This window comes from Mixophyes fleayi, chromosome 4 (assembly GCF_038048845.1).
Source record: "Mixophyes fleayi isolate aMixFle1 chromosome 4, aMixFle1.hap1, whole genome shotgun sequence".
In the NCBI taxonomy this organism is placed as follows: domain Eukaryota; kingdom Metazoa; phylum Chordata; class Amphibia; order Anura; family Limnodynastidae; genus Mixophyes; species Mixophyes fleayi.
In genome coordinates, this window is record NC_134405.1 from 181,054,065 (window position 1) to 181,190,070 (window position 136,006).

The 136,006-nt window shown below is 40.2% G+C and overlaps 1 protein-coding gene across 1 annotated transcript; it reads left to right on the plus strand.

Annotated features, from left to right (window-relative positions):
- The first annotated feature begins 49,009 nt into the window (after positions 1-49,009).
- On the plus strand, positions 49,010-120,240 carry POT1 (protection of telomeres 1). Its single transcript, XM_075208926.1, has 15 exons — positions 49,010-49,161; positions 49,247-49,361; positions 58,703-58,833; positions 61,043-61,333; positions 65,106-65,261; positions 90,650-90,819; positions 92,894-92,982; positions 100,546-100,602; positions 104,125-104,281; positions 111,314-111,519; positions 116,299-116,431; positions 117,328-117,416; positions 118,146-118,240; positions 118,882-118,987; positions 120,049-120,240. Exons 1-15 carry the CDS (start codon positions 49,135-49,137, stop codon positions 120,162-120,164), a joined length of 1,938 nt encoding a protein of 645 aa, XP_075065027.1. The 5' UTR covers positions 49,010-49,134; the 3' UTR covers positions 120,165-120,240.
- The last annotated feature ends 15,766 nt before the right edge of the window (positions 120,241-136,006 follow it).

A 136,006-nucleotide genomic window follows, 5' to 3' on the forward strand; every position in this document is an offset into this window, starting at 1 on the left:
TGCTTGAAGTCGCTGAGCTCTTCAGAACAACCCATTTTGTATCACAAATGTTTGCAAATGGAGACTGCATGGCTAGGTGCTTGATTTTATACACCTCTGGCAATGGGTCTGATTGAAATACCTCTATTCAATAATTAACAGGTGGGGCCAAATACTTTTGTCCATATAGTATATATAGCAGAGCTGACTGAATAAGAACCTGTTACAGATAAGCCTTTTTGAATATTCTTTCTGTTACGCAGATTCATAGTGATTTTAGCACAATATAATTCACTGGTGACTCAATTACAATATTTGGTTTTCCTCTTTTGCTTCTATTTTTTCATATGACTGGAGAAAATGTATGAGGCGTGAAGCTGAAACATCTAGCACTTTGGTGATTGATGAGCCCTTACCATAATTACATCTGGTACGCATATATAATACACCCACTTGGTTCTTGGGATATTTCCCTTAACTACCACACTATTAGGCGCCCTTTTTCCTTCTCCTTGTATTTTGTAGATATCGTTTATTTGGGCATACCAATCATACCACTGAAGGAAGGCTGCCACCTTGTTTGAGGGGAGTGTCTATGGTGTTAATGGACTACTAAGTTATTGACAATACTGGTTTGAGCGCCAACACTTATTGTACATTTTTGTTATATATATATATATATATATATATATATATATATATATACATATATGATATGCAATGATAGACTTACAGCAACAGCCAGTAGTTTAGCAATGATTTTACATATACATTAATCTACAGAAAAATTCTATAGGAAAAGCTAGTACAGAAAGATAGTATTTGAATAAAATTACATTGTTTGAAGCTCTACATTAAGATAATATATTTTAGAGGGCTTTTTATTACATTTTCAAGTGCAATTTTAGCCAAGCATAGTGAAAACATACCAAATAGCACAAAAAAAGAAAGCTGAGTCAGACATAGTGACAGGCGTAGTACTGTGTGATAGGAGAGAGTAGGATATAACACAGAAAGACTAACAGTAGTGGATGATAATCATGCTTGTCACCAAGGAACAGAGACTACAGAACAGATTACCAGACACATCCTAGGAACACCAAGTCAATCATCTTGAGGACATTGCGTCAGGATAACAAGAACTAAGCCATGTCAGTTTGAGGCTAATATCTATCAGATAAGTGATATCACTGAGACTAAAACAACACCTCTAGTTTCATGCCATCAGGTAGGGAGAAATTTTACACAATTCCTGAACAGATGAACCACCAGAGAGTACATCGGTCTAATTTGCAAGTTAATTATCAAATACCCTCCATCACTGTCGTATGTATTTCTTAATCTAATTCTGGACCCTTGGGTCTGGATAAAGTATGAGTGAAACGAAACCTGAGGCCATAATGAGCTCTCTGTTCATCTACAGTACTCTGAGTAGAACTTGCAATATGGGCATCCTGCAGCTCCTATTTGCCGGGAACTATGTTGGACCTTTGTGTATATATATATATATATATATATATATATATATATCCTGCTTGTAGTACCACTGTTTCACCAAGGAGGCCACTGTGGTACTTAGACTGCTCTCTTACCTGCCAGATCTGGCCCGTTACTCCAGGATGTTTAACACCTGTCTCTGACCTGTAAAAGCCGGCTTGTCCCAGCAGCCTCTGCCAGATCATCTGTTGCCTTTACCTGTGTTGTTTTTCCTGTGTGCTATCCTGATTGTTCTCCTGGTATTGACTTCTGTTTGTCAATCTGTTTTGCACCTCTTCCTGTACCCCTGTACCCCTGACTCTGTACTCGACTTGTCTGTGACTCTGTACCTGCTTGCAGCTCTACAGTGTTTCAGTATTATCCAGCTGCAGAGTATTACCACCAATACCTGCTTTTAGCTCTCCAGTGTTCAGTATCATCCTGCTGCAGATTATTACCACCAATACCTGCTTTCAGCTCTCCAGTGTTACGGAGGACTAACCTGTAGATTGTTGCTAGCAGTCTCTACCTCCTGCTCACCAGTGCTTCTGTTCGCTATCTATCCTGCAGATCATCACATCATGTGTCTGTTACCTTCAGTGCTTTGCTCCGCAAGACCGTTGCACCTTGTGTTATCTCCACTACTTCGTGGTAAAGTCCTGCAGACCATCACATTCTGCATCTGTTGTTTACTGAGTTCTCTTGCTATTTCTGCCATACCCTACCGCACTGCATCCTGAAACTTGTGTAATCGGTGTTTAATAATAAACCCTTTGTTCACTACACTCTCTCTGTGGACTTATATTGGGAATCCTGACAATGGGAGTCTAGGGCCGGAGTTTGCGTCAGAGTAGGGACCTGTAATTCGCTGTAATAACACTTTGGAACTGTTCGTGGGAACTCAATCCCGGCACTTGAAACCAGGCACACGGGGCCCTGGTAGCCGTGATATGACAGCGACAGATATGGTAAGTGTGGCTAAGACTCTTATGTGTGACGCCCTCCCACCTAGAACAAAACACACAACTTGAACTCAAGGCTCACGCCTAAGGGAAAATTTATTATCATGAACAGATTGAAAGCCTAGATGGATGAAATTTTCTTTTGTGCAAAAGAAAATGAATCATTGAGCCTTATATATATAATTTTAAAACTTTGGGCCTAATGTGGAGATTTTGGCCTTTTGTTTTGAAAACACACATATCCAAACTGCGCATGTGCACCAAAGATGCATACGCATGTATCTGTATGGAGAATCACATGCAGCCAACACTTACGACTTGCGCTTAGAACAGTGGAATGGGGAAAGGAGGGGCAAGCCATGTTCAGTAAGGGCATGTTCACATAATTGTAATTAAATCAGAGTTGGACACATTAGCAGTCTTTCGCAAATGCTCAACCTTTGGTGGTTTGCAGTCAAAGGAAAGAATAAAATACATAACCCCAGCCTGCTCAACACAGGGCTGAATGTTATAGGGGGAAAATAGAAAAAACAGCCCATTGCCAAAAGCATTAGGGCTCATCCCTACACCCCTTGGTATTGGTGGCACTAGTTAAATAAATGGTGGTGGTGACGATGATGATATGTTGTACTACTGGTCCCACCAAGCCCTGGCAACCATAAACTGCTTGTGTATGCTGGTGCTTCTTTACTAATTATATACTCCAAGCAAAACTGCAAGACAGGATTGCATAAATTACACTTGGAATAAAATTACATCTTAACTAAGAGGACATTAGGAAGTCGATCTTATCATTAAAAAAAATCTTCTTCTATTGGTTTTGCCCCTTACCCAGTTAGCTAATTCATTGATGAAGTCCCTGTTTTCTCTTCCAGAAGACCTTCTTTACTCTAATCCAGCAGTTCCTAAAGTGTCACAGAGGTGCTGTGGCCAGGGGAAGAAAAAAACAAAACACTTACCAATCCGGATGTGCCCGGGACCCAGCATCCTTCTCGCTTCTCACTGAATGTCGGGCGTGACGTCATCACGTCCAACATATTCAGTGAGCATCGACAGGAGAGAGGAGCTGGAAGAAAGAAGACATACAAGAAAGAAGGCCAAGTATGCTAAGTAAAGAAACGGAGGGGAAATTGTGATAGCAAATAGCAATGGAGGGGCAAAAGAATGAAGGGGGGCACAGAGTGTGAGGATGAAGGAGGGCACAGAGTGATTTTTGTACATGTTTTATTTTGTTTGATCTTATTCCTCTTAATGTTAGCTGTAAATTATTATTTGATACAAATATAATTGAAAAAAAAATAAAAAAAATATTCTTTTACGTTGGATTTATGTGTATTATTTTTGCAAACAGCTTAATAAGTATTTCTGTCGTGACCTAAAATACTTACTACGCTATTTTGACCCAACTACTTATAAAAAGTGACTGCTTGGTAATTATTTTGGAGAGGGGTGCCTTGAAAAAATTAGGAATAAGAATACCCCAAACTGAAAAAGTTTGGGAACCATTGCTCTAATCTAATGATAATTTCCAAAACTGATAAGGACCTTTAGAATTGTGGAAACTACTGTCCTTTTAGCATTCCAAACATACATCTAATATTCTATCCAAGATATTTGACACAAGATTAAGTAACATTTTATTGCACAAAGACCAAGTATGTTTTGTTAAGAATGGAAATTCTTCACCTAATATTAGGAATGTTTTTAGTATTATTCATACAGCAAAAGTATTTAAACAGCAGATGTTTCTTTTGTCATTAGACATTTGTAAGGCCTTTGATACAGTGCGTTTGAATTTTCTTTTTGTTTAATTACAGATAGTGAGTATTTTACGGTTTTTTTTTTTTAGTTATCTTATGTTGAGTTAGACAAGGGTGCCATTAATCCCCATTGTTTTTATCGATAGCAATAGAATTCATGGAGGAAGCTATTAGAGATGATAATAAAATTCAAGATGTTTTGTTAATGGTAATAAGTGTATGCTAAACTTACTTGCAGACAATGTTTTAAGGACAACAACCAATCCTATCATCTCAATCCCTCAACTGCAATTACATAAATTGTAGCACTGACTACGGACTGAAAATACTTGTATTTATATGTTAATCAATTTCAGTTTACTTGGCAACCAAAGTGTAGTAAGTGTTTATGGATACATATTTTCGGTGATTTTATATTTATATTGATACATATTGATACATTTCTTAATGCTATTTCACCCAATATATTACTGTGGAGGCACATTGTATATCATTTAGAAGTTCTTACCTCATTACCTCTCAGATTACCTGTTGACTCAGCTAATTAACATGGGCTCCCAGCTAGTTAACTCAGACATTGTTCTGATTACAAACCAAATCTAAGCTGCCCCTCATAACAATGGACATTTGAGACAAATGGTAATGACATTAGTTAACACAAGCAAAATGGCTGCTGCTGTCCGGTTATTTTCACACAGTATGGAAATATTCTTTATATTTATACTACATACAATATTACAGGTAATAGCGAGGGCAAAATGTACCGAACAACATGAAATAATAATTCACATATCTCTGGTGTATATACCGTATTTGCCGGCGTATAAGACGACTGGGCGTATAAGACGACCCCCAACATTTCCACTCAAAATATAAAGTTTGTTATATACTCGCCGTATAAGACTACCCCCTCTTCCGCACACCTTTCACACACCAAATAAAACATAAAAGAACATCAGATTTGATTTCAACATGTTAATTTATATTCGAATGCCTATGACATGCAGGAAAACTGTAACAAGGCTGTATGTTATCAAACATGTACAGTAAACATAAAACAGTGCAAGTTTATTAAACGTAATTCACTAGTCAATGATAGAAGGAAGATAACAAATAGAGGGAGAGAGCAAGTGCACACTTACCCCTTGGCATAATCTTTAATGCTTTTTCATTTGATTTTCAGTCCCGAACCATCTTTTCTGTTACTCCATATTGTCTTGCAGCAGCACAATTATTATGTTCCATGGCAAAGTTTACAACTTTAAGTTTAAAACTTGCATCATATTTCTTTCTTTTTGCTGGTGCCATGATAGGGGTTTGACTGCTGGACATTTTCTATGCTGTATTGTACTGTACAATGGTGCAGTACTGTGGTTGGCTGTTGGCTGTATACAAAGCCTGATTGGATTGGTCCCTGCTCCCTGTCTGCCCTCCCTGTCAGCAGAACGGGCCGGTCACGCCAAAAAGGCTGGCACCCCTATATCGCTGCTGATGCTCGCCGCAGCCACGCTGATGACCCGCTGCGGCCGCACTGGATACCGCGCGATACTGGACCCGGTGTATAAGACGACCCCCCCACTTGGAGGCATGTTTTTCAGGGCAAAAAAGTAGTCTTATACGCCAGCAAATAGGGTACTTATACTGGTCCAAGGATTAAAAAGTACTTTAAACCGTGAGAAACGGGTGATGAATACAAAGTTCTCAGTCCAGTAGCACCCCGTTCGCTCACAGCTGTGTTCTGGTTTTGGTTTTGAATCTGGATTACCTTTGTGCTTTGGTTTTGGCAAAACAGCCCTTGCGTGTTTTGGTTTTGGTTGTGCATCCCTATTTTTTTGTGCTAAAATCACATAATTTTGCTTTTTTTCCACCTACATTATTATTAACTTCAATAACACTAATTTCAAGTCATTTCCAGTCAATTTTGACCACCTCACAGATCACAATATTATTTTCATACACTTTCAAACAAAGACTGCAGCGACCTGGCTGGATGCTAAGCGACAGAGCAATGACACAAACACACAGCAGTTCATAGCACATCTAGGAAACATTGCTACACAGCAGTGGCAGAAAAGAAAAGTGGTGCAAGATGGAATTGTCCCACCCACCCTTATGTAAGCTATTGAAAAGGACATGTACAGTTTAACAAAGCATGCACTCCAGCAACAAGCAGTGCCACTTCTGTGGCTGAAGTGCTTGGTTTGTTTGGGCCCCAATAAAATAATCTAACAATGGGCTTAAGGCACCTAAGCAAACAGTGCTGTTAATGTACTCTACTGTGGCAAGTCATGTACCAGTGGAAGCTGTTCTTGCCAGTGATAAGAAAAAAGCCATTGTCATGCTTGGGCACAAGATCAAATAAGCCACCTCTTATGTGTGGAATTATTTTTACACAAATCCTGACAACAGTTTCTAGCCATTTGTTGCATTGTAAAGCCACAGTCAGTAGAGGTAAAGACCTTAAACATTTAGGAACCTCATCCATGTTACGCCATTTGAAGCGACTTCATGGAAAGCTTTTGTGAAAATCAGAAAATTATACTATAAAATAACAACAGGCAGTTGTCACAAACTTACTCCCGCATAGACAATCTCTCAGCTACAGGCTCCAAATCCTCCTAAGTTTGACGGAGATCCTAAAGTTTGCAGTGGGTTTTTAAATCAATATGTGTTACGAACTTACCTGTTCCCCGCCGCTCTGTCCGGAAGCAGCACTTCCGGGTTCGGCGGTCACATGACCGCAACCCGGAAACAGGGATTTTGAATCCCCGTCTGTATATAACATTCACTTTGACACTCGGTGAGTGTCAGAGCAACCTTACCTGTTCCTGGCTCCTGCTTCCCTCGTGGATTCCTGTGCTTCCAAGCCTCCTGTTTGCTTCTTGTGTATCTATTGTTATGAGCGTTTTGTCGCTATCCAATAACGATTGTCGAATCTCGATTTGTGTTTCCAATGCACAAAGATTTATTCTCAAAAAGTAGCAGTATATATTAGCAAAATAATAGCAAGTACTGCGGTTACTTATGGCAGGCGCTCTGGATCCAGTGAACAGTCATTCAGTCCTGAAGTCTGTGGTCTAGGTGACTGAACTCTGGATGAGGAGCTGCTGCTTATATGCAAACAGAGATACAGTAAAACAATGCAAAGGTGTGGCTTGCTTCTATTGGTCCAGGCATCAGGAGGGTCCAGGGGGTTGCAGATCATAGGCTAGTTTAAGCTCAGGAATCCAAAGGAGGGGGTCATCTCTCCAGGGGATGAGCTCTGATCTTCCCGCCAAGATTACTCATCATAATAGTCCATAATTCCTTAACATTAATAACTTGCGTATGCAATCTGCGATTCCTTTGCAGAGTGAACCTGACAGTTGCAAATGCGAAGAGGATTAGTATGATACCACACATGACTAGATTCTTTCAACGTGTACCATATGTTTTACTGATATGCCTATAACTTATAATATTACATATAAATACTACTCTATTTTCAACATAAATGACTATGTGTTGCAACTACCATTAATGTGTACTATTTTACAAGTGTGCGTGTTTGTGCGAATGTATGTAAAAGACTAAATACTGTTGTTGCCACATGTTGCAGTTGCGTACGCCCTTCCACGCCGTAGCGTGCCCTTTCACGCCGTAGCGTACCATACGCATCTTTTCAAACAAAGACAACCAAGTTTGCTCGATTTTAATTGAAATGACTTTATCCAATATGCTGACTTCGACAGCTCCACCCTTTGATAGTATAATAAACTATCACCTAATCACAGTTTCAAGTTCAGGGTTATACAACACTTCTTCACATACCAAGATCTCGGTGTCTTGCACCACCCTTTCAGTCTCTTTCTCAGTGTTACTCCCAGAAGACTGTTTTCCACACTTCAATACAGTAGGAACACATTTGACACACAAACCAATTGTTAAGATGACACCCAGTATAAGGAGAAGGAGCTTACCTACACTCGCAACCATTGCCTGTACCCACTTCCCCAGACCAGAGAACCATTTCACAGGGTTCAACCATGAAAACCAACCTGCCACCTTTTCCCCAATCTTATATAACGAAGAATTATGGTTCCTTCGAAATTCCCATTTCAGTTGCAGAATTTCATCCATCTTCCGGTCTAAAACCTCCTTTGGGTCATCCGTATTATTGGTGATGTACATGCAACATTTTACACTGAACTGGGTGGCCAGTGTCACACAGTACCCACCAGTAATAGAGGTGAGATAATTTAGTACCAGTCTATGTTGCACCAACTCCTTCTTGTACTCTTGTAGCTCCCTTCCAGTATACCTGAAAGTGTCATCATACATCTCGGTGATATTGTCTATTAATTTAGCTAGGTCTTGGATATATTTAAAGTTTAACGTTCCCCGAGCGGTCCTAGTGAGATCTAGAGCAACCATAACTTGAAACCCAGCGGTTTCACTAATCAATTTTGTAGCTATGGGCTCCTCACCAGGAATCATATTTCTCATGCCACGGTGTTCATACTGTGTGTGTATGTATGGTGGTGATGTAGTCTTGTGAATACCAACCATTTCTTCATGAGTAATAGTCATGATTTCAGGAACCAGTTTAGCTAAGAAACACAAGCCCTTGGAACTCAGAGTCACCCAGGGATAAGCTTTCCTCCCACAAACAAAGTACACATCATCAGGGAGAACATAAGGAACAGTATGTCCATTAATTATATCACACAGAGTTTCGATAAAACTACCCATGCCTAGTGTCTCCATTTGCTCAAGACACCTGTCAGCATGGATGACATTTTTACAATTATCTATAGAGACTTTTCCAATGGATACTTTCTTATGTTTGGTTACACGTCCTAATTTGTGACTTCTGTCAACATTCCTGCTTATTGGTGGCCTCAGTCTCCCTCCAAAATGAGCGTGGCGAGCCATTGTCTGATCTGATAGGTCAGCTTCCCAATTCTCCAAAGGCTTTGCATGAGAGATATTTAGACACAGCAAAGATCTGTCTACAGAGTATTGTCGAAGCGTTAGACTAGGGGTCCTAGTGTTATTGTACCTCCCCTCTATGGGCCTCCCACCCCTCAATTTGAGTACTTTGGAGATGTTTAGAGGGAATGGCACTAGTCCTATGCTGCCCCTGTGGCACATGAGAGCACACCCAGCACTCGGTTTGGTTTAGCACCTTACCAACCAGGGAGTGATAATCCTCCAAAGGATGCCCGCCCACATTCAGATTACCAGTGGACTGACATCGCTGGATGCATCTCTCTTCAACTAGGGAGTCACAGAACTTGCAGATACAATATTCATCAGACAATAGCCCTCACACTGCCTCCGAGTTCCCGAGCTAGCAGACCTTTTCATAACCCCTGGACCAAGCTTGATGATGGACTGTTCTGGGTATTCTAATAACTTTTCCTCAACCTCCATTTCATCCGTATCACTGCCAGAACCTTCCTCTATCCTCCATCCTCCTTCACAAAAATAGAATGTCCTAGAAAAAGTAAAAACAAGAAAAATCCTGGAACAAAAGAAAAGCTGGAAAGATAGTTCTGATGCAACGTCTCTGGCTCAGGTGTCTTGGCTGCGGGCTTTAGGTCTCCCGGAACAGATTTACGAGTGACAGATCTGTGTCGTCGGTCTCAGTTTTATCTCGCACTTTCTCCGGGTTATTGACTCTCCTGCAGTGGGTGGAATGGACCCAAGTGTCTCTCTCTGCAACCTTCAGTGATGTAGTACTGGTCAGCAGCACTTGGTACGGGCCTTCCCAACGGTCTGTTAAACAACCTGAACGTAAGAAATTGCGGATCATAACATAGTCCCCAGGTTCAACATCATGACAATTCGTTTCTGGCATACCAGGTGACAGTATTTTGAGTTTTTGTTGTTTCAGCTGTCTGCTCATTTTTATAAGATATTGCACAGTCACTTCATTATTACACTTTAAGTCATCTTGCGGACTCACGATCAAGTGAGGTTGTCGTCCGAACAGTATCTCAAAGGGGGGCAGATTAAGAGGAGGTCTAGGAGTAGTTTAAATGCTATGGAGGACTAGTGGCAAAGCTTCAGGCCATGCCAACCCAGTTTCAGCCATTATTTTACCAAGCTTGTTCTTTATAGTACCATTTACTCTCTCCACCTTACCACTGGCTTGTGGTCGGTAAGAGATGTGAAGTCTGCTACTGATTCCCATGAGCTTACACATATTCTGGAAGATATCACCAGTAAAGTGGGTACCTCTATCACTTTCAATGATTCTAGGGATACCGAACCTACACACAAAATCTTGTACAATTTTCTTTGCAGTGAACACAGCAGTATTAGTGGCTGCCGGATATGCTACTACCCAACCGGAAAACACATCAATACACACTAACACATACTTTAGATTCCTGCACGGTGGTAATTGGATATAGTCAATTTGTATTACCTGAAAAGGTCCGTCTGTAGGAGGGATGTGGGATGGCTCAGTTGGAACAGTTTTCCCAACATTTTTCCTCAAACAAGTAAGACATGACATTGCCTTTCTTACCAGCCTGAGAGGAAAATCCAGGAGCACACCAGTATGCTCTCACCAGTTTGCACATATCTTCTTTACCCAGGTGAGTCAGACCGTGTGCTGCTTCAGCCAGGCTTGGATAGTATATTCGGGGAGCTACAGGCTTACCTTGTCCATCCCTCCAGAGTCCTGAGGACTCTTGACCACATCCCTTCGCCTTCCAGACCGCCTTTTCCTGCAGGGAACACAAATCTTGCATTTCAATTAATTTCTGCATGTCTAATGTCTGAAAAACCATCATAGTCTCGGTCGATACAGTCATAGGTTGCCCTGCTGCCCATTTAGCAGCTTCGTCTGCCCTGTTGTTGCCCAATGACACTGGGTCTTCTTCAAAGGTATGGGCTTTGCACTTTATGACGGCTACTGTTCTGGGTAACTGTATCGCTGTCAGAAGTCCTTTTATGTGTTGTGAGTGTGCCACTGGCGTACCTGCTGCTGTCGTAAAGTTTCTAAGACGCCAAAGGGCCCCAAAATCGTGCACTACCCCGAAGGCGTACCTAGAGTCTGATTTACCCTCTGTCAACACACACGCTCTCCTTAATGCTACTAGTTCCGCCACTTGGGCTGAGTGAGGTGGGCCAAGGGGTTCAGCTTCTACCACATCCTGATCGTCTACCACAGCGTAACCAGTACATAGCTCTCCCGTCTCTGTCTATCTATGACAACTCCCGTCTGTATAAAACGTAAAATCTACCTTTTCTAAGGGGATGTCACGTATGTCGGGCCTTGCAGTAGAGGTCTGGTTCAGGTGTTCCATACAATCATGCGTGTCAGTACTCTTGCCTAACTCATCATCAACCAGGGTCTCCTCACCTCCCACCCTTTGTGTCTCTAGAGACACAAATGGAAGGTATGTAGCTGGATTTAAGGTGCTACATCATTTGATGGCGATGTTTGAGGGTGCCATCAGGACTAGTTCCCACTTTGTGAATCTAGCTGAAGAAACATGTCTGGTTTGGGCTGAATTTAGCAGAGCTGATACCGCATGGGGCGTATAGACAGTTGAATTATGTCCTAATACTACGTCCTCGCTTTTACTTACCAGAAGAGCAGTCGCTGCTACGCTTCTGAGACATGTTGGGAGTGATCTAGCCACAGTGTCCAATTGTGCACTGTAGTATGCTACCGGTCTGCTAGCGTCACCATGTTTCTGTGTGAGGACACCTGCTGCACAACCATCAGCTTCCGTACAGTATAGCTCAAAAGGTTTTTCATAATCAGGTATTCCCAATGCAGGTGCTCTAGTCAGACTATCTTTAAGATGAAAGAACGCTTGCTCTGACTCTTCTGTGTGTACGACACATTCTGGTTTCGAGGAAGAGACTAGTTCCTGCTATGGTAATGGCAGAATAGAAAAACCTGGGATCCAGGATCTACAGTATCCATACATCCCCAGGAAAGTATGAATCTGCTTCTGGCTCTGCGGCAGTCATGTGTTTTATGGCCTCAATCCTGTCGGTTGTCAGGTGTCTTAGCCCCTTGGTGAGGCAGTGTCCTAAGTATTTGACCTTAGTCTGACATGGCTGTAATTTATCCTTTGTCACCTTGTGCCCTGTTTGTGAGAGATGAAGCAACAACAATTTAGTATCATGTAAACATGACATAAAAGAATCAGAGCACAGCAACAAATCGTCCACATATTGAATTAGAACAGACCCATTGTGGGGTTGAAAGGATTGCAAACAGTCATGTAAGGCTTGGGAGAAAATACTGGGGCTGTCAATGAACCCCTGGGGCAGTCTGGTCCATGTGTATTGCAATCCCCTGTAGGAGAATGCAAATAGGTATTGACAGTCAAGGTGAAGAGGGATTGAGAAGAAAGCAGAACATAGGTCAATGACAGTAAAATGACTAGCAGACGGTGGAATCTGCATGAGGACGACAGCTGGATTTGGCACTACAGGAATTTGGCTCTCAACAACTTTATTAATTCCCCTTAAGTCCTGGACTAATCTATAGCCCCTCCCCCCACTCTTCTTCACAGGGAAAATGGGACTATTTTGCTGTGCTTGATGTACGAATTAAAATCCCCTGTTGCAACAGCCTTTCAATAACAGGATATATCCCTAGTTCCACCTCTGGTTTTAATGGATACTGTGGGATTTTTGGAGCTATCCTACCACTTTTTAGATTTACCATGACAGGGGCTACGTTTGCCATCAGTCCACTGTCCTGTCCATCTCTGGTCCATAGTGAACCCGGTATTTCCAGCAACATCCCCTTTACTTGAGATGGACTTTGTTCTATAACAGTAGAGTGTAACATTAACCTTTGAGGGGTGTCCAATATATCCTGTACCTCATGAGCGACCCTCTCCGGTATATCTAGGAACACACCATCTGAAGTACAGTATATGACACATCCCATTTTACATAACAAGTCTCTCCCTAGTAAGTTAGTAGGAGCCGCTGCAGCCAAGAGAAACGAATGCTTAGTATGCAGAGGCCCGATAGTAACTTCAGCGGGTTTAGTTAAAGGATAATGTAACACTCTTCCCGTTACCCCCATAGCTGGAACAGTTTTAATGGTCACCTGTAGATTAAAAGGAGAGGTTATCACAGATCTGGCCGCCCCTGTATCTACAAGAAAAGTTTGTTTCCTACCAGCTATGTCAACTATCATTTTTGGTTCTTCTCTCAGACTCTCAGTTAACCTCACTGGCTGTAGAATACAGGTATGACCTGACCCCTAGCGCTGACTATTATTTTCCCGCGCAATATTTGCTGCTATAACTTGCGCAGGTAGCTGTGTGTTCTCTTGCCTATGTGTGTTTCTCCGTGGAGGATACCTATATGATTCCCCCCTTGATGTTTCTTTCCTTGCTTCTGGACAGAATCTCCTTATGTGTCCCTCTTTATGACGGCGAAAACATACCATTACCTTCTTACCTGTGTCGTATGCTTGGTATGTTTGTGGTTGTGTGCGTATTCCCTCTAAAGCCTGAATACTCACCGTCATCAACCTATCACCTTTCTCTTCTTTCTTTCTAAAGATATTTTTGTCATGTTCCACAGCAGACTCCCTAAGAGAGTCTACTGTGATACCTCTCCAATTAGGTAATGAGGTTTGTACTCTGGTTTTTAAATTTTCCCTAAGACCATCCATTAACACCCCTACAGCTACTTCCCTGTGATGTGGATCCTCTCTTATGTTAGTTACTCCGGTAAAGTGTGTCATCGATGCTAGAGCCCTAGAAAAATAGTCCGCTGCTGTTTCACAAGTGTGCGTGTTTGCTTAATGATGAAAATTTTACTCCAATTTACCACTACTGGAAAATAGATGGCTAAATGTTTGACAATTTGTTCTATATTCTCTTGGTTAATCTCATCCGTCAAGGTGTCATCTTCATCCAACAAACAATCTTTAATACATTTTTGTATGTCAGTATTGGGAGGAAGATACGCCCTCAACACTACACGCCAATCCTTATTGGTTGGTTCATGTGCATTTCCTACGTCTTTAACAAATTTCTGACACTTGGCCAACTCCTTTCTAGGATCTGGAAATTCGGTCATAATGGAACGTAATTCTGATCTAGTCCAGGGACAATGCATTGTAACAGTTTTTAAAGGAACTACACCATCCTTGTCCGCCTTCCCATTGGGAACTGATATTGTGCGGACTGGATACGTACCCACTGGTTTACTATCTTCAGAAGTATCTACAGGATTTGCTGTGTCAGTATTTTGAATGTTATCCCTCCTAGTGGTCACACTACTCTCACCTATCTCAGCCATTGCCCCCTTTCCATACTTACGCTGAACCTCTAACATATTAACAGCATGGGCAATGGCTGAAATTACCGTGGGTTCATCCTCTTCTTCAGAAACACTTGCTTTAAACTGACTTAAAACAGGATATAACTTAGCAATTTCCTTTTTTTCATTTTTAATAACGGCTGTACTTACTCTTCCCGCCACATAAGGTGGCGGGGGCGCGCTTGCGCTGAGTTCTCCATGCTTCGCAACGGTTACTTCCGTTGTGCGCGCGCTTTTCGCCACACCTTCTTCCCCTGTGCACTCGCTCCTCTGCCACTATTTCTCACTTTTGTTGACCTAATCAACCACACTTTATCTTTTACGTTATTTAGTACCTCTGAATTAAAACTTCCTATTGTTGGGAAAGGCCTAATACACTCTTTGGTCATCTTGACCCACGTGTCGCAATACGCAGTTGCGTATGCACCATATTTCTTAAACATAAGGTACCTAGCTGACCCCAACGGTCCTTCCTTAAGCAGCACAACATCAACCATCTCTAGCATTTGCTTAGCACCCATTGTGAAAACAAACTATTTCTCAACGCTACGCAAAAAGACTTTTTACCTGTTCTCCTTTCAAACAGAACCTACTAGAGATTTATATGCATGGACGGTTTCACAGGCTACGCCCACACACCTCCTAACACAGAAATATCACTATGGACAACAGAAATGTCAGCTCCTCGATATCCTGGCTCTCCACAAAATTCTGTTGAGTATTACTGAACTGGTAGTACCGGAGTTTACCCGTTTGTACCAGCGTAATTCCTCCAGCCGTTCAACCTAAGTCACAAGCACGGTTGCACAATAAACCATGCGGTCCGATCGCACCGCTTAGCAATACTAACTATCGCTAAACTTTGCTATTACTCTTGGTGAGAAAGTTTCCAAAAGCTTTTTAACTGTTCTCTTTTCAAGTTGGACTTTTGCTGCCAGTATACCAGCCTTGTATACTACCTCGGTTGTCCAGCCCGCCTCGTCAAGCGGCAACCGATATCCCTGTCTTTTCAACAGTAAATCAACTTTCACTTCAAAATCATACAATCACCAAACACATACACCTTAGTTTTCTGCACAGAAAATGACTTTCCCAAACAATGGCACTATCTTTTCAGAGACTTTACCAAGTGCTTACAGTATGCATATATAATAGACATTATACACAATTGTTTAACCACGTGGCAACAATACCGGAAGTTAGCATATGCTGAGCAGGAAATACGCATACCCTATGCAATGCAATATCTTTTTAAAACGCAAAACGACAATAAAAAGAAACGTTTTTCTTTCTTGTCCCTAGATTCAAATTAGCGTTCCTTCAGTCTATGCAACAACGGACATTCGGTTTCGCAACACAAAGTGAACCACAGGTCTTAAACACATTGCGTTCTTTCCCGTATGCGACGCGTCCGTCAATCCACCCTTTGTTGAGGAACTGAATACCGTAAGCGTTGCATACCTGCCGATAACGTAACTCACCTTCGAGCGCCCAAATTATTATGAGCGTTTTGTCGCTATCCAATAACGATTGTCGAATCTCGATTTGTGTTTCCAACGCACAAAGATTTATTCTCAAAAAGTAGCAGTATATATATATATTAGCAAAATAATAGCAAGTACAGCCGTTACTTATCGCAGGCGCTCTGGATCCAGTGAACAGTCATTCAGTCCTGAAGTCTGTGGTCTAGGTGACTGAACTCTGGATGAGGAGCTGCTGCTTATATGCAAACAGAGATACAGTAAAACAATGCAAAGGTGTGGCTTGCTTCTATTGGTCCAGGCATCAGGAGGGTCCAGGGGGTTGCAGATCATAGGCTAGTTTAAGCTCAGGAATCCAAAGGAGGGGGTCATCTCTCCAGGGGATGAGCTCTGATCTTCCCGCCAAGATTACTCATCATAATAGTCCATAATTCCTTAACATTAATAACTTGCGTATGCACTCTGCGATTCCTTTGCAGAGTGAACCTGACAGTTGCAAATGCGAAGAGGATTAGTATGATACCACACATGACTAGATTCTTTCAACGTGTACCATATGTTTTACTGATATGCCTATAACTTATAATATTACATATAAATACTACTCTATTTTCGACATAAATGACTATGTGTTGCAACTACCATTAATGTGTACTATTTTACAAGTGTGCGTGTTTGTGCGAATGTATGTAAAAGACTAAATACTGTTGTTGCCACATGTTGCAGTTGCGTACGCCCTTCCACGCCGTAGCGTGCCCTTTCGCATCTTTACAAACAAAGACAACCAAGTTTGCTCGATTTTAATTGAAATGACTTTATCCAATATGCTGACTTCGACACTATTCTGCCTGTCTGACTATTCTGACTATTCTGCCTCTCCAGCCCCTGTGTACCGACCCGGCATGTTGGCTACTCTTCTATTCTTGTGACCCGTGTACCGACCCGGCCTGTTGACTCCGAGCCTGCCTGCTGATTCTATCTGCATTGCCTTCCTGTGTATTGACCCGGCCTGTCTGACTACGCTTCTCCTGCTCCTACTCCCGCTGTACTACATCTTGAGGCAAACCTGACAGTGACCTGCGACTGCTGGCAGCGAAGCCCATCCCGCCTCGTTAGACTCCGCATTTCAGGTAAGCCAGCGCTAATCAAGATTAGTAGTATTATCCAGTAAATCCGTTACAGTTTGCTCTGACCATGGATTCTACGGCGAGGGACCTCCTGGAGCATTTAGTGGGAAGGGTAGAGAAACAAGAGGTAAATCAGGAGCAACTTTAAAAATTCCTTCAGAGCCTATACGCTCGGATGGATACCATCCAGAATACATTAGTAGCCACCGGACCCCTGCGCCCGTGGTGTCTGCACCTGACCCTCCAGCCTCTGTGGTCGCTTCTAGCTCCCAGTTGCGTATTCCTAGTCCTCCTAAATTTTATGAGGATCCTAAACTGTGTAGAGGGTTCCTGAACCAATGCTCCATTCAGTTTGAGCTTCTGCCGGGGAACCTTCCTTCTGAAAAATCCAAAGTGGCCTATGTGATATCGCTACTCTTTGGCCAGGCCTTGGCTTGGGGTTCACCTTTATGGGAGAGAAATGATCCTACTTTGCACAATTTTTCCACCTTCTTATTCACCTTCAAAAAGATCTTTGAAGAACCTGGAAGGGTATCTAACGCTGCCACCGGCTTATTACGTCTGCGCCAGAGAACGCAGTCTGTGGGTCAGTATGCGGTTCAATTGAAAACTATGGCCTCTGAACTCTGCTAGAAAAATGAGGCTCTCGTGGCTACCTTCTGGCAGGGCCTCTCTGACCGTATTAAAGATGAGATGGTATCCCAGGAACTTCCCACATCCCTGGATGATCTAATTTCTCTCTGTGTTAAGATAGACCTTTGTTTCAAGGAACGTAGTGCTGAGAGGGAGAAATCCCGTCGCAGCATTGTTCGCCTAGCTCCCAATTTTCAAACGCCTGTTCTTCCCCCCGAGGAGCCGATGCAACTGGAAAGGACTCGCATTTCAGCCAAAGAAAGAGACAGAGAAGATTTTGTAATAGGCTATGTTTGTACTGTGGGGAGAGTGGTCACCTTCTGAGCTTTTGTACTAAACGTCCGGGAAACGCCAGGCCTAACGTGTTCAGGAGGGATTTCGTTGGGCCTCTTTAGTCAGTCTCCCTCTACCTGTCAGACTAACGATTGCCTCACCATTTCAGTTTCTTTACAGCTGAGATCGACTATCCTTTCTCTAGCCACACTCCATGACTCCGGAGCTGTGGGTAATTTCATTTCAGCCGCTCTGGTGAAACAACTCTCCATCCCTACTCAAGCCCTGGAACAACATATCTCCCTCTTGGCCATCGATGGGGGAAAGATCCCTGAAAACTCTATCCTGGTTCATACCATTCCTCTTTTGCTCCAAGTAGGGGCACTACATCGGGAGAGCATCTCCTTCCTAGTCATCCAAATATCTACCAGTCAAGTCATACTCTGTCTTCCCTGGCTCCGTCTCCATTCTCCCACCTTAGACTGGCAGTCTGGTCATATCCTGTCTTGGAGACAATTCTGCTTCACACACTGTCTCCAAAGGGTGGTTCCCCAAGATGTTTCCAAACGCTCCAAAATATTCCCCCTGACACTCCCACCTGAGCCAAATCAAGCCTTCTCGGACGTCTTTTGTGAACAAGAAGCCACGAGACTCCCTCCTTACAGAATCTGGGATTGTGGTATTGACCTTGTGCCTGGTAAACCTGTTCCTCGAGGCCGTGTATATCCCATTTCCATTCCTGAATCTAAGGCCATGAAGGAGTATGTTCAAGAAAACTTAAGAAGGGGCTTCATCTGTAAGTCTGCCTCCCCAGCTGATGCTGTCTTCTTCTTTGAAAAAAAGAAAGATGGGGGTCTTCGTCCTTGCATAGATTATAGAGGCCTAAATGCTATTACCATTAATAATCGGTATCCACTGCCATTGATTTCAGAATTGTTCGACCGCATTAACGGCACCACCATCTTCTCTAAGCTCGACCTCAGAGGAGCGTACAACCTCATACGCATAAAGGAGGGGGATGAATGGAAAACAGCCTTTAACCGTACATGTCACTCACCGGACCGTGAGGGCCTCTGCGCTGGTGCGTGGTTCTCTAGCCTTCCTGCCGGTGCCTGTCCTGAGCCGCGGCCGTCCACCATCTTGATGGAGTGTGCATGCGCAGCATCCAAGAACTTATGACCTTTTGCTTTTAACCTAATTGGTGGATCAGGCACCTCTCCCTATTTAAGGCACCTGTGCTCATTACATCGTTGCCTGATCTTGAGTCTCATTCCCTGTGAGTCTCTGAAGGTGTCTCCTGTGTTCTGCTAGTGTCTCCAGCTCCCTGCTGATTACCTGCTCTACTCATTGGTGGATCCGATACCCGCTACCAACTCCTGTATCCTGCACGTGTCCTCAGCTGTCTGCTGGATCACCTGCTCCGCTCATCAGCGGTTCTCATACCCGCTACTGACTCCTGCATTCTGCTCGTGTCCTCAGCTGTCTGTTGGATTACCTACTCAGCTCACCTGCAGCTCCCATACCCGCTACAGCCGTTCAGCGCTCCTGCTGTATCTACATATTCTCGAGGACAAGCTTCGCTACTCATCAGCGGTATGCTCACTCGTTATTGATTATCCACTGTTACCTTGCATATCCGCTTAGGACAAGTTCCCTTCTCAACAGCGGTATCCATACCCGCTATAGACTTTTAGCTGATACTCTGCCTATCCGCTTGATACAAGCCTCTCTACTGAGCAGTGGTATACATATCACCATAGACTATTAGCGATAACGCTGCCTACCCGTTTGGAGAAGTTCCTCTGTGCTCTCATTGTCCTCATTCAGTTATTGACTCTTTCCCTGTATTCACTTATCAGCACCAGTACAAGTCCTCACTTACTAGCAGTGGTACAACTTGCTGTACGCAGACCACTGACTACCCGCTACCTACCTGCACCTGGACAAGTCTTCTCACCACAGCAGTGGTACAACTTGCTATACGCAGACCACTGACTTCCCCGCTACCTACCTGCACCTGGACAAGTCTTCCCATCACAGCAGTGGTACAACTTGCTATCCATAGACCACTGACTCTCCCGCTACCTTCCTTCACCTGTGCACGTCCACTCTGGTCTCCGTGGTTAAACCTGCCTTTCCACTATAGCTGCAAGTCGCTGACTCATCTACCTATATAGCTGCAAGTCGCTGACTCATCTACCTATATCGCTGCAAGTCACTGACTATTCATCTGCTTCATTGGCATCCATACTCCATCTGCTGTTATATACGTTCCACTATTCACCCTACTGCCAGAGGACCGCTGTGCAAACTCCGCCCCTCTGGTAAGCAAAGTCATCTGGTGAGATCCTGGGCAGAACTCCTAGTGCCCGTGACAGTAAGATCAGGCCATGACAGACCCAGGATCGGAACCAACAGCTAAAGAGATGCTGCAGTACCTGGTTACTCGAATTGAACAACAAGATGTTCGACAGCAACAGTTGTTTCAATGTTGTCAGGCTCTAGCCTCGGGAGAAATCCCTGAGCAAAATGTAGCATCAACTGTTGACCCTCCAGTACCTCCGTCTTCTTCCCCAGTGCCATCCCAGGTGTCTACCGCTTCCAAGCTACACCTGCCTACGCCTTCTAAATATGATGGAGACCCCAAAACCTGCAGGGGATTTCTTAACCAATGTTCCATTCACTTTGAACTCCAACCTCATAACTTTCCTACTCATCGTTCCAAAGTGGCCTATCTCATCTCTTTGTTTTCCGGACAGGCTCTTGCATGGGCCTCCCCTCTGTGGGAAATAAATGACCCCTTGCTGGAAGATAGTGTCATGTTTATTTCCACGTTTCGAAGAATTTTTGATGAACCTGGTCGTGTTATCTCTGCAGCTTCCCGTATTCTCCGACTACGCCAAGGATCTCGGTCTGGTGCTCAGTAAGTCATCCAATTTCGGATCCTTGCCTCCGAGCTCCAGTGGAACACTGAGGCGCTGATAGCCGCCTTCTGGCAGTGGCTTGCCGACAAGATCAAAGACGCACTGACCTCACAAGAGTTACCCTCCTCCTTGTATGATTTGATTTCTCTATGCCATCGTGTAGACATGAGGTTTCGTGAGAGAGATTCCGAAAGAGTAACTTCCTCCAAAGCGCCTGTTCGCTCAGCATCCCAAGTTCGTCATCTTCCACCTCCAGTAGAACCCATGGAGGTAGGACGCTCTAAACTAACATCTGAAGAGAGGGAGCGACGAGTGAAGAATAGACTCTGTATCTATTGCGCTGACTCTACTCACATGCTGAACTCATGCCCTAGGAAGTTGGGAAATGCCAGGCCCTAACCAGTTCTGGGGAGGTAAGGTTAGGGTCCCTGGAGTTCTCTCCAACTTCTATGGATGCTAAAATCTGTACTTTTGATGTTACTGTTTCCTTTGCTACCAACTCGTTTTTGTCTCAAGCACTTCTAGATTCTGGAGCTGCTGGAAACTTTATCTCTAGTTCTCTAGTGAATCAATGGTTCCTCCCAGTGATTCCTTTAAAAGCACCTATAGCAGTCACTGCTATCGATGGTTCACGCATAATTAATGGACTTATCACTCAATGTACGGCTCCATTGACCCTTCAAATCGGAGCTTTACACCAGGAGAAAATTTCCTTGCTAGTCCTTCCTGTTACCACCAGTCCCATTGTACTTGGCCTTCCATGGCTTCAACTTCATTCACCTCAGATTGACTGGAACACTCCTCAAGTCACTTCCTGGGGCCCGGATTGTCATCATAGATGTTTGTCTCAAGTCGTTCCTCTCAAAGTAAATAAGTCTTCCATTACACCCTGTCCACCGGGTCTTCCTCCACAGTATGCTTCCTTCTCGGATGTGTTCGATAAGATCCAGTCCGAACGCCTTCCTCCTCATTGGGCATGGGATTGTCCGATTGACTTGCAACCTGGCAAGAATCCTCCTAGGGGTCGTGTGTATCCACTCTCGTTACCTGAGACTCAAGCAACATCTGAGTATATCAAGGAGAACCTCCAGCGAGGATTTATCCGACCTTCCACTTCTCCCGCTGGAGCGGGGTTCTTTTTTGTGAAGAAAAAGGATTGATCATTACGCCCCTGCATAGATTATCGTGGTCTCAATGCCATTACCATCAAAAATCGGTACCCTATTCCACTAATTACCGAACTCTTTGATCGCATTAAAGGAGCCCGGGTATTCACCAAACTTGATCTTCGGGGCGCTTACAACTTAATCCGGATCAAGTCTGGAGACAAATGGAAGACAGCTTTTAACACCAGGGATGGCCATTATGAATATCTAGTTATGCCCTTCGGGTTGTGTAACGCCCCCGCTGTCTTCCAGGGTTTCGTGAATGAGATCTTCCGGGACTTGTTGTATGTCTGTGTTGTCGTCTATCTGGACGACATATTAATCTTTTCTCAGGATCTGCCCACTCATCATCAACATGTGGCAGAGGTCCTTTCCAGACTCCGGAGAAACTCTTTAATCTGCAAGTTAGAAAAATGTTCCTTTGAGTTATCCCAGATTCCATTCTTGGGATACATTGTGTCCGGTGTTTGTCTCAAGATGGATCCCGAAAAAGTGAATGCTGTACTACGTTGGCCCCAGCCAACTACTCTCAGAGCAATTCAATGTTTTTTAGGTTTTGCAAACTACTACAGATGTTTTATTCAAGGTTTTTCTTCCATCGCTTCTCCTTTAGTAGCTCTGACCCGGAAAGGAGCTAACACTAAACAATGGTCCTCCGAGGCCCTTCAAGCTTTCCAGTTCCTCAAGAAGTCCTTCTCTTCTGCTCCTGTTCTTCGACAGCGTGACGTTACTCTTCCTTTCTTTTTGGAAGTTGACGCCTCTAATGTTGGCCTTGGGGCTATACTATCTCAAAGGTCGGAGCAACAAAAATTCCATCCTTGTGCCTTCTACTCTCGGGGTCTTCTACCTGCGGAGAAAAATTACACTATCGGGGACAAGGAGTTGCTGGCCATAAAAGCAGCATTAGAGGAGTGGAGATATCTACTGGAAGGAGCTCGTCATCCTCTAACTATTTTTACGGATCAGAAAAACCTGTCATATTTGCACTCAGCCCAATGTTTGAATCCTCATCAAGCAAGAAGGTCACTTTTCTTTTCCCGTTTTGAGCTCATCATAACCTTTAAACCAGCTTCCAAAAATAGGAAAGCAGACGCATTATCTCGGGTGTTTGAGGCGCCCTCAGACGTGGATGATTGTCCTAATCATCCTATATTGGATCCCAAATGTGTGTCTCTGGCCACTTCTTCCACCAAGGTGCTACCATTTGGGAGATCCCTCGTGCCTCCATCTCTTCGGAAAAAAATATTATCGTGGTATCATTCCTCACGCTTTTCTGGACATTCGGGTGAATGCAAGACGTTAGAAGTCCTTTCTCGAAGCTACTGGTGGTCCTCTATGAGGAGAGATGTCAAAGAATTTGTGGCCGCGTGTGAGGTGTGTTCCCAGTTTAAAATTCCCCGCAGAACACCGGCGGGATTACTTCAACCACTACCCATTCCATCCAAACCTTGGACCCATATTAGTATGGACTTTGTCACCGATCTTCCTCTGAGTAAAAAGTGCAATACCATCTGGGTAGTGGTGGATAGAATTTCGAAAATGGCACATTTCGTTCCTTTGACCGGTTTACCTTCATCATCTACTCTGGCTGATCATTTTATCAAGGAGATCTTCCGTATTCATGGATGTCCATCTGAGATTGTTTCGGATAGAGGAGTGCAATTCGTCTCCAGATTCTGGTGAGCCCTTTGCAAGACCTTGGGTATCCGTTTGTCACTATCATCCTCCTACCATCCTCAATCAAATGGACAGACCGAGAGAGTCAACCAAGATCTCGAGACTTTCATAAGGATGTTCTCTTCAGCCAACCAAGACAACTGGGTAGCTTTACTTCCATGGGCTGAATTCGCCCATAACAACATGTATCACGAATCGTCTTCAAAAAGTCCATTCTTTGTGGTATACGGTCACCATCCGTCTTCCCAGAATTTCCTGCCCTCCCTCCCACCCAAATTCCTGCAGTGGAGAGTGTTTGTCAGAGTTTCAAAAATATCTGGTCTCAGGTTAAAACCTGCCTGAAGAAAACATCTGCCAGATACAAGTGTTTTGCTGATAAAAAGAGGCGAGCTATTCCACCACTTAAAATTGGAGACCGCGTATGGCTTTCTACCAAAAATATTCGCTTGAAGGTTCCGTCCATGAAGTTTGCTCCCCGTTTCATTGGTCCATATAAAATCACTCAGGTGATAAATCCGATGTGCTTCAAACTACTATTACCTAAGAATCTTCGTATCTCCAACGCCTTCCATGTGTCATTACTCAAGCCTCTTATCATCAACCGTTTCTCTGTTCCTCCTTCAGCACCTCGGCCAGTACAAGTTCATCAAGAGGAGGAGTTTGAGATTACTCATATTTTAGATGCTAATATTTCGCGAGGAGTTCTTCGCTTCCTCGTGCATTGGAAGGGCTTTGGCCCAGAAGAGCGTTCTTGGATCCGCGCAGATGATCTCAACGCTCCAGCTCTTTTAAAAAGATTCTACTCCAAGTATCCGGGCAAACCCGGGTCCAAGTGTTCTGTGCCCACCTTTAAAAGGGGGGGTACTGTCACTCACCGGACCGTGAGTGCCTCTGCACTGGTGCGTGGTTCTCTAGCCTTCCTGCCGGCGCCTGTCCCGAGCCGCGGCCGTCCGCCATCTTGATGGACTGCGCATGCGCAGCATCCAAGAACTTATGACCTTTTGCTTTTAACCTAATTGGTGGATCAGGCACCTCTCTCTATTTAAGGCACCTGTGCTCATTACATCGTTGCCTGATCTTGAGTCTCATTCCCTGTGAGTCTCTGAAGGTGTCTCCTGTGTTCTGCTAGTGTCTCCAGCTCCCTGCTGATTACCTGCTCTACTCATCGGTGGATCCCATACCCGCTACCAACTCCTGTATCCTGCTCATGTCCTCAGCTGTCTGCTGGATCACCTGCTCCGCTCATCAGCGGTTCTCATACCCGCTACTGACTCCTGCATTCTGCTCGTGTCCTCAGCTGTCTGTTGGATTACCTACTCAGCTCACCTGCAGCTCCCATACCCGCTACAGCTGTTCAGCGCTCCTGCTGTATCTTCATATTCTCATGGACAAGCTTCGCTACTCATCAGCAGTATGCTCACTCGTTATTGATTATCCACTGTTACCTTGCATATCCGCTTAGGACAAGTTCCCTTCTCAACAGCGGTATCCATACACGCTATAGACTTTTGGCTGATACTCTGCCTATCCGCTTGGAGAAGTTCCTCTGTGCTTTCATTGTCCTCATTCAGTTATTGACTCTTTCCCTGTATTCACTTATCAGCACCAGTACAAGTCCTCACTTACTAGCAGTGGTACAACTTGCTGTACGCAGACCACTGACTACCCGCTACCTACCTGCACCTGGACAAGTCTTCTCACCACAGCAGTGTTACAACTTGCTATACGCAGACCACTGACTTCCCCGCTACCTACCTGCACCTGGACAAGTCTTCCCATCACAGCAGTGGTACAACTTGCTATCCGTAGACCACTGACTCTCCCGCTACCTTCCTTCACCTGTGCACGTCCACTCTGGTCTCCGTGGTTAAACCTGCCTTTCCACTATAGCTGCAAGTCGCTGACTCATCTACCTATATAGCTGCAAGTCGCTGACTCATCTACCTATATCGCTGCAAGTCACAGACTATTCATCTGCTTCATTGGCATCTGTACTCCATCTGCTGTTATATACGTTCCACTATTCACCCTACTGCCAGAGGACCGCTGTGCAAACTCCGCCCCTCTGGTAAGCAAAGTCATCTGGTGAGATCCTGGGCAGAACTCCTAGTGCCGTGACAGTACAATTCTACAGCGCTCAAAATGCCAGGACATAAACCACACAACATAGCTCTAGCTGTTAAATGCAATAGAGAAATTGCACGTTCTATTTAAATAAGCTATATCTGCACATTGTTGAATAAACTTGACCACAGAACTCTCTGTTTTCCACCTTTACACGCCCTCTATTGTATTCAAGAGAATATTTGCTAAGCAATAATATACATTTAAAAGTACCGTTGTAGGTTCAATCTGATTAATAACGTAATGATCTGGGTGAATGCAATCCTCCAGAAGCTGTAGACTTGTGCATGAGAAATGTACCAGATGGTCAGAAATAACCTCCCGGGAATTGAGTGGACCGCCCGATGTAAAGCGCCAAGAGAGACTCAATTTCCAATAGCGTGACACATCCAAAAAGATTCTGGGTGTTTAAGGATTGTATCTCCTGTGGTAATGTAGATCTTTCAGCAAAGCGTTGATTGATTCCAGTCGCCGGCAGTGCCCTCCGATTCGTGTATCAGCACCCAAGGAAGACCAGAATAATCAATAAATATCAACAAACTTTATTGTGCCATACAAAAGTACATCAGTACTTACACTTTGGTAATTGTCAATATATTCGTAATTATCTCCTCAACGCGTTTCGTTCCCATGTGGAACTTTATCAAGTGTGAACAATTACAAATCCAGATGCCCTATATATCTATTGTGTTGTATTCATTGATCAATTTCAGCCAATACCAAAATCTTACTGTTTAACTCTTTAGTCACTCAATCCTTACAAAGAGTGTGTCCTTATAAAGAGTGTGTCCTTATCATCTATTTATACATCCTATCAAATTATTAAAATATATAAAAAACGGTTCCAAATGAGAATAACAAAATAATAAAAAAAGATAATAATAATAATAATAATAATAAAAGCTTTGAAGATTGTTTAAAATCACATAATATTGTATTGAATCTATGTTAGTTATCTATCAAATAGATTCACATTATATAAAACTGGGCATGATAATTGTACTTTCCTTCTAAATTCCCTTACTACAATATACCATGTTATTAATTGAATATTATTATATATAATAGTAATCATATATAAAAATGAAAAATAAATACATTTAAAATAAATGTAAAATAAAAATATAAATAAAAACAAGGTAAACCTCATTCTTTCATGATATTATCAGATATTATTGTTCTAGCATGTCAATATCCCTGCAACATATATTTATTGACTTAACTAAAAACATTTTGTACAAAGATGTGAGCTCCCACCAATTTACATCTTGCATATTGGTAAGGATAATGGATAATAGATACTTCCCATATCATCTTATAGTAGAGTATTGATCTCAAAATCAATGTTTATCCCTCTAGGCGCTAAAGTTATTATTCAACTTTCTGATATGGTCACCCCCCCTCCTCCAATCTGGTTTGATTTGGGTGAGAGCAATACATTTCAAACCATTTGGGTTTCCTCCATGGTGTGCGTTTAACACCCAGGACGGTCATTTTGAATATTTGGTCATGCCCTTTGGGTTATGCAATGCCCCAGCTATCTTTCAATGCTTTATGAATGAACTCTTCCAAGACCTCTTGTATCAATCTGTAGTCATCTACTTAGATGACATCCTCATCTTTTCCAAAGATCTGGTATCTCATCGCAGACATGTACTGGAGGTTCTGTCCCGCATCAGGAAGAATCATCTATTTTGTAAATTAGAGAAATGTACCTTCGAGCAGAGGCAAGTTCCTTTCTTAGGATATATCATTTCTGGGACCAGGCTGCAAATGGATCCTACCAAATTGAAGGCCATACTTGACTGGCCTCAACCTTCATGCCTTAAGGCTACGCAACGCTTCCTAGCATTCTCCAATTATTACCACCAGTTCATCAAGGGTTACTCTTCGTTGGTGGCTCCCATCACTGCATTTCACCGTAAGTCTGCTAATGCTAAAATATGGTCTGCTGAAGCTACTCAAGCCTTTGTTCTACTGGAGTCTCTCTTCTCCTCAGCACCCATCCTCCAACAGCCCGTTTGCTCACGTCCCTTTGTCCTGGAAGTGGATGCATCTTCCGTAGGTACAGGAGCGGTACTTTCACAACGGAATTCTTCTGGCAAACTTTGTCCTTGCAGATTCGCCTGTTACCCGCTGAGAGGAATTATGGAATTGGCGATAAGGAGCTCCGGGCCATCAAGTTGGCTCTCTCCGAATGGAGGCATCTCCTAGAGGGGGCACAATTCCTTATTACTATCTATACAGATCACAAGAATGTACTATACTTCCGTATTGCCCGCTGTCTGAATCCTCGGCAAGCAAGATGGTCCTTATTTTTATCGCGCTTTGATTTCAACATCACCTTACATTCTGGATCTAAGAATACTAAGGCGGATGCCTTATCTCGTTCTTTTGATCCAGCTGACATGGAACCTTTAGAGGAGAATAAATTCTGGACCCTAGCCGAGGTCTGGCGGCTACACACCTTAATAAAGGTTGCCCTCCGGGCAAGACATTCATCTTTCCTCATCTGCGCACCCAACTCCTACAATGGGCTCATCGCTCTCTCTTCTCCGGGCATGCCTGCATCCGCAAAACCTGGGACTTGGTATCCCGAAGCTACTGGTGGCCTCATTACTGGAAGATGTAAGGAAATTTGTTTCTGCTTGATCTGAATGCACTCAACACAAGACCCCCCAGGAGGAGACCCTATGGATGTTTGCTTCCATTACCAATTCCTGAATATCCTTGGTCGCAGATTTCCATGGATTTCATCACGGACCTTCCCTCTTCCAAATCCTGTACGGTGGTTCTGGTGGCCACGGATCGCTTCTCTAAAACAGCCCACTTTATTCCTCTTAGAGGCCTTCCATCTTCCTCCTCCTTAGTCGATATCTTTACTAAGGAGATATTTTGCCTCCTTGGTTGTCCTCAACATATTGTTTCCGATCAAGGATCCCAGTTCATATCCAAATTTTGGAGGGCCTTTTGCAGTAAGTCTGGAATTAAACTCGATTTTTCCTCCGCATATCATTCCCCAGTCCAGTGGTTCTACGGAGAGAACTAACCCGGAGTTAGAGAAATTTTTAAGAATATTTGTCTCAAGCAAACAAGATAACTGGGTGAATCTTCTCCCATGGGCTGAGTTCGCCCATAACAATCATTTCCACGAGGCTATTTCTAACTCCCCCTTTTTGGTCCTTTATGGCTGCCACCCTAAACTACCCACCTTCTCTCAAATTGCACCTACTGAAGTTCTAGCTGACTCATTATTTCGTAACTTCTCTTTCATCTGGGAGCAGACCAAGATAAATTTAAAGAGAGCAACCATTCGTTCCAAGGAATCCTACGATAAGAGGAGAGCTGGTCCAAGTTTTGCTATGGCTCACGCCCCAGGTATCAACTCCTAGAACCGCTTCAGAGGTTTTTGCCTATAGCAGCCGCCTTTCCCATAGAGCTAGACACGCTCACAGGTACTCAGATGCCACCTGTTCTTGTTCTCTAGTAGGAAGAGCTGATAACCTGAGATCGTAGCTCCGGTATTACAAAGAAGAGGAATCAGGTATCCAGGCAAAGGTTTCAGGGTCATGAGCAAATCAGCGAAGTCAGTATTCAAGCCAGGGGTCAGGGTCACAGGCGAATCAGCAGCGTCAATATCCAAGCAAGCGGTCAGGGTCAAAGGCAAATCAGCAATGTCAAAATCCAGGCCAGGGGTCAGCAATGGTAACACAGAAGACAGCAAGTACAACAACAGCAGGAGAAGTATGCTAGCAAGCAGGGACTATAACCAGCAGTGAGGCCCAGTCCTGACTGTCTTAAATACTTTGATGGACAAATCAGAAAGGAGGAGGACAGGGCTGACAATCAGCCTCAGAAGGCTTCTAATTAATTACTAGCTTAGAACTAGCATAGGTCATATCATAAATCAGGAACATGTATGAAAATATAAATGACAGATTAGAATCATGTGAGAGCTCCCCCTGGAGTTGGAGGATGTCCCTACACCCTCCTACTCTATGCCACAAATATAACCATGCATTGTAACTAATGGGAAAACCCTGGTTCCTATACATCTGTGTCCAAACTCCTCAGACGGGCTCATGCTTCACGCTTTGTGGACCATAACGGTAACAAGAAGACCAAGGAACTAATGTTCCGAAGTTACTGGTGGCCTTCCTTACAGTCTGACGTTGAAGATTTTGTCTCTTCATGTTCCATCTGTGCACAGAACAAAGTCCCGCGACAATCTCCTTATGGATTTCTACATACACTTTCCATTCCTGATCGTCCTTGGAGTCATCTCTCTATGGATTTCATAACCAATTTGCCCTGTTCCAAAGGGTACTCTCTGGTGTGGGTTATCACTGACTGCCTTTCTCGTGCAGCTCATTTTCTTCCTTTGAAAGGTTTACCCTCGGCCTACACCCTTTCTCAGTTGTTCATCAAAGATATCTTTTGTCTCCACAATTGTCCGGACGTGATAGTCTCTGACCATGGAACTCAGTTTGTGGCAAAATTTTGGAGAGCTTTCTGTTGCGTGTATGTGGGATCAAGTTAAATTTCTCGTCCGCTTGCCATCCCCAGACCAACCATCTGACTGAAAGAACCAATCAAGAGCTGGAGAAATTTTTCAGGTTCTATATCTCTGCCAAGCACGATAGCTGGGTCGACCTATTACCTTGTGCAGAATTTGCCTATAAAAACCATTGTAATGGCTCAACTTCAGTCTCTCCCTTCTTTGTCCTTCAGGGATTCCACCCCAAGCTTTGCATAATTTTTCATCCCGGTGGGCCCAAATCAAGCAGAAACTGTTTCAAACCTCTACCCTAAGCAAGATGTCTTTTTTCTTTCTCTTCTTATCAAAAGAGACGACCTGCTCCTATCCTTTCTACAGGTGATAAAATGTGGTTATCCACTCACAACCTTCGCCTCCAGGTACCTTCCAGAAAATTTGCTCCCTGCTTCATTGTTCCGTTTAAGATCTCATTGGTCATTAACCCTGTGGCGTTTAAATTGGAATTACCTCTCACCTTGAGGATACCTAATGTGTTTCATGTCTCCCTTCTAAAGCCACTTGTTATTAACACATTTTCTTCCTCTAAAAAGCCTCCCATGGTTGTCTCTGTACAAGACCAAGGGGCTCTCTCTTCAATTTCTACTTAACTGGAAGGGTTATGGACCAGAGGAACGTTCATGGATTCCAGCTAAAGATCTTCATGCCCCAGATCTTTAAAAAAAAAATCATAAAATATTTCCACACAGACTTCTTAGGGTGTCCAGTGTCCAGTCTTAAGGGAGGGGGTACTGTCACAAACTTACTTACTCCCGTGCTGCTGATTTCCCTGCCTCTGTTTACAGTAGCATTTCCTGTTTTGGGCGGTCACATGATTGTGGCTGGGAAATGGCATTTACTATCTGCAGACTATATAAAGCTCACCTGGACACTGCAGCCATGTAAGAGCAACAAGTTGCCACTTAGCATCTGGCTCTCCCTGTGTATCCTGTGCTGCATTCTGCTGTTTTCCTGTGTATCCGACCCGGATATCCTTATTGACTACTCTGCTGCCTGTGAACCTGTGTATCTGACCCGGTTATCCTTATTGACTACTCTGCTGCCTGTGAACCTGTGTATCTGACCCAGCTATCCTTATGGACTACCATTCTGCCTGCTCACCTGTGTATCCAATTCTCCTGAATACGGTGTGTACTCAGTGTATCCGACCCGAAGTTCCACTGTATGAATTTTTCTGCATGCTCTGTGCTTCTTCAGCTAACAGATCCTGCTCTTCTGTGCCGTGCTACATTATCTCTACACTGTCTATTCTCCTTTATTCAGCCGGACCTCTTACCAAACGTCTGTCACCTATCACGTTAGTGGGCAAACCTAAGGGCCGCAACCTGCGGACTCCCGACAGCAAGATCCATCCCACCTTGCAGCAATTCCTTGTGAAGACCGGGAGGTTCGTTAGACTCCGCGCCTGAGGAAGACCAGCGCTAACATTAACTGATAGAAACTCCTGAGAACCGTAAAAGCAGTCCAGCATCAGCTACCTCTCTTCTCTCAGCTAGATCCAAGCATCTGCAATCTACACCCCCAACACCTTCATCATCAATTTCCTCACAAGTGATCGGAGTTAGTCCTGCATCCAAGTTTCTAAGGCGAGATAACTCCTCCCCTATCCAGAACTCCTCAGGAGAATCCTACAGCATTATGCCCACTGCTGCTGCTCCTGCTGCTGGGGGTGGATCTTCAACCCAGAAGCAGACCAAGAATAAGACTACTAGTAGCTTACAACAATAGACTGTTAAACAATCCTTTGCAAGAGGAAGCAAGTATGAAAGCTGTCACCCAGTCGCAAAGTGGATCACAGGGGGACTATGCTTGCATTAGATCTGCGTCTAATATCCACAATTAATGCAGCTGGTTTTAGACAGCTAATTAAGATCCTTGTCCCCGTTACCAAATTCCATCACGATACCATTTTACTAGAAAAGCAATTCCTCACCTCACCAGAAGGTTCCATCCCACTGGGTTGGTGATTCGCCTTCACCAGCAGGGAAAACAACAGCATGTATACAAGCCATGATATTGGGAAAGGAGGCGGGATGTATTTTACTCAAGCGCAGTGGAGAATACTTTCCATGTTGTGCAAGGTGCTGAAACCAATCGAAGTAGTCACCTGTGAAGTGAGTTCAGACACTGCATGCTTGAGTCAAGTGATTCCCTTAATAAGACCTTTGGAAAAGCAGCTTGAGAAACTGAAGGAGGAGATTAAACAAAGCAATTACACAAAGTATGTCGGACTTGTAGATCAAGTACTTTATACACTTCGCCAGGATCCAAGAGTTATCAAAATCTTGAAATTGGATCACTACATTTTGGCGACTGTGCTTGATCCTAGGTTTAAACAGCTATGTCTTCTCTTTGTTTCCAACTGACCCAGATCTGAAGAGATGCAAGGAGCTCCTGGTGAGCAAGATGACAGCTCAAGTGTTACGTGACAAGTCGGCGTCTCCTCCTTCAGTTTCTCACTCAACTGCTGCTAGGAAAAAACTTAGCTTTCCCAAGAGACCCAGGGATGATGCAGATGACTCAGCCTAAAATTTTGACATCTGATCTGGTCTAAAAGAATTGACCAAAAAACGTGACACCTCTGCCGTAACTCCACCTGATCCTACTATCAACATCCAAAGGATGGTGGAGGATTATTTTCATGACAGCATAGAAATAGACACATCAGACAGTCCCTTTACATACTGGGAGGAAAAAAAGGGAATTTGGAAACCCATGTACCATCTCGCTTTGCACTGCCTAAGCTGCCCATCCTCCAGTGTGTACTCGGAAAGTGTTTTCAACACAGCCGGGAACCTTGACAGTGGTCGGCGTAGGAGACTACTTCCTCAAAATGTGGAAAAGATGGTGTTCATAAAAATGAACTTCAAGTTCCACAAGGAAGGCCTTTCCCGCCAATTAGAGACCCATTGATGACTCAGCAGAACATTTTGACATCTGGTCTAGTCTACTGTAAAATAATTGACCAGAAGTAGTGACACCTCTGCTGTAAATCCACCTGATCCTACTATCAACTATCAGCATCATAGACGTGTATATGCATTACCTTCCAGTTTGCTGCTGTTTCATCAAGTGTTTGTAATCTGCACATCAAAGGTACCTAACTATATTAACTATAATACAATTTTGTGGGAATTGGGGCTGATTCGAAGCTCAGTAATGAACTTGCTTTTTGCTGGGAATTACAATGGCTCTTTTAGTGCATTGTCTGGCACCCTGGATTGGTCTGGGTCTGAAAAAAGCATGCATCCCGGGGGGGACAGTGCTCGTTGCCATGTATGAGCTGTAGAATTACCACAGTTATCCAAGAAACGTGTGGAGCGATTAAATGAACCATAACTGGTTTCATGATCCAAGGACAATTCCATCTTGCACCACTTTTCTTTTCCGCCACTGCTGTGTGCCAATGTTTCCTAGATGTGCTAGGAACTGCCGTGTGTTTGAGTCATTGCTCAGTCGCTTAGTATCCAGCCAGGTCGCTGCAGTATTTGTCTGAAAGTGTATGAAAATAATATTGTGACCTGTTAGGTGGTTAAAATTGACTGCAAATTACTTGAAATTAGTGTTTTTGAGCTTAATGACAATGTAGGAACATAAAAGGAGCAAAATTATGTGATTTTAGCATATTTTAGCAATTTTTCTAAAAAATACAGATCCAAAACCAAAACTAAAACTAAAACACACAAGGGCGGTTTTGCCAAAACCAAAACACAAAGTTAATCCAGATCCAAAACCAAAACCAAAACCAGAACACGGGGGTCAGTGACAATCTCTAGTTATTGTATCCACCCAATGTCATCTAAGAGAAATAATATCCTTGCTATTGTATGGAAGGATGTGCAGCATCTGCCTCTAATGCTGAGATATGATCCTTCAGACGTTGCAGTCAATTTTTCCTTGGGCATTCAGTAGTAGAAAATATGAAATGAGGTGTTTGATTTATTATCTGTGACATATCCACAATTTATTTATACACACATTTTGTTTAAAAACTAATTATGCATTTTTGCCATTTAATTTAATTTAATTATTTCTTGCAAAATTGCTTATTCATACATTTCTGATTTCAACTTAATTCAACACACCAAAATATACAATATTTTCAATAATAGTCATTTTCGTTTACAGAAATGAAATTAAATGTTTAAGGATTTGAACTCGGCAAGCACTGTTAAGCTTAATTAAAACTAGGATTAGAAACCTAAAATCACTCATTTGGAGGGGCTTATATGCACACAAAACAGGACTGCAGTCCCCTAACTGAAAGATAATTTTTTTACACACTGAGCTATCTACATATTGAAAATTGAATGGATTAAGTTATTTAAGATACTGCACCGATCTTAAATCACTGATTTAAATTTGAAAGACATCAGTCGGCCTCCAGATGCCCTATGAGGCCAACGACCTACTGGGAAAACCCCAGATAAGTGCAAAGGCCTTGAGGTAGGTATCATTAAAAGGCACACATCGGGTCCAGGGCAGTTTTTGCACTGCCTAGTGGAACTTTTAATCTTTGTAAATTAACTCCTAAAAAAACTGACTCTGTTATTGGTATTCCAGAGCTCGTTAAGTAAAAGTACTTTAAGGGGCATATTCAATTATCTTTCCCGTTCACGATAACGCAAGTTACCGTGAAAAGTGCTCAGTATTGACCGTAATACGGTACCACAATAACGCAGATTTTCCTTCGCACCTCCCACATTATTGCGGTACTGTGGATTGCCTTCGCGGCCCGTTCCGGCGTGTTACCGCGGACTGGAAGCCTAATTGAATATGCCCCTGAGTTTGTGAAAAAGGACACATTTAGTACATACTTGGGTTGGCGGAATGGGGAAGGAAATGGGGGAAGGGATTGCATGTTCACATAAATGCGACAACTAGAGATGGACTTCAATGCAGATACGCCTGTCAGGGGGCGTAACTCTTGCAGGTGTTGAAGGACTGGTACAATGTTACGCAATGGGGATGATGACTATCATCAGCACTATCTAGTTGTTTATGATTGGCTGATTAGCTAATTGCGTACTGCACCCTACATCTTATATTACTTAATTCATTAATGTGAAGATTATATTGCGTAAAGTTGTGGCTGTCTATTTGCACTACTTTAATTGTCATTTCCATTTGGACTATGGCAGAAAAGAAGATTGACATTTCATTTTTAAATGGCAAAACAACGGATGCTTGCATTTAATCTAATTTGTATTTAATTTACATTTTATATAGAAAATACGACTTTCGCATTTAATTACTTTCAAGACACCCTGTATTCTCTTTGTATATATGTCACTTTATTACATTATTATATTGTATACAAATAGGGTAAAGCGGCCGTAGTATATACTGTCAATATTGTTAAGCCCCATTTCCATGCTATCTCTATGCTATCATGTGGTCTAAATATATACACTTGCTATGCCTGACATATGCATCGTGCAAATACCACTGTTTTTAAGCTGAACACATCTTTTACCTGTCTATGTTCTGAGAGCATATGCATCCAACTCAATATGAGCCCTTATATGGGCATCTCATAACTGTACACATCATATGACCATCATATAATCCCCTGACCAGAATATGGCCTGTGTGCATCATACTGTATAGTGATGTAAAGTTGTCTATTCAACCCTCGCTGTGCCTAGCATTACTTACCCGTGGGCTGCTGCTGCTTAGTGCTGTCATGTTATCACCTCACCGTGTGCATTAGTCCTAAACTGTGTGTCACACAGTGGAAAAGTGTGAACTGGTAGGTCTGCTGTTTGGTGAAACACACATACTTTACAAGTAGTGTGATGTCACGGTTTCAGCAGGCATCTTGCTATGGAGTCTTTACGTTCTGTAATATTTTGGTATTTGCAAAGATCATTTCCAAGACAGGCGATTGTGATACTAACATCTATGCAGTACCATACTTATGGAGTGATAGCAAGGCTATTCATAATACATATAATAACATAGCACACATTTGTAGATGAGTGAGCACACAGTCTGTGGTGCTTAAAGCTATTAAAGCAATTTAAAGTTTCTGCGCTGCCAAATGCTTCAAATTACAGGGATTATACTAAGAGATTTAGGCAGTTTATATAGTGTATTTGGATTGAAACACTTAAAGACTTCTACAACTTTGATTTGAACACAATCTATAATTTATCATCTTAAGAAAACATCACATTTTTAGTATATGCTGTGCAGCAGCAAAAGGGATACTTAAATAGGCTCCCTTGCATATGAATTTAGCATATTATCAATGTAATAAAAACAATTTTAGCTTTTATAAGCCTTATCTGTGCTTAATACCTTGCCATAAACACATGGCTGAATTTTATATTTGAAATTGTTTTTATTTAAATATATTTAATTGCATCTGTTATCATAATTATTTTTCATTTTAAATAATTTTACTTGATTTTGTCTTATTTTAATGTTTTCACATTAACATTGTTTTCTGAATTCTTATTGGTACTTACAAAGCCTTTTAAATGTTTTTTCTTTTATGAATTTAACATGTATGCATACTCACTTCAACTTGTTAACCTTCACAACTTGCTGCCTTTCACCACCCTTTCATTATCAATTGGGGATCAGAGTGTATCTCATTGTCTCATACTTTGGTTGTAACTAAAATACTACAAGCAGTGATCGAAGTGGGGTGATATGTGCCTTATGACACCAAGGGGTAAATGTATGAATCTCCATCTTCGGCGTGTTCAGCCTCTTCAGCGCTTAAATTTAAAGCGGCGCTGCATTGTAAAGGGAAGTTTCCCTTTACAATGCAGCGCCGCTTTAAATTTAAGCTCTGAAGAGGCTGAACACGCCGGAGATGAAGAATCCGGAGATTCATACATTTACCCCCAGGTCTGTAAGGCGCTCCACTCGCCTTCCCTGATTGTCCAACGGCCCAGTAAATACATACTTGGTGCAATATATAGTGGCAACGCCCTATTCCCTGCTTCCTTCTCACTGACTGTTGCATGTGACATCACCACGTCCCGACACTGTGAGGAGCAGCATAGTGAGGGGTCAAAAGACAGAAGAAAGAAAAAAGAGGAAGAGAAGAAAACACAAGAAAATAAAGGTCGAAATTACAGTGACACCACTCCCAGATTACAATAATCGGCTATACCGATCCCACACTATAGCAATATCACCCCGACTCTTGCTGCAAACTGCTCCAATACCACCACTCTCCCCACACTGCCCCAATAATTTTCCCCTTTCCACACTGCCCCAATACCACCCCTCTCTCCACACTGCCCCAATACCACCCGTCTCCCCATACTGCCCATTAGCACCCCTCTCACCACACTGCCCCAATACTACCCTTCTCCCTCTACCCACACTGCCTCAATACCACCCCTCTCCCCATACTGCCCACTACCACTCCTCTCCCCACACTACCCAATACCACCACACTCCACACACTGCCCCGATACCACCCCTCTCCTCACACTGCCTCAATACCATCCCTCTCCCCACACTGCCCAATACCATCCCTCTCCCCACACTGCCCTAATACCACCCTTCTCCCCACACTGCACAATACCACCCTTCTGCCCACACTGCACAATACCACCCCTCTACCCACACTGCTCCAATACTATCCCTCTTTCCACACTGTACCAATACCACCGTGATACCCACACTGCACCAATACCACCCCTGTCCCCACACTGGCCCAATACTACCCCTCTCCCCAAACTGTCCCAATACAACTCTGCTACCCATACTGCTCCAATACCATCTCTCTGCTCACACTGCCTCAATACCACACCTCTCCCCACACTGCCCCAATACCACCCCTCTCTCCACAGTGCCCCAATACCACCAATATCCCCACACTGCCCCAATACCCACCACTCCCCACACTGCCCAAATATCCCCCACTCCCCACCCCTCTCCCACACTGCCCCAATACCACCCTGCTGCCCCCACTGCCCAATACCACCCCTCTCCGCACACTGCACCAATTCTACCCTGGTGCCCACATTGCACCAATACCACCACTCTCCCCACACTGCCCCAATAGTACCCCTCTACCACATTATTTATACCCTGTAGATATTACACAATCCTGCAGATAGAATTCTGTCATCACCACGTAAACTCCATTACCAATACAAGGTACAATACAGATAGGGTAAGAATGTATATGCAAACTTTCAATCAGAACACTGCTAAAACAAATTACAATTGAATGAGTTAAATACTGCTAATTTGTATTTATTGAATTTATACCTTCATTTAAGATGAATTAAATGTACATAAATGAATACAGCCTCGCAAAATTATAAGAGGGAGGGTAGTCCTGCTAGTATGAGCTTACAATCTAATGAGATGAATATTGCCCATTAGGGCTTACAATACGATAAGGATTGAAAACCATTTTTTCATGTTTTGTGGTCCTTGTTAAATATGCCCCAAAGTGAGATAAATATATTATTAGATCTTCTCTGTATAGCATACACAATCCTGCAGAAACAATTCTGTCATCACAGCTTACACTCCTTTAACAATACAAGGCACAATACAGAGAGAATTACTATATTCATACACACTTTCACCCAGAACCCCGCTAAAACAGATTACGACTGGGTGAATTAAATATTGCTAATTAGTGTTCATTGATTTTATAATATAATATTATGATGAAACTTACGTTTGCATTTGAAGATTAAGAATTAAAACATGCAAAGGAAATGCAGATAAGCGCTTCCAATCAATTATAAGCTAAACATATACACTTACCTGGTTCTCACTTACCGGCTTGTACTTACTTGTATATTAGCAACCACAGAATATCATCAAAATACAAACATGACGTGAAATTATGAGATATTATTCCAGAAAATTTGAGGAGGGATTATCATGCTCCATTAATTTAAGACATATCTGCATTTGTGAAGTTGTTATAATTCCATAGATGTAAAGATTCCCACCAATGCTCTAGGGATTCAACCTCCCAACTGACTGACTGGACCACTTTTTGGTCCTTATATCAGTCTCATCATCATTTCCTCACAATATCCTCGTTTCCATAGAAACTATCTAATCTGCTGCGATGTCATAAATGGCTCTGACCTCATGTTGCTAAGAAGTAATCAAAACATCAACCAGAGATGGTGGAAGTTGTAAGCCTATAAGATAAAAATAAAATCACTTTCATGTCATAACTAAATCAGGTCTATGACTGGACTCAAGGGTTGAGGTTAGGTGAGGTTACTGTAACACACAGTGGTAGGTGGAGTCATATCAATGCAAGGCAGAATAACACACACAAATTGGCTATAAAGTATTGTGCTGTACCCAAAGAATTTAATGAATGAAAGGAACGGAAAACTGAGCTGTGACCACATTTTGTAAACAAAAAGATATTTGATTCTCTGCACTCAAATACACTATTAATGCTGTTCAGTAGAAACACATACATACATATCAGTTAGTCAGTTATACATGTCAATCAGTTATACACATGTCAATCAGTTATACACATGTCAGTCAGTTATACATGTCAGTCAGTTACACACATGTCAATCAGTCTCACACACATCAGTCAGTCAGTCTCTTGCACATCAGTTAGTCAGTCTCAGGCACATCAGTTAGTCAGTCTCACGCACATAAGTCAGTCACACATTGCTGTCTTTTTTCTCTCCTCAATCACCTTCCCAGTACCTCTGCACCCGTCGCCCACTCATTTGCTAGTCCAACCTCTCTCTACTCCCTTAGTCTTCCACCAAGTCTCCTTGCTCCCTTCCAAAACTAATTCTCACCCCCTGATCTCATCTCCGTCCAAGATTCAGCCCACCCCCGCCAATGTCGTCCATATGTCCCCATTTCCAATTCTCCTTTTCTTCTGTGATTTCTGGAATTCCAGATCCATCCGCAACAAACTGCCCTCTATCCATCCACCTCTTCATCTCCAACTCTCACCTTTTTGCAAAAAAACTGGCTTTCCTCCACTGATACTGCTTACCCTTCTCCCCTATGGGGGCCTCTCTTTCACCCACTCCCTCATACATGATGACCACCCAGGCGATGAGGTGGGCATCCTTCTATCCCCTAAATATACCTTTTATGTCAAATCTTCTGAAACCTCCCTTTCATTCACCTCCTTTGAAGTCTACTCTTTCCGTTTCTTCTACCCCATCCAATTCATTGTCTCAGTCATCTACCTCCCCCATGGTCCCACTTCCCAATTTCTTGATAATTTTTCTGCTTAGTTTCCTTACTACCTCTCGTCAGACATCCCCTGTATCATTCTAGATGACTCTAACATCCCCAGGGCTATATTAAGGGTCACAGCGGCCTTGGGCTAATACAACGGTTGCCGCCCCCCCTCCATCTTGCCGTTCCCACCCCACCTGCAATGTGTGTGTAAATAAATATAGAAATATAGATAAATAGATAAATAAACAAAATTGTAAAATATTAATTAATACATAAACACACTTCATTCTGCACTTCATCTCTTACCTGATCTTGCAGTGCAGACTACCTGATGTTCTCTCTCCCCACACTGCCCCAATACCACCCTGCTGCCCATACTGCACCAATACCACCCCTCTCCCCACACTGCCCCAATACCACCCTGCTGCCCATACTGCACCAATACCACCCCTCTCCCCAAACTGCCCCAATAACAACCTGCTGCCCATACTGCACCAATACCACCCCTCTCCCCAAATTTCCCCAATACCACTCTGCTGTCCATACTGTACCAATACCACCCTGCTAGCCACACTGCCTCAATATCACCTGCTAGTCACACTGCACAAATACCACCCCTCTCCCCACACTGCCCCAATACCACCTCTCTCCCCCCACAATGCCCAATACCACCCCTCGCCCCACACTGCCCCAATACCACCCTGCTAGCCACATTGCACCAATACCACCCTTCTCCTTACACTGCCCCAATACCACCTGCTGCCCATACTGCACCAATACCACCCCTCTCCCCAAACTGCCCCAATAACAACCTGCTGCCCATACTGCACCAATACCACCCCTCTCCCCAAATTGCCCCAATACCACTCTGCTGCCCATACTGTACCAATACCACCCCTCTCCCCACACTGCCTCAATATCACCCTGCTAGCCACACTGCACACATACCACCCCTCTCCCCACACTGCCTCAATATCACCCTGCTAGCCACACTGCACACATACCACCCCTCTCCCCACACTGTCCCAATACTACCTTTCTCCCCCCACAATGCCCAATACCACCCCTCTCCCCACACTGCCCCAATACCACCCTGCTAGCCACACTGCCTCAATATCACCCTGCTAGTCACACTGCACAAATACCACCCCTCTCCCCACACTGCCCTAATACCACCTCTCTCCCTCCACAATGCCCAATACCACCCCTCGCCCCACACTGCCCCAATACCACCCTGCTAGCCACACTGCAGCAATAACACTCCTCTCTCCACACTGCCCAAAAACCATCCCTCTCCCCACACTGCCCAAATACAATCCCTCACCCCACACTGCCCCAATACCACCCCTCTCCTCACACTTCCCAATACCACCCCTCTCCCCACACTGCCCCAATAGTACCCCTCTACCACATTATTTCTACCCTGTAGATCTTACACAATCCTGCAGATAGAATTCTGTCATCACCACTTACACTCCATTACCAATACAAGGTACAATACAGATAGGGTAAGAATGTATATGCAAACTTTCAATCAGAACACTGCTAAAACAAATTACAATTGAATGAGTTAAATACTGCTAATTTGTATTTATTGAATTTATACCTTCATTTAAGATGGATTACATATACATAAATGCATACTGCCTCGCAAAATTATAAGAGGGAGGGTAGCCCTGCTAGTATGAGCTTACAATCTAATGAGATGAATATTGCACATTAGGGCTTACAATTGATTCACTTATACAGATACATGTAACTACTTCTCAGTCACCTAATATCAATTATCTGTACACTACTAACCAAAGAATAACATCCCTATATTATAAGTAGATACAATGGGGCCTATTTATGAAGCAATACAATGGCACAAAAGTACCCTTACTGTGAATCCACTGCAAACATAAGTATACTTCAAATATATGAACGTTGCATCACAGCAATATCATAGATATGGGGACTGCTTCTTATCGCAAGACCCGAAAGAGACAAATTTTCGGAATCTTGCTATGAAGCTGGCGTACATATTTGTATGTGAAGCTTTACATACCTTTTCCTTTCTGTCCAGCTCTGCTCCGAAGAGCAGAGATGGACAGTGCATGTGTGGAGGGATCATGTGATCCCTCCCTGTCTCTACTATGCTCTGTGCGCATGCCCGGTAGCTTCGATTGGCACATTCGCACAGAAAGTGAAAGGAATAGGCCAGCCAGGATTGCATTCTGAAGACGCTGTGGTAAGTCTATTTTTTTTTCTCACAGGAACAGCAGTTTATCTGTTGTTCCTGTGTAGGCTTTTTCATAAATATGAGAAATATTATAATATTATCAATGCGATAAGGATTGAACACCATTTTATCATGTTTTGCGGTCTTTGTTAAATATGCCCAAAAGTGAGATAAATATATGATTAGATCTTTTCTGTAGAGCTTACACAATCCTGCAGAAACAATTCTGTAATCACAGCTTACACTCCTTTAACAATACAAGGCATAATACAGAGAGAGTTACTATGTTCATACACACTTTCACCCAGAACCCTGCTAAAACAGACGACTGGGTAAATTAAATACTGCTAATTAGTGTTCATTGATTTTATAATATAATATTATGATCAAACTTTTGCATTTGAAGATCAAGAATGAAAACATGCAAAGGAAATGCTGATAAGCGCTTCCAATCAATTATAAGCTAAACATATACACTTACCTGTATCTCACTTCCGGCTTCTACTTACCTGTACATTAGCAACCACAGAATATCATCAAAATACAAACATGAAGTGGAAATTATTTACGGAGGAGAATCTAGATATTATTACAGCAAATTTAAGGAGGGATTATCATGCTCCATTGACTTAAGACATATCTGCATTTGTGAAGTTGTTATAATGTCATAGATGTAATGATTCCCGCCAATGCTCTAGGGATTCAACCTCCCAACTGAGTGACTGGAGCACTTTCTGGTCCTTATATCAGTCTCATCATCATTTCATCACAATATCCTCGTCTCCATGGAAACTGTGTCATCTGCTGCGATGTCATAAATGGCTCTGACCTCATGCTGCTAAGAAGTAATCAAAACATCAACCAGAGATGGTGGAAGTTGTAAGCCTATAAGATAAAACTTTCACTTTCACTTTCATGTCATAACTAAATCAGGTCTATGACTGGACTCAAGGTATTGTGCTGTACCCAAAGAATTTAATGAATGAAAGGAACTGAAAACTGAGCTGCGACCACATTTTGTAAACAAAAAGATATTTGATACTCTGCACTCAAATACATTATTAATGCTGTTTAGTAGACACACATACATATCAGTTAGTCAGTTATACACGTCAGTCAGTTACACACATTTCAATCAGTCTCAAACATATCAGTTAGTCTCACACACATTTGTCAGTCAGTCTCATATACATCAGTTAGTCTCACGCACATCAGTTAGTCTCACACACATTTGTCAGTCAGTCTCACGCACATCAGTTAGTCTCACGCACATCAGTCACATTGCTGTCTTTTTTCTCTCCTTAATCACCTTTCTAGTACCTCTGCACCCTTTGCTCACTCATTTGTCAGACCATCTTCTCCCCTTCTATCCTTCCTCTCTCTACTCCCTTAGTCTTCCACCAAGTCTCCTTGCTCCCTTCCAATACTAATCCTCACCCCCTGCTCTCATCTCCGTCCGAGATTCAGCCCACCCCCGACATTGTCATCCATATGTCCCTATTTCCAACTCTCCTTTTCTCCTGTGATTTCTGGAATTCCAGATCCATCCACAACAAACTGCCCTCTATCCATCCACCACTTCCTCTCCAACTCTCACCTTCTTGCCAGAAACCTGGATCTCATCCACTGATACTGCTTCCCCTTCTCCCCTATGAGGGACTCTCTTTCACCCACTCCGTCAGACATAATGACCACCCAGGTGGTGAGGTGGGCATCCTCCGATCCCCTAAATGTACCTTTTATGTCAAATCCCCTGAAAACTCCCTTTCATTCACCTCCTTTGAAGTCCACTCTATTTGTTTCTTGTACCCCATCCAAATCCAAGTCATCTACCGCCGCCCTGGTCCCACTTCCCAATTTCTTGATAATTTTGCTGCTTAGCTTCCTTATTAACTCTTGTCAGACATCCCCTGTATCATTCTAGGTGACTCTAACATCCCCAGGGCCTGATTAAGGGTCACAGCTGCTCTAGGCTAATACAACGGTTGCCGTCCCATCTTGCCGCTCCCCACCCCACCTCTAATGTGTGTGTAAATAAATAGAGAAATATAGATAGACAGACAGACAGATAGATAGATAGATAGATAGATAGATAGATAGATAGATGACCCGAAGCATACTGCAAAAACAACCAAAGAGTTTTTTAAGTCTAACAAGTGGAATGTTATGCAATGGCCAAGTCAATCACCTGATCTGAAACCGATTGAGCATGCATTTCACTTGATGAAGACAATACTGAAGGGAAAATGCCCCAAGAACAAGCAGGAACTGAAGACATTTGCAGTAGAGGCCTGGCAGAGCATCACCAGAGATGAAACCCATTGTCTGGTGATGTCTATGCCTTCCAGACTTCAGGCTGTAATAGACTGCAGAGGATTTGCAACAAAGTATTAAAAAGTGAAAGTTTGATGTAGGATTGTTTAGTTTGTCCCATTACTATTGGTCCCTTAAAAGTGTGAGGCACATATAGAAACCATTGTAATTCCTACACTGTTCACCTGATTTGGATGTACATTCCCTCAAATTAAAGCTGAAAGTCTGCAGTTAAAGCACATCTTGTTTGTTTCATTTCAAATCCATTGTGGTGGTGTATAGAGCCCAAAATATGAGAATTGTGTAGATGTCCCAATATTTATGGACTTGACTGTATATATGGTATGTTTTTATACAATGTTTTTTATATATGTGGTATATTCTTATTTCCCTATTGTTATCCTGAGCCTCAGAGCAAGGTATAGGGGTTACCCTAATGCTCTGTTCTTCATAACCTTAATTTGGTTCAATATAGGGCCTCCTGCAACTTGACAAGCTAAACACTACACAGATCATAGGCCATCCCTGTCAGAAAAACAGAAATACAGGTTTATGTGTATGTCAGTGTCAGCAGTTCATAGTCTTGCCATGTACTTTATCAGTTCATCAACAAGTGTTGGGTTCCAACAACTTAACTATTACTGTAATGGACAGCTGGAAGCAGCTGAATGACTGTTTCAGTTGTTGTTGTCTCTAATATCACAGCTTTGTAAGAGCCAACATGGATTTACATACTTCTTGCTCTCATTTGTGACACTGTGTCACTCAGAATCAGTAAGACAAATAAAGAAAGAAATTACAATGATTTTAAACCCAAAAATATAAGACCAGGCTGGTTCTGTGTTGGAGGGATAAAGTTGTTTCCTCTTCCTGAATTGTGTATTCTCTCATGGTCTTCTAAGTTAATGGTGTTGTAGGTAGTGGTGCTGTAAATCACAGTATATTCACCCTTCCTCAAGTACCACCACCAGACCAAATTTTTTTTTTTTTTGTAATGCAAAGATGAACTGCTGTATTTGATTGAACCAGTAATTATTCCACATGTTCTGGAGCAGTAATGACCTTAGCACATGGGTGTTACAAATGTAAAAAGCACTTCACCAATTGCCCATTACTTTGGAGAATGCTGGTTCAATCACAAACAAGAACTTTCAGCATCAGGTATTAAGTGCTTTGGTTGCAACATGGTTTTATGTGACAGGGAAAGGTACACTTCACTTCTGGAACATCACTGTTTACTAGCTGAAGACCTGTGGCATCCCAATCCTGCTTGTATCTTAGCCATGAATTCTCAAAATAAGGCCTGTTGGATTTATTGATGTAAACAACTTTTCTGCAGTGGTTACAGAATACGCAGAAGCACATCTCCATGTTTTACGAAGATCTGTTACCGATCCTCCTAACCATTCTTTACCCCCTTCCCCCCAGTTGTTATCCTACCTCAAAAAAAAAAGTTGGCATATAGAGTCTATACCCAAACTCTAAGAAAGTGGTGTGGTTTCCATTTAATGAACAAAAGAAACTCCATTATTTTTCACCAGGAGGTTCAATGATTTTCATGGACAGGTCACATCTATGTTTGCAGGCTCCTAAACATGCCATCCAGTGAACTACAGGAAAGCAGAGACCACAAAAAGCTCATTAGAGCTCTGGATGGCAAACCTTTGTTATGCAATGTCTGTCTGCATCCCCTTGAATGGAATGAAATCCAATGGAGGATATATTATCCATTAAGTGCTAACAGGACAAGATTTTCTTACTTCTTTTCTCTAATGAGTTTTCCTGTTATAAACCACTATGGCTGTTACCAAAGTAATTTACATTTCTTCAAAGCATGGGAGACATTCTTTCTGTGAAAATCTAATGTTATCCATTATATACCTCCTCCCTTGGCGCTCTCATCTCCTCCTTCGGTCTTCAGTATCACCTCTACGCTGACGACATTCAACTCTACATCTCCTCGCCTGACCTCTCCCCCTCCCTTCTCTCTCGTGTATCCGACTGCCTCTCTGCCATCTCCTCCTGGATGTCCTCGCGATTTCTCAAGATCAACATCTCCAAAACGGAGCTCATTGTCTTTCCTCCCCCCAGGCTCCCCTCCCACCACGACCTCTCTATCACTGTTAATAACACCTCCATCTCTTCTGTCACCCAACTTCGCTGCCTAGGCGTTACCTTCGACTCTTCTCTCTCCTTCACCCACCACATTCAATCCCTTGCCCAAGCCTGTTGCTTCCAACTTCGCAACATTGCCCGCATCCGACCTTTCCTCTCTCAGGATGCCACCAAAACTATCATCCATGCACTCATTATCTCCCGCCTGGACTACTGCAACCTCCTCCTCTCCGGCCTCCCCCTCTCCCATCTTGCCCCCCTCTGCTCTATTCTTAACGTGGCTGCTAGACTCATCTTCCTATCTCGCCGCTCCTCCTCCGCATCCCCTCTCTGCCTTGCCCTACACTGGCTCCCCATACCCTACAGAATCCTTTTCAAACTCCTGACCACAACGTACAAGGCGATCTCCCAGTCCACTGCCCCCTATATCACTGACCTCCTCTCCATTCACACTCCTGCCCGCTCTCTGCGCTCGGCCAATGACCATCGCCTCTCCTCCACTCTGATTACCTCTTCCCACTCCAGAATCCAAGACTTCTCCCGCGCTGCCCCCCTTCACTGGAATGACCTGCCTCGCTCCATCCGTCTCTCTCCCACTCTTAGCTCCTTCAAACGGGCACTAAAAACCCACCTGTTCCTCAAAGCCTACCCACCTTCCACCTAACCCTGCCTCCCCTCCTTTATACGCCAACTCACTCCCTCTGTACTTGTGTTTTGTTCACCCGCCCTTAGGATGTAAGCTCATTGAGCAGGGCCCTCCTCCCTCTTGTGTCCTTACCAGCTCTTCTGCTCCATCTCTACCGCATTAGCCTGCTTAGAGCTCCTGAGGTGTCAGTATTTTTTTGTTTACTGTTCAGTAATGTAATACCCTGTACTGTCTACTGTTTGTGCATTGTACGGTGCTGCGGAACTCTTGTGGCGCCTAACAAATAAAGGATAATAATAATAATAATTACCGTCAATGCATATATTAACATCCTTTACATCTAAATCCTCCATTTATACATTTTTAGAATGTAAATTTACCCCATAGCAGTTATTTTTCCACAACACATATTTTTTTCAGTCCGACCTTTACTTGACAGGTAAAGGTTGGACAACAAAAAAATATGTTTCGAGGAAAATGTATACCAAATGTATACTTTTTGGTCAGCATGAAAAATAAGCAGCACTCACATATGATCGGTTTGTAAAAACCCCTCAAAGCTGTCAGAAAGCACTTCAATTTTTCCTCACTTCTTCCCCTCCTAACCTTTATTGTATTGCCTTGAAAGTACTGCAATCTGAAAGCGTTAAGTAAATTTGCCCCCCTCCATTGCTCGAACAGGTTCCACTGTGTAATTCACTATGGGATTCATAAGAGGACTACAGCAAAGGCAAAGCACAATTAGGATCAAACACTGGCCATTATTAATTATATCTCATTTAGTGTTAGCACAGAAATAAAACATAAGATACGAAATGCAATTGTAGAAATACTCATTCATATAATGTTGTAATATTCAGATTGGTGACATGTAAACTAGCTAATGCACTTCAATATGTCCTGTTTATAAGACTCTTCTCTGTGATTAATTACTGCCTTAAAAGCACCAGACACGTGAGTCTAACTGGGAAATGTTTTTATCGATCTGAATTCAGTAGAAATATTGCAATGTTTGTTGCCAGAACACTGCTCTCCATTACTTTCAGCACAAGAACATTTGCAGCAGTAGCCTCCTCCCCTGTGTACCATGTGACTACAGCAGTCACATGACCTCGTGACGTTAGAAGGTCCTTTTGATGGAGTGGATCTAACTAATATATACTTGGTACTGGCGGAAAACGGGCTCTGCTAGTTTTTAAACCCGTAGGCTCACAGTTCGTTCTAGTAATGTGTTCAGTCTCCGGCAAAATGAATGTAGGTCTCTGCATGATAGCGCTGACTGTAAATGTACATATTGTTTCGTATCGTTCTGCTAATCGGTGTACGTTTATATTTGTAGGTTCCCGCACAAAAATACATTTATACTCCCCTTGATCAGCTAAAAGAAGGCATGGTAGCTAACTTGTTTGGAGTTGTTGCATTTTTCAAACCTCCATATCGCAGCAAAGGAACTGGTATGTGCTCTACAGTTGTATTATATTAACTCATGATAAGCACATTTTATTTTAGTGATTTGAGCGAGTTCTGTAAAATGTACTGATTAGGGAAATACAATTACCAACAGAGCTTATGTTAACCAATTATTATTATTATTATTATTAACCAATGATTCATGTAGTGTCATTTTTTTCCCCATGGAAATATATATATATATATATCACTTATGCAGTGGTCAATGTGTACAGGTATATGTGATGGTGTATGATATACAGTGTTCACCCCAGGACCTATTTCCCGGCTGTTTTTATTTGCCACACCACCCAGTTCTTGGAGTCCAAAGGAGTTTTATTATAATAGCACAGTTTATCCTGTCATAATAAGCACTGCAGCCAGCAGAGTGTGTTAGACCACTGACCCGTCTGACCAGTCCAGGCAGTCCGGTTCAGCTGCCATTCATGAAAACAATGATTGTAAAAAATAAATAAATTTGTCCAGTCCAGCCAGACACTTTTTTCATTATTTTTATTATTGATGAAAATTATTACACAGCCCCACCTGGCTACTTCTTAATGCCATCCGGCTGACAACATTTTCTGGGGGAGAACACGGATATATATATAGTGGTTGACATGGGAGTGATGATATGGAAATTGCAATGGGAAAGTAAGTGAATGTAATTTGATAGTTCTACAACTAAAGCAGACAGAAGGAGTAGTGGTGGTATGACATACCAACATACACACCCCCACTTCAACCACTGTGTGTGTGTGTGTGTGTGTATATATATATATATATATATATATATATATATATATATATAGCACAGGTGAGGCACCACTCAACGTTTCAGTATAGTACTTTCTTAAGGGACATCATGTGGATGATGGAGGAAAGAACTATACTGAGACGTTATAATGGATTATATACACCCTTTTGAAAGTGCAATTTTTCTTAAATCCTTGAGTGCTGCCTCACCTGCAATCTATTTATTGTACTATCCATACAAATGAAGTACTGAGGAAGCACCTGTATACTAATATATATATATATATATATATATATATATATATATATATTATACATTTTTCTTCTGCTGCTTTTTTTACATATTTTTACATAATCCGGCATGTCAACTATTGGGGATAAGGAGCACCTCCTGCTATCCTAGCTTCAGCCTGAGGCCACTTTTTTAATAACATATTTTAAAAAAGTTTAGACTCTGAGGTCATTTACATAAAGAAAAACTTACCTGCCTACATGTATAGGTTAGATACACTAATAACAGCTGAGCTCCCTTAATTTTTCATAAATGCCCACCCCATTTGGGGTTTCAGTTACTTAATATGAAAGCAATTCTTATCTTTGAAACCAACTGCGATGTCAAAAAATGACGCTGAGTGTTGCATGAACATATACCAGCTCCTAATCTAACTTAATAGTATAACGTCCTACTAGTGATGGTGCAGAAGACATTAGCTACACTTCTTGATATTCTATCTAATGCAGTGATGGGCAACCAGAATAATTTTCAAGAGTCGAAGGAGCTGCCCTCTAACCTTCAAAATGCTGCACTTTACCTTTAATTGCAGTAATAAGTAAAAAGCAATATATTTAAAACAAGGGTTACAAGCAATAGCAAACATATCTGACAATACAGCAGAAAGGAGCTGAGAGTTGCAGGTGAAGGTTCAGAGGGATGCTTGTTGCCAATCATTGATCTAAAGGTTGCAATTCTTATTTTTAAATATTACCCTTTGGATCTACTCTATATGAAAAATGTTTATTTAAAAAAAAAAGTGGAGAGGCCCTTTTAAACATATCAGCACCTGATTTTACATACAGTACTGTCCTTCAGAGCACTTCCAGGTACTAGGTATCTGAGCTATGGATAAAGAAACTTTAATTAATATTACTAGCCGTATGTTTTCTGCTCCCATAATTATTTTTATTATTTTTTAAATAAAACAAATGGCTAATGTACCTTTGTGTGTGCTTCTTTTGTTGTCTTATTAAACTTATGTTAAGTTACTAAATTAAGCAATATATATATATATATATATATATATATATATATATATATATATATATATATATATAATCTTCAAATAAGAGAATTAGGCTAGATCATTTTGCCTTGCAATAAGAATCTTGTTAGCCTGAGCTTTGCCCAATACTACATTCAATAAAATGGTAATAATGCAAAGCTAATTAAATATTCCAAATTATCTAGCTTTACCTTGAAGCTACAAAATAATGAGAGCTTCACTGGAGCATAATAAGTTATCATTAAAAAGCATTTAAGTATATTTAAAACTGGAAGAATTTTAAGAAAACTGTATATGATATGAAAAAAAAGAAAGCGAATGTTACTTGAAAAAAGGTAGGAAATTCATATTTGTTTGAATATGCTTTTTGAGAGATGCCAGAGTGACTTTTTGTTCCTCTCTCGGAACTCTGCCTCTGAAGATATTGCGACCATTTATGAAAACTGGTGCACACAAAAATGTGGTGTAGCAACCGGACAGACTAACTTTAATATTCAAGTGTACTATAAAAATAACAAGGGTGATTTAATTCAGCATGAGGTTCTGTAGGAGCACCGCTTGATTTGCCTGTTTCTGGATATTACGGTACCTAAAATACAGCTGATTTTTGCTCGAATTTATCATCACTTATGAGTGTGACGAGCACTTTGCCTGGATTTTAATCCCTCCACTCAGTCAATCAATTTTTTGCTGTGCATAAATATCCATTATCTCAATTGCAAAATCAATTACTCCAATTCTAAATCCTTGCCCAATGGTTGTACGTTGTTGGATCTTGTGTGTAAACGACAATCTCTAGACGGCTTTCTAAATACAGGGGCAGTAAATTGTGTGTGTATACAGTTGTAACAAAGAAAGCATTCCATCTTTCAAATCTATTTTTTCCATATCAGAAGATAAGAAACAATCATCTAGTCTTGACAAAATAACACATTGCATGTTATTTGTTCAACAAAATATAAGCCAATACAAAATAGGTATGAATGAAAAAGTAGGTACATCCCATGATTATAGAACCACTTTAAGCAGGCATAACTTGAAATAACTATTATCTGTCTATTATAAAACTGTTTGATAGTGTTTGAGCATTTTTTGTCCACATATCTTTACAACAATGCAATGATTTAGTTCATTGATGTTTAAAGGCGTGACTTTTTATGCCCAACTCTTCTTTTTCAGCCAGTGATTTGTAGATTTGATGGTGTGCTTAGGATCATTGTCCAGTTGTATTAGCCAATCTTCACTTATACAGATGACCTCACATTTTCCAGAAACAGTTTATAGTGGATTCAATCATTGCAGTGTGCCTTGGTCATGTTGCTGCAAAACAACCAAAAATCTCCCGTCCACCACCATGTTTGATGGTGATATGAGGTTCTTGTGGTGGTATGCTGTTTGTTTTTTTTCCAATCATAGTGTTGTGAATTAAGATTAAATAACTACACTTAGGGCTAGATTTACTAAGCTGCGGGTTTGAAGAAGTGGGGATGTTGCCTATAGCAACCAATCAGATTCTAGCTCTCATTTATTTAGTGCTTTCTACAAAATGACAGCTAGACTCTGGTTGCTATAGGCAACATCCCCACTTTTTCAAACCCGCAGCTTAGTAAATCTAGCCCTTAGTCCTGTCTGTCTATAGGACATTATTGCATAAGTTGTACTGCAAAGTTTCTTTTGAAAAGGAGGGTAGTTCTCCATAATTGTCTTTTTCGGATGATAGTCATGGATTTAACATTTACTATGTAGCCAGAGGCCTGTAGATCCCTGGATGTAGCTTTTAGGTGCTTTCTCAGAGCATCATATGGTTTGAAAATTGCAGCATAATGTGTGCATTTTGAGTTGCATTTTATATTAGTGGACCCCCACTAAGCCTTTTGTTTGCTCCTGTTGGCACTCATTACCCCTCCCTTTTAGAATTTAAGGTCTCACTACTTTTGCCTATGTCTCATGTCTGTCCACTCTCCGTCTTCCTTGAATTGTTTCTGTATAGCATGTTGATTGCATACATGCAAATATTATACTGTTTAACTGTGTACCCATTGCTATGGTTACTGTATGTCCTATTTTTATGATTAGGTCAGACATTACGGAAACTGGTGCCATTTAAATAAACAATAATTATGATCTTAAGATGTGAATAAGATACACCAGTCATCAAATCTATGCATGTTTAAGTAAAATGTTTTAAATAACTAATAAAATAAAAAGAACCTCAAATCTTTATTATAAATACATACTAGTCCAAACCTTGTCTTCAGTCACTTATTGTACTCTAAATTCTTTATTTATTTTTGTCTTCAGTCCTATAGGGATCCAAGAAAAATCCAATAGGGAAAAAAAAGCCCTGATAGACGACAAATACCATGCTCCATGAAAAGGGCCATCTGTCCGTGACTAGTCAATAATGGCAGCTTGCCTCTGATTGGCTAGTCGTGAATAGATCCCTCATATTTTGTACATTAACTTTTATAAATTTCAAGTGGTACAAGCAGTCTATATGTGGCTAGCTAATCTTAGCGACTTTCTTATGCTTCCGCCAATCTGAGGTAAGCCACTGATTGTCTTGAAAAATTCAAAACAGGCCATGATTACACTAGAACTAAATGTGCATATAATGTTCTGTGATGCCATGCGTCTATAATGTTGAAAGTTTGCTTATTTTTATGGGAAGCACACAGATCTGTGTATCAAGAATCTGCCCCATTTGTTCAATTATAACTGATTGGAAGAGTTTGGGTGAATCTGGGTGTTCAGTGAGGGTGAACAAAGTAAAAGTTCATCTACATATTGGATGAGATTAGATCCACCTGATGGTATAAAGTGACTCAAATCCTTGCTTAGGGCATGGCTATAAATAGTGGGTATATCTGTATAGCATTGTGACAATCTGGTCCAGTTTATATCTCTATATGTGAAAGCAAAAAGGTACTATTATTATTATTAATATTTATTTATAGGGCGCCACTAGGTATCCATAGCGCCGTACAGGGACAGACAGAAACACGGTACAGGGTGAGACAGCACGGAACAGTTAACAAAAAGCACAGTAACTCGGAAGCTCAAAGTACAGCTAGATGAAAGGTGAGAGCCCCCGAGGTAGAGAGAGGGGTAGAAGGGCCTCACGGAAGAGACAAGGAGCTGGAGAGCAGAGTTAAGGTGGTGGAGGAGAGGAGGCCCTGCTGGAAGGAGCATACAATCTAAGGGGAGGGTAAGACGGACAGAAATGCAAGGGTAGGAGGAGGAAAGGGGGAGAGCGACGAGGAGGGAGGTAGGTGGGAGACTGGAAGGCTATAAGGAAGAGGTGGGTTTTTAAGGCCCGTTTGAAGCTAGACAAGTTGGGTGAAGTTTTGATGGAGCAGGGGAGCTGGTTCCAGTGGAGGGGGGCAGCACGGGAGAAGTCTTGGATGCGAGCGTGGGAGGAGGTGACCAGGGAGGAAGAGAGGCGACGGTCATTGGCCGAAAGCAGAGGGCGGGATGGAGCATGAATGGAGATGAGGCTGGAGGTGTAGGGAGCAGTGAAGTTGGAGAGGGCCTTGAAGGTAAGTGTAAGGAGCTTGAACACGATTCTGTAGGGGAAGGGGAGCCAGTGAAGGGACTGGTAGAGGGGAGAGACAGAGGAGGAGCGGCGAGAAAGGAAAATGAGCCGAGCGGCAGCATTGAGTACGTAGTGAAGGGGAGCGAGATGATAGCGGGGGAGGCCAGTAAGGAGGAGGTTGCAGTAATCCAAGCGGGAGATAATAAGAGAGTGGACAAGAGCTTTAGTGGCATCTTGGGAGAGGAAGGACTGAATGCGTGCGATGTTGCGCAGCTGGAAACGGCAAGATTTTGCAAGAGAGAGAAAGTGAGGGGCAAAGGAGAGTGAGGAGTCCAGGATGACACCGAGGCAGCGAAGTTGAGGAACAGGGGAAAGAGAGGAGTTGAGTACAGTGATAGAGAGGTCGGAAGGGGAGGGGGAATGAGCGGGAGGAAAGACAATGAGTTCGGTTTTCGCAAGATTAAGTTTGAGAAATTTAGAGGGCATCCAGGAGGAGATGGCAGAGAGGCAAGCGGACGCCCTGGAGAGGAGGGAGAGAGATCAGGAGAGGAAAGGTAGAGTTGGGTGTCATCCGCAAAAAGGTGGTACTTGAGACCAAAGGAGCTGATGAGTTTGCCCAGGGAAGAGGTGTAAAGAGAGAACAGTAGGGGTCTGAGAACAGAGCCTTGGGGGACCTCTACTAGCTGTTTGTGTGGACAAGAATACAGAACACAAATCAATCACTAAAAAGTATGAAATATCTGGTGGTATATGCATGAGAATAGTTATAGGGGTTGCAGGGAGTTCTTAAATAAATCTCCACCCTCTGCCACCACTTTTGTTGATGGGTGATATTGTGAGGGTGTGAATTCTTAGTTTTACTAGTTTTAATAACCACCCCTTGAACTAAAAGTTTTTTGTTTTTGTTTTTTCTGACAGCTGAAAAACCAATTTCTGCTACTGGTTTTAATGGATATGGGGGCAGTTTTGGGGCATTTTCATGTGGCTTAAGGGTAATATGGACTGATTCATCTGATTTCATGAAGAGTCTGTTGTCCACAGTTTCTCAGCTCTTTGGGATAGCCAGGCAAGTTCAGGCTGGGTGAGTAACATTGGCTTACCACTGGGTGGTTCCCAAAGGCACAATGCCAAAGTGGTTTCTTTTTGGCACCTCAAGCTAGACCCCATCAAGTGTACAATAGATAGTACAGCCTAATTTGCATGATAAGTCTCTATCTAATAAGCTGACAGGGGCACCTGCAGACAACAGAATTTAGTGTGTGTTAGAGAGGGGACAGTCAGTGGTTCAGTGATAGACATTGTAACTGGGCATACCCATAGCCATAATTGATTTGTTTGTAAGAGGAAATTTGTGTTTGTGGATGATACACTGGGGTCACTGCATCACATCGTTCCTCATAGTCTTGGACTTTCTTTGCCTCTTGAGCTTTTTGCAATCCTAGGGAATGTATCCCTTCCCTGGATAATTATAACAAATCGCATCTCCTCTGTTAGGCTGCTCAGCTATTTCTAGGCTTTCTGTTAGCCTCTCTGATTGTTGCCTCTTCAGCCTTCATTTGCACATTCATTAGATTCCTTTGAGTATTTTACATTTTCTCTAGCATATTACTTTCATGATGTTTGCATATTTCTTGAATGTTAGTTAAGTCCCTTGTCCACCAAACTGGGGCTTGTGTTTTGAGTTTAGATTGAAGTGATCTCTTTAGATCACTGAATGGCAACTGGCGGCCCTCCAAACGTTTACCTGTGGCCCCCAGCTCCTTCCTAATTGATTGTTAGATTTTTTTTTTTTTTATGGTTTGGAAAAATGTATTATTTCTTTCATTAAATGTTCCTAAAGTGTATTAGGTTACATATCACTGCTTTAGACCTCAAACAGAAAAGCAAAACAGAATCAACGAGTGCTCAAAAAGAGATGTCGCTTGTAGCTACCCCAGGGGCATTACACCTGAATTGCCCAAATGTATCTAAATGAAATAAACTTTAAGGGGAACTTAAAACTCACCTGTTCCTTAAGGCCTACCAACCATCCACTTAACCACTCACCCTTCTGTTTCTCCCCTGGCTCCTTTCCTCTCTCCCCGTTGCTTCACTGGCTCCCTTTTGTGCCTGACTTTGTTTACCCTCCCTTAGGATGTAAGCTCGAATGAGCAGGGCCCTCTTCCCTCCTGTCTCCATACCTGTTCTTCTGCTCCGTCTCTACTGTATCTGCCTGCTTGGAGTTTCTGAAGTACTGGTACTTTGTGTTTATTGTCCTGTACTGTTTTACCCTGTATAGTCTACTGTTTGTACCATGTTCGGCGCTGCGGAAACCTTGTGGCGCCTAACAAATAAACGATAATAATAATAATAATAATAACTGACAAGCTCTTCTGGTCCCACTAAGAGATAAGCAATAAACAGTCTGTAACAGTCTAAATAAGACAAAATCCTAAGGGCGCAAGTATTCCTCCAATACTGGCCACATGTAGTTGTACTTACTAGAAAGCAAACAAATGAAGACCGGACCAATAGAACTTTAAACTCGATCTCCCATATAGAATCCAAATACACTGCCATGCACTGGTAATCTCCACTGCGTAGTTAGAATCTGCTTGTCTCCTCACAGCTTGTATTAGTCACGCTGGCACAGATCGCTTCCACCACTAGCTCAGCGTCAGCATGTCTCCTCACAAATCGCAAATCTAAAAGATAAGCATTCTTATATCAAATCCGCTCACACCCGGGATAGAGCCTCATAAGGATGCAAAATCAGTAGAATCCAGACCTCTCAGTCTATCAGATAGTCCTGCTCTCCCAACTGTCAACCCTGATGCGTTTTAACTCCTTTCGAGTCTATCTCAAGGTCCAAGAAAGACTCCTTTGGAGTCTTTCCACTGCTGATCCAATCTCACTCTCTACATTAGTTTTCTGTTTTTCATTGAATCCAATATAAAATACTTCTAACATATAAGGCCATCAACAAAACTGCACTAATGTACATGTCTACATTGTCTCAAAATATCTCCCAACTAGACACCTCCGTTCTTCACAAGATCTGTGTCTCTCATCCACTCTTATTACTTGCTCCTATTCCCAGTTACAGGACTGGCTACACCCACTTGTTGACTTTCCGCCAGTCTTCAAACCTTATCTAAAAACCCACCTATTCAGGCTAGCTTGTGAAATTTTTCAACCACCCACCTAACCCCCCTATAGTATCCTATTACCGTCCTCTACACAGGTCACATAAGACTTTCTATACTCGGTAATCTCTCTGACCCCATGACCAACATCCCTCTGTAACTGGACCATATAGCTCACTAAGCACTTTCTACGTTTTGCAATCTGGCTGGACCAGTATGCGATATATAGCACTTAACCTCATTTATCAAGCCCTATTGTCCTACAGATTGTAAGCTCGCGAGCAGGGGCCCTCTTTTCTCTGTGTCTGTAATACCCATTCTCGTTTTATTACTGTGTTTCCAATTGTAAAGCGCTATGGAATATGCTGGCACTATATAAATTATTATTAATAATAATTGTATCTAATATGGGAGGAAAATAGGTACAAATGAGGGGCAAAGGATGGAAATCAGTGCAATGTAACCCATAACTTTTTTCTTTCTTTCATTTTTCTTTTTCATTATCCTGCAAATATTTCTGTGTTTTGTTGTGTGTTTTAGATTTATAAAGAAACATTTAAATTGTTGGCATGTTTTGTGTATTAATGATTAACCTGTCGGTACAATAGAAAGTAGAGTTAAATTGCTGTACCTTCCATTTTTTGTTACAGATTTTTGCTCTATTGTTACCATAGTGGATCAATCCAATATGAAGCTAAAATGCACATTTTTCAATGGAAATCCGGATGCACTTCCTAAAATCTTTAAAGTTGGTGATATTGTGCGATTTCACAGGATAAAGGTATTTTTTTCAAACTATGTTAAACCATGGAAATGTAATCTTTACCATTCACTATATTTAGCAGGCACTTACATGTAGCTGAGACCTGTGCTGATTACCTTAGGTATTGCCTTGCACTCTCCGTAGCAGAATAGGTTTTGAAGCAATAACTCTTTTTAGATATTGGCTGCTGATTGGCTGAGCCAGTGCTCCCCCAATCAGCAGCTAGCTTAAATGAAGAGATGCTGTGTCAGATCTTTCCTGCTATGGAGAGAACTGAGAAATGCCAAAAAGGTACTAGTATTGGGGTCATTCAGTGATTTAATAGAAACCTAATTTAAAGTTGAAAATTCTTAAATGGAAAGTTGTTTTTTTTAATTAAAAAATTGTTAGTTGCCTATGAAATAGTATTAATTTGTCCCATTTTTAAAACGCCTATATTAATTAAGCAAGTTGCGCCTAGTATGGTCACGGTTGTGTGTAAAAATGCTAGACTGACTTAGATGTCTATAGGTACAGCTTGGATTACCGCAAAAGGAGGCCTCAGTGATTTTGAAAGTGGGTGATTGTTGGGGCATTTCTGTCAAGAGCTTCAGGAGTTTCAGTAACCAAGAATGCTCAACTAGTTAATGTTCCATGAGCTACAGTGTCTTTGGTGATATCCTCATGGAACTCAGAGGGCAAAATGTCATCAGAAAAGGGCAACTGTGGACAGAAGCACATACTTTTAACTTATATATTATTTCAAAGTGGTAAAATAGTCGAGCAACTGCAGATCTATTGACTATAAATTTCATCCCGTGGCACAAACAAGCAGTTTCAGTAAAAACTGTTTGACAAGAACTCCACAGGATATCATAGTTTGGGTGCAGTATATAAACTGCTTAACATGCCAGACAATGCATGTTTACAAGTTCAGTGAAGAGCACGGGTAATAGACTACCAAGCAGTGGAGAAAGGGGATATGGCCAGATATATCATCAATCAACATTTTCTTCACAAATGGACGATTGCATGTGTGGTGCCAGTTTTAAGGACTCTATAGGTCTGTGTGCTTGCTTCTAACATTGAAGTGATTTGTTAGTACCATAATATTGTGGGGCACGTTTTCCTGGCATAGTTTAGGTGTAGTGATACCCCAAGATGGCAAGGTCAATGCCATTTGCTATCTAATAATGATGAGTGATCATCTTCACCCAATGTTTCCCCATTTCTTTCCTGATAGTCTTCCAGGGTGAGAGTGCCTCTTACACAGACCATATGTAGTTGCTCAGTAGTTTGGTGAGCATTTCACTTATGTTATCAGTATATCATAGCTTTCTCAATCAGCAGATCTGAAAGCAATTATGTGATATTCTGGGACAGTTCTTGTGCAATAGTTATGAAATTTTTCTTTCTCACTTGAGTTTCATATAAAAATAATAAAAAGAAAATAAATTTTCCCATTTTACCTCCTATTAAAGATAGAAAAAAGAGTCAATTAATTCCCTTTATTGTGTTTGTATTTTTTTATCAAAGTCTGATGTGCAGAACTGCTGTTTGTGACTGTTTTTAAAAATGCACAAATAAAGACTCTCATGTTGATTTTCAATACGCATTTAATGTTTTTATTTAGCGCAAATTTAGTGAGGCCTTGAATCTAAAATACAGTTTGAATTTTAATATGAAAAACGTCTTACAATGTTGACAAATCCATATTTTATATTCTTTACCATAAGAAATTTGACATTGTATATAAGCTTGGCAGTTATTTGAATTGAAGCTACTTTCATCGGTTATCAGCAGTTTCAGCCTCTAAGAAGACAGAAGACCTCTCTCGTGATTAAACACATGACTTAAATATTTCTAATTCTGTTAATCTATGGAAACATTGATATTGAAAACTTCCAGAAATGCACAGTGTTGGGTATGATATAGTCAAACATTATTGCATGTTATTAGTAACCCTTTCATATAAAATAATTTGTATTTTTAAATGTAGCAGTCTTTTAATTGCACTGCCTAACAAAAATACTAAGTATGAGCATACCCAATTTATGTCTCTTAGATATGTTATTTTTTGCGCTAGCTGCCGCAATTATTGTAAGTCTAAAAAGAGAATTGTGTAATTTCTGAGAAAAGCAAATTTGTATTTAGCACTAATATCTTGCCTTGTCTCTTAATTTTATTGTTCGCTTTCTTTGTAGAGTTTGGAAATGTGTTGATTTTTGTTTTTCCATTTTGTTTCTAGATCCAAAATTTCAATAGTGATTTTCAAGGCATTAGCAGTAGTGGCTTCTCAGCTTTAGTGTTCGATGGCGCAGTTGGTGCTCCAATAGTACCAAGAACTTATAGTAAATGTTACAGCTTTACTACAGAAGATCAGAAAAACTTAGAATCCTTACGAGATTGGCAAACGGGTCAAGAGAACCTCTCTGGATCTAGACTGAAACTGTCCGATATTCAGCCGGGACAGTATTTTAATTTGATCTGTCATCTTGTTGGGAAAGCCGAGGTTGATAAGGCATCATATCTGCTTAAGGTAAATTAATACCTATACTTTTAAAAAAAGAAAAAAAAAAGTTATTTTTTGAATGCCAAAAAAAGAATTATCTGTAACACTTGGAATTAAGTCACGTGGTCATCTACCATTGATTTATAGGAGGACTGTTGCACAGGCTTTTTTTCTATTGCATGTGACTTTGTGTTAAATATGAAATGCTGCAGCTACGTATTTTGCCTTTGGAGAAACCGTGCTGCTGCAAACACCATGCAACACAAAGTAACATGTGGGACCTAGCCGTTAATCAATAAAAGAACTGTAGCAATTTAATTATTTTGCATTTAGTTGGATTCCTGTTTACCATTTACTTTATCTTGTTTCACTATTATTTTCCTGAATATTTTGATTTTTGTTTAAAATGTAATTTTATGATCATAACTTTTAAGTTCCTTCACTGTTTAACATGTGGGTATGAGCTATCGTTTAAAAGGACAAGTAAATTAAAGGGCACAATATGTATAACAAGAACAGATCTGTGATATGTAGCCTTCACCTCTCTGTGAAGATATGATTGAGGCTTTTTAAATATCAGGTGACAAATCATGAAGCTGTTCGAGACCCTAACAAATAAGCATGGAAATAGCCAGCATGCAATGACACTACTTTACAATTGTCACTATGATTTTAGATGTAATCAATTTCAAAATAGTTCCTCCAATGGTAGCACACAAAAAACTAAAAATTGAAATGCATGAAAGTTCTCAATATGCTACAACAAAGTCTATCCGACGCTATGCTGCAATAGGTCATACATACTATTCAAACATTTGAATCTTTTCTGTTGTGAGTTCTTAGCACAGTGGGTAATCATTGAAACCATTTGCCTTTTTAATATAGATGAAAATCATAAAACAGAATGTTGCTGCAGGCTAGTCTGTTTTTTTGATTTACTGTTTTTTTTTCTGTCCTTAATATTATTATAGAAAACAAATTCTGCAGTTAAACACTTACTTACAAATGACTTGGACAATGAGGACTGCATTTGAATGTAGGGAGGGGTAAATGCATTGATTCCGCAACGCTGTACAGAGAACTCATTCATATCAGTCCCTCCCCCATTGGAGCTTACAGTCTAAATTCCCTAACATACACACACAGAGAGAAAGAGAGACTAGGGTCAATTTTAATAGCAGCCAATTAACCTACTAGTATGTTTTTGGAGTGTGGGAGGAAACCCACGTAAACACAGGGAGAACATACAAACCCCGCACAGATAAGGCCATGGTCGGGAATTGAACTCATGACCCCAGCGCTGTGAGGCAGAAGTGCTAACCACAATATATGCAAACATGACATCTGACTACAGTATAGGTGAAATCTTACAATGAAATACAGAAATTCAGCTCAGATTAATTTGCAATAAGAGTAGGGAGAAAGGGTGGTGTAAGGGAAAAGTTGGTGGTGGATGGGTAGAATCTGTATATAGTTGGACCCCACTTGCACCAGTAACTCAAGTCTACATAATACAGTATTCGCATTTAGGTCTCATAGTATGTGTCTGTCTGTGTGTGTGTATGTTAGGGAATTTAGACTGTAAGCTCCAATGGGTCAGGGACTGATGTGAATGAGTTTTCTACAACGCTGCAGAATCAGTGGCGCTATAAAAATAAATGGTGATGATAGTAAAAAATCTTGTAAAGTCTGGCATGATTAGGATATGCGTTGGTCAAAATAACTGGGACGCGTTCAAATTGACTTTTCACAGCAACCATGTTTTAGTAAAATCATGTTCTGTTTCATGGAGAATGTTTGTAAATATAATGCAATCAATTTTCCATAACCTGCTGATAAGCGATGCAAGCACATGGGGTCTGGATCCTTCCAGGAGGCAGCTATTAAACAGTGTGTAGCGCAGCATATATGTCTAATTAATTTTCTAACGTGCTTGGGAACACCTGGAAGCAGCGGTGAAAGAAGGAAAAATGTGAGGAACTGGGAACAATGACTCCTGTAGCGGTTTGTATCAGACACTGTACTTCAGATTGTAGGGGTTTCAACTTGGGATATTAGGTCCTTATGTGACAGCACTGCCTTCATGTGGTGGAAGGAGAGGGGACTAGATACCAATGATAATTGGTGCGATATATCCTCTTAATCTAAGTCTTTCAAGAATCTCTGGAATAATGACCAAAGTAGTTTAGAACAAATATAGGAATTGTGGTAGATTAATTTTATTATAGGCGATTCAACCTGTCTGAGATCAAGAGTTCCTTCCAGTCTGAGTTAATTTAATGGTCTCCAGCAAGGGGGTGAAATAGGCTGTTAATAGTTGCTCACAAGTTTAAGTAATGGATACGCCTTGGTTTTTCAATGTGGAAGGCTGCTACTTAAAATTTAAGTTCAGTTGAACTATTTCTTGAGTAAGTTTTTAATTATTATTTAGATGAATCTAAAATTTCAGTTTTGTCCATATTAATTTTATATTCTAAGATAGAGATGTAAATTTGGAATTTGGTGAAAAGCTTAGAGAGGAATATTTTCATGCAGGTAAATGAAAGCAAGATAACATTGGTGTATACAGCTATTTTATACTCTTGTGAGCCCACTTCAATTCTCAAGGTGTTTGAGTTGGCTCTTCATTTCGCCACTAGAGGCTCTTTCATTACATCATAGAATTGCAAATCTTTAGATTACTTTGATAATTTTTTAGGATGTAAGCTCTTACGAGCGTGGCCCTCCTCTGCTGTCTCTCTACCTATTCTTCTCCTCCAACTTCACTGTGAAAGCTATGTTTGGCGCTACTGGAGTACTGACATTTTTGTTTATTGTTCTTTACTGTTTTACCCTGTATGGTGCACTGTCTGTTTTCTACCTGGCGCTGCGGAAATCTTGTGGCGCCCTATAAATAAGGATTAAAAATAATAGTCCTGTGGTGTAAAAATATAATATTACATACACTGACTGTATAACACTTCACTCAGATTAGCGGCCTCAGCGGATGTCACAGATATAGCTGTGTGTGTGATATTTATATATACATGTAAGATTTCACCTTTTTTATCTTCTTTAGACTTTAATTTGGCTAAAAATACATTAGACTTTGGTAAACCTTTAGCCCACGTATACAATTGCATTCAAATTCTACATTTTAAGATGCAGATTTAAAATTAGAAATCATTACACCAAATAAGATCATATACACTTGCTTTTTTTATTTTTCGTATGGTTAATTTTTTTGTTTTGTGCGTTTGATGTGGTTCCATGCAGTTAAACTTACCAATGGTGCAGTGGCTTGAACAAAATAACTTCCTTTTGTGTCACAGACGCATTAAATAAATGTAGGTTTAACACAGTGAATATGCATATATAAACTTAATGTGTGTTTTTGTTTTGTTTATTATTATAATTTTGGTTTCGTTTTAACATGCAATAAAAAAATCCATTGCAACTGCCACTATGTACATAGCCGAAGATATGTGATACTTGTAATTGTATGGAATAGATACGTTTATAGCAAATGTTCTATATAATCAAAATAATGTAGCTTATTTTTAAAAAGTTTTACTGTCCATTATTACAATAGCTTATAACCACTAGCAACTATGATGTAGCACAACATTTGTAATCTGTATATTTTGTATAAAATACTGTATTGAACAGTTTATTTCAGAGCGATAAAGTTGAGTAAACACATACCTGTAATTAGAAATATTTATTTTAGTTTAGAAATCAATGTCTTGTATGTATTTTGATAGTTATTAGGAATTATGCTGAAGGCGTGAATGGTTTTAATGACCTCCTTTTCTTTCAGGTATGGGATGGTACCAAATGTGCTTCCTTAACATGGAAAGTTTGTGTCGAAGATGATGCCCTTGAAGGAGACAGGGCTTCTATCAATCGGCTACAGAGCATAACCATAGACATTTTGGTGTATGATAACCATGTGGTAGTAGCAAAATCGCTCAAGGTAAACCAGACTTTGAAATGTCATTTTAAAATAAGCTGTGGTATTTTAAAAATGTATGTTGTATTTACATTTTGAGCTTAACTATTGTAAATATTTGAATGCAGTATTATCACATAATACTATGCTTTGGAAAGTGTGTGATCTTTCTGTTTTCCTTTGCAGTCCCTCATACATCTATTCTCTATGCTTTTATTTAGGCCAATTTCTGTGCCTTCCCTCCGTACTGTGTATGCATTCTTCTCTACGTTATTCATAACTGTTATGCACCGTCTTTTTGTAAAATAGGGAGATTTCTATTTCTCCAGTTTAGCTAAAACATGCATTCATAGGTCTAATATGTACTGTAAATGGAGTAAGACCGTGGGGAGACTGTCCTGTCCAGATTCAGTAGAAGTTCCATGGCTGCCCTAGGCACAAGACAGTAGTTTAAAAGGGCGTCCAACTCCTTCACATGTAGCCAGGTGGCTCAGCTGGCAATGCAGGGTATAATATCGAGCTGAGAACAGGATAGGTAGAATACCAAAATGTCTAAGGTCAACCAGGAGTCAAAATATAGGCAGTGGTCCAACTAAAGCAGAGGCAGGCAGAAGTCCAGGCAACAGTCGAAGAAGCTGTGATCAGTATTTAGAAAGAAGTCTAGGAAACGGATGAGCGTAGGCCTCAGCAGAGTTGAGTCCTCTCTAGTGATTAGTTGCAGTGTGATCACATTGCTTAAGTAGATCAGCTACAAGTGGGTTGCCCAATCAACCCAGCAACCTGAATACACAGCTAATGAATGTGGCAGTCTTTTCCGCACCCACCTATCATGCTTTGAGCCTGTGTCTACGTAACTGGCAACCATACGTTCCACATTTCAGAGACATTTTGAAAATAAGATAATTAAGGAGTTTAATTTTAATTCTTAGGACACAGGGAGCCAGAGTACCAACTGGCAGACAGGGCATTGGGAGAAAAAAAAGTGACACAAGAAATGAAGGAAAGGGAGAGGTCAGGGAGCATAGATAGATTTGGGTGTCATCATTATACAGATGGTACAGGAGCTGATGAGATCACAAAAGGATTATGTGTAGGTGTAGAAAAGCAGGTGGCCAAGAATGGATCCTTGGGGAGCTCTGATAAGTAAGGGAAGAAGGGATTGAGCTAGGTAAGGTAAGAGGAAAACCAGGAGAAGTGTGTGTGTTACGGAGGCCTATAGATTATATATAGTTTGCAAAAAGATAGGGTGGGCAATGGTATTGAAGGAAGCAGAGTGGTCAAGAAAGATGAAAAGGGAGAAGAGCACTTTAAATTTAGCGGAGAGAAGGTTGTTAGTGGCTTTAATGAGGGCGGTTTTGGTGGAGTGAAGGGAGCAAAAGCTAGATTGATATGGATCAAGGACAGAGTGAGAGAAGAGGAAGGAGGTGAGACGATTGTAAACAGTTTGCTTGAAGTTTGGAGGCAAAGGGAAGGAAAGAGATAGGGCAGTAATTAGAGGGAGACAGGGTCAAGGAATGAATTTTGGAGCATGGGGATTTGAAACCATGTTTAAAGAAGGAGGGGAAAGTACTGGAGGAGCGGGATCATTTGAGGAGGTGGGCGCAAATTGTCATGAACTGAACTTGTCGTCTTCCCGCTCTCCTCTCTATATCCGTCAACAACATTACCATTTTCTCAGTCCCACAAGTTCACTGCCTTCCTTTCACTGCGCACATTCAATCACTTTCCCAAGCATGTCACTTCCACTTTTGAAACCGCCCCAGGATCAGACTTTTTCAGAAGCTGGAGGCAGGTAAAAGTCGAATCCACTCCTTTGTCATCTCTCATCTGGACTACTGTAACCTCCTTCTCTCTGGCCTTCCTTCCTCCTGCCTCTCCCAACTCAAATACATTCTTAATTTTGCTACTCCTCTTATTTATTTTTTCACGCTGCTCTGCATCTGCCTCTCCTCTCTGCCATTCGCACACAGACTTCCTTTACAATACCGAGCCCACCCAACATCTCCAGCCTCATATTTCTTCCCCCTTTCTGTTCTGCCAATCACTGCTGCCTCTACTCTTCAATCATTAGCTTCTCTCCTGCCGCCAAGAATTCTCTTGTGCTACTCCGCTCCTCTGGAACTCACTTTCTCTCCCAATCATGAGAAAAACACACTGCAGCAAATATAAACAATACAAATTATACTCAAAAAGCAGCTATAAGAGGCACGATTTTGAAATCATTCAGCAGGGAGTGTCCACACCATGTACAAAGTAGGTGCATGAAGTGAAGGATAACTGGAACTCAAAACAAAGTGTTGGATGTTATCCTCCTGTAGCTGTGTTTCCAGGTAGAATGTTCCTGTTCAACCCTTGTGTAACTCTTTGCTATATAAATCTGAATACACACTTGTCGCAAACCACACTTAAAACAGATACACACTGCACTGGCTAATACGGCCTATGAAGGTGTAACCGGATGGGATTTCCTTTCTTCCTTTCTTACAAAAACATGTTTCCTGAAACATGGCATATTACTTCATAAATCAAAAAATGAACAATATGAAAATAAATACATTTACACACCCAGCGCCAGTACTTAACCCTCTGACGTTTCATGCCACAGCGCACATATGTTAAATACACTCATTCACTATGTTTAAAAACACATTCTTCACTGAATGCAGCGGCGCCAGTGCTGTTTTACCTTCACTGCAACTCTCATTTAAACAACTATTTTACACTCTGTGCTAGTGAATTAACGTTGTGTGGCGGACAGAACACTGGACCCGGACACAAAAAGGCTTAATCATATTGTAAAGGTTAAGTAGGGCATAGCTTGTAACCGTCCCAATAAACGCGCGACAGTCCTGATTTGAATGCTCTGTACTGTCATTCCCATAGGGACAATTTTGTCTCGCGGATGGAGAATTTGGGAAATTTTCTGTTCACTGCTGCTCTGTATGACAGAGCAGGTCGCATGGCAATGAAGGTGTTTGGAAGGGAGGAGAGTACAGTGCAGCTTAGCGCTTCATAAATCCTAAGCATGACCCAAGGTGTGACCGCCCCCTCATTGTGGCATAGTGCCACAGAGAAGTGCTTTTTCAGCTAGGAATTCACAGCATTCATAAGCAATGAATTGCTTCCCTAGTGACAAATCAGCGCTCCTCTGATTTCAAATGGGTGGAATTAAACTCTGCAGACAATGCATGCAACGTTTCCTGAACTGAGATGAGCGTTTTCTACTTTTCTGCAACTTGTTAGCACAGAAACAATTGAGCACTTATGAGAAGGCTTCCTTTCTAGTTGGAAAAAACGTAGCATTGCAGCACTCCAATGCGGCATCATCCTAGTGGTTTTTAAAACGGACCTTGTTACCGTATATACTCGAGTATAAGCCGAGTTTTTCAGCACATTTTTTGTGCTGAAAAAGCCCCCCTCGGCTTATACTCGAGTGATGCTTCAAGACCACAATGCACGGCTGTAAGGAGGGTGGTGCCTGCCTCCATAGCTTCAGCCCGCTTAAGGGCTGAAGAGAAAGAGAAGGAAAATATTAACTGAAAAGAGTTTGGTGGAAAAAAAAATCAACTCACAAGAGTTTGGTGCTTGCTGTTAGTTCCGCAGTGGAACGCATGTGCGTTCCACAGACAGGAAGCTCGGCACTTGCAATGCATGAACTGCGGAACTACACAGACAGCCTTACAGACATTCAGGGAGAGAGGGGGGCAACCTGGCTCCAGTCAATACCACGCCCCCTGAAAAATACATCATTGCACACAATTATTTTCATCTTGAGACAGGGACTGAGGATTCTAACGAGTGCAGACGTGACAGGCTGTGGTGAGGAGATTGGTTGTCCACACTTACCTTGCTTTACTTACGCTGATATCTGGTATAAATCCCATGTTTGCCGGCTCTTGTATATTTTATTAAAAAGATAATGCGCTAGATCTCTTTTTATCTTTTCTTCTTGAGTGGGAAATGTCCATATGATGGCGGGAGTTGAATCTACATCTACCATTCCTGCTAAGGGCGTTTTGTCATGTACGTTTTAGTAAGCATATACCCTATGGGGTTTATACACAGAGTGAAGACACGGGTGTTCAGTAGATTATTCATGCACGGGCGTTATTTGGAAGCTTGATTGACAATCATCTTTGTTGGACATACTACACTATTATTTCCTCATATGTTTGATGATTGTATAGTCTAGAAACTTGTCCGGAGGGATCTATTGCATATGTCCACATACAACTCTACACCGAGTGGGCGTACAGGCAGCGCCATATGTATGTATCAAACTTGTTTTTGTCACGACTAGTCTAGCGTACCTGCTATCGTTGGCACTACTCGGAGGAAGGCGCGGAGTCTAACGTGCCCCTGGTGTTCACCAGGGACCCCCGCAAGGAGGTATGGACTTGGCTGCAGGAAACACGCAGGTCGCGGCCCTTCCACGAGTCAGATAGCGAAGCACGAGAGGGATATCAGACAGGCGGGTTCAGCAATGATGCGGGTAATGCAGGTACACAAGGAGGATTCAAACGGGGTGTGAGTCAAGCCGGGTCGATAACGATCTGACAGCGAGGTACAAAGGGAGATCCAAAGGGGTAGTCAAGACAATCCGGGTCACAATGGTCACAGGCAAACGGCAATAAACTGGAGGAAGACAAGGGTCAGGAAACAGATAGACACAGGAACACTGGAACGCTGGAGGACAGGAAAGGACCTGAAACTCTTGCACAGGAGGTGAGGTCAGAGGCACTTAAATAGGGCTGCTAACCAATGCCCTCAGCACTAGTGGTGCTGTAATAGCTGTAGCGCCGTAGCGCTAGTCATAGGGCAGCGCCGAGCGCTCTCTATCTGCAGCGTCCCGTTGCCTAGCAACGGAGACGCTTCTGGGTCTGGCTGGTCGGCCGGGAGGAAGGGGAAATGACGCGTCTGGTTGCTAGGCAACCAGACGTTCTTGTATGGATGGGCGGGCGGCCGCCGAGCGGCGCCTGACAGTTTTGCTGTATGTGTTCATGCTGGAGGTTAGTGGATCTCCATTGATATATAATTGGCTGCATACCTAGTGAGGCGCCACATTAGCGGTTTAACAATTACATTACCAAACTCTTGTAAGTTGATTTTTTTCTCACCAAACTCTAGTCAGTTAATACTTATTTGCCCAAAGTGTCTGAAAAAAAATAAATACAAAAAAAATACAAAAACAAAACGAATATAGCAGTGCAGTCCTATTCAAAAGTTTATATAAATCACTTATAAGAAGATGAACAGGGAGAGATAAATGTGTATTTCTGTGTCATAGAGCGTTACCAAAACCATGATAAGTGAGGAGCAAAGTAGATAACCATGTCCATGAATTCAGCCTGATAATGGAGCCATCATAATAAAATAATATTACAATGACAAGGAAGATTAGACACTGGCTGAGGGCTACAGTAAATGGAGTTCAACAATGAATATTGACTGGTCTGGAATGTAGTAAACTACCGGTATGTACAAAGCTACTGTATGTTATGAAAGATCACAAGTGCTCTTTCCATCCAATTGTAAAGATTCCTGATGGAACATTTCACACTAGCTCAGGAATAACTGCAAAGTTTGGGTTTCACCCTCGTTACAAAATACAATGAAATTTACCAGTAGCTGCTGCATTTCCCACCCTAGGCTTATACTCGAGTCAATAAGTTTTCCCAGTTTTTTGTGGTAAAATTAGGTGCCTTGGCTTATATTCGGGTCGACTTATACTCGAGTATATACGGTAATTTCAAATTGAGGAGTTCTATATATCTGTGGGCTGCAAGCTCTATCAGTTTTACTAATTTAACTAGCTTGCATCCTGATATAAAAATCTTCAGTTTAGCTTCAGTAAACATAATCTCTTAATATCTGCAGGAACTAAAAAGAAACATCCCAAAATATTAACTATTTAACAAAGAGCACTTGTTTGTTTACAGCCGAGTAATTTTGAGATTCTGTTTCTGCATGTGCTAAATATTCAGAAGAAAAGAAACAACATTGCAATTGCATTCAGATTATTTGTGCCCCAGTTAAAAGTTAATTTTAGAGGTTATGTTTATTTATTTATATATGCATAGCTTAATTAAGGATCAGCTTATTGTGAAGTTTTTTTTAGGTTTACCACTTTTTAAGCAACATGCAGTATTTATTTTACACTTCTAGAATAACAAACCATACTTACAAAAATTTATTAATGGGTATCTCCATGTTCCCCAAAATTTAAAGTAGGTTTCTAAGTTCCCAGTCATATTCGTTTATTTACTGACAAACTTTCACTGAAAAAGCTGAATACCTTGTATGAAAACCCATACACTGTACAAGAAGGTATGATCTTGTGTTATAGGTATTCAGCCTCTCCAGTTTCCATTGGTTTGCTGGTGAACGAGCTTGTTAATCCCATTTTACTTTGCAGTATTCAAAAACACTTATCTGACAGCATTTAGTCACAGTTACAAGAAGGGAGGTTTTATGTAAATTCCCAGAATTAAGGTTTTGTCTGGATTCTCTTGCAGATGACTGTGTCAGAACTGCATTAGTATGTCTTATTTCCAGTATGAGGCAGTTTAAATGGTAGCAACTTTCTTAATTCGGGAATATTAATTAAAAAAAATGGGTGGGTTCTGTTGAAAGGAAAACTGAGAAAAAAGTGTGTTCCTTAGTGTAAAACAACCTTTCATTCAGCAGCTTTAATTAAAAACAAACTAGATGCATACCTGAACAATATACTGTACTTGATTATCAAATCAATGTGATCCTCTAGAGACCGATCAGGTAAACTAGAGACACTTCACCAAGAAGATCACTGCTTGTAAAACTTGTAGTGCACTAAGCCACACTCTGGCATGTTTTATTTTCGAGATATCATCAGAGGGAATCGCTCCTTCTGATGAAGTCTCTATGACAAAAAGCGTCAGGGTGTGACTTGGTGCACTACAAGTGTTACAAACAGCGGCCTTTTCAATATTGTGCCTCCTGTTTACCTGATCAGTCCCTGGAGCATCACAGTCACAGAAACAGGATTCACCAAAGGCAGGCACTCCATGCACTATAAAAGACACTTAATTGCTGCAATTATTCAAACACACCAACATAAAGAAAAAACTACCATTCTGATAAGTGGATGCAGATAAAGCATTCAAACACATATTTTCAGAAAGTTACATAATCATCCTTAGGCTTTTATGACCTTTAACAATAGAAATACACCAACCTTCTCTCTGAGTAGGGGCACTAGATAGGGATGCCTTTTATCGCCTCTGCTCTTTAATATAGCTTTGGATCCACTTTTAAGACATGTAGACAAAATAGCTAACTAGCAGGGAATAAAAAGAGGCACGATTGAGTTTAAGATTTCTGCTTTTGCAGATGATATTCTGCTAAATTTGCATAACTTGAGGGTAGCCGTACCCCTTATTACAGAAAGTAACAGAATATAAAGCCATTTCAAGATTTCTAGTAAATGCTAATAAGGCGGAGGCATTGATCTCTTTCCAGAAGCGAAGCGTGGTTGGAGGGATGTTTTCCCATTTATAAATGGATTAGAGGGACACATTTTGGTTTAAACGTACCTCATCTCGTATCTCATCTTTCAAAACTATATGTTGAAAACATTCCAAAGTTAATTAATAGAACAATATTAGAATTTCACTCCTGGACAAACCTTCTTATATCTTTTTTTTGGGAAGGTGTCATCTTATTAAGATTCCTCCATTTATTATAACGTGTTCAGATGCTTCCAGTCATACTTTACAGTCGTAAATTTGATCTTAAAATTTAAAAAAAAGGTTTTTATAAAAAATTATATGGGCTAACATGCGCCCAAGAATATCATTGCTTAGATTACAACTACCTTCCACTCCTAGAAGGATTAACCTACCAAACATTAAAGAATACAATCTAGCTGAAAATTACAGATATGCCATAGACTGGATAAGAGGCACAAACACATATATAACCGTAGTTCAAATATACATCTAATAGTCTTATTACATACCAATCCTGTATATTTCTGGATTATTGTTAGAGATAATCCTCTAATATATTTCGTGTGCAGGGCGTGAAGACAGATACATTTAAAATTAAAATTCTCTCCACCTTATTTCCTTTTTGTCCTGTTTGTTTCTAGTCCAGATTTAAAAAAAGGGCAGTCGTCTGGGATACACAATTCGATCACCCATGGTCTATGCCAACGTTATCAATTCTTAGACGTCAATACACTTAATCCATATCTTTTAAATCAGTTGACTACCCACTTTCCAGACATAGTAATACCACTGTTTATGTATTTCCAAGTAATGAGTTACATTAATAAGTAATTGCAAGAAATGAGATAAAGATAGGCAATTTGCCTTGGATGGTGCACTGACAAGCCAAATTTCTTCTCTTTTCTGTATGGATTGGGTAGAAACTATTACCAATAAAGAAAAATTTAGCATAAATTTTTGAGACGTGGTTACCATTTCCACACACTGGCCCCACATACAAATGATCATTGGCGGATCCAGGGGGGGCGATCGGGGCGATCGCCCCCCCCTAGCAGGGGCTTGCTGCCGGCGGCTGCACACTGTGCAGGTCTGTTCAGCAGTGACAGTGTGCTGCCCGGCTGCTCTGATTGTGTTTTAAACACAATCAGAGCAGCGGGGCAGCACACTGTCACTGCCGAGTGGACCTGCACATACTGTGCAGCCGTAGAAATGAGAAAGGGGGCGGGGCCTAAATCGCCCGGGGTATAGCAATAGTCTGGATCCGCCCCTGCAAATGATACCCTTAAGTCTCCTTTTTAGCCTACTTCTTGGTACAATTTAAAACTACTTGCAGTGTATATATATATGTGTATATATATATATATATATATATATATATATATATATATATATATATATATAATGTGTGTGTGTGTGTATGTAATTTTATTTATCTTAGCTAAAGGCAAGGTGTATCTATTCCTCAACTACTAGAATCGCCTCTCGAGATGTTCGCCTTTAACAGCCCCCTTTCCGGGAAACTAGATATGTTCCACTGTACTCGGTTGCCACCAGTACTCGGATAGTAGTAGTTGTTGATTTACAATTTCCTCGAGGAGTGGACAGAACATTATGAGGTAGTGAGTAACCTTAATGGTATTGTGAAGTAAACTGAGAATCAGATTGGCATTTGCCAGGTGGAGTGGACAGCACACAATAGCTGGTTGTGCGTAACTAAATGGGGTGGTATTGCAAACTGACAATCAGACAGGCAAGGGTTAATGCAGAGTTCATACCAGCCAGAGGTCAGTGCAGATAGATATATAGGTGCAGATCAGTTTAACAAAACAAAAGGTCAGGAGTGGCCAGGACAGCAGAATCCTTTTAAACAGGCTGGGACAGATACAGAAAGACAGAATCAGGTCACGATACAAAGGCACAATGGTTCAAACAGGACTATCGCCAGCATTGGTATGAAGACCGAAAGAGGTTTATAAAGACAATAGCACCATTCATAAATTGCAGGATGATTAGTTGGATTGGTGTGGTAAGTGAATGCACAGCTGAGCTGCCAGACAGAGAGCTGAAGGAAGCTTCTAAATATTTGCTGCAGGAATAGTCTTATGCATGGTAGCCATAGTAATTTTACAGATGACAGATTAGACAAACAGGAGAGACAAATATGTGAACATCATTTATTTTATTCAAAATGTTATCTAATATTCATAAGTCATAACATTTTTTACTTTTTTTATAACAGGAATAACTATGACACATAGTTTTGTTTAGTTTAAATTGTTTTCATATCCAGAATTTTAATTGTGAACTTTTGTGTTATTATTTTGTACTAGAACATCTTATAATAAACAATTTAAAAGCAATATTAACACAATTAAGGCCATACATAATCCAGACATTAGTGCTTGTTTTTTACCTTTTGCTAATGTTCCTATAATTTGTTGCAGTGCAGTATGTAACTGATAAGCTGCTGTGAGTCTTATTATAATTTAATACGTGCTCAGTGTAGCAACAAGTAACATGCTCTTATCTATTTTAAAATATGGCCACTTATGTGTGTGGTGTGTGTGTGTATATATGTGATATATATATATATATATATATATATATATATGTTGTATTCATTACTTTTTTTTTTTTTTTTTAAACTCCATCCCTGAGACAAGTGAGGTAATGCTGCCCCATTGTGGCTTAATGCATTGAATTGATCTACTATTTTGTATTTCCCATGGTTAAATACAGATTATATTTGAATGTAATTGAAAATAAAGCTTTTTATGCTTAGTCAACTGCATTTTGAGCATGCTGACACATATATACTTTAAATCATCATTTGCATTTCATAACTGAAATCTTAAAAAAAAAAAAACTACATCCAAATATTTTGTGTGAGGAAAATGTTTTTGGGTCCAATATATGTTCCATTAATGTGTCTGTTATAGCCAAACCTTTTAGTTTAGAATCAACTAAATTGTCCGTTCACACACACTGCTGAGATCACATCTAAGAGGGTTGTCCACATTGTATAACAAAAAACATGGCTACTCTGTTTTCACACCAAAGTTTTCCCATTCTGGCCAATCCTTTTTGTATGTATGTGTATATGGTGTGTGTGTGTGTGTACGTACGTGTATATAATATTATATATGATATTATACAGTTTTTGGCGGCGTTTCTTCTTAACACTGCATATACATGTGTATCTAGAAAAAGTTATTTAATTGATGTATTGGTTATAAATATATGTATTGCTGAGTAATATAAATTAAATAACTGGAGCTTTTAGTGTAATATCTCTTTATTGAGTTATATGATTTGGTACACAGTTGAGCACATTTTCAAATCAAGCCAGCTGAATGCGTACATGTTTCTACAAAAGATATCGGAGATACATTTTAACCATAGAAAACAAAAAAAAAACCCATAAGTAACAAGGGGGGGATGACCACGAAAAAGAAGAAAAGGGAGGGGGGGGGGACCCGGCGATCCACCAGGGATACGCCAGTTGGTTTTGTTCAATAACCAAAGGGATGGGTTATCAGGGACTTCATCTCCTAATATATCTGAAAAGACTGCTATGACCTGAATCCAAAAGGGTTTATGTACAGTACAGTCCCACCAGATATGAAGGGGAGTTCCCGGAGCTTCCTGGCATCTCCAGCAGACATTTGAAAATCCTGGGAACATTTTAGCTAACTGGATCGAACATTTACACCATCTCGAAATAACTTTATAGTGTGTTTCCAAAACGGCTACACTAGTGGAGCATGCATGTGTGGATTCAAAGATGTTTATTCAATCCGCTGACTGACGGATTTCCCAATCTCTTGTTAAACTGGGTAGAGAGTTATACAAATTCTCAATAAGGAGGGTGTAAATAACAAAAGATGAGGAGGGCAGTTGGAGGCTTGACATAACGATTTGTATGTCGTAAGATCCCTGGAGACATCCTTACGGGGAAGACCTGAAGTCAAAACATGTTTAATTTGGAGAAATCTCCAGATTTCTGAGTTCGGTAGATCCCACACAGCTTGAATTACAGCGAAAGATGACACACCTGTGGAGTCAATTAGCTGTCCGACACGTGTAACCCCTGCTTGGACCCAGGATTTAAATGGACCGAACCCCTCCCCTGGCGGAAACAGCGGATTATCAAAGATGGGAGAGAAAGGAGATATGGGTGAGGGAATATGAGTTCATTTTCTGAGTCTTGTCCACCTTGAAATGGTAGGACCAATTATAGGATGTTTAATAGCAGGTAGTTTGTTCAACCACAGGGTGAACCGGGGCTGCAGAGGGCAAGCTCGCACCTTCTATATTATTCCACTGTTTCTCGCCACTACAGGCCGTCCATTCCGCGATCCTCCCCAGCAGAAATGCATTGTGGTAAGAGGGAAAGTGTGGGGTTGTAGGCCCCCCAAATGTCTACGTCGGTATAGTGCTTCATGTTTGAAACGGGGTCTTTTCCAGGCCCACACAAAGTCCCTCACCACTCGCTGAAGTCAGAGAACCATTTGTCTAGTATATGTTTTGGGAGGGTCTGTAAGAGATAGAGAACCCACGGAAGGATATTCATCTTTATTATGTTGACCCAACCTATCCATGAAAAGGTCTTACCCCGCCACTCTCTCAGGTCTGATCGGAGCCGTGATGATAGAGGGCCGAAATTAAGGTCAAAGAGATGTAACTGGTTACTAGAGATCAGCATGCCTAAATACTTAATATGATGGGGATGCCATTGGAAAGGAAACACTTGTTGGATACCCTCAGCTACAAGAGAAGGCACTGAAATGTTAAGAGTCACTGATTTTGAGTAATTGATCTTAAAATTTGACAAAGAGCCAAAACGCTGGAACTCCTTGACTAAATTTGGAATTGAAATAATCGGATTCGTTACTGTGACTAGAAGGTCATCCGCAAATAGAGCTAATTTGTATTCTACTCCCTCCAGTCCCCCCCCACCTTTAATCCTGAAATGTCAGGGTTTGCTCTATTGGACCTAGCCAGCGATTCCATACACAGCACGAAAATAAGGAGTGAGAGTGGGCTGCCCTGTCTGGTGCCATTGCCAATCCATTCCAGGTCCGAAAGCGTCTTGTTAATCTTAATGCGAGCTGAAGGCGAGCGGTATAGGGCCAAAATTCTGTGAAGCGCCAGAGGACCTAGACCCAAATGAGCAGGCATACACCGTAAAAATGAGCAATCGATATGATCAAAAATGTCTTTTCCACATCCGTGGATAAAAGCAAGGCTCGAGGACAAAGCCGCGTGAATCAAGTCGATGACCTTAGTCGTATTGTCCCTGAGCTCACGACCGGGAACAAATCCAACCTGGTCAGTATGAATCAGAACCGGCAGAAGAATCTTCAATCGATTGGCAGTAAGTTTTGCATAAAGCTTAATATCGACATTAAGTAAGGAAATCGGGGGGTAGCTTGAGCACTGGGATGGGTCTTTGCCATCTTTGGGTATCACAGTAATATGAGCCTCTAAAGATTGTGAGGAAAACGGGACATCTTCCGAGCCCCATTGAAGGCTGACACCAGCAGGGGGATTAGTTGCTTCATGTGTAAAAGGTTTCTCCGGTAGTGGAATATCTGTGTCCGAAAGAGTGGGGAACCCGACCTCCTGAAGATAGGCAGATGTCTGAGGGAACTTGTCTTAAAAGTCAGTCCAAGGAGCTTTCTCTGAAATGTTATAGAGGCCTGAATAGTAGGAGTGGAATGAGTACGCTATTTCTGACGTAACCTGAAAACCCAAACCTCTGTCATTTTTAATCCCCGCAATGTAAGATTTGGCTCTTTGTGATCTAATGGCCTTCGCTAGCATCGAACCGTGCTTATTGCCCCATTGAAAATATTGGTTACGGCATTTGCGATAGTCTTAATTTTATTCTATCATATAAGATTTTGTTTAGGACTGACTTAGCTTCCGTCAATTCCAAGAGTCCAGCTCTATAATTTTTTGGAGAAACTGAGTTTTAAGGGCTTCCCTTTCTTTTTTCATATAGGAGCCCAATTAAATTAGTTTCCCCACAAAGAACAAATTTATGATCCTTCCAGATTGTCACCACTGAGACCTCCAAGGTGGAGTTAAATTCTTCGTAATCGTCTAGGGATCTGCAATATGGATCTTGTAGGAGGGGTTCATTAAGTTTCCATGAGCAGCTTTTTAAACTAGATTGGGCCAGGTGCAGAGTAAGGAATATGGAAGCATGATCAGTTCAGATCGCCTGGCCTATGGATGTGGAGTAAGCTAAATGAAGGTGCCTGTGTGAAAGAAGGAAATAGTCGATGCGTGAGTAGACTCTGTGGGTGGGAAAAGAATGTGTAGTTCCTAACTGTAGGGTGTTGTCTCCACGTGTCGACCAGCTTAGAACTGTGCAAGGTGTGCCTTACCTTCGCATGTAGAGCTCTGCACAATCTAGAGGCTCCGCTAGAAGAATCTCATTCTGGGTGTAGAGCCCAATTGAGATCACCCCCACCTCCAGAACTCCTTCCACCATGTCCCCAACCTTCTCCAGGACTGAAGCCAGAAAAGCTGGCTGCCCCTGGTTTGAAGAATAGAGGTTAACAAAGTTATAGATGGTATCATATATCTACATTTAACTAAGAGGGCTCTACCTTCAATCAGTCTAGTTTTCTGTAATATGGTGAGAGGGTGTCTATTCGAGAATAGAATAGCCACGCCAAGAGTTTTACCAGCGCTATTGTTGTTAGGGCAGGTAGTAGAATAGTGGCGATTTCGGAAGACCGGGGAAGAACCAACGTTAAAGTGTGTCTCCTGAACGAAAACCACATCAGCGCCTTCTCCATGAAATTCACGCAGAGCATGTAAACATTTCTCCGGGAGGTTCAAGCCCTTGGCATCCACCTAGACAACTTTAATGGTGCTAGTCATATGATTGGGTAAGAAATGTGTGCACCATTATACAGAACACGATAACTATTTCTTAACCAGGGAGGCTTCGGGGGTGATGGGGGTGGGTAGAGCAGGTAAAAGAAAAGAAAGGAGAGATGTAGAGGAAAGACAGAGAGAAAGAACAGCAATCTTACATACAATGTAAAAAGAACATAATATTCACCGCTCCAGACAGAGGGGAGGGGAGAGGACCCCTCTCCTCTTCTGGAAAAGAGTAGAAAAACACACTGCGGTGGGGGTTGCCGGGGGAGAGCGACCAAGGCAACCACTGACACAAAAATATTAAAGAAGTAACTAGAAGATTAGCCTGCAAATCAATCTTGGCTGAGTATAACAAAAACAGGTAAGATAATGAGAACACAACGGAGCAATCGCCCCCAACAGTGGCTCCTAAAAACGAAATATGAATTAAGGTGGGTATTAGCGGAACTTTTGGATGGACCCAAAGTTGACTAATGTAGTCCACCTGTGGAGGGGAGGGCAAGGACTTTGTCTAATACGAGCAACCATTGGAAGACCTTAGTTGGATAAATAGTCATTCAGGGACATCAAAGACAATCGATTCAACACAGTTCAATGACTTTGGGTCTGGTAGAAACGGTCTTATGGATGAACCAGAGAGCCTGTAGAGAGAAGAACAAAAGGGCAACAAACCACAACAACATAATATAATGACAGTATTAATAAGAGAGCCTTGAGAGCCAGACCCAGGCGAGGGTCCGGAAAACTTGGTGACCCAGGTTGAAGAAAAGCCAAGTGCTTTATTCAGGTGTCTGGGTCTCTAGGAGGAGTCTGTCTACGCTTGGATGCAGGTCTCTGATTGACGGCTTTCTGTCACCTCTCCGTTGGCGGGCGGTGAATTCTAGCAAAAATGCCATTCCGGAAGCTGGATGGTTTGGATTTCCAGGGCTGAGCAGAAGAGGGCCATATCTGAGAGAACTCGTACCGATTCGGTTTGGCCATTTAAGGTAGCCTGAAAGCCGAAAGGAAAGATCCATCTATATTTAATGCTTATTGCGGAGGGTATCGGTTAAAGGCTTAAGTATATGTCTAAGTTTGGAGAGTATGCCAAGAGAGGTCCTGAAAGATTTGAATTTTATGTCCATTATAATCAATTCCATCAAGAATTCTTACCTTTTGAATAATTGCCTCTTTCTGGGTGTAATAATGGAGGTGACAATGGAGGTGACAGACAACATCTCTTGGTTGATCTAATTGAGCTCCCCATGGTTTCAGGGCCCTGTGTGCTCTGTCAAAAGGGATGAGTGTGGATTGGTCCTGAGCTAGAATTTCGTTAAAGATTTTAGTCAGGAATGGGACCAGTTTCGGGAGTGAGATGTTTTCCGGGATGCCCCGGATCCGTAAATTATTTCTGCGACCCCTGTTGTCAAGATCGTCCACTCTAGTCTGGAGTAAATGGAGCTCCTGAGCTTGTCTCTCCAGCGCTTCCTGAACTTGTCTCTCCAGCGCTTCCTGAAATCTATCCTGATGATCTTCTGATTCCTCCTGTGTGCCTCCACAATGGTAATCCTCGAGGCGAGTTGTGAAAAGTCCGCTTGGAGATGGGCAACTTCCTTACGAATCACTTCATGAAGTCTAGACTCAGTGATTTGAATTTATTTTTTTTCTCGTTGGGAGTTCGTCCTTTGTGGGAAGCAACTTAGTAAGTTGCAGAATGGTACTCGGATCTTGGCCAAATTGAGGTTGAGTTTGAGGTCGCCATTTCAGTCTGAGAGGAGATGTCGGAGGCTGTGGAGTGAGGGTAAGAGGCCACTGGTGAGTTGACTGTGGCAGCGGAAGGTGGGGGACACCTGAGAAACTGTCTGAGATCAGAACGTTGGGGTGTATCAACCGTTTTTGTGGAACCCCGCTTGACAGTACTTTTCCTGTCCTTGGCCACGAGGAGGCTCAGCACCATAGGTAAGTTGAAGCGATCAGCCGTAGGTTACATGCATGGAGTGAAGGATGTAGTTACCTTTAGTCACGCTCCCCACAAAGTTACCTAGAAGGCCATGCTGCTGGAGCACAGACCGGGTCTACAGTTACATGGTTCGGAGTAATAATTGTAGGATCTGCTGGGCCAACGTATTATATGATGAAAATCTCGTCAAGCTTCGAGATCCATTCGCTTGTAATGGATTATAGTGAGACTGGACAGGTTTATGAACTGAACAGGAGTGTTGTTTGCACTGTTCCTTATTTTCCACAAGGTGACAGCAGCTCACCAAAAAAAAATGTGATAGGTAGCTGGGCCAGAGGTGGTCACATAAAAAGCGATTTAGGCAGACACTGACCTGTTCAAAAGGCAGAACACCAGCTACTTGCAGGGATCCTCCAGATCAGACACCACCTTTCGCAGAGCAGCAGGACAAATGTGGGCATCTTGACTGGTGATAGCCACGGAGCACCTCACCAGCTGCCTACACATACATAATCTTCAGTGATGTGGAATTTGCTTGGCCAGGTGGTCTTCAGACTGGGAGACGATCAACAGCACTTCAGAGGTATTCGTGGGGCACCGGAAGTGCGGAGAGCCGTGACTTCCGGTCTGAGCTGCAGGAAGAATCACCCAGAAGGAAAGAGAGCCTCGGCCAAACAGCGGAAGGTGGAACCCTGGGTCTCCAAATGCAGGGTATGTTTCGAGGGAGAGAGGTCCCTGGTCCAGTGGGAGATAAACGATCCGCCCACCCTGGGGTGCTTATGTTGTAGCTCTGCACATGGTGGTGTTTAGGAAGCTAGGCCGCAGTCCTGGAGCCCGAGTAGATAGCAGTGCCCAGGTGAAATTAGGCTCTATTCTCGGGCCAGACCTCGGGGAATCCGATGCGGTCTAATAACTTTTTAATGAGGCTCTCAGGAAGCCGCCCCAGGAAGATATTGCTGGTCTATAAGCAGGAGCCCAGTCTGCATGCGTCCGGCACAGATGACAGTCAGGCCACACCCCCATAAGAGGAGCTTTTATACTTGACTAGATATCTATAATGTAGAGTTCTTGTGCAGTAATTATCTGTGTGGGTTTTTTGGATTCAAATACAAGGTTAGGGCCAGTGATGTTACAGCAACTCAAATTGCCTGCAGTAAATCAAATCTGTTTAAGATCCTATCAGGATAATGACTCAAAATGTGGGTGGAGCTTCAGTTGTCTGTACTTGATCAATAAAGTAATATTTTAGTTTTTAACAGAGCTGCAGTGGAAAGTGAGGTTAACACTGAACAATATGTTTGCTCCCTGTGGTTCATATCTGAAAATCTCAATTTTGGATAATAATAATTGTTAGGAATAAGGCCTAAATCATAACTGCAGTGTAAATCGGGTATATCAATTGAATCCATTGATAAGTTGAGCTACCACAGTGTAAAATCAGAAAGTCTGTTGTCTGTGTATTTGATGGCTCTGTACATCCCAGTGTTAGAAGATAGCAGTGTCACCTCTAGGAGCTTCAAAGGCCCCTTGCTATGAGCTATATCCTGACACAAGTTAGTTTTTGTACACCTGAATATACTTTGTGGGGCCGGTCACAGCTTGACATCCTTGCAGCCAAAGGCAGCATTTGAAGGCCTATACTGGTATATAGAAATATGAGCTTCAATGGAAAATGTCTTCATAGTTCTTATTTTACGAAATCTGGGTGCCACTCCATACTGAGGAGCAGATATCACACCAGGGTTGTGAATGACAGGTACTGGCGGTATTTCGGAACAGCTATAATCACATATCTTTGGGAAAGGTATGTCACATTATCATGATTTCATCAAGTTTGTTATTTAAATTTGCGGGAGATTATGTCTGGTTTATTGAAGGGGCAGGGTCTCTGGGATTTATCTGTGAAGAATTACCCAAAGGTCAAAACTTTGGGAATATTTGTGAGCAAACTATAATGACACCCAGGGACCATCCCTGCCCCCCTGTTGGCATTAACACTGCCCCTGTGAAGACTGTCCCATTTCATTTTGCTTAAAAAACCTGTGTTGGGAAGGGGCAAATTGTCAGTCTTCCTAGCCAATTTCCCATGGCACAGATTATACAACTCATGTAAGTTATACTGAATGTAACCCCTTTTATTTTAAACTGCTTTGCTTGTGTATCTTATGTCAATTGTTATTAAATTATTATTTATTTTTTTATATTTGAATGCCCTGTACCTTTGTATATTAAATCTATAAATTTAATAAGTGGCATCCTTGATACTCTAACGAATCCATAAGCCTGTTAAGAAGAATATAGCTCGACCAAGTTAACCCTTTGAATGCCGGTGTGTGATTTTTTTTGATACATTTAACTAACAAGCCTAGTGTGCGCTTGCAGTTACATTTGTGTAACAGTTTGGAGGTGTGAAGAGTTAACCCTTTGTTTGCTGGTGTGGGCTTTGCTAGCCAGAAGCCTTGTCTGCCAGTGTGGGACAGAATATTGGGGTCCTATTGCCCGTATTCAGTAGGTGGTGGCAAACCTGAAGATTGTTGGGGTGTGAGAGCGCTGTGTGGGACGATTCAGTAGGTCTATAACCTGTGTGATGGGTAGAGATAGACTGCGGGCTGGAATCGCGTGTACCTCATACAGCAAACACCCGAAAGTCACGGCAGCTGAAGCGTGTTCGTGACATGGCGTTTGGTTGAAAATCTTGTTTCACAGCATGAAATTGTATTAATGGGGGTGCGGGAAAGAAGGTGCTTTTCTGGGTTTTATCAAGTCACTATATTTCCTTAGCGTATCCCATCATGAGAATCAACATTTTGTATGACTGCAGTCACAGACGTTTTGTCAACAACACTTGAATACATTTGTGTTTTGGCAGTCAAGGTGTCATTCATTTGTATAAGGTCTTGAGCTTCTGCACTATCCCAGGAATGTAGAAGACTGAGGAACTTCATTTTTATAAGCAACTTTTTAAAATGTCATGGAATAAGAACAACTGTACGTTTTGACAGCTTACGTTAACCCCTTCACTGCTAAATTTATTGTGACAATTTTGGAGTCCTCACATTTTGCATTTTCAATATCTGTACAATACCCACGCAAATCATATTTTACTTTTTTTCGAGAAGACTTTGCATTATCCGAAAATACCATAATTTTTGTAACCCAAGAGTAGAATGCACAGTAGTTTCCATAAAATAGCTGCCATATAAATCAGCCCCCAAAGAGTGATTTTGCAAAGGGGACAGTGAGTTGTAGAAGATCCTCCTGGAAAAATGACAATGATGAAAAGCTTCAGTTTCTTGTTTCTGTTTAAAAAAAAAAGTGAGCATTTGTTCAAATTAATTTGTTCTGTTATTGCCATGCTTTAAAGGTGATAACAGAAAAGATAAATATGCTTCTCCATGCAATTGTGAAACTTACTGCTGAAAGGGTTATCGTCGTTGTCTGTAACCCATTTCGGAGCAAAAATGTGCCTATTGTATGTGAAAATACCAGCTTTCACTTACCAAATTAACGCACATTTTGAACTGTAAATCTTGCAATTATGTCTAGATTTAGTACACATTCAAATAATGATTGCTGGTACAAATTGTATTTTTATTTAAATTATATTTACTGCTTGCAGTAAATTAGAAATATCAAAGAATGGCAACAGTAGAAAATTATAAATAATTATAAATTAAACAGTCAAACTCTCCAAATCTACAAATTACAAGTAAACGATAATAATAATAACGCACAAGGTAATGTTTTCTATAGCACATAAAACGGCTACAGGCTACAAAAGTGTATAAAAGAATTTAAACAAACCTTTTTTCATGTACAAAAGTGCAAAGAATTGTTGTAAATTGAAGAATCATTTTACATCAAACTCCTTTTCTTGCTTTAGAAGTGGCAAACTTTTCTATTATATCCTCAAACTTCCAAGTTCTGCAAGAAGTCACTTTCAATGAATAACAGGGCAAGAGCTGTGAGCTTTTCTTGATGTAAAGTTGACCGCAAGTAGTTTTTACCCTCTTTAAAGCAGAAAAAGATCGTTCTCCACTACAGTTAGTGACTGCCATACTTAAAAAGAGGCGCAGTACTATTTCTACGTTTGAAACATTGATTTTACATTACAGTTTTTTTAGCAATGTCAAGAGTCTTGAGGCTTCTGAGCTATGTTTACTACTTTCTTGATGGTCGCTTTTATGACCTTTCATAAAGAGGCTAAATGGACACACTCCTCAGGAAGTACATTGTCCAAATCCGATTTGTATATTTGTAAGAGTTGGTTTGCTTTCTCTCGAATTTCGTCATTTTGCATATCACTTAAGTGCCATAAAAATCCAAACAGATTAAGTACCTCTGTATAAATTTCTCTCCTTTTCTCCAAATTAACCTTAAGTGCATCTATTTGCGACATAATATTTCTCTACAATGAACGACTGCCTTCCATCAAATTCTGTGTTCCCACCAATACTTTCGTCAAATGGAACTTTCAGCTTCTTTTTCCTTCTCACATCTTTGTTGTACACATTTGACTCCCATATTTGTATTGCCTCTATTTCAAAACCTCTTAAACTCCTCTTCATCACGAAGCATGATCAAAAAGGCGTCTAATGAATTATACAACCCAACAACTCTTGCCAAATCTGTACTTCTGTCCTTGAATTTTTTCACTTACATCTTGAAACTTCCCCAAGACACTGTTCCAAAAACAGATCTTTATTGCCATTTCAAGGCTTTTAACTTTCTCCACCATTAGGTTAGCTTCATTTCGGACATCCTTTACTTGCCCTTCATCATTGCCTATCTCTTTTAATGCGGCAACGACTTCATGGTAGGATTTATGCAGAGTTTTACTTGCATCAGCACGGGCACTCCAACGTGTTTTGGACAGTGTTTTCAAAACAATCGAATCTTCTTTGAATTTGGCTAACAAAATCTCCCATCTGTCGAGTTGAGGATGAAAAAAAAATTGTAGAGCTGTTGTTGTAGTGCAAAGAAGGCAACTGACTCATTACTGCTTTCTGCAGCTGCGGAGCCCACAAGTTTAAAGAATGTCCAGCACAAGGAATATAATTTGCTAAAGGATTCAGCTGTTTTATTCTAGATTGCAGTCCCTTATGTGGTCCCGATATGTTATTGGCATTATCATAACTTTGGGCCCCGACAATCACTCAAAATTAAGGTGTAGTGATTCTATTGTAGACAGAACTGCTTTTTCCATTTCCTCACCTTTGTGAGCCACAATTGTGTATGAATGTAATGAAACGTTCAACTGGGGTGCCATCTGGCAAAACATATCGAACAACAAATGTTAGTTGGCCAGTGTGCGATACATCCGGTGTTGAATCAACGATTATGGAATAATATTTGGCCTGTTGTATCTCTGCAACGATATTGGTTTTAACTTGCTCCGATAGTTGCAGAATAAACTCATCAACAATTGTGGAAGATAAGTAAAAAGGTACACCTCTTCCCTTATTCACAATCTGGCCAGATGATCAGCCATGAATGAATCAAATTTAGCTATCAATTCAAGACAACCCAGAAAATTTCCATTCTTTGAAGAACCAATAATCTCATTCTCTCCATGAAAAAGGTAGTCCTCTGGAGGCTAAGAATTGAACTGTTTCAACAACACGTAGAAGTACATTGCGCCAATAGCTTACTTTCTTCGTTGTATTGTTTAACTGGATGTCCACTCTTTCGGGAAAATTTACCTCTGTCAACATATTTTGCAAGGACATTCTCGGTGTTCAGAAAGATTGTCATGGTCAGATATAGCATTACTGTTTTTCCAGTCATTAAATCCACTGGTAGCTAATAAAGTTGTGCCTCCATAAAGTTTGCAAGGAGCACAGAATACATGACCAGTTGATATTGAATACACCAGCCAAGGTCGCTTAACAGTCTCGCCATTTGTTAGTTTTTTAGAAAAAGCAGCCTTAGATAAAAATCGTTTCTGATTTAAATATTTCCTTTCAGATTTGGAAAAGTCTGCCTGATCGTTCTGCTTTATTCCATTGTGAGCAATAAAATCTTGTAGTTCATCACTCACCACCCAGAATGCTGGGTCATCAGAAGGATCAGAGAGCTTTAGAGCAGTTTCTGCTTGTTGAATATTAGTTACTGGGATGGGTGTCAGTGACTCACTTGGTGCACTGGAGCTGGAACCACAATAACTAGCTGAACTAGTTGAAGGTACTGACTGTGCAACAGCATCACCACCACATTTATCACCAATACTTAAATCTTCAGCCACACCTTTCCTGCAGAACGCCGGAAAAAAAAGATTTAAGTTTGGAATCTTTTTCAATAAAGAACACTCTCGTTCATCTCTCTCCTTTGCTCTTTTTCTAACTCAGCTCCACTTGGCTTTTTAAATGGTTCACGGGAATCTTTGTCAGTCATTTTGTTGTTACTAAAATCCCTAAAAAAGGGATTAAGGGAGGCATAAATTTACCAAACTTACGTATATCAGGAGCAAAGATGTACAAGACAATCAGATATAGCTATATCCTATGCTGTAAAATGAATTATTAAACTTATTGCAATCAATAAATGATAATCCTTCAATGCTGCTGTTCACAGAAGCCTTGCATACTACTCCATAAACTATACCAAAGAAAACCACTAGAAACAACAGCGCTGTGAAAATACTCCAGATATGACTCAATACACAACTATAGATATAGCTACACATACATACATTATAATCTCTTCTCTCTCTCTCTCTCTCTCTCTCTCTCTCTCTCTCTCTCTCTCTCTCTCTCTCTCTCTCTCTCTCTCTCTCTCTCTCTCTCTCTCTCTCTCTCCTCTCTCTCTCTCTCTTCTCTATATATATATATATATATATATATATATATATATATATATATATATATATATACACACATATATACATATATATATATACACACATATATACACACACATTATACACATACACACATGCATGTGTATATATACACACACAGTTCTAAACTATTGATTAATACATTAAACACCCAGAGCCCTAAGTCATTAAGGAAAGGAAAGCCCAAAGAGATAGTAACTTTGCACCTGGCCAGAACCATGTTGCATTGGAGGTAAATTTAAAATTTGGGGACATGTTTATTATTAGGGTAGGGCATGTTCATACGATTAACTTTTAAATTTCAGTGTAAAGATAAAGCTAGCAAGTATTTGTGTGTAACATTAAAAAACAGCCAGTATTTTAACTTATTTTCAAAATAATAAACTAATATGTACCCCTTGCATTGTAACATGGTTTTCCCCATATGAAAACTTCATTTTTTTTTTAAAATTCCTTACATTAATGAATCAGGCCAACACTAGTTACAAAAAAAAAACATTAAAATGTCACTAAAGTAAAAATCCACATTCATTGTTAGACAGATTTCGCTGTTCTCTCTTACCTGATCTTGCAGTGTAGACCACCAGATGTTTACTCTTGTTTGTTCTTGAAGTATTGTTGTCAGTTGGCTTCTGGAACCTTGGGGTCCTAGATTGCAAATGTGCAAAATGCAAAATGTTAACAAACCCAGAATAATTCAAACACAACACTCCATTATGACCAAATAAAACAACCCCTTAGTACAGGCATATATAGATAATAAAATATATGAAAATTATTTATAATCATATACTAACATCTACCAACCACTGACAGTCAGTTAATTAACCCCCCCCCCAGCCCTTGGCCAATTTATAATTTTTAGGCCTCCTGCAGCTTATTCCCCCCCCCCCCCCCCGAGTCATGATCGCACCTCTGGCCCCATATAGAGAAAAATATTTATCCCCCTGCAGCTTACCCCCCCCTGCGTCATGATATGTGCCACTGCCCCACCCATAGAGAATAATAAGTAAAGCCACTGAGCCTATTATCCCACCCTCAGTTATGATCTGTGCCACTGCCCCGCCATTAATTATTTGTGCCTAAAAATATGATAATCCTGCAATGCTGCCAGTGCCAGTCCGCCCCCCCCCCCCATTGTGCGAGAAAATGCCAGGTTCTCATCCCCCATATTATAGATCAAAATGCTCTCCTGCTCCCCCCCCCCATATTATAGATCAAAATGCTCTCCTGCTCCCCCCTCATATTATAGATCAAAATGCTCTCTTGCTCCCCCCCCATATTATAGATCAAAATGCTCTCCTGCTCCCCCCCATATTATAGATCAGAATGCTCTCCTGCTCCCCCCCATATTATAGATCAAAATGCTCTCCTGCTCCCCCCCCCCATATTATAGATCAAAATGCTCTCCTGCTCCCCCCCCATATTATAGATCAAAATGCTCTCCTGCTCCCCCCCCCATATTATAGATGAAAATGCTCTCCCGCTTCCCCCCCCCCATATTATAGATCAAAATGCTCTCCTGCTCCCCCCCATATTATTGATCAAAATGCTCCCCGGGCAGCCATTGAGTCAAAGTACCTTACCTGCCTCCTGTGAAATGCTCCTCTGTTGTTCTCCGTCGTCCGGCGATGTTTGTCCTTTTCTTTCACTGCGGGCGCGGTGTGTCTGATTAGTGTGGTCTCGTGAGATGTTAACATCTCACGTGACCACACTGAACAGCACACCGCGGCCGCAGTGACGGCAGATGACAGCCCATTTCAACATACTATGGCCCGAGTATGGAGTCATAGGCGGACTCCATACACCACAGGCGGTCCCCGTTAGGAAACATTTTCGCGGCCGGGCGGGGTTTGAACGGAAAAAAATAAAAAATTAAAAATCTTTAAAAAAATAAATAAATCTTTTTATTACCCAGCGCTGCTGCGCGCCCCCCCCCCCCCCCTCCCCCCGACCCGGCGCCCCAGGCTGCAGGCTGTTGGCTGATCAGGCCATGCTTGCGTTAGGGCTCTTTGCTTTTTGGTAGATATGCCTCTTGTACTGTTAAATGTCTCAATATTAAATGATCAATTTTCAATAAAAAATTGTATGATTTCATGACTAGCCAAGAGTTTGTCAGCATGCATTATCAGTGGACACTTCAAAATGTATTGATTGAAATAGCATGTGTTGGAACAATACGACATTATAATAGTTCTATGATTTGTTATTCAATTCAAAATAATTGAAGTTTATTATTTTTATTTAGGTTGGAAGTTGCATTGCAATTCAAAATATACATGCAAAGTTACACAACAGTTTAAGTGAAAATCAAGCACAGGCTGCATTTTTGGAATTTCATCTCCATGGAGGAACTGGTTATGGACGAAGCATTACTGTACTTCCAGAAGATGATTATGATGTCCAAGAATTGAAAAAGTAAGTCTAAGATCTATTTAGTCCATATTTTCTCTACAACGCTGGTGGAAGTTTTGCATTACTTCTCAGGGCCCAATGAACCTCTCAACATTCAGATTCCTTTTATTAATATTTTAAAAATAACTATGATGGGACTCTCATTGTAAGGGATAGTTTGGAGGCCTTGTCTATTCTGTTTGTGGTCAAGCACTTTGCACACTCACGCATAAAAATTAAAATGTGTCTAAAATATGGAAGCAAGAAGTTCAATAGACAATTTAGTAATTGAACTGAACTCTAGCTGGCACGTTAATGCCATTAGATACAGATTATCGTGAATTTATAAGAGCTGGCACAAAGGGAGGCATAAGTACTTCAGCGCAGACCTGCATGTTTTTAGGAAACAAAAAAATAACCACTATAATGTGTCTATGCATATACATAATTGGTGTACTTGCGGTGAGGAAAATTGTGTTACTAAACTATAAGATTGCGTTGCATTGATTACATAAAATACACTATAGTCAACTCCTATTTCACAATCTCTAATTTTATATTTTCATGGAATTTACACTCTTTTCAGTCCTTTCTTTCTTACCTTAATTAATTTTAATGCACCAATTTCCCTGTTTTTTTTTTTTCTAATTACCTTTTTTTTTTTTTTTTTTTACTTCTTGCATCACACAAATTACCCAGCTATGTTATTTTGGTCTGTTATTTTTTTTTTTATTTGATTTTGCTGTTACTACAAGTATTCAGTGCATTAAGTAATGTTTAAATGATGCAAAAGTTCTGTGTATTTAAAAAAAGAAATTCATTCTTATAATCTATCATTATTAACAAAATAATTATTTTCATATACAGATAATTGTAATGCAAGTATCAGAAAAGTGGAACTTCAAAGTTATGTAAACCTTTAATTCATTAGCCTTCTTTTCCTCAAACATGTTTAAGTTGTAAACTTCTAAATTATTCCTGTATTTACACATGTAAAGAATCCCTACCAGAAGGCTGTTGCGGCTGATGGCTACATTTTTTTGCTTAAACTTTTTTACTGCGTCTTCACTAACTGTTCAAGGACACATTGCGTCATCTCTCTTCAGAGTGTTTACAGAAATTTCCTAGCGTCCCATAGAGGTGCGCAGAAAATTGAAAGTTCTTACCATAATAACTGGCAATATGCGCATCTGAACATCAGGGCGATGTTCAGGGCCACCTTGCACCAAATCGAATCTGCCACATACTGTTCGCTTGCACGGGTCACACTAATATCACAAACCTGATGTACACTGGTATCTATATACAGGTCACAACATCACATATCTGATTACTTTACACAGATCACTAGTGGTGGATCCAGAGGGAGGAGATCGGGGGCAATGGGCCCCCTAGCAGCACTTCACATACCTTTTTAAATTGCGGCTGAGAGAGCCGATCAGATAGAAGAAAGGGCCGTGGTTATGCTAAATGCCCCCCTGAAGAAAAACTAGGTCCCTCCTTGCAGAACACACTGATATACACTTTTCCAGCCCTGCCTTGTGACATCAAAAAGATTTAATGGAAAGGAGCACAGACCATTATTGCTCTGGCATAGCTGAGCAGGCCATGGTATATGTGGATCTTACTCCTCCCGATAGAGGTGTTCCTGGAGAGGAATCTATCACATTTAAATGTTTTCAGTATTTGAAAGATTTTTAATATACAAGCTCTGATTAATAATTACTCAATAGCTTACAAATCCCACAAATTTTATTAGTATGAATCGGCAACTCTGGCAGCCATCATTCTAGGAATGTAGGCGAACAAGGACTGATGAGAATCCGTCACTATATTCACTGCACCAGTCCATTTACATCATACAATGCCTTAAAATTCAACATACTAAAAACACAGCAGGCCACAGTTTGGAATGTTACACTTTAAGACACCTTGTGTTGTAAATGGACACATCAATGACCATAGGCATAAGTATGGATGTGACGAAGTGCTATACATGTGTAATCACCCCATAACCACACTGCTTGTACAATGTAATAAACAATTTTATTTACCATTTTTTTTGTAATAAAATCTTTTTTTTTTTTTCTTCTTGAAGGGCTCTTGACACTGCAGAGCTAAAAGAGAATCAACCTTTAGACTGTCTATCTTCATTGGAATTGACTACCTCATCAGATAATCAATTAAGTATGCATTCATGTATACATATTTATAAAGTTTTTTTTAATATATATATATATATATATATATATATATATCATAGAAACATAGCATTTGACGGCAGATAACAACCACTTGGTACATCTAGTCTACCCAATTCTTAACCTATGTTAACCTCAAACCCTATTTGATCTTTCATTCTTTGTAAGGATATCCTTATGTCTATCACAAGCATATTTAAATTGCACTACTGTATTAGCCTCTACCACCTCTGATGGGAGGCTACTTTTTTTCTCAAATTTGTTCTGAACCTACTTCCCTCCAGTTTCAGGTTATGTCCTCGTGTTCTAATACTTCTCTTCCTTTGAGTAATGTTTCCCTCCTGTACCTTGTTAAAACCCTTGATATATTTGAAAGTTTCATGTTCCCCATTTTCATTCTCTGCTTCAAACTATAGATATTAGGATCTTTCAATGTATCTTGGTACGTTTTGTGCTGTATGCCTGCCTGGCACTATTTTAGTTCCTTTGTACAATCTCTAAGGAATTTATATCCTTCTGTAGATATGGCTTCCAGAACTGCACACAGTATACTAGATGAGGCCGTACCAATGGTCTATACAGTGGCATTATTACTTTCTGCTACTGATTCCTCTCCCTATGCAACCAAGCAACCGACTTGCCTTTCTCATTGCTTTGTTACATTACTTTCCTGCCTTTAAATCACCTGAAATAGTGACTCCTAGATCCCTTTTCCTTGACCGTATATTCCATTATAGGGCCATTAATACTATATTTCGACTTTGGGTTTTTGAGACCCAAGTGCGTGATTTTCATTTTCTGACATTAAACTGTAGTTGTCACGCTCTTGACAACTCCTCTAGTCTACCTAGATCAGTGTCTCCCAAACTCGGTCCTCAGGGACCACTAACAGTGCATGTTTTCCATATCTCCTTGCTGGAGCACAGGTGTATCCATTACACAGGTGGTAATTATACCACCTGTGGATCTGTTACAGTGTGTCAGTCAGTAATGATTACACCTGTGCTCCAGCAAGGAGATATGGAAAACATGCACTGTTAGGGGTTCCTGAGGACCGAGTTTGGGAGACACTGATCATCAGTAATTTGTTTTACCCTTCCTAGTGTGTCTACCCTGTTGCATATCCTTGTGTCATTTGCAGAAATGCATACTATCCCTTCAATACCATTTGTAATTATATTACCATTTGTAATATAATTTGTAATAAAGTTATTAAAAAGCACTGGTCCAAGTACGGATCCCTGGGGTACTCCACTGGTAATTTTTCCCCCCTACGAATGCACTCCATTTACTACAGTGCTCTGTTTTCTGTCCTGCAACCAAGATGTTATCCATTAAACAATCTTAGAATCCGGTCCCAAGCTTTTGAGTTTATTTAACAGTCTGCAATGTGGGTACAGCGTTACAAGCCTTTCTAAAGTCTAGATAAGCGATATCTACACCCCTTGATCTATTACTTTAGTCACCCCATCAAAAAAGTCAATACGATTTGTTTGAAATGATCTTCCCCCAGTAAATCCATGCTGTTTGTTATCCTGAAAGTTACTGGATTTTAGATAAAACTCTCTCTTTTAAGAGTGTTTCCATCGATTTCCCTACCACTGGTGTAAGACTCACTGGTCAGTAGTCACTTGTCTCTTCCTTGCCTACATTTTTGTGCAGTGGGACTATATTTGCTCTTTTCCAGTCCTCTGAAATTACTCCTGTAGCTGGTGACTGGTTGAATAATTCTGTTAATGGTGTCTCCAACACCCCTTTAAGCTCATTTAGTATCCTTGGATATATCCCATCTGGCCCCATTGAATTATCCACTTTCAGTTTTGAGAGCACTGTTCTGGACATTCTCCTCTGTAAATGTTCTTGTATCTATCTATTTATTATGAATATACTTACAACTTAACTGTGGCTCCTTTTTTATTTCTGTAGTGAACAATGAGCAAAAATAATTATTAAGATGATCAGGTATTATCTTGTCTCCCTCAAAAAGACTCACGCTCTGTCTTTATTCATATTCATACTTTTGTATACCTAAGAATATTTTGCCCATTTACTTATTGACAGGGCCATTTTCTCTTTAGCTTGTGCCTTTGCACACCTGATTGCCTTGTTAGCCTTCTTCTGTCTAACTTTGTCTTCAGTATTCAGAGTCTGTCTTTTTTTGCTTTCACAATACTTGCTACTTCTTTTGCAAGCCACACTGGCTTCTTTTTCCTTCTGCTTTTCCTAACCCCTTTGACATGAAGGTCTGTTGCTGTTAGTATTGCACTTTTTAATTTTCCCACCTTTCCTACACTTCTTTCAAGTTCCTGCCAAACAGTCGCTTACACATTTTCCCATCTCAACAATATCAGCTTTCCTAAAATATAACACCTTTTGTTTTTGTGTGGAATACTAAACCATACTGCTTGATGGTCACTGGATCCTAGGTTCTCACCCACATTTACATCCGATATAGTATTCAGTCTAATTTTGCATCTTTGTGAATGGGACTTCTCACCATTTGTTTGAGGGATGCTCCCTGCAGGGGATTTAGAATGACCCTATGTGTGTAGATTAAAGTCTCCTATGATTATTACCCCTCCTTTTTAATGCTATTTTAGTGTTGTCCTGCAATAGGTTCCTGTCCAGTTCCTCTAATTAATACTTTCACAAAAATGTAAAAAAAATACACTTTTTATATATTTGTGTAAAAGACCCAATGTAAAGAATTGCATGCAACCAAAAACATACATAATATAATATTGTAAATTTGGTATTGTGTGGGATGGATCTTGTTGGCAATGTGACATTAGATTGATTGGTATTTGTCTAAAGAAAACAAGTTGTAACTAAACACTAAGAATAAGCAATAAAAAGTGAGTGTTGCAGCTTCCCGATTGTCAATCACTGTTTTTAAAAATGTTTAAAACATTTTAATAAAACTATTTACTATACTATATAATGACAGAGTTTAACTGGTATGGCCTACAATCTTGTGAAAGTATTAATAAATTAAAAATCGTCTCATCCTTTAAATGATAGTAAGACTTGTTGGAAACCTTTGTTAAAATGCTGATGGCTTCTGACAGGGGGTGTGCTTTACCCCTTAAAACTGCATGCTACAATTGCAGTAGTTCCTAATTCCCAAACCACTGATTGCTTAAGGTGAATGAGGGGTTGGGCACTTCTGTGCGCCCTGCAGTATCATCAGTACTCCCATTATAGACGGCACAGTGTTGCAATGGCAGAGCTTCTTGGAGGGTGCTTTCATGAATTGAAGCACAGTATGTTCCAATTTAGTAGAAAGCTGATGGCCTAATACAGCATTTCAAGATGGAGGCAACCAAGAACAACATCCGAGAGGCCTGTAGAAGCACAATATTCTAGAGGGTGTCCTGTGGAAGGTGTAGGACTATTTGACATGGACAGTCCATTAGCATGAATGCTAGCATAAAGACAGCTTCTGTGCAGTCCACATGTCTTCACTGCTACATGATCTTGTGTCCGATACTCATCTTAACTTTGGAGGATGGTATGGTAGTCTAGAGACCACATTTTTTAAATTACCTGCAAAACTATGGGGCCTCCAGTACACCGACCCAGGTAGCATTCCCCTTCCCTGCTGATTGGACTCTTTAGGAATGTTTAGCAAGTTGTTGATGGACCCTTCCTCAAATGAGTAATACAGCTTGCCATTAATATCTTGGATACACAGAGGATGCAGCCTAAGATTCTGGCAAATTAGCAACTTGCTCTTAAGCCATTTTGGTGGTGGTATGTAGAGTTCTGTGGTTTAAATCTTAGTCAGGGAACAGTACTTTCAGAAGTTTCCTTTTTTAGGGAAGGCCCTCTTTTGGACTGGAATTGATAAAGGCTATCAAGGATACTATTGGCCTCAAGAGTTCCTTTCTCAGAATAAGCCCAACTAGTTAACTTCTGACTCAAGATCTGAGATCAGTTCCCTGGTTGCCAATCATGGGACAAATCTTCAAGACGCCAAACGGGACAGTGCAAAAAGGAAGCCATTTTGGACTTCAAAATGGGGGAATTATAGGAGGTTGTGACAGTGGTAAGTCTTCCTGACTAGGACTCGGGAAAGCAGAAGGCTCATCTCCTTGTCTTCATGGCTCTAGCTCCTGGATGCTCATCATCATCACTATTTATTTATATAGCACCACTGATTCCGCAGCACTGTACAGAGAACTCATTCACATCAGTCCATGCCCCATTGGAGCTTACAGTCTAAATTCCCTAACATACACACACAGACGACAGAGAGAGACTAGGGTCAATTTTGATAGCAGCCAATTAACCTATTAGTATGTTTTTGGAGTATCGGAGGAATCCGGAGCACCCAGAGGAAATTGGATATATTTTTTTACTCCAATCTCTGATAATGAAGCAGGACAATTCTGTTAGGTGTTGTCTCTGAAGACGCTCAACAATTTTCTTCCTCTGGAACGATTCAAGATGGGAAGCCATGGAGAAGGAACATTTCCATTTTCTCTGTACATCAATGATGCCTATCTTTCATATCCCTATGTATGGGGACTGTCCGTGCATCTTGCACTTTTATTATCCGAGAGTTTAGTTACAGTTTCAGGTGCTCCCTCTGAGTTGTCATTAGCTACATGATCCTTTTCCATGGTCAATTGCCTCAGAGGTGGCGCTTCTGTCATCAGGTGCTCATGATTATCCGTATCTCGATGATATACTTGTGAAGGTCTGGTCTAGCATGCTGCCAAATTCTCCAGCTCCAGCTCCTGTCATTGCATGGCAGGATAATAAACAAGCTCAATTTGTCACTGACCCCATCATTCACCATTGTGTTGCTGGGCCTTTTGATACATAGATTCAGACAGTGTATCTTCACCAGGACATATAAAAATAAAAATAAAAACTTGTTATAAAATAGCTAATATCCCAGCTTCTGACCAACCCTACCATCAGATACTGTATGAGGGTGGTGGGGACTGGTTTTAAGCCTGGAAGCAGGGCAATATGCTTAATTCCATGTTTTATTCAAGAAGCACTTCTCTTTTCATGGAAAAGGTTTCTCAGTCATCTATCTCACAGGGTGAACATTTTCCTTTAAGGACTGAGCAGTCAAGGTCCATACAGGCAATGCCACTTTGGTGGTTTATTTGGACCATCAGGGGTCACTCACGGTTCACAGGGTACGAGTAGAACATCAAGCATTGGGTAAGTTAGTAACATTTATGGGGTGCATAACTGAGAAAAGGACTTCTTGACTCATCAATATATTTACCCAGACACGTTGGTGTCTCCATCCAAATTTCATTGGAACCATGTGCATACTTCGGGGTCCCTTATGTGTTGACAGTAATCAGTGGTGTCTCTCATATATTTACTGCCATTTCTTCTCCTTTTCCCCCCTCTGCTGATTCATCTGGGTGTGGTCCTTGTAAGCAGATCTGGACATTCTCTAAATCTGTCAACCTAGATAACTTCCCTCTTTGTTCAGGCCTCTGTCTCAGCATCCCTTTTTCTTTCAGGATCTATCAGAACTTGCTTTGACAACATGGCTCTTGAAATCATGATTCTTAAATACAAGGGCCTTCTATTGAGACCATGCTAGGGGCATAGAGGCCCTCCTAGTCCCCTATCTGTGATATGATTTGGAAAATCTGTGCAGCCTGGTGTGAGGAACTTCGGTTTCTGTATCTCATGTTTGCAATGCTTTTCTCCAGGGTGGCCTGGAAACAAAGTTCTGACTTTGAGTTCTCTCAAGGTGCAGGATCCCGTGCCCGCAGTCCATACTGCTGAAGGATGAAAATAAATGTTTGTACTTGCTGTTAAATACATTTCACCAAGGATGACGCAACAAACCCACTCAGAAATGCTCTGTTGTTCTCTGCTCTTTTTTTTTTAATCCCCTTCTGTGTTAATTTGGAACTGAGTAGGAGCAAGGGAACAACATGCAGTTATAGGTGAGCTGATTCATGCTAAATTATATGCACAGCCACTGCAGCTTACTGAGCAGGGAGAACTAAATCCACAAGTCCTATAGAGTAGAGCAGAATACAACTCTTTTATTCTAATCTCTTGACAATGACTGAATGGATTGACTTCAGTGTCTTTTTCTCACTTAATGCACTTTTCAAACACTAATTAATGCCTGAAAAGTGAAATAAAAATAGGGTAAATTGGTTCTGATAGACCTGCTCCCACCACTGTATTCAATGTTAATGCTGTGTTCAAACTTTAGCACAAAGCACTACCAATTTCTCATGTGCTTATGTGTGATACCAAAAGCTTATATTGTAGCAGATTGAAAAGGCATTAAACATGTATCTCTAAGTACTATTTATGAACATGAATATGCTAGAAGAAACGAAATTTGACAGACAACAAATAGACCAGGGTTGGAATATGTTAAGGAAAAAAAATTGCATAAAGTCACAGAGAAAAGTAAGGTTGAATGTTTGCTAAAATTATATGCCAATATGACATATGAAAAACAAATTTGAGATTTACAAGTATACTATATGAAGGCCTTGACAAATTTATTTGAAATCTATGCGTTAGCTTGATAGATTAATGTTCTTTTTACCCCCTGCAAAATAATTAATTCTCTTTTACTCCCAAGTTTGTATGTGTGTGTATGCATTGTGATACGGACACCCAGCAGAAGACAGACACAAACAACTTCTTGCTTGATACACAACCCTTTGCGCTGCACAAATGAACAAAACAGGTTTAAATACAATAAACCCCTCCCTTGAGTCTAATTACTTCATTAGATCCTGTCCTCCACCTGTGCATGTTCAACCTAGGAGGCTCACTCTGCAAGAATGTAACCCTGTCTGCAGCCTGTACCTGCACGAGAGGCGTGGCAAATAACCCTCTTTGTCATAGTGTGCGTATATATCTATCTGTCTATCTATCAAAGGTCCTCCTTTTTCTGTGACTCAGACTCACGCTTATGCTTCCGACATTACTGTAATGCAGTGAAAATCATGTATACTCACATCTCTACTTAGGAGGCAAGATGATTGGTTTTTAAACCACACCTAAATAGCTCACTAGATGCTGTCCATACAACAGCCAAGACAACCTAGGCTAGAGGTGTCCAAGCTCAGTCCTTAATGGCTAACAACAGTTCATGTTTTCAGGATTTCTGTCTGTAGCTGCAGGTGCGATAATTACTGACCCAGCCAAATAGATTAACTCGCCTGTGCACGATTAAAGACTTCCTGAAAACTTGTCCTCACCTGCATATTTTAGGGGACCAGCTGCATAGCAATACAAATGCACTATATGATTACAAAAAAATAACAATCGTTATTAGCGCTTATCCCCTGCCAGTACAAATTTGATTAGCTACCACAATAGAAATGAGGTTGTGAGATATATTTAGATTAACACATTTAAGCTTGCAGCCCATAAAACAAACTGTTTACTGAATGCTAACTGCATAGGCTTCAAAAGATACACCGAATAGAGTATATATACTGTATTATCATGGTATCCACGATCAGAATGTGAACTGTTTGTTGGAATGCAATCATAAAGTATGTTAAGATAGTTTCTTTTATCTTACCTACAGGTCAAAAGTTGCCACCCTTTGATGCTCTGGAGATATGCCAGCAGCTTTCTGTGACAGGTATAAAACCATTAATGGATTTGAAGATCACAGTGAGAGAGCCTACTGCACAGCAGGTTGTGTAGTTATCTGAAATGAGCTGTTCAAAGCTCTCTTGTGGTAGGACACGTATAAAAGTAGATTTTAGATGAAGCAAAGTAAAACAGAGAGAAAAAAGGCAAACAAAGAATATATGTTATAGATTTATTTGAACTTGTGTAAGCCATACTTCAAAAGCTCTTTAATGTCGGCAGTTTTGTTTTCATTTAATTTTGTCTGCTTTTTACGTGTCTCTCTATTACAGCGATTCTTCTTGTTTTCTGTATGACAATAAAACTTCTGAACATAGTTGGCCATTTGCCTTATGTAAATGTTTGGTATATGCAGTTGGAACAAGATTGATTTGGCCTTATGCTGCAATCAAGCACCTTGTGAAGTGGGAAGGAACACCAGATCATGTTAGGGTTACTCCATTCACTCCATAATGTGACTAAGAGCAACATGGTTAGACTTGAAGGGCATGATCATCGCGTCTAGAGACAGGTTGCTGATTGTATGTCTTGCCCCATCTTTACTACAGTTCATTTATTCTTAATTTTTTTGGAGAATTTAATGAAGTAGAAGTCTATTATTTGCTAAAAGTTTATTGCATTGCCTACATAACATGGGACTTTCACAGATATTACAAAAGAAAAGTAATACTTAATCTACGCTCAGTATGTATATAAATAGTAACACAATTCTAATAGCAAGTACCCTTTATTAAAATTTGCAAAAAATCTCTTGCACAATAGAATATTTAGCACATATAAAATAGAAACATATTCTTCATTTATACATGGATATATCTGTATATCTAGTAATAATATACGTTCCATAGATTATATTGTAGAAAAGTTCTTTTGGCCATTATGAAACTTATTCCTGGACAATCAGTACTGGTGTGCAACAAACCTTTTAATGACTAAGAATTCATAATGAAAACATTGACGAATGTAGTGCTGTTAGTTACCTCTGTATAATGTACAATCATGCTAATCTGGTCTTTGCATAATTATGTTTAGTTTAATACTGTATCGTGTAATGCATTATGAAGGGCTGCTGTCTGTGTTTTGTATACTACTTCACCTACGGTGCTGCAGACCTTTTTGTGGTGCCTTAATAGATGATGATTATAATAGTCATGCTCTTTCAGCAGAAGTGTATCTTTCTGTGATTATAATACAGTGTAACTCAATCAAACATTACTAGCATGCAATAAAGATTGATCCTGCTTGAGTGCCTATTATCATATTAATTATTAACCGGTTGTGCACTGATACATATGCATGCAGAATGGTAAGAATGGTTCTTGCAAAAATTTACTGCCAACTCAATCAAATATCCCACCCACCGCTCTTCAGGTGGATAACTCTCACTGTAGGTAGATCTCTTGTGGGATACTCAATGTTCTCTGTTTCACTCACTGCAATGACGGCTCTGATACTGTATGCATAACACAGATGTAACCGTGAGGGTTCTCATATATAGATGAATCTCTTGTCCGCAACAGTGAGTCCTAAATGAAGAGATTTATCCGTATATGAGAAACCTCACGGTTATATACGTGTTAAGAATATTAGAGCAATACAGGCCATCAGAAGGATAGATTTAAATTGTGGCATCTATAAGTATTAAACAAAATTATAGTTACATTGAAATTATACAATTGTCCTCCATGTTAAATCACTTCATAAAACCAATAAAAGTCCATGACAACATGTTATCTGCTGTTTTCAGGTCTCTACTCACAATTCCTCATTGCAGGTTCTTAATCCTGTATCTTGTCGCTTCTGTGTGGAAATTGTGTTTTTGCGCTGGTCAAAATTTAACCGGGCTGTCATTTTCCGTATTGCGCACAATCATTTGATTCAGTTTCCAGACAAACAATTATTGAATCCACAACATTCATATTCAATACTATTGTAAACAAAACACAGAAGTTCAGCTTTGTTTGCTGCAGAAACCTGATTTTATTTTTGTCAGAACATGGGAAAAATCTAAAATGAAATAATTTATGGTCTGTCTTCCTTTTGTTATATTCCCAGCACACCAAAACCCATTCTTCATAGTTGTCAAACAGAATAAACAAAAGACTTAATCATTCCCAATTTTTGTCTGCCCATTCTCAACCCTTTTCCCTCTCTCTCCAATGCTAAGGATTTCTACTTACTCCACATATACGTCAGTCAGAAACAACACTTATTAAACTTAATATGTTGTTTTGCACAAAATCTGATGCATGTATAGAGACCAGTATTTGGTATAAATGTAATTGGGAGAACTAACCTGTTAATTTACAAGGTACACTTTTGAGCCTCCACTGATTGTCTGAAGGTTCTTTGGGAAGAAACATGGGGATCTGTGTTTCTGTTTCTTTCCTATTTCTACATGTTTTCCCCTATAAAAGAAATCCCTTTCTGTCCCAAACAAAATGTCCCTCAAAATATGTGTTGAGACTAGAAAGTAGAAGAGTATTTTTTTTCACAATTAATCTATAAAACCTAAAACTTGATTTGGTCATGAAGGGACGGTTACAAATCTTATTCTAAAAGACATAATTTAAGGATTAATTCCATGTATTAAAATCATATTAACCAATCTCCAATATTATGCAGTAACTTCATATACATTATCATAGAATTATGTCAACAAGTTTATGCATTTTGTCTGCAACACTTGATTTTGTTTAATTCTTATTATTATTGTCGCTGATTTGTAAGGTGCCACATTGCTCCGCATTTTTGTACACTGTTGAAAAAGTGCATACATAAAACGGATATACTAGGTAGACTGAATAAATGCAGACATGAAAACATAGGGTAAGGAGGACCCTGCTCATAACAGAGCTTACATTCTAATTAGAAGAGGGCACAGCTGAAACAAGAGGAGCGTGTGTGTGGTGCTCAAAGTGGAGATTGGAACACTTGTGAAGGTGGATTAGTGTGGGTGGTATCGGCGGGAGTAGAGAGTGGTTTTCAGAGAGCATCTAAAGATTTGATAGCTGTGAGTCTGATAGGGTGTGGTAATGAATTCCATAAGTGGATAGCTGCACGCGAGAAGTTTTGTAGGCACGAGTGAGAGGTATTTACCATAAGCAATGTGCAGAGAGAGTTCGAAGAGGGCAAGAGGAAGAGTAGTTTGAGTGGAGATTTGAGATGTATGAAGGGCTGTTCTTTAGGGCGTTGTAGGTGATGGTGAGTAATTTGATTTGGATTTTTAAGGGCACGTGGAGCCATTGTAGGAATTTCCAAAGTGGCACAGTAAATATAGAGAGGAAGATCGGTATTTGTTTTTGTGTGAAGAAATTCTGCAACGTGGATTTATAAGTTATCTGCAAATACTGCATTACTCCTTGAGAGCAGTGTATTTGAGTATTAATGTTAGACATTGTAATAAAATTGAATATTTTAACATTATGGAGGGTTTTTGTAAGTGTGTGGTTATTCCTGTGAATGCATATTTCACCAAAAAATATATTTTAAATTTTTTGTATGTTTGCAGTTCTCCCAGCTCACCTACAGTGGCAGATAACTCCTCTAACTACTGTGATTAACAGCAAGGCTCCTCAGAAGTTTCGTATTAGAGCTAGATTGAAAAGTTTTAAACCTCAGCACCTCTATCAGTCTGTTAAGTTTCATTGCACTAAATGCAATTCATTGTAAGTATATTTCATATATTCTAAACTATGTAGCAAAAATCAAAGATGTGAATGCAAATGTAGGGATATTATATAGTGGAGTTGTCTGTTTCCTGTATAATTCTGTATCCATCACCCTCCTCCACAGTTCTGTGGCCTGACTCCCTATGTTTCCTTCGTCCCAACCAACATATATTTTCTTTGTCTATTTTTTCTGTATTTACCAGTGTATGTTTATCCGTGTGTATGTTATTGAGATATATATCTCCGTACATATGGTGTATATACTATACCATATGTACAGAATATTGCAGTCGATATTGAAAGCTGTAATGATGAGATCATTACAGCTTTCAATACTGAATGTGTAGCAAAATAAAAAAAAATATAGCAGTGCCATGTCAGCCAGAAAAATCTATGTGATGTACAATACTTTTGTTTTAAAAAAAGAAAAAAGTATTATAGGAGCAAAACCTTTATTGGCTAACCAAAAGAGATTTTTCTGCTGGCTTTCAGAGCACAATTTCTTTTGGTTAGCCAATAAAGGTATAGCTCCTTGTCTTTTTTGACACAAAAGTATTCAACATCACATATCTTTCAATACTGAAATTATTATATCAGTAGATGTCAAATAAATGGGCCTGATATATGCCTAAGGCAATAAATAGGCCACTGAAATCTATCCTATGTTATGTGTGTGTAATTCATTTACCATCCCTTTTACAACCACTATTTTCAGTCTTATGTTCCCTTGTGGATAATTTGGGCTCCTTCAAAGTAATTGCTAATATAATAAATATGGCACAACTGATATGTTTGGGGATGTATGATATAAACAACGATAATAAATGTGATGAAGGGTCAAGTAAGTCCCATATAAATATTTCCACATAGTCACCCGGTGGAGGTGAAATGGCATCACTAGAATGTAAGTTAAGCACCTTTGGTGTTTGTCCATTTTCATTTAAACCCTTGTGAATAGTCAGCATGTGTTAATATTATTGTTTTCTATACTGTACAGTCATGGCCAAAAGTTTTGAGAATGACACAAATATTGGTTTTCACAAAGTTTGTTTCTTCAGTGTTTTTAGACCTTTTTGTCAGATGTTGCTATGGAATGCTGAAGTAAAATTACAAGCATTTCATAAGTGTCAAAGGCTTTTATTGACAATTACATTAAGTTTATGCAGAGAGTCAATATTTGCAGTGTTGACCCTTCTTTTTGAAGACATAAGGTTTCCGCAGCGCCGTACATGGTACAAACAGTAGACTATACAGGGTAAGACAGTACAGAACAATAAACACAAAGTACCAGTACTTCAGAAACTGCAGGCAGGCAGATACAGTAGAGACGGAGCGGAAGAACAGGTATGGAGACAGGAGGGAAGATGGGCCCTGCTCATACGAGCTTACATCCTAAGGGAGGGTAAACAGAATCGGGTACATAAGGGAGCCAGTGAAGCAACGGGGAGAGAGAAAGGGGGCAGGGGAGAACCAGAAGAGGTGAGAGGTTAAGTGGATGGTTGGTAGGCCTTAAGGAACAGGTGAGTTTTAAGAGCCCGCTTGAAGGAGCACAGATTGGGTGAGAGACAAATGGAGCGAGGGAGGTCGTTCCAGTGAAGGGGGGCAGCACGGGAGAAGTCTTGGATTCTAGAGTGGGAAGAGGTGATCAGAGTGGAGGAGAGGCGGCGATCATTGGCTGAGCGCAGGAAGCGGGCGAGAGTGTGAATGGAGAGGAGGTTAGAGAGGTAAGGGGCAGTAGACTGAGAGAGAGCCTTGTAAGTGGTGGTGAGGAGTTTGAAAAGGATTCTGTAGGGGAAGGGGAGCCAGTGTAAGGAAAGACAGAGAGGGGAGGCGGAGGAGCGGCGTGAGAGGAAGATGAGTCTCGCAGCCGCATTGAGTATAGAGCGGAGGGGGGCAAGGCGGGATCAGGGGAGGCCAGTAAGGAGGAGGTTGCAGTAGTCGAGACGGGAGATGATGAGAGCATGGATGATAGTTTTGGTGGCATCTTGAGAGAGGAAGGGACGGATGCGGGCACTGTTACGGAGTTGGAAGCGACAGGCTTGGGCAAGGGATTGAATGTGGGGGGCTAATGAGAGAGAGGAGTCGAGAGTGACACCTAGGCAGCGGAGTTGGGTGACAGAGGAGATAGTGGAGTTGTTAACAACGATAGAGAGGTCATGGTGGGAAGGGAGCCTGGGTGGGGGAAAGACAATGAGTTCGGTTTTGGAGATGTTAATTATAAGAAAGCGAGAGGACATCCAGGATGAGATGGCTGAGAGGCAGTCAGTTACACGAGAGAGGAGGGAGGAGGAAAGATCAGGAGAAGAGATGTAGAGTTGAATATCATCAGCATATAGGTGATACTGAAGACCGAAAGAGGAGATGAGAGCCCCAAGGGAGGAAGTATAGAGCGAAAAGAGTAAAGGGCCAAGAACAGAGCCCTGAGGGACTCCAACAGGGAGAGGGGAGGGGGTGGAGGAAGAACCAGACGTGGATACGGAGAAGGAGCGATTAGCAAGGTATGAGGTGAACCAGGCATGGACAGAGCCAGAGAGGCCGAGTGAGAGAAGAGTTTGCAGTAGGAGGGGGTGGTCCACGGTGTCGAAGGCCGCGGAGAGGTCAAGGAGGATGCGTATGGCGTAGCGACCCTTGGATTTGGCTGATAGGAGATCATCGGTAACTTTAGCCAGGGCTGTTTCAGTGGAGTGGAGGGGGCGGTAGCCGGATTGGAGAGGGTCAAGGAGGGAGTTGTCAGAGAGGTGTCTGGTGAGGCAGCTGCAGACAATCCGCTCAAGTAATTTGGAGGCATATGGGAGAAGAGAGATAGGGCGGTAGTTAGCAAGAGAGGTGGGGTCGAGATTGGGTTTCTTAAGGATAGGGGAGATAAGAGCGTGTTTGAATGAGGATGGGACAACGCCAGAGGAGAGTGATAGGTTGAAGAGGTGTGCGAGGTAGGAGCAGGCAGTAGGAGAGAGAGAGAGCGAAGGAGGTGGGAGGGGATGGGATCAAGAGGACAGGTAGAGAGTGGAGAGGAAAGAATAAGGGAGCGAACTTCTTCACCTGATGTGGGGATGAAGGAGGACCACAGCTGGTTGATGGCGGGAGGTGAAGCGGTGGGAGTGGGGGGAGAGGGGTGGGAGGAGGAGATGTTGCGTCTGATGACTTCAATTTTGGAGGAGAAAAAGGAGGCAAAGTCAGACGCCGAGAGGGAAGGCGGGACAGTGGGAGGGAGTTGAATGTGGCAAAGAGGCGGCGGGGGTTGGAGGACTGAGAAGAGATGAGCGACTTGAAGAAGGATTGTTTAGCGAGGGACAGGGCAGAGCAGAAAGAGGAGAGGATAAATTTGAAATGAAGGAAGTCAGCCAGGGAACGAGATTTCCTCCAGAGGCGTTCAGCTGTGCGAGAGCTCTTTTGGAGGGAGCGGGTGAGTTTGGAGTGCCAGGGTTGGGGAGTAAGGCGACGACGGCGGATAGAAGAGGCCGGGGCGATGGTGTCCAGGGCAGTAGTGAGGGATTGATTGTAGAGAGAGGATGCCTGATCAGGGCAGGCCAGAGAGGGAAGGGGTGATAGGAGAGTTTCAAGAGAGGCGGAGAAGGAGATGGGGTCAATGGCGTCAAGGTTGCGCCTGGTGAGGGTGGCTTTAGGCGAGGTGGGAGAAGGGGAGGAGGACAGAGAGAAGGAGAGGAGATTGTGGTCGGAGAGTGGGAAGGGAGAGTTGGAGAAGTCAGAGAGATCGCAGAGGTGAGAGAAGACAAGGTCGAGGGAGTGACCAAGACAGTGGGTAGGGGAGGAGGTCCACTGAGTGAGGCCAAGGGAGGAGGAAAGAGTGAGAAGTTTGATGGTGGCAGGGTCAGAACAGTTGTCAACAGGGATGTTAAAGTCACCCAGTATAATGGAGGGCAGGTCAGAGGAAAGATAGTGGGGGAGCCAGGCGGCGAAGTTGTCGAGAAAAAGAGAGGTAGGGCCAGGGGGACGGTAGATGACGGAGACACAGAGGTGGATGGGGGAGAAGTTATCACTTTTGCCTTATGGCAACCTGCTCCATCATTCTGGAAAAGGCATTGTTCGTCACCAAACTTTTCTTGGATAGTTGGGAGGAGTTGCTCTTGGAGAATGTTTTGTTCAGTCATGAATAAATTCTTTATTTGTGACTGTGTTCTTAGTCAAAATTGTGAGTGAGCCTACTCCCTTGGCTCAGAAGCAACCTCACACATGAATGGTCTCAGGATGCTTTACTGTTGGCATGACACAGGACTGTTGGTAGCGCTCACCTTTCATTCTCTGAACAAGCAATTTTCCAGATGCCCCAAACAATCTGAAAGTGAATTCATCAGAGAAAATGACTTTACCCCTGTACTCAGCAGTCCAATCCCTCTATCTTTTGCAGAATATCAGACCCTGATGTTTTTCCTGGAGAGATGTAGCGTTTTTGCTGGCCTTCTTGACACCAGTTCATCCTCCAAAAGTCTTTACCTCACTGTGCGTGCAGATGCACTCACATCTGCCTGTTGTCATTTCTGAGCAAGCTCTGCAGTGGTGGTGCCCCGATCCCACAGCTGAATCAACTTTAGGAGACAGTCCTGGTGCTTGCTGGACGTTCTTGGGTGCCCTGAAGCCCTCTTCACAACTATTGAACCTCTCTTTGAAGTTCTTGATGATTCGATAAATGGTTCACTTAGGTGCAATCTTACTAGCAGCAATATCCTTGCCTGTGAAGCCCTTTTTGTGCAAAGCAATGATGGCTGCACGTGTTTTCTTGCAGATAACCATGGTTAACAGACTAATAACAATGATTTCAAGCACCACCCTCCTTTCAAAGCTTCTAGTCTGTTGTTCGAATTCAATCAGCATGACAGAGTGATCTCTAGCCTTGTCCGCGTCAACACCCTCACCTATGTTAACGAGAGAATCAATTACCTGATGTCAGCTGATCCTTTTGTGGCAGTGCTGAAATGCAGTGGAAATGTTGTTTTTAGGATAAAGTTCATTGTCATGGCAAAGAGGGACTAAAATTAATTGCAATTCATCTGATCACTTTTCATGACATTCTGGAGTATATGCACATTGCCATCATCAAAACGGAGGCAGCAGACTTTGTGAAAAATATTTGTGTCATTCTCAAAACTGTATTCAGTTTACATTCCACATACAATCAGAATATACCAAAGCAGAATGCAGGTCACATTTGGCTGTATTACATGCCTGTGAAATGCATTTAGAAGGATATTTTATTAGTAGCTATTTATTAAGCTACCACATCTAAAAGACTGCTAGAAATTGTAAGATTTTAAGTTAATGTTTTGCTAAAGTTTACAAGACAGACATTCTATATGCCTAAATAAAATTGTAAAATTGAATTAAAATAATAAATCTGCAAATGTTTTATAAATTTTCCGATCCAGCTATTTCTGCTGTAATAATATTCTATAATATGCAGTTCTGTATCTTTATGCTATTGCTGTGTTATAATAAACTGCCTAAAGCTGCACATCACCAAACAAATATATTTAAAGTATGTTGCATCACTAGCCCCCACTTTTCTATTTCTATATATGTATTATTTGTAGCAAAAAATGGAAATGTAGTGCTACGTGACTGGAGTATGAAGATCTTTGATCTCTGTAAAATGAACCTTCAGTGTACACAGGATTTTTGGAAACCGCATCCCCAGATCATGAATGCTGTATGCACAGTTTTCGCCATTCTTGACTCATTGGTCATGTAATTGAAAAAACCCATGTGCGCTAAAAGTCCTAATAAAGAGCAATTGCCCCTGTGCCAAGTTTAGTTGGCACCCAGTTTGCTGATGGCTGAATGGATAGTTTTGAAGACACTTAAAACCCTAAGGCCGCAGGGGAACTTACTGTGTATGTATAGAATGCTGAAAGTAAAATCTACAAATATTTAGAGAAGTAAATTGGTCTCCAAAGTAGACATCAATTACAACTGAGTCATTTTGGAAAACATGTTTGAATATTAAAAAATACTTCTTTGCTATAAACAGGAACATGTTAAATGCAGTCTAGAGTTTAAATTCAGCGCCATTGGGTTATGACCAATTTTAATGTAAGCCCATTGATCAGTATGCCTGGTCAGATAGTGCTCTTTTCATTTCCCACTGTACGGAGCTTTTAAGAATGCACGAGTGCTAATGTTGCAGAATAGCAGCTTTTTTACTTGATTACACACCTCAATCATGCTGCCTCATTCATTATCTTGCTGTATTATTTAGATCTTTTTTTTCAAATGTTTCCTACATCTTTAATGATAATCTACTTATGATCAAGTAAACTGAAACATAACTAATATTTTAAGCAAGAGGCAAATAAGTAAGAGCATGTATGTTAATATGCATGCTAGTGGTGCTAGCAGAAAAATATGCAGAAAGGTTTACTTACTAATGGAGCATTATAATAGGCCTTTAGAACTGTAAAGTCAACAAGACTGTCATTATTCATACTTGACGAAGCTTGCTGTGTATTACAATTATATAGATGGAAAGTTTTGTTATATTTGCAAAATAATTAAAGGAAACGATTTGCTGTGTTTCTAAAAGTTATGTCAAGTTACAACCCATGAGTTGAGCACGATGCTGTCAAGCTGTAGTTTTAATCCACTGCTGTTATCTACCTAAGTGCTCTGCGCAGCTAACGTGCTAATTGGAAAAAATGGGTTAATTTCACTTATTTGTTGTAAATGCATCTTCCGTTTCTAATGTGTTTGTTTTTTTTGTGATCAGGTTTTGGTTTTTTTAACAAGAATAGTGAATATTAGCCGTTTTACACAAATGACTTGATTTAATGTATGAAAATAAATAAGGTTTACATCAGCTATATAGATAAAGTTAGCACTATGCAGAAAAAATACATACTTTTATCCTTTTGAGTCATGTGACTGAATGATAAAGCAACCCCTTTCACTTTTCACTGACCTGTTTGCACTCTGTTTTTGGCTCCAGGCAGTTTTCACAGTATATGCAACCTAAATATATGTACTCCTCTCTATAGGTTTTCATTAAAATTAATGTTTTCTTTCCATCCATGTCTTTAGGCTTGATGTCCCAGATGAAGAAGAGCTAAACAATATTTTTCAAGAAGGTTTTAATGATAGCCCAAACAGCAATACTGAGAATACTTTTTGGTATCAGTCGGCAACATGGAAAACAATAAATCAGGGAAACAGGGCTGTAGCTATTCATTTTGTTAAAAAACATGACTTTCTGCAAAGTCCAGAAGATTCACTAATCATGTTAGAAGGTAAGATTCCCATATCAGGAAGTACTAAACTGCAGTTCATAAGAAAAGCCTCTGGGTGTCAGCATCGCTGCATGTACATCACAGAGGTTAAATTTACACTGATAAGCATTCTTGGGTACGAACGTGTGTTTTTAAGTTTGTTTTCAGTTGTTGATTTTTATTGTTAGTTTTTCTGTGTGTGCAATTTCTAGGAAATACATTGGCAAATGCATTAGTATTCCAATGTTGCCTTTATTTTTTTCCAGATTTTATATGCTTTTTGTATGGACTGATACCTCTGACATTTAAGACACAAGCCTGCTGTACTTCGAAATTTTTATTTTTATTTTTATTAAGACCTAATTTTATACACTGCCCTACTTGAAACATGTCCTTTTCCTCCTGGAAGTGGGCAAATTGGAAGAATGGCACACAAATATGTTAATGCAACTACTTTAAAGTTGTTGCAAAATGTATTGCATAAGTGTGACCCATAAACTAGTCCTGTTGTGAGATTTTTTGCTGTGCTTAAAAAATATTTAATCATTAGCTTTGGGCCTTTGTATGGTCATAAAACCCATCTGTAAACAAATCACACTACATACAAGACATATTTCATATGAAGTCCTTTCATGTTGCTACAAGCCAATAGTGTAATGTTCGTTTTATCGCTGCCAATAAACATTGTCCAATGCGATTATTGTGGTTCCAACGCACAAAGAGATTTAAAAGCAAAAGATATCAGGATTTACAGTAAGCCATGCTGAAGCATAAAATTTATAAAAATAAACAAAGTATAAACCAGAATACATTACATTTTTGCAAACCGCGTCCTGGGCCCAGGTTCAGATATGTCTGTTATTAGGAAGAGAGAGAGAAGACACTGGCCCAGAGAGCTTATATGCAGTTTCAGTTAACAAAAACAGTTATGATGTCACTATGTACACAGATAGTCTTCATTGGTCCAGGATTAACGATGTTCCATTTGTCTGCCGGTCATAGATCAGTTCATTTGATCTATTCCAAGTGTGGGGGGCAACTTACTCCAACTGTTTAGTAAAATTTAGTATTTTCTTGTGCATTTGCGTTATGTCACAAAACAGCCAAACCGTGCTCCTTATGTGTATGATCCTTTTGAGTTCATATTCCTGATCAGAATTGTTTTAATATACCCTTTTTTCTATTTATTTATTTTTTGTAATTGTTTGTAGCTGTTTCTATGTTGTTCAGTTCAAAAGATTAGGCGTGGTACCTTTCATAATAATTCTTGTTCTCTGTTCTGTTGCCAAGCTACTGGACAATAAGTACGCATGGAGCTAAATATTGACGCTGTACCAACAATGCTTTTCTTTGTATCATAACTCATGTGCAATACATTGCTTCTTTGGCATTTTAAAATATTTATAGTGCATTTTAAAACCATAATCTTTAACATATTTTTCAGAAACTGATGTTTATGATATAACTGTTATTTTCAAGTACAAAAAAATGTCTTTGATAAGTAGTTTTTTAGCCCCATTTTAATTATTTGATTTTTTTTTATTTTTATTGTTTTGTTTGACCAAAGATACACAGGTAGCCCCATGTATGAGATGTGTTGTTTAACAAAAATATTACTTGCCAATGTGGCGAAGATTTAATGAAATTCATTCTGCGATTGCTATGTGGTATTGCTTTATTTCCACATATATAGATTCTAATTCAACTGTACATTATTTTACATAACTGTTACTATGAATGCAGACTGCTGATTTCATACTGTACAATGTATTTTGTGGGCACCTGGTATGAGGGGGAACAGCACCTATTACTACTTTTTAATATTACGTGAGCAAGCTGTTTTACATGATCTAGCAGGACAAAAATTACTTTTTTTTTTTTTTTTTTTTTAACGTTTCAAGCACTTGTGCAGTGTTATGAGGTTCTGTGAACTGTATGGATTGTGCCAGAAGGGGGCCTCAGTACATCTGTGGTTTGGAGCTAAAGAAATGCAGTGTTTTATTCTCTGTATGCCCAATTTATTACAATCAACATAACTTCCATGTTGCTCCCAGATGAACCGTCTACAGAGACTTTGAATCTTCATAAAATGGTACATAATTGGCAAAGTAATGCACATATTAAGCACTATTTTTCTGCCACTGATAGAAGTTTGGCCAGCGGATTTTTTTCCAGGAGAAATGGTCCCCTGGCTGATTCTTCTATGGACAAGAAAGTTGCCGATAAAGCTGCTGTATTGCAGCATCCGCAGCCTAGATGTAATTGAAATATAAGTTTTGTGCTGAAGGGTTTATCCACTTAAGGTTGGAGATTAACTGGAGCAGCTGGAGTAGTATGTTACTATGTACTGCCCACAGACATTTGGTGTAGAAACCCTTAATGCATGTTGACACATGCTTGTGTAATTATATCCAAAACAAAATGTCTCCTCCAGAGGAAAATGTAATTTTGGTCGACCTAAGCTGACCGGTGCTCTCAAAAAACTAAAAATAAAGTACACATTTGATATCTGGTATAGTGTGATATATTGGTTAACTGCATATTTAGTCCAACAAAATCCACATAGTTATGCTAAAGTGCTACCAAATGAAAGTCCAACATGACAAAACCACAATGTGAAATGAATTTGGCTACATAAATTAAATTGAAATATATTGTTAGTTTAACATAGCACAATTTTGTCAGATTACAAAGGTATAACTCCAGTCATTAAGGTGTACGGAAAATTTCAGCGAAACTATTTTACAGAAAGCTATGGGCAATCTTGTTTGTAGTGGAACATTGCAAATTAAAGAAACCCTATAGCTTTGCCATCAGAAATCAAACAATCTTGCTTTGTTTCTGCCTAACATATACAGTGCATCCGGAAAGTATTAACAGCGCTTCACTTTTTCCACATTTTGTTATGTTACAGCCTTATACCAAACTGGAATAAATTCCTTTTTTCCCTTTAAATACTGCACACAATACCCCATAATGACAGCGTAAAATTTTTTCTTTCGAGATTTTTGCACATTTATTAAAAATAAAAAACTAAGAAATTACATGTACATAAGTATTCACAGCCTTTGTCATGAAGCTCAAAATTGAGCTCAGGTGCATCCTGTTTCCACTGATCATCCTTGAGATGTTCCTACAGCTTAATTGGAGTCCACCTGTGGTAAATTCAGTTGATTGGACATGAGTTGCAAATCCACAGATCTGTCTATATAAGGTCCCACGCCTGACAGCGCATGTCAAAGCATAAACCAAGCATGAAGTCAAAGGAATTGTCTGTAGACCTCCGAGACAGGATTGTCTCGAGGCACAAATCTGGGGAAGGGTGCAGAAAAATATCTGCTTCTTTGAAGGTCCCAATGAGCACAGTGGCCTCCATCATCCATCAATGGAAAAAGTTCGGAACCACCAGAACTTCCTAGAGCTGGCTGCCCGTCTAAACTGAGCGATCAGGGGAGAAGGAACCTAGTCAGAGAGGTGACCAAGAACCCGATGGTCACTCTGTTAGAGCTGCAGCATTCCTCTGTGGAGAGAGGAGAACCTTCCAGAAGAACAACCATCTCTGCAGCAATCCAACAATCAGGCCTGTATGGTAGAGTGGCCAGACGGAAGCCACTCCTTAGTAAAAAAAGCACATGGGAAGCCGTCTGATGTTTGCCAAAATGCACCTGAAGGACTCTCAGACCATGAGAAACAAAATTCTCTGGTCTGATCGGACAAAGATTGAACTCTTTGGCGTGAATAACAGGCGTCATGTTTAAAGAAAACCAGGCACTGTTCATCACCAGGCTAATACCATCCCTACAGTGAAGCATGGTGGTGGCAGCAGCATGCTGTGGGGATGTTTTTCAGCGGCAGGAACTGGGAGGCTAGTCAGGATAGAGGGAAAGATGAATGCAGCAATGTACAGAGACATCCTGGATGAAAACCTGCTCCAGGGCACTCTTGTTTTCAGACTGGGGCGACGGTTCATCTTTCAGCAAGACAACGACCCTAAGCACACAGCCAATATATCAAAGCAGTGGATTCAGGACAACTCTGTGAATGTGCTTGACTGGCCCAGCCAGAGCCCAGACTTCAATCCGATTGAACATCTCTGGAGAGATCTGAAAATGGCTGTGCATCGACGCTTCCCATCCAACCTGATGGAGCTTGAGAGGTGCTACAAAGAGGAATGGGTGAAACTACACAAAGATAGGTGTGCCAAGCTTGTGGCATCATATTCAAAAAGACTTGAGGCTGTTATTGCTGCCAGAGTTGCATCGACAAACTATTGAGCAATGGCTATGAAATCTTATGTACATTTGATTTTGTAGTTTTTTTATTTTTAACAAATTTGCAAAAATCTCAAAAAAACTTCTTTCACGTTATCATTATGGGGTATTGTGTGTAGAATTTTGAGGGGAAAAAAGGAATTTATTCCATTTGGGAATACGGCTGCAACAAAACAAAATGTGGACAAAGTGAAGCGTTGTGAATACTTTCCGGATGCACTGTAAATAAAACTGTTTTACTGTTCAGTTTATGTTCAATTCAGTATATTTTTGCGTTCAGATAGAGACATAACTAAAGCATCCTTGTTACCATTCACTGTGATAAATAGCCACATTTTGGATTTGATAAGTCAGGTAGTGAAAAGCTGAGAAAGTCTTAGTTCAATAATATAAAATAATTAAATTCACTACGGAATTCTACTGTGTTCGGACTGTAAAGGGCAGCAGGTTACTGAGATATTGAATACTTTAGTTAAGCACTATATATCTTTTAACATTTGTATAAATACTCATTTTGCATTGATTCTAGGTGGGACTTTCAAAGAAATCTGTAAACTTTCAAGGCATTTTGACAGTATAATCCTTGTGCGATCTAAGAAAGGACATCTAGAAATAGATCTCTCAACTCCTTTTCTTATTCAAGGCAACAGATGGCACTATGGGTATGTTTACACTGGTAATGGAAAGGCATAGCAAGAAATGATCTATATAACAATTGAAACTATTCTACAAATGTTTCTGCTGTTAACATTTTATTTAATAAGTTCTTTAATATGTGAAATGTAACGAGAGATTGAACATATTTTGAAAGAGGAAGAATAGTTGATGTTTGAATTGTAGGTGTTTTAGTGAAATGAATAGCAAACATTGTTTAATGTGCCATTTGGAGCTGAATCATGACTGCAGGGAATAACTATATAAAAAATAATTGTAACTTGCCAGGAAGGAAGACAGATACTTAAGTGTCATTAAACTGGGCGTGGTTTGAACACCGTGAAAGTTGGCTGCATAACTAGTTTCCTCCTGCTGTTACTTGTTCCCCCACGCTCTTGGCAAGCCTTTTTTAAGCCTTGTACCCACTTCTTTCTAGTTACTGCCAGCACTGTAGTCTGCTTCTATGCCCAGAAAATAAAAGATGGCAGTCGCAAATACAGTCCTTGACTACTTCAAGCCAAGATATCACATGATCTGTAAAGGTAGCATAGCTTTCTGATCCAGAAGACAATACCAAAAACAGATGCGTGAACTGCGAACATTTTAATATATAAATTCATTCAGAAAGTGTACTCAACATGAAATGTATGTCCACTTTAAATACCTATACAAGTTCAGGTTATTTAGAACTATATAGCTGTATGTAAACAGCATCTTTAGAGCCTCCTAATTCCAAAATCTTAATTATTCCACAAACAAACTGCATCCTTTTAATCTATAGTCCTATCTATAGTCCAATCTATAGTGTAAATGTCTATATCAGCAGAGCAGATAGGTACACTGTTGAATGATTACTTCTACAACCAAATTGCTGTTTATTTCAAACCCATGTATTCTTTTTTAGTTGCAGCAAATGTTCTAACCTAAAGCCTTTAGAGATGCTCAACTCCTTATCACAGGAAGTAGATTGGAATGCTACAGAAATAGCCAAAGGTACAAAATAGTATTAAAGCTGTAAAATATCAGAATTTAAGGTGACATTCACTAATAAGAAAGCAAAAACCTTTATTGGTGTATTTTACAATTGCACATTATTTTATATTTGGGAATAAAACAAAATAGTATTATTTGATCATATGTCATATTGAGGGACAAGAAATCTTTAGGGTTGGGTTTTATTCAAGCAGTATAACTTTATCTAGCCTTTAGTTTTAAATTGGGCTGATAAAGTCTGTCTGAGAGTTCAATGTTGATTTAGTCAGTTATTATTCATGACAGAAATTAATTTCTTATTACAGTTTATCTTCAGTACATTTTGCCTACCTGATAAATCATGTTGGTTTTATAGTATACTCAAGTTAAGTTATTTAAAATTATTTAAATTCCCTTGATTGTTTAGCAACTTCCATCCAAACTCATTCTCTAATGGCCTAGGGTCACTAATATATTGTTATAAGCTTTATATCCCTGCCTTTTTCCACTTTTTTCTGATGATTATACATTGCCATAATTTTATTTGCTGAAAGATTCATATCAGTATCCTGAAATTATTTCTATATGTGTAGGTCATTCTTAGGTCAACTAATTGACACTTAAGTAGTTATTTGATCATTTATAAAAGCACCCCATCTTAACCTATTCAAGTAAGCTATATTTGTTTTAATATTAAAGTACAGTAAAACAATAAACTTAATAATTTCTTCTTTCTTTCCCTGGATTTAGCATTGGGCATTGAACCCTTAATGCATCTCTTTGTTATGCATTTTACACTGGAAGACGGAACTGGGTCACTTAATGCTTATTTGTGGAAGCATTCTGTGAGTATAGCTATTTAATTGCAAGTACATCTACATTATTAAATCAGAATCAAAACCAACTCTGACTGGTTTTGGTTTAAAGAACTTTTATATATATATATATATATATATATATATATATATATATATATATATATATATATATATATATATATATATATATATATATATAACATAGATTTTCTTGGGCGGGCTAAAAAAAATAGAAAAGTGACAGTGATGCATCACTACATAAAAATTGGTCTGGTTGCAGGCCTTTAAGTGGGGGAGAGGGTTCCTTTTGTTTAAAATAAAACCGTTACAACATATCTAGATTTAGTGTTTAACATGCATTCTCAAAATCATATTAAACATGCTTTGAATTGTAACTGATAACAAATTGTGTAACTGAATAGAGCTTAGTGCGCAGACACTTTTTAATGAGTAAATGTTGACATTGCCTGGAATTTTCAGAAGCATTAACGATTGGTAAAATATAGTCTATTTCTTTGGAAACACTTACTGGCTATGCTGATAACTCCTGTAAAGGTGAGTCCTTAATCATGTAGTGCAATATGCTTTAATGACTGTTATCATTTGTAATCTAATTTTTTTTTTTTTTGGGGCAATGCTTGTATATGGAACCCCATCTGCAAATGTAGAAACAATTCTTTCAGATTCATGCTTCTGAGATACTTATGGATAGCGAATTACAAAAAAGACTTCATAACATCATGAATACGTTGTGCCCACCAGCAAAACAAATTAGTAAGTGCCTATTCTAAGATGTCAAATAAATCCGTAATTATGGATTTCTGTGAAGCATATGGGCATATTGCCATTTCCTGTTCTCTAGTAGGAAAATTATAGATTTAGGAATGGCATATAGCAACACATGATGGTATGGATAAAATTAGCTGTTATTAGTTACGCCCACTCAATGTTGTCTCAAATGTGTTCGCTAGAAGCCCCTCTCCTGATGATTATTTGGTGCTAATACAGTTAGATCACTCTACATTTTAGGTTGTTCAGGATTTGTGGTACCTTCCCCTTTCATACTATCAATCTGTGGTTTTCTGCATTCTTCTTGCCCTGACCTCACTAACATAATCATAATATCAACACAATCATCCTTAAATATTCTGTGTGGTGCGCTTTGTGAACATTTTGTAATTTACTACAGCTTGTTCTGTCATTTTTCACTTCAAAGAGGGAGTATGGAAGAGCATAAAGAATGATAGCAGAAAATGCTCTAAACCTAGTCAACTGCGCATTACATATTCTTGGTTCTGATTTATTTGCCCTTTAACTGACAATAAGCATTTTAACATTGTTGGCTATGTAACAAGACTTTGGTGTATATTCACTAAAGTGCGGGTTTGAAAAAGTGGAGATGTTGCCTATAGCAACCAATCATATTCTAGTTGTCATTTGTTTATTACATTCTACAAAATGACAGCTAGAATCTGAGTTGCTCTAGGCAACTGCTCCACTTTTTCAAATCCGCAGTTTAGTAAATATACCCCTTTGCCTCTATTCATTTTAATATTTTTAAGTCTAATAAACGTACTATTTATTGCAAAATTTTAATTAACTTTACGTTCAAACAGGTTTCCTAATTTGCATCAATAAGAGTTTAAAATTGTTTATTCTTCTTTATACCTAAAAGACCGAAGAGTCACTTTTTATACATAGAAATCGGTGCTATTTTTAAAGAAAAGGAGTTATGGTTTCAGGCACCTGTCTTGTTATGTTTCCATCAAAAGGTTACCATTGCCATTAAAATGTGTAGTCATAACATTTTTATTTATATTTTCTGTAACTTTTAGGTGAATATCCTTGGATGGATTGCTGCATCAGATCATACCATTCGAATGATGGGAGAAAAGACCAGATTTGTTATGAAATTTTTGATACAATACTTTCTGAAAGAAATTCAGATTGATCCAACAACCAGTGTTTGTACAGATGAATGCAGGAAAAATTTAAATAACTGTCTTCTTTTTGCACTGTTGAGATTATATGTATTTTGTTTTATACATAAAGTGTGGCAGCGGACATATAATGGAAGCTTCATATTGTAACAATAACTATATCACAGTCAATGTTTCACAAATACATATAATAAAGAGAAGAGTAGAGAATTGCACAAATTCAATCTGACCAGGACACACTTACAGCACTTAATCCCTGGCCAGTCATACAGAATTATATTACTCAAATTGAAAGTTGCGAAGAGGCTACTAGGTAGCATACTAAGCATAACTCTTGTTCCTTATCCAATTTTTCCAGTTGCCCAAAACCCTTGTAAAATTCTGCTGAATGCAACTCTCCTTTTTGTTTTGTTTTTTTCCTTGGTCCACACATTTATGTGCGGTCGTGCCCTAAATCAGAATAGAAAAAAAGAGTAGCCATGGGAGGCTTTGTTCTGTGTGAAAAAATATCCTTCTCATTCACATTAGCATGCATACTTAACTTCAATTCACTTAAAATAGCTTTCTTTGTTGTTTTCAGTACATTAAAATTTATTATACATTCCCCATGGCAGTTTCTTTTCCTCTAATTTAAGTTGGTTCATCCTTGGTAAACACACCATCTGCACATACAGTCTTGTGAAAAAGAAAGTACACCCTCTTTATCTGTGGTTATACATAACACATTTTGAATTGCTTAAATATCAATAGAAAAAAATTGTAAAAAATTGGGGTGTTCTAATATTTTTGACCGGTAGTGTAGCCATCGCTCTTGAAGAATGTGTTTTTGTGCCCTGTGGAACCTCGTGTTTTCTTAATGTTCTATGCCTCTGTGATTGCAGGATCTTATCCACCTGGCAATGTATGCCTTTTGTAGCTGCTGGACAATTTGCTTTGGGCATGAATCGAATCCAGTCCATTCAGCTGTACAGAGGGAAAAATACAGTTTTGTCCATTTCCTTGCAAGACACTGTTTTGCATGTCATGTCTAGTAGTCAGGCATATGATGGCTCAGTTTTACAGGCATGTTCATGTATAATTGTGACACATATAATGAGGTTTGTTCTTGTACTATGTTATACAGACAGATTGTACTTCTGCATGCACAAGGGAATTTTTTAAAATGACAAATCATGTGTTTGCTAAAAAGGTTAATGTAGTCAGTGTCGGCATTAATGAAAGCAATATTCAGACTTTAAAAATTAAATGTATTCATTCAGTGCAAGTGGAGTTGTATTTGGCTCTCTTGTAAGGAGAATAAATTTGCATTAGTTTTTAAAGTTTTTTTATTCTCTATCTTTTATATGAATGCAGCTTTTGTCCTATCCATTCATACATTAATAATGACATTTCTTTTGAGGATCTTGATTTTAAATGCACTGTTCATTTTTAATTTTAACAGTGATAACAATTCTGCCATTATCACTTCATACGTTCCCTATTGGATTGACACATTGTAATGCATTACATTCTTCACATGTTATAGTTTTAAGTAATGCAGTGGAATTCGGAAAATTAACTTTTTGGGAAAGTATTGTTTGTATGCGTTAGAAACAAATACATTAACAAAACCCTCTACAAGGCAGCATGATGTATAAGTGATGTTGTAGATGACTGAACAGTTGTAAATAGTTGGCAAATTGTAAAATTACTAAACGAACAATATAAAAGTGTTGGAAGTATGAAATCGGGTTCTGTTAAGCCATTAAAGGTATAACACAACACAAGCTCCCACTAACAATGCTAAATTTCACAAGCAACAAACACTCTTTAAATATTTTTCTACCATTCACTATTCCCGAAGAAATTATCTATACCTCATGTGATTAAGCCAAACCATTATTGTTCCCCAACTTGCATATTTATAGATAGTAAAGTTGGAATAAGGCACATGTCTATGGAGTTTAATCTTATATAAATTCTACTTGAGTTAATCCAGAGAAAGGCAGAACAAAGCTTGTAATTTAAAGTTGCCAATTTAACCTCCCAGTGAGAAATAAATTCCATCCTGACCACAAAAATTGAAATTGAATAAATACCCCATAACTTCTACTGATGAATTCCTCTTGGCGGTTCGATTCAAATATCGTTTCACAATGCTATATTTTCCTTTCATTATTTAACACTAGATCTTTTTGTTTTAAATATGTAACCTTACACCTTGTCTAGTAACATTTTCTAGTGAAGGTTCTGTGAATTACTTGTGCTCAGCTCCATTTTTCCTTCTCGTCACAATTGCATGTCTTCCAGTCACTAATCAGTATAGATGATGTTAGTTTTGTTTGTAATTATATGTGTTGTATTGTGTTTGCTACATTTCACTAATCTCTGAGTTTCCATATTCCTAGATTTTTCAGTACAGTTGTCAATTATTGCAAACATGCAATACCATAACTATGTGCCAGTTTTGTATTGCCATTTATTTATTTTGCTTCATTCACCTATATGCTCATGTGATAAATCCCTACCAAATCATTATGAAGGAGTTTGCAGCCTCAGTCTAAAATTGATAACAACAAAAAAAACCTGCAGGGGGATTTCCTCAGAGACAGGGGAGGAAATCTCCCTGCAGGCGATGAAGCGCGTTAGTTTCTGTGGATGCTATATTGTCATTAATAGGAGTGTAAAGCACATATCACTCTTATCAGCTTTGATACCTAGCTACTTATCTTCACCGGGATCTATTTCTGCTGTGGAAAGAATATATCGGCTTATTACCTGGACGTTTGTGGAAGTATTGGTCACTCCTCCGATCTGAGGCAGGAGGTACTGTCATCATTTCCGGCTTAGACTACAGTGCAAGCGGTCCATTCAATCAGTGCACACGGAGCTGTGTTAGTTTCTACTTGGTTCTCCTACACAGAGAGGAAGAGGAGTCTATACACAGTCCATCGCTGCAGTGTTCCTTGATGATTTACTCAGCCGCGCACATGAAGCTGTGCATCCTTTCATCTGTTTGGTGAGACTGTCGGATCAGCATTATATTTTTCTGCCAAATTATCCTTTCTTCATTCAACAGCCATTCCCATTTATTTCGAAGATTGGTAGTGCAGCTGACATTTGAAATATTGGTTCTATATAACCCATCATACCATCTAGGTAACTTGTTACTTTGTTACTGTGTTTGATTACCAAGTTTATGTGCTGCACTCCTCCAACTATATTTGGATTGACACTACATATTGTGTTGATTGGGACATTTTCTAGCATGCCACGTATGATAATATCATTGCATGTCTTTTCATGAGTTCATGCGCATTTTATTGTTTATGGTTTATTCCATTTTTTAAAAGTTTTATATGTCTTGTATTCTATGGGAATAATGGTCATTCTACCTTTAGGTAGTATGACCAGTAATCAATCAAAAGGAATTAGGGACCACCATGGATTAAATCATCTTGATATTGTGAGCATATGCTATTACAAATAATTATTTTTGAATGTAGTTCATTAAGTATACATTTAATAGTAGATTGCAGAATTAATTGTACTTATCTATCTTATTCTTTTATTTAGAGGATACTAGAGGGCACTATATGTCCACACACTTGTATATAATGGCTTAAAAAGTAAAGTCTGTATGCTTTAAAGGATAACTGATTTGTTTTATCCAGTTTGAGACAAAAGAATTCCAACTCCAGAATAATCTCCCAGAATGCCGAGAAGTGGGCCATACCTACAGGACCAGCCCAGATGAGACATGAACAAATGAAGTACACAGATTTCAGAATGATTGCCTTTTTATAGTTTTAAACCACTCCTTTCACTGTAGTCTGATAACGATTTGTTCATAGGAAAACTTACATTGCATTCAGTATTGAAAAGAAAATAGCATATGTTATGCGCATGCGTCTATTTTTGTAAATAAAACTTTTATATATTTTTAATGTTCCTGATTCTGTTTGTATGTACATGTAATTATTGTTTTAGTATTGCTTAAACACATTAATAATATATGCATGGGAATTGGCGATACACCAGCTCCTTATTCCCTTCAGGATGCCCTTTTTGTAGATCATCAGAGAGTTCTTAAGGATCTCATTTATAAAGAAGGAAAATTGCTAGATAAATGTCATCCTAATATAAGACTTGATCATATGTATCCTTTTCAGGATGAGATGCCTCTAAATGGAGTTTAGTGCCCAAAATAGACACTAATATAGCTAGTATTTCAACCTGAAATTTGTTCAGTTTGAAGATGGAGGGCCATTGAAACAAAATCCTATGGATAGGAAGTTTAAAAGCTGTTTCAAGAAATTGCACATTTCTTCCAATACTGTACTTGAGTCTTGTGTTGCTGTGGCTTTAGTCTTGAGAGCATTCACATTGTGAGTTAACCCTGCTTACAGATATAAATGAGAAGAATAGCAGACAATATCTACTAAAATGCGTTAAAAATTATGCAAAAAAAATTATCTCCTTTCTGAAGCATTCTTTGATATATTTACATCTTCCAGAAATATGGCTTCAGCAGTTGATTAGGAGGGCTCTTTGGCTACTCTTTGGTCAAAATCTATATTCTAGGGATGACAACAGGATATAAGTTTAAGATGTTTACCTTAGCCTACCTCTAGGCAACACTTCAAGGAAATACATAGTTATCTGAGGAATAATATTCTAGACACTTTGGTGGCAGCTCTTCTAAACAGCCCTTTTAGGCTAAAAGTGGAAAGCCAGGGCTGCAAACACAAGACTTATCCAGGACTAAACATCTATTAACTGCTGGGGGGCAAGATTTAAAAGTTTGCAGAGGTCTGGATGCTTACTACTCACGGTCAATGCTTTTGAGATATTCTTAGCATCGATTATAACAGTTTCATGAAATATTGAAAAAAGGAAAAGAGAAAGAGGGGGGATGGGAAAATGTGTATATAGGGCACTCTTTTTAGATTCAATATATAGAGTAAATTTCTGTTAAAAGTAATATCTTTATTATAATAAACAGACGATACATTAGCGAAATGATTAAAAACACTCAGTGAATGAACATATTGACCAAATGTATTGGGTGAAACACTGTTAAGAAGTAGTAAAAAAAGACTACTGTGCTGTCTCACTGTGTCCTATCAAAAATATTAAGTAATGAGCTGTACCATTATCACATAAATGGTATAGTGATATTGGATGTATAAATGTAAAGATATTCTTCTACGTCCAGACCTATCTATTCTGTTATGATTGATTTCAGAATACTAAGTATCTAATTTGGACTACTACACAAAGTTCCTCTCCTGGGAACATAGTCCCATTTGTCACTCCTAGAGGTGGAATACGGTACTGCACCAATATAATATATAGTGAGTATAGTGGATATAATCGTGCTCAAGTACTAAAACACACCCCTCTACTACTAATAGTAGTATAGATGTTATAAGGATATCTGGTATTTCACTCAAATAAACTGGTAGAGCCTAGGGTTAGGTATCATAATGAATCCGAATACCTGACATACCATTTATTAGTAATATAGTTATATAGGCGCTCTGGTGTCTAAAACCCTAAGCCCAACAAACTGGGGAATAGCTGTATGGTAAGTAAGCATTATTAAATAGCCTGGCTGGTGTTCTATAGCATTGTAAAGCATCCAGCATGACCTGCTGGTTGCCTTGATAAAGCTCCTAGCGAAACGCGCGTCGGCGTTCAGCTGAGCTCTCTTTGTCCGTTTGTTTATCATTTATATGTAGTCAGCTGTAAAACGAATCTCCTCTCCCTCCATTAGACTCACGGGGACACGCTGGGCACCTATTAGAGTGTTATAAACCACACCATATTTAGAACAATATTACCAGCCAGTTCCCAGCCTGTCCGTCTATGGGCTCTCCTTTCAAACAGACATACGGGGTCATGCTGGGTGCTTTACAATGCTATAGAACACCAGCCAGGCTATTTAATAATGCTTACCATACAGCTATTCCCCAGTTTGTTGGGCTTAGGGTTTTAGACACCAGAGCGCCTATATAACTATATTACTAATAAATGGTATGTCAGGTATTCGGATTCATTATGATACCTAACCCTAGGCTCTACCAGAGTTTATTTGAGTGAAATACCAGATATCCTTATAACATCTATACTACTATTAGTAGTAGAGGGGTGTGTTTTAGTACTTGAGCACGATTATATCCACTATACTCACTATATATTATATTGGTGCAGTACCGTATTCCACCTCTAGGAGTGACAAATGGGACTATGTTCCCAGGAGAGGAACTTTGTGTAGTAGTCCAAATTAGATACTTAGTATTCTGAAATCAATCATAACAGAATAGATAGGTCTGGACGTAGAAGAATATCTTTACATTTATACATCCAATATCACTATACCATTTATGTGATAATGGTACAGCTCATTACTTTATATTATTGATAGGACACAGTGAGACAGCACAGTAGTCTTTTTTACTACTTCTTAACAGTGTTTCACCCAATACATTTGGTCAATATGTTCATTCACTGAGTGTTTTTAATCATTTCGCTAATGTATCGTCTGTTTATTATAATAAAGATATTACTTTTAACAGAAATTTACTCTATATATTGAATCTAAAAAGAGTGCCCTATATACACATTTTCCCATCCCCCCCTCTTTTTTCCTTTTTTCAATATGTATATTGGTAATGTGTAGGAGCACCTCCCCACTTTATGAGACATATAGATCTCTTTAACATATAAGGGGTTCAACTTGGTGCGGTGAAAATTGTTATGTTTAGTTTCATGAAATACCCAGAACAAATAAATTCATAAAGTCCCCATCCTCCCGGTTGGAGATGCAGGCATTACACGACAGCCTACAAACTCTAAAAGCATAAGTTATTTCTCCTGTCTCTTGCATCAAGAGAGGCTCCAACATGTATTGAAATTTGGTCCTGGTATAGATGTCATCAGGTAGTTTCAGAACTGTTACCAATTCAGTTTGCCCATGCACGTTTCCCTATAGAATATGTAAATTCCATTCTCATTGCCATAGGAAGGGAGATTTATTTTCCTCAATAGATGTACAGGATTCTTATCTTCACAAACATTTTGCAGCAGACCATCAGATATTTTTCAATTTTTTTGTCCATTTCATCTATCTTCCATGCAGCCTTTCTATATCTCCAAGGACCTTCACCAAAGTTCTGATAGTCCTTATGGCCTCTCTCAAAGTATGGAGTAGCCCATTTGCTGTATTTGGATGATTTCTGGGTCATAGAAAAGTTTAAGCATATTGGCAAATATATAACATTATAGTAATTAGTAACAAATTCATTTCTTAGGTGTTCAAATATGAATTGCAAGAGATGGGATATCTGTCACAGGAAAGACTTGTCAAGATTCAAGTTTCAGCTCAATCTCTTGGGAATGCCCTTTTCAGCCATCACCATTCTTCCATGGGCAAGGTGGCATATCTCGGTGTGATCACAATTCATATTCTCTGGATCATGTCATCAGACTTACAAAGGTCACCCAAGTTTCTCAGCTGGTGGCAAGATCCCAGGTTGAGAAAGCAAGAAATGTTTCTTTCATACCCAAAATAGATTGTACTCAGATCAGATTCCAGCTCCACAGTTGGAGACACCCCTCTTCTTGTAGAGGTGACTCAAGGAACATAACAGAGCAAAAGGCATCACAAACATTTTGGATGTGAGAGTAGTTTTAGCATGCAAGTCAACTTTTCCAATCTCACCTGCAACACAAACATATGAAGATCTTTTCCAACAACAGAACAGTAGTTGCTTTGATAAACTGACAAGGTGGTACCTAGAGCTAGGCTATCATGTTGGAAGTGCGAGCAATCGTGTCTTTGACAGAAAACAATGTAAAGTCACTTGCTGCGCTTCATGTAGCAGGCAAAAACAATACCATAGCGGATTACTACAGCAGATGTCATCCATTCAGGAAAATGGGCCTTACTCAAATTAGTTTTCCAGTTGTTAATCCAGGAATTTACTTCTCTTGAGATGGATCTAATGGCAACAAGGTGCTTAGATTCTACTCACATCACAGGTATATCAGAACAGTGGGAGTAGATGTTGTGCCAGTGCCATGGAACTTCCAATTAGGTATGTGTTCCTCCATTCCCTCTTATTAAACGCACTGTGTGAAAAATCCAGAAAGAAGCAGTGGAGGTCATGAAATTATTCTGCCATTTTGGTCTCGTCACCTGTGGTTTGTGCGGGCTTGGTGAATGCTTTCTGGAGCAACCTTGGCCTCTACCATGCCAGTACCATACCATCTTCTAAACTAGGGACAGGTTCTTCACCAAAATCCAGACGTTTATGGTGTGGATTTGAGTGGTCAATACTGAGACACAAAGGTGTCTTTAATAAGGTAATTAAAGTGCTGCTTCAAGCAAGAAAAAATAATTATATTGTTTAATAAAGAATCTGAGCAGATTAATTCTGAAATACGAATATAAACTACATGTTCCCACTTCTGCTAGTGTTCCAGTTATCGATTTCCCTCTGGATGATTTTGACAACGGTATTGTTCTTTCTACCTTAAAATTCAGGGTGACAATACGTCCTTGTATCAAACGGTTTCTGGCACCTTTTAGATCTTAATATTGTTTAGGAAGCCCTAATGTCTGATCCCAGTGAACCTCTTTGAGATATCTCATTGAAATGGCTCACGTGTGCCTTGTAGCAATTACATTTGCTCAAGAACTACATGCCTTATGGTGTAAATAACCATTTTTAGCGTTTATACAGACAAAGTGGTATTAAGAACTAATCCTGCTTTTTTTTTTTAACTAAAGTAGATTCCACTTTCCATATCAGCCAAGAGATTATATTGCCATCTCTCTGTACACAATAATCTAACAAGTAGGAAAAACAATTACATACTCTAGATCTTGTTAGAGCAGTCTCTTTTTATCTTTCCAGAGTGAATAAATTCAGAAAGGCAGAATAACTTTGTCTTTCCTAGAAGTTCTCATAAGTAGCACACTCCACTCTTGCCCAATTAATTAGAAATGTCATTGTATAAAGTTAACAGATGTGAAGTGGCTTAAATTTTAAAGCCATATTCTACAGGGTTGGATACCAATTATCAGCTGTAGTAAATCCGACCGCAGTTTGGGTGATAGGAGAAGTGCGATTTTCAGGTGTCCGACCTGCTAGAAATGACTCTTACAAACAATACCGCAGAATGAACATCCCGCCACCTCTACAATGTTTAGTCTACATTGTAGAGGTGGCGCTTCCTTAACTGACCACCTTAATAGCGAGAGAGGTTAAACTGCAACCTAGACATTCTCGCTATTAAGGTGGTCAGTTAAGGAAGCGCCACATCTACAATGTAGACTAAACATTGTAGAGGTGGCAATATGTTCATTCTGCGGAATTGTTTGTAAGAGTCATTTCAAGCAGTCGTTCTCCCCTCCAGGTCGGACATCTGAAAATCGCACTTCTCCTATCGCTCAAACTGCTGTCTGATTTACTGTAGTCGCAGAAGTGACTACCACTGATTCTACAAGGGTGGTGGTTACCTCCTAAGCATGCAAAGCTAGGTCTCAACAGACAATATTTGTAAAGCAGCTGAATTGTCACTTATGCACACTTTCACAAGACTTGTTTTCTGGATGTGATGCAGTTTGGAAAGAAAATCCAAGTAGTTGAAAACTTGAAAAAGTTGTTAACTAAAAAAGTTATGTAGTGATGTTCTTAAGCCCACCCTATTCCATTATACTGTTTGGGTATATCCCATTATAATGGCTGCCATGGTGTATGAAAAGGAAATTAGAGGATTATACTCTTTTTCTTAGAATAGTCCATGGCAGCCTAATACTCCTACCTGTGTTTCCTATTTATATTGCAGCTGAATAGCTTGGGAAGCTTCTCAGACACCATATGGAAGGATTAACAACCTTATATACCCTCCCGTTGTTTTTTTCTTTTTTGTCTCTACTCAGCTAAGGAGTTATCACATTGTAAAGGCTGACATATTTCAAGGAAATTAACTTCATAGTAAGTATAATTCTTTTATTTCTAGGCCTTATAACTGTCATATGTTATATAGTGTACACATTTGGTATCCCTGTACTAAGGAGTACTAGAAGTTTGGGGTAAATTTTCAGGGTTGATCTGTGTAAAGCAAACTATGGGAAAAATAATAAGCTATCATTTTGCCCCTTGTACTTTATCCTCTATTACACTGCCAAACCTGTATCTGTCATGATAAAATTATATATATGATACCCATGCTATATGTCTACTAACCCATTCTTGTTGTAAACATGGGCGAATATGGCCACATCCAGTGACATACTCTCTGCTTTCCTGCTTCCTACATGTACTATAAAAAGCGTGTTTAGCATGTGCTTTGTATTTATGAAATATTACCATTATATACGGTAATAATTGTAATAGAAAATTGCTTTTTTAGAGGGGTAGTTTATTAATTATGGTGAATACTCTGTGTATAAGTGCATTTTGTAAGGGTTTTTCCTTGTTTTTCTTTTATCCGATGTCCTTGTGAATATTTATGAATATCTGGTATCAATGTCACTTGTATAGGTGAAAACAATATAAGTGTTTTGCTGGTGGTGCCCAGCACTTGTTCAGTAGGTAACCAATTGTTAGTCATATGTTTTATTTTTTGTACTATTTTTATGATCCTACTTTATGTAAAATTAGATTGGCATTACATAGCACTAGGCAGTATATATAAGGATTTAGTTTATTCTCTCGGTGTTTGCATAGGTTTCCTCCCATATCCAAAAACATTTTATTAGGTTAATTGGCTTCTGACGAAATTAAACCTTGTGTGTTTGTATGTGTGTGTGTTCATGTGGTAGGGAATTTAGATTGTAAGCATCATTGTGACTGTGATTGATGTAAATGATTATATATTCTCTTGGCTCTGCATAATATGTAGGTGCTGTATAAATAAAGTTTAATAATAATATAGCAACCGAAAATGTCACAGCACAATAAATCTTAATAAATGCAGATTTAATTGATTAATGACTGCCTATCTGCAACTCAATGATAATGCCTTGTGGCATGTCCTACAGTTAATACTCTTTATTTGCTTAGCCATCCAATGTATCAAAAATAACATAACATTAACATAATTATGGGCTAACATAGGGTAGATGAAAATGTGCCATTTCCTGTTGATACACAAAACGGGACATGACAAGTAAGGATAAAGGGATGCAAGGTTTTATTATTAAGAATGGTTTCAGACAAATATGGGGATTTAGAGCTCATTCACTTGGTTGCATTCTAAACGGAGTGCACATAAAGAAACAGAAAAATTTATGGGTGTTTTTTTGCGTTTTGATACAGTGTTTGATATTCACTACTTGAGTGTGGAGATAGAAGATGTGTTTTAACATAGGAGTGAATCGTCCCTGGGGCTGTTAAAAATTCACTGTCGTTTTCCTCCATGTGCTCTCCATGCAGACCGTAATGGAGGAAATAAAGAAGCAGTTGTGTAAATAATTTCTTAAACAGAATGTTGTGCTGTGTTAATGGATAATTCTGTGAGGCTAATAATTTCATACAGTACATTATATTTTCACACCATCTCAAGAGTAATTTCACATATCCCTTTGTCTTTTCTCTTATCTCATAAGCCTTTCAGCATGTACTCTATATGACTGCTCACATTAAGCAAAACGTATTTGATCTTTCCCATTTCATCCACTGGTCTTTATTGCTGCAGGTGTATATTCTTTCTCTGAACCATCTGCATACTCTGGCTTCTTCAGTGTCTACTTCAATCATCTCAAAACTCTGCTTTTTAAGCTCAGCTGTCACTCGTGTCCAGAGCCTAAAGACATTGCAGAGTAAAACTGCTGTTGGGGAATCATCAAGGTTTCTAAATATATAGAGCATTACATCTGTCAGGTTTATATGCTTCACTTTTGTTATTTTTAGAATTTTGTTTTAAATAATCTTTTGTTACTATATGGTAACTTGATCTGTTTTTGGCTTGTTCTCATATTCCACAATAAAAAATCTGATAACTGTATCAATGATGGTATGGAGTCACTTTTTTAGGTATGTTTTTTTTAAACTCGTAAAATGTATTGCAACAAATATGTTTTTAGGTACGGTTTGTTTCCTGGACCCTATACAAAAAATGCTAATATGTACAAATAAAACTTTCTTCTAGTTCTTTGTGCAAAAAATAAATGGGCACTTCCTTGAAAATCCAGCAGTTGTGCAAAGATAGAAAGATATAAATCTTGCAATATAACAATGTAGGGCCACTGGCGCAGAGGGGTGATGAAAGAGTAAATGAATGTGCTTTGAAACAGTGGTGTATGTATATAAATACAGAATAAAAATGCAGTTTATTCAATGCAAATTCTATTATAAACAGCTTAATGACAATACAAAGTTTGCCACCTGTTAATGAAAAATAAGTGTACATGCTAAATATAGTGGTTTGTAAAAAGAGCTTGGCACACAAAATATATATTCTTATATTGTTTTATAATGTCCTTAATAGTATATAAAAAAAAAACAACAATAGTCCGGCGCCAGTGAAATAATTATATGGTGCCTAAAATATCTGCAGCTCTCTATTAGCAGGTACTGTACTTGTTAGTAGCCAAAAACAAAAGAGAAAAAAGCAAGGTAGCGCTGATAAAATATACAGTATATCCAATATATTATAAAAACTAAAATAAATACAATTGATAAGAAAGATGTTGTCAATCGCTCGGTGTAACATATATTGGACAAATCATAAGAAATTCACAAAGAAGTTTACATTCTTTACAACACAAAGCAAACAAATGTTTAGTTCTTTTAATAAGACCTAAGGCAATCGAGTTGGAGCTGAGAAAAGAATAGTATTTCCCAAATATTAGTAATTCATGTGGAAATTTACTGCAATTGAGTGGAACAGACCACAAGCACAGTCCAATGTGCTTAGGGCCAGATTAACCTGAGGTCTAACTGAAAGTATTTTTTTTTCTTCTTATGTTGAGCTGTAGCGAGCCGCCAGCCGCGCTACAGCCTGTACCGCGGTCGGCGACTCCGAGTCCTGAATGATGGTGACGTCACGTCACTCACCTCCATTGACAGGCTGCAGGCAATGGTCCGTCCGCGGCGTGCACCTATCTCCTTACTAAGGAGATCTCGTGAGAGTGAGATCACTCTCACGAGATCTCCTCAGGAAGGAGATAGGTGCACGCCGCGGAACGGACACTACAGGCAGCAGGGAAAGGGTGTGAGCTGACAGAAGAGAAGACTAGCGTTGAAGACCGAGGTAAGCTCGCTCTTGGGTCTGGCTGGCTCAGACAACTGTACATTGTATTTTTGGGTAACAAGATGAAGTACAGGGCTCAAAAGTATGCCTAAAGCTGGAATTTATTCTATTATGTGTACATAAATGCAAATAAACATGTTCTGGCCAGAACAAAGACATAAACAATAAAATGTGCACAATGTAGAGCACGGTATGAGATAATTGCACTGGGCAATACAGTAAACAGTATACTGAATAAGCAAAGAAATGTCCAAATGTAAAAAGGGCAAACTGATCAGGGGTATGAAAAACGACTAAACAGTCTATGAAAAAATGATATAAAATAGATAAAAAAAAAAAAAAAAATGGAAAAGAAAAAATGAAAAACAAAAAAAGAGTCCAAACACACATGAGTTGGGGCCAAAACCCATAAAATGAAAAGTAAGTAGCTGTTCAATGCACGATACTACCGAAAGTTTGCCCTTTTTACATTTGGACATTTTCTTTGCTTATTCAGTATATCCAGCTTTAGGCACATACTTTTGCGCCCTGAACCTCATCTTGTTACCCATCTTTATTTGGGAGGGTGGGGAATTCCCTCCGTATACCACGGGTTCTATTTTGTGGCTGCATTCTCACATATAAGGAAGTGCGGCCCTTCCCACTACCATTTTCTTATTGTATTTTTGGTGCAGAGAATTACAAGGGGGGCGGGGGGGGCTGGCTGGCATGCATATTGTGCTTTTGGGGGAGATAATTGCAGGGCGGGGTTTGGGGGCTGGCTGGCAAAGTGTACTTTTGAGGGAGATATTTGCAGGGGGGGGGGTTGGGGGCTGGCTGGCACAGTGTGCACTTTTGGGGGAGATATTTGCAGGGCGGGGTTTGGGGGCTGGCTGGCAAAGTGTGCATTTTGAGAATACTGATTTAGTATATTAAAAGGAACACAGCTCAAACTACTTTTGCCCAATCCGATATTACTAGGGAGCCCCCAATAATATCGGATTAGGCATAAGTCGCTTGAAAAATGGGGGCCTCACAGTACCCCTAGCCCAGGGGCCTACAGTGTCTTAATCAGGCCCTGAATGTGCTGTCAATCATTGTTTCTGCAGCATGTATTACTTGCTGCGCCTTGTAAGTCTTGAAGATGACTCCAAATCCTTCTGGTGACTGGAACCATATAAGGCAATAAAACATGCAGATTCTGGGCAAACCATATTACCATAAAGTCTATATTGGATGTTTTGGAAAAGCCTGCTTAACGCTGGCGTCACTGATGCGTTTCTCTGCCTTTTTGTGGCCGGTTTCATCAGAGGTCATCAGACCTCTAAATACGTGAGGCAAAATCTCCTTTCCAATTGTAAACATGCTAAATACCGATGAAGGTTAACAAATATGAGACACATTAGTTATGGCCCAATCTAAAAGGTTTAGAAATGCTATCTTCTGTTAATCCTATCCTAATATTTCAGGGATGCTCAGTTATCCAGAGTACAGTAATGTGGGCCACATGGACATTACAACTTATGTACAACTCTCTCTGTATTGCACATGATTCTTGATTTGATTTTGTTCTTTAAACCTGTATTTTTCTAAGTAACTTCTTGCACGGACTGAGTGCTGCCGTGGTTAACAGCCCTACAACATAAGCACCTGTTACAGTAGTAGAAGCCTGGGTTGTTTTGAGGCTGTAATGAAGACCGTTTTAGTTTCTTTGGGGAGAGGAAACTTTACACCAGTTCTTGCTTAAGGTTAGGCGTTTTCGTATGTTTTCCCTTTTTTTTTCGAGTCAAATGTTCTCTTAATGAATCATCCTTAAAGCAACAATCCCACATAGCTTTTTCTTTTTCTTTAAATTGCAAGTTAAATACAATTTAAACATGCGTGTGATCATTTTTCTTAGCTGTCCTCCTACAAATCATCTCCTTTTCAAAATTTTTCCGGGGGGGGAACAAGTATGGTTACTTCAGCTGGAGCACAACATTTGTGTGCCAGTAAATCAAGCTTGTTCATGTGGAGAAGGTCACATGACATCCGAGTCATAGTTTCTTGCTTTTTGTGCATTGCCAGTTTAGGTTTACAAAGCAGCAGTATTTACAACTCTTGGAAATCTGTTTGATCCTGCTCTGGTAAGTATTCTTTATATTATTTTTCAGATTGTGTATTAGCATCTGTTTTTACTTGGTTATAGAGGGCAAGCTGAAAGACAAATATGTGCCCTGTGCTTCAGCACAGACATTGAAAGAAAATGTCGGAAGGAGCAAAATATTAGTATGATATTACAGTGTACAAACAAACAGAGGGGCATTCCAAAGTCTCCTTGCTCACTTCATCATGTGATATGTGACTGTGGTTGCCATGGCAGTCACATAACACTGTGGAAATGATTCAGAGCTATATATCAGTAATAGTAGCCTGAAGACACAAACGAAGGAATATATTTAGTAACAATTTTTCTTACAGCCTGCAACTGTTATTAATGTTAAAAAAAATAAAACACACCTAACTTTTTCATGGAATTGCTGCTTTAAGTAGAATGTGTTAATGTTTCCTTGAAAGTTTTTTGCAGACTTGTTATACTTAGTAATGAGAAAGATTTTATCTTGCTCCTTCTCAATTTTTAGGTTAT

Coding starts and splice junctions, on each gene's coding strand:
- POT1 (XM_075208926.1), top strand. CDS start 49,135: ATGTGTTCAGTCTCCGGCAAAATGAAT. Junction 90,820..92,893: donor GATGTCCAAGAATTGAAAAA/GTAAGTCTAAGA, acceptor TTCTTCTTGAAG/GGCTCTTGACACTGCAGAGC. Junction 111,520..116,298: donor TTCACTAATCATGTTAGAAG/GTAAGATTCCCA, acceptor CATTGATTCTAG/GTGGGACTTTCAAAGAAATC.